We start from the raw sequence: 144,179 nt of genomic DNA, 5'->3' as shown, positions 1-144,179 counted from the left end.
ATATGTCTAAGGGCCTGCAAGGTAATTTAGGCCTTATTAGTGTCACTAGAAATCAGTTTTGCACAGCCAGCCAGAAAAAAAATGCTTTTGCAAAACAAAGTGCTAAAGAGGCTGCCCTCCAGAACCCCAATAAAGGTCTGTGCAGTTGTGAAAAGTTAAATGTTGTATATAATTTTCAGTTTGGAGTAAAATACTGTTTTTTTTAAATCTTTTTAATATATATTTTTATTGTAAAGACACTGTACAGAGGGGTTAAAGTTACATAAGTAAGGTAATGAGTACATTTCTTATTGAGCATTGTTACCCCTCCTATGTTTTTCCCCTACCATCCCCTCCTTTCACACTTCCCCAACTCCTCCCTCCATCCCCCCTCTGATAGTGTCTTATACATCTCATTGCTACAATGGGTCAACCTGTATCCTTTCTTTGTGTCTTTTTTTTAATTGTGAAAATACTGTACAGAGGGGTTACAATTACATGGGCAAGATAATGAGCACATTTCTTATCAAGCATTGTAGCCTCCTCCTTTAATCCTGGCAACTCCTTGGTAAAATAGGCTAAGGTTATAGGTTTCTGGCTAGACAGTGTCAACGCCCCTGAGTCAGCCTGAGGGAGTTATAGAAGATGTGTCTTCGCTCATCATCCCCTTTTTAAGATCAAGAGACCAGAGTCATTTTTGGAAAAATGAGTCAGAATAGGCAGAAGGAAATGGCATGGGGAATAGTGGTACAGGCCTGAGCCCTTTATATCGGCCTAGGAAATCCTAGCCTTATCAAAATAACTAGTTAATAAAAATTGTCACCCTGGTAAATTGTCCTAGGCCACTGCCTAAAAGATTGCCTTAAAACCAGCTAGATACCAGCCTGCCAAGCCTATGTCATGTATCCTTAACCAGTCTATGTAGAAATTTGCAGCACAGCATGAGGTGTGACAATCCATTGGAACCACTGAGAGCCCCTGCTGCTGCTACTGCCCACCCTTCTGGGTAAAGTTCAAGGACAGCCTGACAGTCAACTGGAGGGAAATCTACACTGTCATCCTGACCACCTCCACCATAGTGAAAATGGACTGGATTCCTGCTGACTCCATCACCTGCAACTGCTTCCCGGTGGAAAGCTGCTTTAGATTTGCTGAAACTAAGAGTTTGTGGGATATTCTTTCAGTGTTATCCATTAACCCTCTCTTCTCCCACAGTGGCTATTGGGGGCAAGGACAACATCACTGGCTTGCCTTAGGCACTTCAAGGCATAGAGAACTGGAAATCCACGTGATAGTCAGGTCTTGCTTGGCTCTGGTGTGGTACAAGGCAGCTTCCAACAATGTCTGTTGAGAGATGTTTACTAATGGAGGTAGTAAGAGGAATGAGACCCAGCCCTGCTCTTAGCCTTAAAATCTAGCAAACTTCTCTGGCCAAGCAGTGCCTCAAGACAGTTCTCAGATAACCTGGTTCCTCAAGCCAAAGGGGGAAAATGGGCAGCTTTAAACTCAAGCTGTAAAGAAGCTCAAGGAAAGAAAGAGGGCTGTAAAGAAAGCCTTTGAAAGGAATTTTAAAAAACGGTCTTCTCTGGATAAAAAAGGATTTAAAAATAAGTATTCTCTTAAAATGTTTGTGTGAGAGTGAAAAAGCGAAGAAGACAACCACCAGAAAGTTTAAGTATGTAGAAAATGTCTTAAAAACGGAGCTTATGAGTAAAGTTGGTATGAAATTAAGCTAGCTATGGTATACATAGAGTCAGGATTGGTGCAACGATGTGGAACTATTCTTTATGTCTATCTGTATGGTGGGGATGAAGGAAAGGCCTACTTCAATCTAGATGCTGGTTTAGTTAGAGCAGCCAGGTAAACTCATTGGCAGAGGGAATTCTCTGAAATTGCTGAAGACTGGAGGCGCTCCTTCCCTTTGCCCTTTTGTGTGTGCATTGTACTCCCTGTTCCCAAGGGTTTACGTCCTATGAAGTCATGTTTGGCAGACCACCCCTGATGTGTCTTTGCTTAAAAACTGCAATGTTGACTGAGATATCTGCTCTAGTCTTCACAGGCGCTGCAAACTGTTCAATAGGAAATCCATTCCCACTTGCAGGCACTCCAGCAATGGGCTCCAGTGGTTGATCATACTACTGACCAGGGGACACTGTGTGGGTCAGACTACATAAAAAAGACACACTCTCTTCCTTATCCTTCTCCTTCCCCCCCTTCCCCCCTCCCCCCCCCCCCGCACCGACGGGGGAGGGTTAGGGGGGAGGGGGGAGGCTGGGAAGGGATGTGAAGGGTAAACAAAGGAGGAGGCTGCAATGCTTGGTAAGAAATGTACGCATTATCCAGCCCATGTAATTGTAACCCCTCTGTACAGTATGTTCACAAATAAAATTAAATTAAATTAAAAAAAAAAGACACACTCTCTGCTCGGTGGAAAGGACCTCACACTGTCATCCTAACAACTCCAACCACTGTCAAGGTGGACAGGATTCGCTCCTGGATCCTCGCTTCACATTTTAAGGAGGCCCAACAACCAGAAGAGATGAGATGGATGGTGTGCAAGGACCCTGTAAAGTCTCTCAAGCCGAGATTTATTTCATCATGAGCTTTGGATTATACTTCTGTGCTCTTAATGCTGATATTTACCATTAGTGGTTTAAAATCAGAGAGGACTAAGGGAATAGTTTATAACACCAACAAAAATACGGTTATAGGATGGGTGGACTGTCCTACAACCAGATGCTCCAAACCTACTTCCTTCCAGATACAGCCAAAAGTGGTGGAACCCTCCACCTTATTGAGAAGTCCCTCAGTTACTAAACTATATTTATGTTTTTTTCCATGATCAGATTCAGAGTTGGTGTAAACAAGGAGCTAAATACACAGATTATTATGGGGGAGTGCCCCTATTGGTCTTGTAAAATGCATGGTACCTACGAGCCCAGGTCTACTCTATTTACATGGAGCCCTCCCCCACCCCCAATGTGAGGAAACCCTGACCCTGGAGACAAGTGGTGGGAAGGAGGAGTTGAAGCAAAAATATATGGTTCTTATTCCATCGCTTCGACCCCTTTTAAAGGTGGTATGGCTTTTATCACAAGAACTCACTTGCTCACTTGCGCTCTCAACCCAAAAATAATACAGCGAAGTATTTTAGATTCAGAAGATTCTTTGCAGTACTAAATGACCCAGCAAGGCCCAAACGTATCTTCCATACTTGGTCTCAGATTATACAGGAATCTGTAACGTTACCTAATCAAACTGTTCAAGGATTAGACATCACCCAAGGTCTTTTGTGCGCCTTCCTGAAGAGGCGCCTCATTACGGTGGTTCCCCTAACCGGAAATACTGTCTCCTCAACACAAAATCTAATCGAGTGTCAGGAAGCACTCCGTGGGGTCCCTAGGTGGAACCCAGGGGACAGTTTTCTTACTTCTGCTATTGTAATGTCCCTGATTGTAGTCACTTAATTTTACCAGCCAATTCAACTTGAGGAGTACAGCAAGATGAATCAGGCACCTTGATGCGTGCCCCTCCATCCCCCAACTCCCAGTACTATGTTCTGGTGTAATGGAACCCTATGGTCTTGTATGACTCAAACCTTGACCCCTTTTAGTTTGGTAACAGCAGTTCCCCAATTAACTCTTTACACCAAAGGTGAAATTCTTTTATTCCCATAATGATAGGGGTGAATCTGGTTACCTCTTTGCTGGAGGCGCTCTAAGGCATAGTTTAAAACGAGCTCAGGAATTTGAGGACCAGCTGGATGAGGCTACTTGTGTCTCCTCTTCGGTGTCTCTGGCATTGTTACAAAGACACCTCAACTCTAGCAGGGGTGGCCTTGCAGAACCATAGGGGGCTGCCCAAAGGGGAACCTGTGTATTCCTAAAGGAAGAGTGCTGTTACAATACATAAAGGATCTAGAAAAACTGTGTGAAGGACTCCACCAGGGACCATCTGCTAACCTAGCTCTAGGATGATTTCAAAGCCCTTGGGCCTCGTGGCTGGTACCCCTAGCTGCCCCAATAAAACTGTTGCTTTTATGTGTAAATATTGGTCCCTGTGTGGTTAACACTTTGATATCATTTATGGAAAAAAGGATTGGGGCTGTCAAGCTGACTGTCTTTTGGGCCCAGTATAGCCCCATGGGTTAGGAAGAACAGTCAAGGATTTGACTCAGTTTCAAAAAGAAGGGGAGAATGTGGGGGTCTCAGAATTAAAAAAGCCCCTAGACCAAATAAGGAAACTGAGTCAGGAATTTAACCTCTTACTGGGAACTGAGGAATGCAATAACCGCTTACTGGAACTAAGGAATGCAATAACAGAAAACCACCACTATAAAAGTCCCCTGTTTCAAGAAAAGTTTATGTTATCATATTACTGGAACTTTGCAGCTTGTACTTGCTTGCAGTTTTTGCCTTTATAAACCTAGCTTGTGTCCATGCTTGGGGTCACAGTGTTAGCTCCTGAGTCTATGCTGTGTCCCTGGCCTGCCAGCTTCTGCAACACCTAAATAAACTTCTTCAAACCCCAAATCCGTGTTATGGACTCATTCTCAGAACCAGTAACAGAATCATGTTTATATCATGGTAATATTTTAAATCTCAAATGTAAGGATTTTTCAAGGTTTCAGGGTTCATTAACAAAGGTTTTATATAGGTTACTAGTAGCTTCAAAGATGACATGAAAAGCTTTCAGCTTCGATTTAAAATAGAGCACAATCTCCACATTTTTTTTTTTCTGGTTTTGGGGTCTGAACTCTTGGCCTGGGCACCGTCCCTCAGCTCTTCAGCTCAAGGCTAGCACTCTACCACGTGAGCCATAGTGCCACTTCAGGCTTTTTCTGCTTATGTGGTGCTGAGGAATCAAACCTAGGGCCTCATGCACACAAGGCAAGCACTCTACCACTAAGCCACCTTCCCAGCCCTAAAATTCCACTTTTTAAGGCAGTGTAAGTTAAGAAAATCTCCAGAGACTAGTGTGAAAAACCCTTTCTCCAATCACAATCAAGTGTGTGAGCTGGGCTGTAATTTACGTTGTCACTCAGGGAATGGGACTGGATGCAGCTTTCCATCTGTTATTGTAGATGCAGTAGCTGACAGGGACCCCAGAGCTATTTAATTCTTCTGAGGAGTATCTGACATACCCATCCTGCTCCAAAATTTTTTCCACCTGAATTTATTCCATTACTTCTAACTGTAGGGGTCTGTGAGCCACAAAATGGAGTCTTGAATTTAAAGGAAGATTTAATAATTACTTTAAGAACGGAGATGTGGAAGAATTTCTGGAAAGTATGGAAGGCAATTAAGAGAACATTTGCATTCACTTTGCAAATGTCAACTCCTAGTCCAGGAATGCTGTGTGGTATACACATAATTAAAACAATGCAGTCACACCCATGGTCTGATGATTAGCATGTCATTGAACGCAAAAGAATAGGAAACACAACTGACACTTGAAATGTTATTTTATACAATCATGCCTACATTAAACTACTCACTGTGATTGAAATGTCACTAAATAAGTTATGAGAAACAAACAAAACATCAATAGCCAATATTATCTTGCTTTTCTAAAAAATATTATTCATTCCTAAGTAATTATTCTTTGTTGTTATTGTTGGTGGTGGTAGTAGTGGTTGAACTGTGGGTTTAGGTGCTTTCCTTCAGCTCTTCAGCTCAAGGCTAGTACTCTACCACTTGAGCCATAGCACCATTTCTGGTTTTCTGGTGGCTTATTGGGGATAAAAGTTTCATGGACTTTCCTTCCTAGATGGGCTTTTAACCATGATCCTCAAATATTGGCTTCTCAGTAGCTAGCCAATTACTTAAGCACCTGGCTTAAGTAATTTTTTTTTTTATTGTGAAAATACTGTACAGAGGGGTTACAATTACATGGGCAAGATAGTGAGTACACTTCTTATCAAGCATTGTAGCCTCCTCCTTTGTTTACCCTTCCCATCCCTTCCCATCCTCCCTCCCCCTCCCACCCAATCCTCCCCCCCCACCACCAAAGTTGTAAAGTTTGTTTTGGACATGACAACTTGTGCTTCTCATTGTTGCAACAGGTCCACCTGTATACTTATTTAAACGACTTGTTTTTCCCCTTCCCCTCCACAAATTATACCGACGTCAAATACAGTGAAAGCAGGGGTTATACTGTGGGGGAGGGACATACAAAGCAACAAAGAAATAATCTTATAATTGTGTTAGAAACAAATGCATTAATTATTAAGTAAAAGGAATCCATGGACATAAAATTTGACTCACATGCAGCATTGTTTTCCTCTTAGATTTAATAGTAAAGAAGGAAGTAATATGTTTTATTTTGTTTACAAAATAAATCAAAATTTTATCATAGAGCTAGAAAAAGTAAAGAGAAACAAATTTATAATGAACTCTCTAAGCTTGAATAGTATTAGAAGAGACAGTCAGTCTTGGCTTTTACTCTCCTTACTTGGGAAATTTTTCAGTTGCATGTTCACAGTGGTTAACCTGAAATGCCCCAACTCTGTTTCCAAAAGAAAGGCATTTTTTGGTTATTCTCTTCCCTTGGAGGAAATTCTCAGAGCTGGGTATTCTATAGTTATGATACAAACTGGGTTATGCTAGTATGCGTTACCCCTGAATCATGGATTTAAGGGGGGCTGATGGCAAATATTCTGATGTATGTGTTGTTTACAATGTTGGAAATAACCAAGCTTTTGTCTCTGTTATAGGGGCAGCAATGTCTTCTAACAACATCCTAACATAAGACAGGCTGACTCATTAGATCTTAAGTAGGGGAAATTCAAATCTAGGGTCTAACAGGACAGTGTGGGTGGAGAAACTTCTCAAAGGTTAATTATGAAGAAATAAGTTTCAGGGCTGTTAGTTTTGACATAGGAGAAACCTGAGTTATTTGGTCATTAACTCACAATTGTTTTGATTGATCAAGTTACCATTATAAAACATTTGAGTGCCTACTGTTGTCTCAGCTCTGTAATATCATTAATGAAAGAATTTTATATGAATTAACTTATTAATCCTCAAGGCACGTGATTATGGAGGTACTAACATATGCATTTGAGATGAGGAAACTAAGACACAGAAGGGTTAATTAACTTTCCTAAAATCATATTGGAAGTGGTGGGTCTGGAGTTTAGACTTGGTAAAAGAACCAAATTTCTATCCATCACATCACATCTCATCCACTACAAGGTAGGAGATACAACCCAGGATTTTAAGAATTAGTTGCTGAAGAAATCAGAACAATTAGACTTTTATTTTTGTGCTTCTTCAGCCACTGGATGCCAGCTATGCATACCCAGCTTTTAAGGTTTAATACTTCTAAAGATATTTCAAGGCTTGGAGTATGCCTTAGTGGCAGAATACTTTCCTAGCATGAATTCAATCCCTAACACTGAAAAAAAAAGGAAATATTTAAGGAGGAAGGGAAATGATTTTTTAAACTATATGTGGCTCTCTAATTGAAGATTTCAGTAGCTCTCAATTAATCACTGGGACAACAGTAAGTCTTATTCAGAGATCAGTTCAGGCTTTCTATAGAAAAATTCAAGTGCCATTTCTCGACACAGCAGAGTAATTCAATTAGCTAAAAAGCTAATATTGAACATGGCCTCAATTCCAAGAATCAAATAATTTATACAGCTGTGATCAGGCAATGCTCTTTATGATACGAGAAACTTTTAGATTTACTAGCTCAAATAATTATGCATTGTGTAAGTCAACTATAAACAGAGATCAACCAACTGTGTCCTATGAATCAAATCCAGCCTAAGCTGTACTTTTTTTCAGTACAATTTTATTGGGACACAGACTCAGGCATCAGTTATGTTTTGTCTATGGCTGATGATGAGCTTTCATGACAAAGCTGAGTTATTGGTAGTTAGGGCATATTCTGAATGTAATACAAAGCCTAAAGTATGTTCTAACTGACCTTCACTAAAAGATTCCAATTCTTTCCATTTCCTAACAAATAGGGCATATATCTGATTCTGGTGTCCTGCATCTTATATATACTTTTTTTTTTTATAATTTTGGAAGTGGAAGGGATATAACAAAATGTTTAAATAAAGATACAGGTTGACCCATTGTAACAATGAGATGTATAAGACACTATGTTGAAAACAAACTTTACAATTTCTGGGGGGAGGAGAGAGGAGTTGAGGAGGTGGGGAGGGAAGGGATGGTAGGGGAAAATCAAAGGAGGAGGTAAAAATGCTCAATAGGAAAGGTACTCATTACCCTACTCATATAACTGTAACCCCTCTGTAGTTTTACAATAAAAAAAATACATGGAAAAACAAATGAAGAAAAAAAGTTTCCAATTTTTACTTTAGTAACTTGCACACATTATCAGCAGTGATAAATCTATAACTCAGCTTGTGTGAAAACCCAAATCAAACATTGCCTTCATATTTAGAGGTGACTGTTACTTGAACATACATTGAAATTTGAGTTCTGCTTGTAAGTATTTCTACCTTATGGCAATAGATTAAAGTGGTAGATCATAAGACTTTATCCTACTTAATAGTGTGTCAATAATTAGACTCACTCATGAACTTTCCCATTTCATAGTTAGATTTAGAGATCTTTCATTTCCCTGAGAACCCTAGTTTTCTCTCTGTTCCCCACAATAGACTTTGCTAACTCTTCATGACCTTCCATCCACATAGATCTCAGATTCATCAACATATCTGTCACAACCAACTCAAGTGCCTCTCAAGCAAATCATTTAAGGAAAACAATATCCAATGGTTGTGAAACAAATATTTGCCAGCTAGGCCTGATCCCATATGTGACATTTATAATTTATTCAGCAAGCCTATTGAATGATTACTTTTTATTTTGAATACTGGATTACTGTGAGCACAAACTTCTCCTTAATCTCAATATAAGTGTCACAACATCACATAGGAAATTGCTTTGTTGATGTTGTTTCCCAAGTGTACCAACAGGCACACTACTTCATAGGGCCAGGATATATCAAAGAACAATTACTGCTTATGAAATAATAATTTGTGAATCAACTTAAAATACATGGTGAGAAGCCAGGACAAAGAGAATACTCACAAACTTTCATGTAGAATGGAAATACTGAATCCTGATATACATAATAATTTAAATATCATCTCTGTATTACATTGACATTCTTATTTAATGATAAAGTTGGTAAGATCACAGTTGTGGTTTGAGCAAAAGAGTCCAAACGTAGAAGGTGCCTGGCAAAATCTAGTGTTGGTGGGACACCAGGGCAGGTACACCTGGCCACAATTAGAACCAATAACTGCCATACTTGTTATTGTTTAGTTGTTACATGTTGCTAGCACAGAGAAAATGACACACATATGAATATAGCTCATATGCATATTTAATGGATCATGTACATTTGGTAATCAATCCATTCTTATTTTCAACAAATGCTTGTCTATCATTTTACACTAGCTATTTATTTCTATACTTATTTCTATTATCCTTGCTTTTTTCCCCCTTTAGCAAGAGAGATGAATGTTCATGAATAAAACAAAAATATGCCTAGTCCAGTGAAGTAAACAACACACCTAACAAGAAGTTTTCTTACCAAAAAAGAATTAATCCACTTTTTGGCCTCTCGCCTGAGGCCTCATTGATCTATTGCACTGCCCTAAACATAGAGCACGCAAGCTGGCTGCAGGCTGGAGTGGGAGTAGAATCACTTTCTAAACGATAGAGATTTCCCAAGCTCCTAAGATTCATATTTTAAATGATTTCCAGATATCTGTGAGGAAATTTGTGCCATTAATACACATAGATGTTCCAAATAATTTCCAGTAAAAAAGAAAAAAAAATCAATTGTGTATTATAGTTTATATTAGAATACAAAAATATCTGACCTTCTTACAGTGTTTATTTTCATGGTAAGACAGTTTCCCTCAAAGTCACCAATAGCTAAATTCTTTTCATTAATTTATCAGGAGTATATGAAACTGCCTATCACATGTGTTCCCCTGACCACCCACTTACAAAAGCCCATCTTTCATTGGTTCTCAACTGTGTAGATTGGAGAAATGTTTAGGGCACAACAGCAGCTATCAAATTGACCTAGACAGATCCAAACTCAACTGTTCCGCTTTCTTGTGGCATTCACTCTGATAGAGTTTTGCAGACATTTGTGACCACAAACTCCAACAATCTTCTTTGAATTTTTCTTCTCTTTATGTTGTCCCTTCCCCTGCATTCTGTTCTACAGAATGAATCCAGGATTCATGCAGTCTGCCTCAGGTTTGGGGCAGCAATAAAGTAATATAACTATTAAAATATTCTACATAGTATAATATCATTAGGTTTTGAAATTTTATCAAGAGGATCCTTTCCTTTTCACATCAATTCTAACCAATAGCTCAAACTTCAGTATCTCTTAACAGTCTCCTGACCTGTCCCCTATTTTACATGCAGTAAATATGAATATTTGTCATGACTATAGTCAAACAGATCAAATTGAACTTTCAGGCAAATTCAGAGAATATAAAGCTAGTGCTACTTTACCCTTTACTCTGTCATATAGATTAGTTTTATTGCAGTCCGAAAAGTATCATTTTATGATTTCAATGGGCAAATGACAAAGCAGAGGAATATTTATTACAAAATTCTTAAGTCTGATAGATTTCCTTTCAACTTACTATATTCATACACCTTTGATCTCAATGTTCTTCTAACAATAAATCAAGCTAATGCCAACAGCAAGTCAAATAAAGCTCTCACAGCTAGTCTAGTTCACTCTTACTTCAGTCATGGCCTTTCAGGGGTTTTGTGTGTATGAATCACTTGCACACTTGTGAAACTGAGATTCAGATTCAGTAGATCTGAGTAGGATCTACTGAATATCAATTCTACAGAATATCAATTCTGTATTGTGCACAAATTCCCAGATGGTATCAAGGCTCCTGTCTCAGAATTCATATGATTAAGGCAGCAAGATATTAAAAAATTACTCTCCATCAATGTAAGACTTCCTCTCAAATACATTAAAGAGAATTTATGAAATGTGGAAAAAAGGACACTAGCATCTCAGCACAGTAGAAAAGAGAAGATGGGAAAATGGAAATACAAAATAACAGATAAATGTACAATAAAAACTAATATAAAATTATGGTACTAATGTCAAACACTATGAAGTCAAATATATTTAAAAATAAAATTAAAAGCAAAATGATTTTTATAAAAGGAGCATTTGGTTTTACAAATGTTTTTAAATGTAGCATCCCTTAAGCCACAAAAAGAAAAAGCAGTTTCTTGCATGTATTTGATAAACCTGAAAACAAAATTTATTTTTAGGTTATAAGTTTATAAACTAAAACTGCAAATACATTAGGGGAAAAAAAAGAATATTGGCAATTCTGACATCCTTATTGCCTACTTGATTTCAAAAGGGTTGATAGGCCAAAAGATTGGCAGGGAAATATCTTCAGTGAATACACTGGATTTCAAACAAAATATGACCGATTTGTCAAGACACATCTAAAGTAAACTCTAGCCAGAGAGATAATTACTGTGCAGGACAGAAATTGATAGCAATTTAGAAGATTGGCCAGTTTTGTACAAAGACTTATCTTAACCTACACAGTCAGCATATTTCTTCGTTAATTAACAGACAATATGTGGAAAGCCACATTTGTTTCCTTAAACAACATCCCTATCTGCTCTTATTTAAAAATAAAATCTGAGGAGAAGATTCTGTTTCTTCATGTACTTGTAAGCAGCAATCTATAGTCTCCTATTTTCAGATGCTGTTGCTACTCAGTGGTTTGCTAGCCTATTTGCAGTGACTCTAAATTTTCAAACTTAAGTTATAAACAAGAGCTATACTTTTGTAAATAAGCTTAGTTTGGGATAAAAACAAGTGGCTTCATCAAATAGTGTATTTCTTCTATTTAATAAAGCATACAAATTAATCCAAAAACAAATAAGAATCTAAAAACATCCTTATCACCATTTACTTTCATCAACGCAAAACTGAAGGTCTCAATTCTCTTGCCTCTCATTAGAGTGCACAAAAACAGTCGCACAGAAAGCAGCTTTTTTGTTAATAGCAGATGGCTAGCTTTGTGGATTCATTGATGGGTCTTTTCAGTTGTTCTTCTGGTCTATTACTGTTCCATCATGAAGATATTTTTTACTAGTAGGGTCTGTATAATTTGAAGTCATTTCTGTGATATCCCCAGTATTGTTTTTGTTGTTGTTGCTCATAATTATTTTGGCTGTTCAGGGACTTTTGTGCTTCTATATGAATTTCAGGACTGCATTTTATGTTAATCAAAGAAATTGGTGTACGAATCTCTTTTTTTATTTTTGCATTTTATGACTGTCTTCTAGGCTCTAATCACCCAAATAGATTCACTCTTGCAGTCTGTTTTCACTAAGTATCCCAATGTGAGAGAGAGAGAGAGAGAGAGAGAGAGAGAGAGAGAGAGAGAGAGAGAGAGAGAGAGAGAGAGAGAGAGAGAGAGAGGAGAGGAGAGGAGAGGAAAGAGAAAAAGGAGTATCCCAGGGAGAGAGAAAGAGAGAAAGGAATATCCTAGAGATAGAGAAAGAAAGAGTATCAGAAAGAAAGAGAGAGAGAGAGAGAGAGAGAGAGAGAGAGAGAGAGAGAGAGAGAGAGAGAGAGAGAGAGAGAGAGAGAGAGAGAGAGCACTGTCTTTAAATTCACATATCTTTAGCCTGTATATCCTCCCTCACACTCTTTATTTTTAATAGCTAAGTTTTAACACCCTACGCAGTGCTCTTATCCTTCTACCCTTCTAGGGTACTTTACTACAATTCTAGCCCCTTGAACATATAACATGATTGCATGGATATTGTTAAGAATGCTGTCTTATGCTTTGTAAAAATCTGGTTAACTTTTGAACTGGAGTACTTTTTAGAGTTGAAGTAGATCACCCATGCCAGCAGTAAGAAATGGCATTATTTCAGCTTAACACCTTCTTCTCATTCATATATATATATATATATATATATATATATATATATGTATATGTGTGTGAATATATATATGAATGAATGAATATATCTGTTATATGTATCCAACAGAAAGATCTAGGATGACTAAGAACCCAGACTACGGAGAAAAATAATGCTAAGGCTTCTCCAGATTTTACCTGGGAAGAAAAGAGATTGTTCTCGGAACCACCATATTAGGCCGACTCCAGAATCCCTGTGTATTGAGGCTGAAGTTGTCTTTTCTGAGCTGTCCTTTTTTTAATCTCAGTCCCCAGACTGCTTTGCTGCTTCTGTGAGCTCAGTGAACTGCAGCTCTCTTTCTTTTCATTTTATATTCATTTTTAAGATTCTCAGCTCACAACTGAAACTACTGTGTATGGATTCAGTCTTTCTTCCTTTGTCCTCAAACACTGCCCTTTGCTATAATGTATTTGTGTGCTGCATGTGCTGAAATAGTCTTTCTCTCTTTTCCACTATCCAAGTTCTATTTTTATTAGTCTGGGCCCATTCACTTGTGGAACTTCAGTGCTTTCTTGCAGTCACCCACCCCATAGAAAGCTGCTTTCTACCTTTTCCAGCTCTCCTTTGATGACATGTGAGGTTTGGGTAGATGTCAGTCACTAGTTAGCATCTCCTACTCTTCCACTCTCTTCCTGGCTTGGCTTTTCTTTTCATTTCTTTCCTTTTTTTAAACAAGTGCTGTGTTTTCATTACTTGTTTCAATCTTATTAGTAGTACTTTTAAAAAATATCTACCATAGGTTACTGCTTTGTGAGTTCTGAGTTACAAAAAATTGAATACTCATAATAGATTGCTTAAATCTGAAATTAACTTAAATTTGGTTGTACATAATGACTATTATGTTATTACTTTAAAATTTTTCAGTTTTTTACTATATGTCTAGGACAAGCAGAAAAGGTCAAAAGCTATGCACATATGATGATATAAGATGATGCTAAGCACAATGAACTCCAAGATAAGGGGGCAAGAGATTTTATCTTGTTGCTGTTGATTTTAATGTATTTATTATGTACTGTGTGATTTTTTTTTGTTTCTTTTGTATGTTCTTCCCAGATGGTATAACTCCTGTTATCACTATATTTGCCCTGCATCTTGTATACACATTTTTCTAATTAGGGGAGGGGAAGAGAAATAACAAAATGCTGAAATAAGGATACAGGTTGACTCATTGTAACAATGAGATGTATTAGATACTATGTTGAAAATGAACTTTACAGCTTGGGGTGGGGAGGGAGAAGTTGGGGAGGTCGGAAGGGAAGGGATGGTAGGGGAAAACAAAGGAGGGGGCAACAATTCTCCATAGGAAATGTACTCATTACCTTACTCATGTGACTGTAACTGCTCTGTACAGTATCTTTTTTGTTGTTCTTGTTGTTGTTGTTGGTGGTGGTCATGGGGCTTGAAATCTGGGCCTGGGTGGTATCCCTGAGCTCTTCAGATCAAGGCAAGTGCTCCACCATTTGAGCCAAACCGCCACTTCCAGTTTTCTGGTGGTTAATTGGAGATAAGAGTCTCACAGACTTTCCTGCCCAAGCTGGCTTTGAACCATGATCCTCAGATCTCAGCTTCCTGAGTAGCTAGGATTACAGGTGTGAGCCACTGGTACCCAGCTCTACAGTATCTTTACAATAATATATATATATATAATTATGAGATTTTATAATAAGCTTTATGTTATTTTATATTGTATATTCCTTAAAACTATGCTAGCTTTTATTATTTTTTAAACTTTTTAAACTTTTTAATCTTCATATCAAAAATAGAATTGGTGGCCGGGTGCTGGTGGCCACCAGAAGTGGTGCTGTGGCTCAAGTTGTAGAGTGCTGGCCTTGAGCTGAAGACCTGAGGGACAGAGCCCAGGACCACAGTTCAAGCCCCACAATTGACAAAAAAAATAAAAAGTATTTGCTTATTCATCATCATTACTTTTATGAGTTTGACTATTTTTAACCAGTGTTTTGTAACATTTATGTAATTTTGTGTTTTTATTAGCATTGTTTTCTCTTTCTCTCTCTTTTTTTTTTAAGTGTAGCATTCTATCAACCATTTGTTGTTAAAAAAAAAGTGGGGAAAATTCCTTCAACTTTTCACTGTTAGGACATTTGTACAGACAGCTTTCCTGGATCTTGTGCTCTTGTTTAGCAGAGTTCTTTCCCTTCATATTTCAGATCTATCACCCCACTCACTGCTGAGAAATCTGCTGGAATGACATTACATTCTACTTCCTTCTTTCCTTGTGTTGCTTTCAGGATCCTTTGTTCTTGACACCTTAATTACAACATGTTGGGTGGTTTTATTTATCATATTAAATCTGATTGGAATTTTCAAACTTTCTGTACTTGGATATTTATATTTTTCTCTAGCTATGGAAGGTTTTTCTGGCATAACTTCTAAGCAACTGTTTGACTTCTTCATTTTTTCCTTCTTTAATGTATTCGAGTTGAACTTTTGTACATTTATTGCTGTCCCATAAATCTGAAATGTTTCCTTTCCTCTTTTTCATTCTTTCCTTTCTTCCTCTCTGACTGCATACTGTTCGGAAGTTTGGCTTCAAGACCTCCCCACACTATGGACAACAAAATCTGCAGATACTCAAGTCCTGTTCAAAACATGGTAAAGCAACAATGTATGGCCTGTGTCTATTCTCCCTTATAGTTTAATCATATCTAAAATAATGTAAATTATATATATACATTAATGTTATATTACATTATTTAAGAAATAAAAGCCGGGCTCCAGTGGCTCACACCTGTAATCCTAGTTATTCAGGAGGCTGATATCTGAAGATCGTGGTTCAAAGCCAGCCCAGGCAGGAAAGTCCATGAGACTCTGATCTCCAATAAACCACTCGAAAACTGGAAGTGGAGCTGTGGCTCAAGCAGTAGAACCATCACCTTGAGCTGAAGAGCACAGGGACAGTGCCCAAGCTCAGAGTTCAAGCCCCATGTCAGACAAAAGAAAGAAAGAAAACAAGAAAGAAAGCAAGAAAAAAAGCAAGCAAGCAAGCAAGCAAGAAAGAAAATTCTGCATCTATTCAGTACAAATTCAATTTCGACTTTAGTTTTCTTCTAAAACTGGATGAATCTATAGGAGATTCAGAGGGAACTTTATGTTTTCAGATAGGCTATAGTTGAATTTATGTGTTTTTCTTCCTGATCAATTCTCTGAATGCTCTCCAAAGATTTTTTGTTGTTGTTAATTGTATTTTTCAGCTCAAAAATTTACTTCTTTTAATTGTTTCAATCATTATCTTAAATTCCTCAGTTTAGTTACATATTGTTTTCTTCATTTTCTCGAATTATTTTCTCTGCACTTTCTTGAAATTCTCCAAATTTCCCTAAAACAGTTATTTTTGAATTATCAGGAAGTTCATATATATATGCAATATATATGTACTATATATATCTATATATCTGTCCTTTCTTAGTCAATAACTGGCACTTCACTTATCTCTATGTTGATAATTTTTCCTGATTGTGATTACTCATCAACATTTTCCTGTGGGAAGGAATAGCTATGTACTCCAGTCCTCATAGACTGATTTGATCTAGGAATGCTCTACAATATTCGCCTGTCCTAAGAATACGAGAAGACCAACTGAAGTGGCAACTACTCTGGGGCCACTTTGGCTACTGAAGTGCTAAAAGATTCTCATGTACATAGTGGATTCTTAAAACTACCAAGGCAGGTTTAGCAATGGTATATAACTGATTCTTCTGGCTGCTGAAGCTTTTGGTCAGTGACTTTTATCTGAACTCAATATACCTACAGTTTCTTGGTCATGGTGCAGGCTGCAGAATGGATCCCCTAATAAGGGCTCTGGGTTTCTTCATAGTGCCAGAGCTGTACTAGGTGTTTAGGTGTTTGTTTGTTTTTGTTTTGGTGCATGTTGTTTGTTTGGTTTGTCTCTGTTGTTTTGGTTTGGTTTAGTGATACTGGGATTTGAATTGAGGGCCTTGGGCTTCCTAGGCCCTCTATACTTGATTCATGCCTTTTGCCAGTTTTTGCTTTAGTTATTTTTCATTTAAGGTCTAACACTTTTGCTCAGTGTTGGTTTCACACTACAGTCTTCTTACATATGGCCTCCATGTAGCTGGCATCCCAGGTTTGTGCAGCTATGCCAAGCATACTTAATGAGATGATCTCTTATTAATCTTTTGTCCAGGCTGGCCTCCAATCTCTGCTTCTCAAGCAGCCTAAGATTACATACATGAGTCACTACACCCAGGCTAGAGTCTTTCATTATTGGGTGTTAGGTGTCTGCCTAGTGAAGGGTTTCACTGTGATACACCTGGCATTAATGTCTAAGGTAAAATCTCATCCTTAACTGTTCTCTTTCTTGCAAGTGGATAGTATTTCACTATATGCTGTGCTGCTAAAGGTCGCAAAAAGAGTAAGACTCGTACTGTCTTCCACTGATTTTTTTCTTAATATCATGCTCTATTTGATATCTCATTTATAGTTTTTAATGCAAGTGAAGTATTTTTGTATGTGTTTAGTTGCTTCTGAGCAGTTGATATTTTTTTTAATTTAATTTTATTTTATTTGTGAACATACTGTTCAGAGGAGTTACAATTACATGGGCAAGATAATGCGTACATTTCTTACCAAGCATTGCAGCCTCCTCCTTTGTTTACCCTTCACATCCCTTCCCAGCCTCCCTCCTCCCCCCCAATCCCAATCCATCTCTTTCCCCCCTCCCCCACCTCCCGCACCGACATTGTAAAGCTCGTTTTGGACATGACAACTTGTACTTCTCATTGTTGCAACAGGTCCACCTGTATCCTTTAAACAACTGGTTTTTTCCCCATCTCCTCCACAAGTTATACTGACATCAAATATAGTGAAAGCAGGGGTTATACTGTGGGGGAGGGACATACAAAGCAACAAAGAGATAATCTTATAAATGTGTTAGAAACAATTGCATGAAAGAAAAAAACATTAAAATACATATCTAAGGGTTCATTTTCCTGACATCACATTATCTGACCTTTTCCACTTGACTCATACATGTACCAGATATTAAAAATAAGGGAAACCATGTTTCTTTGGGCCTGGCTTACTTCACTTAATATAATTTTTTCCAAGTTTTTCCATTTCCTAACAAATGGGGCAATGTCATTCTTTCTGATGGAGGCATAGAATTCCATTGTGTATATATACCACATTTTCTTGATCCATTCATCTACTGAGGGGCATCTGCGTTGGTTCCATATCTTAGCTATGGTAAATAATGCTGCAATAAACATAGTTGTGCTGGTAGCTTTAGTGTGGTCTTGTTTGTAAACATTTGGGTAAATGCCCAAAAGTGGGATTGCTGGGTCATAGGGGAGTTCTATGTGAAGTCTTTTGAGGAACCTCCATACTGCTTTCCAAAGTGGTTGAACAAGTTTACATTCCCACCAACAATGAAGTAAGGTTCCTTTCTGTCCACATCCCCTCCAGCATCTGTTGTTGTTAGAGTTCTTGATTTTTGCTGTTCTAACTGGAGTGAGGTGATATCTCAATGTTGTTTTGATTTGCATTTCTTTTATGGCTAGGGATGTTGAACATTTCTTCATGTGTCTATTGGCCATCCTTCTTTCTTCTTCAGAGAAGTTTCTCTTTAAGTCTTTTGCCCACTTATTTATTGGGCAGTTGTTTCTTTGAGGATTTGTTGTTGGGGGGTTTAATTTTTTGAGTTCCAAGTATATTTTAGATATGAGACCCTTGTCCGTTGTATGGCTAGTAAAGATCTTCTCCCAATCGATGGGCTTTCTATTGATCTTGCTAGCTATGTCATTTGCCCTGCAGAAGCTCTGCAACTTTATGCAATCCCATTTGTCCAACCTTTCTTTGATTTGTTGTGTTTCCGGGTCTCTATTCAGAAAATTTCGGCCTGAGCCAAGGAGACCTAGGGTTTTTCCTATTCCATCCTGTAATGTTTTCAGAGTGTCTGCTTTGAGTTCAAGGTCTTTGATCCATTTGGAGTTGATTCTGGTGCAGGGTGATATATAAGGATCTAGCTTTAGTTTTCTACATGTAGTTAACCAATTTTGCCAGCAACATTTACTGAAGAGGCTGTCTTTCTTCCATTCTATTGTTTTAGCTCCCTTATCGAAGATTAGATGGCTATAGGTCTGTAGGTTCATTTCTGGGTTTTCAATTCTATTCCATTGGTCCTGAGGTCTGTTCTTGTGCCAATACCAAGCTGTTTTGATTACTATGGCTTTATAGTAGAGTTTGAAATTTGGTATTGATATTCCTCCAGCAGTGTTTTTTCTGTTGAGGAGCGTTTTTGCTATTCGGGGTCTTTTATTGTTCCATATGAATTTTTGGATTGCCTCTTCTATTTCCTTGAAGAATGAGGTTGGAATTTTGATAGATATTGTGTTGAATTTGTAGATAGCCTTGGGAAGTATTGCCATTTTCACGATGTTAATCTTTCCAATCCAGGAGCATGGGAGGTTTTGCCATTTTTTAAGTTCTGTGTTGATTTCCTTTTTTAAGATTTTAAAGTTTTCATCATAGAGGTCCTTCACTTCTTTAGTTAAGTTAATTCCTAGGTATTTTATTTTTTTGTGGGGCTATTACAAATGGAGTTGCTTTCCTAATTTCAGCCATACTTTTCTCATTGTTGGCATACAGAAAAAGCCATTGATTTTTGGGCGTTAATTTTATACCCTGCTACTTTGCCAAAGTTTTGAATCAGCTTGAGTAATTTGGGAGTGGAGTCTATGGGATTCTTTAAATACAAGATCATGTCATCTGCAAAGAGGGAGAGTTTTATTTCTTCTTTCCCTATTTGGATCCCCTTTATGTCTGCATCTTGTCTTATTGCTGTAGCTAGGCATTCTAATACTAGATTGAAGAGAAGTGGAGAGAGTGGGCATCCTTGTCTTGTTCCTGAGTTAAGAGGAAATGGCTTTATTTTTCACCATTGAGTATAATGCTGGCTGTAGGTTTGTCATATACAGTCTTTATTGTATTGAGGAATGTTCCATGGATTCCTAATTTTTCCAAAACCTTCATCATAAAGGGGTGTTGGATCTTGTCGAATGCTTTTTCTGCATCTATTGAGATAACCATGTGGTTCTTATTCTTGCTCCTGTTGATGTGATGAATAATATTAATTGATTTGCGTATATTGAACCAGCTTTGCATCCCTGAAATGAATCCTGTTTGATCGTGGTGTATCATTTTTTGGATGAGTTGTTGAAGTCGATTGGCCAAAATTTTGTTGAGAAGTTTTGCATCAATGTTCATCAAAGAAATGGGTCTATAGTTCTCTTTCTTTCATGAGTCCCTTCCTGGTTTTGGGATGAGGGTTATGATGGCTTCATAGAATGTGTTGGGTAGTGAGCTTTCTCTTTCAATTTCATTGAAGAGTTGGAGGAGTATTGGTGTGAGCTCTGCTGTGAAGGCCTTGTAAAATTCCGCTGTAAAACCATCTGGTCCTGGACTTTTCTTAGCTGGGAGGTCTCTTATTGCTGTTTCTATTTCAATGCTTGATATGGGCCTGTTAAGACAGTTTAACTCATCTTGGTTTAGTTTTGGCATGTCAATATTTGCTAGGAAAAGGTGCAGTTGATATTTTTATAGTGAGCATGATTACAGAGATATCCCCTTCTACCATATATATGTATGTTTATGTATATATGAAGTAGGGAGGTCAGGTCTGGCCTGCACCATATTGGCCATGGCTCCACATCTTGTCTTCATGTTGGGGGAAGGTCATGCCCACCTCCCAGGTGATGGCCTGGCCTGAATCCTTGGAGGCAGGGATGGCACTTGTCTGATGGGTTGCTGGACCTGTCAGTCCAGTGCCTGGGGATTTTCTGTGACCCTACCCCCTGTCCTGACCATATTTAGGCCCAGACAAGCATAGGGCCCATCATGCCATGATACATGTCTCCATATTCAAGTCCTATGTCCTGTCTCCCGGCTCTTACTGGTCACAGTGGCATCCCTATTCAGCTCTCCATTGGAGCTGAATTAGTTTGTTGATATTGTTTTGTTCTTCCTTTCCACTCTGGCCTGTTTCCTAACTTTGTAATAAAGACATCAAGAAATTGACCTCTCAAAATGTGGCTTCTCTAAATTCTTAACTTACAACTGTATATGTATGTATATATATTTACCCAATGTATACAATTTATAATAAAATGCTTAGAAAACATAAAGATTGAAGTACATGCATTTTAGTATATATATATATATATATATATATATATATATATATATATATTACATTTAACATATATTATTTTATATAATCCTTTCTGATACCTAAAAGCCACATAATGAATTTCTGTATGAATATGTATGTTATGATTAATTATAACACAGGTCAAGTTTTACATGCAATAAATATGTATTTTTCATCTAATTGCTTTTATTTCCCTGTCATGCTCAGAATTAAACTCTGAGCATTATGCATAGTAGGTAAAAATTGAACCATGAAGATACAATAGCTACCTTCAAGCTAAGCACTGGTGACTCACACCGGTCATCCTAGCTACTCAGGAAGCTGAGATCTGAGTATCACAGTTCAAAGCCAGCCCAGACAGGAACGTCCACAAAACTCTTATCCCCAATAAACCACCAGAAAAACAGAAGTGGAACTGTGGCTCAAGCCTCATAACTGACAACACACACACACACACACACACACACACACACACACACACACACACAAACACACACACAAACAAAAAAAATCATCAAACAAAAACAACACCTTTTTTTAGCTATCAGGGAAGGAGTTTTAGAATCTCATAATAAAGACAAATATTTTAGAGTAATATTTTTCCCCCTTTTAATTCAAAGAAAGACAAATGAATATAATTCAACTATCTTCAGGAATTCAAAGGTTCCCTACCAAGCGATGCCACGTTAACCTGGGGTAGTTATGATGACCTCTCTTGGAAGAAATCTTAGCAGGAATTTGAAACATTTACCTTGTAAACTAGCATAAAAGGCATGAAGGAAGTAAAGTCATTGTTAATATTGACATCTACACAGTTGAGTCATCAATACTCATTTGTTCTGTATCCCTCTACATAGAAAACACAGAGTTTGTCTTACCTTCCCTTTCTCTGTCAAAACTTTGTAGGACTAGTGTAGTCTACAATAGGTGAGCCTCTCTGCTAAAGAAAGCAGAGTGAGATATCAATATGTCTAATAGTCTTATAAAATCTGATAAAATCCAGTTATTTTCCCCCCAATCAACTTAAAAGATAAGTAAATTATTAGAACAGGGGATGGATAAAGAGGGGAGCTGAGGGAGCATGATGAAAAAAGGGCGCTCCTTTGAGTTCTTTTATGCATGAATGGAAATATTACAAAGGACTCCCCCCCAGGTACAACTCAGAGATGTTGATGTAAATAAAAATTGAATTGAAAAAGAAAAATAGCTTCAAAAATACAGCCACAGGGGCTGGGAAGGTGGCTCAGTGGTAGAGTGCTTGCCTTGCATGCCTGAGGCCCTGGGTTCGATTCTTCAGCACCACATAAGCAAAAAGAAAAAAGCCAGAAGTGATGCTGGGCTCAAGTGGTAGAGTGCTAGCCTTGAGTTGAAGAGCTGAGGGACAGCGCCCAGGCCCAGAGTTCAGGCCCCACAACCAGAAAAAAAAATACAGCCACAGAAAATAGGATAGATATTTCATAACACAACAGGAACTAGACAAAAGTACTGGAATTTAAAGAAGAACATCTTTTAATAGTTGACATCAGTCCTTCTGAAGTGACTATGAAAACAAGAAATATTATAACCAATAACTTTTGATGTACATTCTACTGTTTGTAATATTCCATATAATATTTTTTATTATCCTGTACAGCTCTTAATACTAGAACAGCATTCTGAGGTTGCCAGGTTTAAGTCGCAACTGAGCAGGAAAAATAAAAACAGAAACATAAACAAAACTGAAATGTACTCAGAAATCCAGGAAGAGTTACACATTGAAAACAACAAAGATGCTACAGATAATTTGCATGATCAGTGACAAAATTATAAGCCACTTTAGGGAGTGAAAAATGGTTACAATAGTTGCTTTTGCTGTACAAAGGATTCTAGGCAAAAAGAATAATTAAGGTTTAATGAATGGCTCATAAATCATTCAACTTTTATTTCTCATTCTTAAATTCCTTCAGAATCTTTGGAGCTAATCCAATGTAATGACAGTACATAGATTTACCCACTGCAAATAAACAGCCTCTGAGCATGACAGTCTTTGTCTTTTGATAAGCAAGACAAGACTATTTTGAATGTCCACTCTTCTGCTGAATTTGCTATCTGGGAACCAATCCATGAACCAAAGCCAAGCAGAAACAAGTGGTTCCTGGTCAAATATGTAGAAACGAAAACCAATTCAATTGTATAAATGATGTTGTTGTTGTTGTTGTTTTAACGTTCTGGGTTTTGTACAAACTATACATTTTAATGACATCTTAATTTTCTTGAATTGTGCTGCAATTTAGTGCCAAAAATATATAGAAAGTGCCACCATTTCTTCAACTAAAGGATAAGTTGTGTTTTGTAAAAATAGAGCAGAATAAATCCCCATTTTTGCAGATTTATATTATGGAAGGTCTTGATGTAGCTGATGCGTATATGTAGACTCATTTATTACCTGTAAAGTAGAAGATATTTTATTACTTAGCAAAATGTAGTAGAATAATAAAAAGATACTTTCTATTTTGCAGTCTAGCATCTCATATAAAGGCTTTTTAATGTAGCTATCCAGCACACCACATAACCAGGAAAGGTAACTAATTAACTCTGCCCTAGACAACATTTCCATATTCCCAAATCCCATTCTCCATGTAGATGTTCATAAATTACTACTTTTGAAAGTACCTCATGATCCATGAGTAAAAACACTTTCTTATACTTTATTCTCTCTTGAGTATTTATTTCCTCATTTTTTCAGTTTAAAATTTTTCCTGGGAACATACTTTTTAGAATTAGTTAAAAACAGGTTTGTTTGAGGAAATCTCCATTTCCTGTCACTCTTCTAATCCTGGTATATCAAGAAACTGATAAGGGAAAAAAATCAATGGGTAAGATAAGAAGAGTTAAAACTATATAAAAAACTAATATTTCTGGTGGCAAGTTCTATAATTTAGCCATTTATAGACCAAAGGAAACTGATATTCAGCTATCATTAAGCAATGATAAAATTATCATAAAAATTTAACAGACACTGGGTGCCAGCAGCTCACACCTGTAATCTTGGCTACTCAAGAGGTTTAGAGCTGAGGACTGCAGTTGAAAACCATCCCAGGCAGGAATGTCTGTGAGACTCTTTTCTTCAATTAACCACCAAAAAGGTGAAAGTGGAGCTGTGGCTCAAGGGGTAGAGTGCTAGCTTTGAGCAAGAAAGTTCTGGGATAGCACAATAAAAGCACATTTTACATATTGTTTATGAAAATCATACTTTACTATTAGACTGTTTGCTGTTCACCAGATGATGTTTGTAATTATATAAGTGGCCATATGAATATTTTGCATTCTCCATAACTTCTTATTTGGATCATTGTATATACTAAAGGTGATGCAATGTTTATTATAAAATGAGTATGTTAAGATAGATTTTGAAATGTATTCCATCCAAACAGATTTTAGGCAAGTTTGTTCAGTTGTTTCTTTTCTTTTTTTCTTTTAGTAAATGAAAAGTTGTAGGAATAGTACAGAACAAAAAGTTGAGTTGTCTTCTTGAGGCAAGATTCTTACTCTCTCCAGAAAAGAGATATTGAGGTATGGTTGGTGTTGGGGAAGTTGAGGAAGACTGATGGTAGGTATGACACTGATCAAGATCCAGATATATTCTACTTACAAACTGGTAGAACTGAAATCTCTTTGTATATCTACTTAGAGATAATAAATTTTGAAAAGGATAAAAAACAGTTCTTAAATTCTACTCTAAGTTTTTGAATCCTTAATTTGATTGATTTAGAATTTAATAATGCACATTTTTTTCAGTGATTACAGATTATAATTTGTTGGACTGTCACTCAAGAATGTAATAGATGCTGTTAAGGCTGGCTACTAGAGCCTCACGGAATTTTAGCAAGGATCAGATGAAATGATTTGTGTAAAATCCTGAGCAATGCATATACTTGGTATGTACTTACTTATTTTACTTTCTTGGTTCTGCATACACAGTATGAAATCATAAAAGCAACAAACATCACCACTCCAATACCCAGCAAAACCAACTCAACCAGCCTGAGGAGATTTATTTTTCCAATCACTTGCTTTCTGAACATTTGTGCTTTCTCATCACCAATGGTACCAGTCTGTAATCAATAATTAACATTATTTGGGTAAAACCATGAAACAAAATACACAAACTCTGTACTATCTTTTCCTCTAAACATTCCTGACATATATGTTAGTCATTTACATCTAAGATATGAGGGAGTAGGAATCCCTTTTCTTGTCAAAGAAGACAATACATACAGTAATAACTCACTTTCTTTAAATATGATACATAACAATCTTCAATGTACAGGGTTCATTTACTCTTCAAAATTGTCTCTGAAATATTACACCAATTTCTAAAAGTTATCACCCAGTGACAGAGAGAATTTATAAAGTTCTATAATTTCACTCCTAAAGGTTCAAACAACACATTTTCTTGCTCTGACACACAAACTTTTGTCATTTACACTAAATATTTTCAGGCAGTAGGATATGCTGCCCATACCTAATCTAATCTGTCCTTTATAAGCACAGTTGACTTTTACAGTGTCTTAAATATATTTAACTCAATATTTCTAAAGCATCGATATGTTCAGTAAGTCTTGATTTCACAAGGAAATCATATAATTACCAAGAAAATATAAATTAGATACACTATGAATATCATTTCAAACTGTTTGTCTTTTTAAAAGAAAATAAAACTGATATTTGTATGCAATTTATTTCTAACAAATAGACATACTCAATAATGTGTAAGCTGGATTATCCCTATGAAAAATTAAAGCATATACAACCTCCAATACATATATAATTTGGAAACATCAAAAGCTTATTTTGTTGTCTTGTATTAATGAATTAAAATACTAACCTCATTAAGCCAAAGTATAGGCACAATATAATTCTTCTTCAGACCCTTTAATGCTCTGTAATGTATATTGAAAATAACTGTCAAAACATTTATTTTAAATATATATTTGATAGATATTTTTGTAATTACAACTGTAGATGTTCAGAAATCAATTGTTCTTGCTTATTTAAGTTTCTAGATTTTTGTTCTTGGCCACAAACTATTCAAATTTTAATGTAGCTGTTTCTCGGACTTTTCACTCACATATTTAATACAAATCTCTAACTAGTTTAGCTTTTTTCAAGCACATTTTCCCAACAAATGCTATGTAGGAAAAATATGTTAATATCTTTCAATAAACACTAGACATGATTTTAAACTGTATGTGATAATTATTCTTAGTGAAAAGTTACTAAATTAATTATTGTGAATTAACATTAAACTGAAGAGAAATTACATTTGATATTCTTTCATGAGCCTAGTCATTCTTACAAGAATATGGATAAAGATAATATTGTTTAAAGTGACTCACTCCCAGTTTTTCCCCTCCTGAACCCCTTTTCCCCAATTTGTATAGTTCATTTCCAACATAGAGTCTAGGGAGTATCACTGCTGAATTGATTAACGCTTTGTCCCACGATTTCTGTGCTGACACTGTTCAAAAAGACATGTACTCATTACATATATAACTAACACTTCTATAAATAAACTTTAAATAAAATTAAAAAAATATAACATAAAATGACTCACTCAATTTTTTTTGCTGGTTTGACCAATATGTTCACCTGTAGCCGTTTTGCAAATTGTAATGTGAATCCAGTTATCTGAAAGAAAAATAAACTAAAATAATTACTAACTTCTTTTAAAATAAATTTTGTAATATGCAAATTTTATTTTTGCTATGACAGCAGGAAAGTTCAGAGCTTAACAAAAAAGGACTACTTAAGGCTTATAAAAATTAATTGGACTTATTAGCTATTACCTATATAGGTATATGTAAATCAGATTCTATGTATAAGTTTTTATACACCTATATGTGTGTATATACATGTAATTGCTTTGTCAAAAAGAGAAGACCATCAGGTTTTATTTTAATTTGTAATAATATGCATGAAATTAACAGCATCAGTAACACAATGTAGCTCTCATTTAATTCCTGAATTCTGCATGATCAACTATAAATTTTTTCAGATTCCACATGTTAGTGTAATTATACCAATACCTTCCACTGTTATTTTTCATCAGAAACCTAACTATTGAGATTCTAGGATTTAATCTGTGTTGTATGTGGTGAAGAGACTCTAAACTAGGCCTTAGACTTTCTGGGCAAGCAACTGTCCAATTAAACTCCTTCCTCACTTGTCCTTAACATTAGAAAACAAGATTATTCTACTAAAAAAATGTTAAAACTATAGTGTTTTAGATTCTTCTGAGGTTTAATACAGGAGATTTTGAATGAAACTTATATATTCTCATAAAATCTATTAATTCCTAATAGCAAATGGTGGTGATGGTGACTTCTCATGAAAGCAATATCTATACATAAGTTTAGTTTCAGTATAAAATAGTCACAAGTAAGCTAACTATTCATTTTCATCATTTGCATTCCTAATTTACATACCATTAAAAGTCTTATCAAAGTCCATGCAATAAAAATTTAATTTTCTTCCCACTTGTATGTCACAAAAGGAAGAAATCAGTGCTAGTTACATTGACCAAGTTTCACTAATTTATTAAGAAAGTAATTCAAAATTGTGACTGAAAGATTTTCTTGGGTTTATAAATGACAGTATTAGCTAAGTCAAAGAAATAATCTATTTTCTCACAGGCTCAACATCCAAGTATGTCCTGTGCTCTTCTTCATTTGGATGTAAGCCTTCAATGGGTTCTGAAATATCAGGACTTGCATGTAGAAAATGAGGAAGTGAAATGTACACAGGTTTTCCTGAAAACAGAAAATCAGACTCAATTGCAAATAATCATTTCCTGTTGAACATAATGCTCAGAAACTACTTTCTTATAAGAAAAGATTTTTTTTAAGATTAAGTAAAATAGTTGGCTTTGAACACTGATTAGAGTTTAGGGAAAGAATTTTATCAGGGTACATAATATATAGAGATGAAATGTTAATTTCTGAATTTTCCTCCTAAGCAGTGAGTTGGTGTCTGGTCTTTAATTTGTGCCAACTTTCAGTTTGCATAGTTCAGCTGCTAAACAAAGTTTCAACTACATATATCCATGCACTAAGCATAACTATGTTCCTAGACTGAAAATCCATTCATGAGTAATTTTTTTCCTTCCTTTTTCATTCACACTCACAACCGTGTGAAGAAACAAGGAGTCCAAATATTGACCATTCTTGTTTTAGAGATATTCTAAGCATGTACTTTCATTTATCATTTTCTAGGAAGTAAAAGATAGGAAAAGTCACAGATAGATAGCTCAGGAAGCTCAGAGAATAATTACAAGCAAACATAATGTTGGAAGTTTTTTCTTAATAATACAACACTGGTTTCACAAATGAGACCCCAAATACTGAATAAAAGCAACACTAAAATTCCTGCTATCAAACCTTGTTTACTTTCTCTTATCAATGCCTTAATTTTCAGTTTTCGGTAGAAAGTGATTTGGGGTAAGGCATTTTAGAAGAATACTACAAATGATGTCATGAATCATGATGCCAAGAACACATATGTACCTTCTTTGCATTTGCCAATGTCTAGCACACCATATGAAGTACAATTTTTGGAGATAATGGTTTCTGTGCAGAAGCAATGATTGTCTGGGTTTTGGACTGGAGATGCAAAGGCTTTGGCTGGAAGAACAAATCTATACACAGGGATTCCTTTCAGGTCAACCTCAGATCCAAATACAGCATAGATTGATCTACACAGGGATAAAAACAAGTTTAATTCCAAGAAACAGAACCACACATTGGAAATCCATTGTCTCTTTTCATTTTTTGGTTTATATTTTTGCTTTAACTTAGAAATATCAGATGATCTTGATAGAATCTTAGACTTGCTTAATTCCTAGGGAAAAATGATATGAAGATGTACCACAACTCAATACCTGAGTATAAAATGTTTTTATTTATTCAAAAAATATTAAATTATATAATATTATATATTCTATTATGTTACACATTTTGATTATACACTACCATGGAACATATAAATATATATATCAGTGACATTTCTTAAGAGTTAATTTCCCTTTATAGTAAAGAGTTTGAAGTAATAAATATTTATTTGCACCCAGTCCAAAGTCTCTATCTTTCAAATTTAATCTTGGAAAAATAAAATCTACTCAGTTGTTGGGGTGTGAGCCCATAAAACATCATTTCCAAAATATTTACCAAGAAATAAGCACTATGCTAGAGCTCAGTATGTATCCTGCTAATTCTCAGAAAATACTATGGGAACAAACATGGTTCTCATTAAATTTTTAGATAATATTCAATGTTTGCCTTCAATTTCAGAGTTGGGACAGGGCTCAATTCAAAAAGAGTGGTAAGAGCACCAGGAGTTGTAGAGTCTTTCCTAGGTCCCACCAGTATGAAAAGATACTGTAGAAAACAGTAATGATAAAATTCTGGGTCATCTTTGCCTATTTTTAGAAAAACTGGGCAATTTCTTCTAGGCTTCATTGGTGGTATTAAATTCAGTTGATTAAAATGCATGAAAATGTTCTTAAAAGAACAAAGAAAATGCTTTATGCTATTAAAAGTTGAAACATTCAGAAGGTACTTTGGAAAGAGTTAGTAAGATAAAATTCCATATTGGTTAATGTACATAGTTCTGAGTCCTTTATGTATATTTTTAGAAATACTAGACAATTTCTTTTGGATTTCATTGGTATTAAAAGCACTAATAATTTCTTAAATGCATAAAAATAGTTGTTAATAGAAGTATAGAAAAGGATTTGCACTATAAATTATTAGAATATACAGAAGAGTATTTTGAAAATGTTTAATAAGCACATGAATTCTATATTTATGCATTTATTCTTTTTTTTCTTTTTTTTTTGTCGGTCATGGGGCTTGAATTCTGGACCTGAGCGCTATCCCTCAGCTCTTCAGCTCAAGGTTAGCGTGCTACCGCTTGAGCCACAGTGCCACTTCCTATGCATTTATTCTTTTTTTTAATATATGAATTTTTTATTGTGAAAATAACTTATAGAGGGGTTACAATTACATGGGCAAGATAATGAGCACATTTCTTATCAAACATTGTTGCCTCCTCCTTTGTTTCCCTTCTCAGCTCTTCTCAAATAAAAATACCCTAAGTATATTTTTGTTCAATAATACATTTATTAGTTCATGAGCTCTTTAATTTAACTTTATTGCTTGAGAGACAAAAAGTCTGATTTAGACATAGATCAGTAGCTATGTCTTACCTGCAAATATCAGAGGAAAAGAATCGCAATACTCGAGACTTCTCAACAAAAGGTGGAAATGAGGCTGCATCTATTAAAAATCAAGGCAGTGGCAAGTGATTAAATGTAATATGCATTCTCTTAAAAAATCTAGAAATCTCTTTCAAGCATAGTTAATAGAAATATGATAAAGTGACCTACCTAATTTAAAAAGTATCTAGTAGTTTTATTCAATCTAATATATTCTTAGTCCTATTTCAGTACACACTCAATAAAAATAATGGAGTTTTACATTTTCCAAGTCTAGTACACATTCTTAGTCTACAGCATAAATCAAACATGCAGGACACATTTAGAGAACCTGACAACCATATGTGGCTACAAGGATCGGAGGTTCAACAAGTAAATAGTAAAATCAGATTATGTGAAAACTGTAATTATATGATTTGGAAATGACTTGCTCCATCAACAGAGGGAAATATCTCTTACCATAGAGTCCTTCAGAACATGGTTTATACCGACTTTGGTCTTAATAGTGATTCATTCATTTGTACTCAGGGCTGATTAGTATTTTCCAATCCATTTGAAATCCATATCTCTCACTAAATAAAATTTCCTCCCAATGCTTTGGAAACATATCCAATCAATTTAACAAGGCAATTATTGAGGTGATTGAATTCCTAATATAGCTAAACTCCACAGCACACATTAAATAAATGAGGAAATTATTAGATACTCTTCCATTTGCTTCTCAAATGAATATAAACAAAATGAGCCTACACTGGAGATATTTGTTTCAAACAATAAGACCCAGCCCTCAATTATGTAGGCCAGTGTCTTTTCTAGCAAGTGTACCTTCATGATAACTGTTATATCTCACTTACACTCCCATGGTGAGGGTTACAGTAATCTTGTACTCACTGCTTCATCCTGGCAGTGAGATCATTAAATATTAAAGTTTATCTGGGTTCTGCCATAATGGGCCCTGTCTGGAAAATGCCTTCCCAGAATCTTACCAACTAAAAGAAAATACACTGTTAGTCTTCAACCATCATTATCTGAACTATGATAGAATGTATGCCAGAATTATATCCAGAAATTTATATGGGCAATGACAAAAAGAAATGATACCACCAGAGATACTTTTTCCTCAGCGAAATGATTCCAAGTTATACCAATATTGATATATTTTCCTATTATCTTTCTAGTCCCATGACCAAGAGTATTCCTTAGAGTCATAACTTGCCCTACTCAACACATTTCTGCTCTTCTTTCTTTTTACTTCTATGCTTATACCTAAAAAATTATGATTAAAAACTGCTTTATTAATTGGCTACTTCATTGTAAAACTACTTACAATAAAAAATGATTATAACATAGTTATACAAAGAATTTTCAATTTCATAAGTCAGGCTATAAGTACAATGAACTTTGATCAATATCACCATTTTCATTGTCCTTCCCCACTATTCCTATCCTCAAATTACGTAGTTCAGTTTTTACATAATACTAGTAAAATATTCTACCTTTCAAATTCAAGCCTGGAGTTTGCATTTTTATATTATTTTTACTAATGCATCTTCTAGCCTGTAGCTCTTTTGGCTACACCTATCTACTAACTTCAGACAGGCTGTATTATTATTTTCCTCTTAAATACACAATAAATTCTTTAATACATAGGAACAGCAGATTATACTTTTGTCTGTAAGGATTAAGTATGATGTTTCTGTAAATACAGAGAGAAGTATGAGTCACTTGAAAATTTATGTGCAGAAATGCATTATTCCTATGGCTTAACACCATACAAAAGCAAATCCAGTCATTTTTGCTCTATAGAGCAATATGGGAGGAAAGGGATGGGAGAAAGTTAGGGAAGAGAAGACACTCTGAAAGGAAATGTAGTTATTGCCTGACTCATGCAATTGAAATCCCTTTGTATGTAAACTTTATAATAACAATAAATTAACTTAAAAAAACTAAAAATACATAAAAATTTCTCTCAATTTCTAAACAAAAAGCAATTCAATTAAATAATCATGCAAGACTCAAACAACATTTTGGAAAAGTAAGCACTCCAGCTTTCTTTTCATTTAACGTTTTTCATCATTATTGTAACATTTTCCTGTTAGATATTTTCTCTTATTTTGTAAATATTTTGTTTGTGCTTCCTAGTCCTTGAATGCTTACACTTGATTTTAATTATTTTATAATATTTGATTGCCATTGCTTTCCAAATCTTACTTCTTTTGCTAATAAATGTGTACTTTTCTTCAAGGACAACTAGAAGCCAGAGTTAGCCAAACATTAAATCAGAGCTTTCAGTTCTTTTGTTCTCCAATTCTAATGCAGAATTCTTACACTCACACATAGTATTCATGGGTAGCAGAAATTTAACAATGTAAGCTTATTATTTTTTCCTGAACTTTCTCATGATAACTACCTTATTAAAAATATATGGATATTTTGTTCTTTTTATTTTTATCTTTAAGTTGTACAAAGAGTAGCAAGTTAGCAAAGCAGTTCATGATACAATGCATCTGGATCAATGTCACTCCTTTCAACATTCTTACCCATCCTACCTCTATACATCCCTTTCCTTATTCTTCTTAATTTTGGACAATATAGGCTGGGCTCTTGACTGCATTCTCCTGGTCTTCTTTTCATTTATCTACCCTTTTCTACTCGGTCCCACCCCATCCCTCTTGAATACCCACTCCTGCTGTTTTATTTTGCTGACGTTTGATTTTTGCCCTTCTAAGGAATTACACTATTTGAAATCTTCCCTGAATCTGTTATATTTCAGTTAATACATTTGTATACACTTGCATACCACCCAAGGTATTTATTATAAGTTTATAAGCTATATCTAGCTTCCACATCTAAGGGGAAACATGAATCCTTAGTCTCTCTGGACCTGACTTACTACATTTAAAATACTTTCTCTAGGTCTTTCTATTTCTTTACAAATGGTACAATATCATTCTTTCTAATGAATGAATAAAATCCCATTGAAATTGAACATAGAACTACCCTGTAATCCAAAAATTCCACTCCTGGACATTTACCCAAAAGATTACAAACCAGGATACAGCAAAGTCACCAGCACAATCATGTATGGAATCAACCTAAATGCTCCTTAATGTATGAACGGATCAAGAAAATATAGTGTATGTGTATGTGTATGCATGAACATGTATGCCTACACACATAAATGTAAGTATGCATGTGTACAATGCATATATACATGCGTGTATACACATGTACATTACACAAACATATGTACATACATACACATATGTACATATAAATGTGATCTACATATGATTTTTTATTTTACTTCACTACTACTTAAGTTTTTAGTCTCACTAAGAAGTAAGTTTTCACTTCTGTCATTATGTTTCTATTCAATTTTATCTGTATAGTATATAAGAAAGGGATGAATAGTCATTATTCTTTTAGTTTGCTTTTTATTTTCCCCATACTGAAGTTTTTGTCAGGGTGTCACTTTTACAAGACAAATTCGCTACTATTTTAGCCAGGTCAAGTCTTGATTTTTTTTTTCAGGAACTGGCCTCAAATTTTGATCTGCCTAACTCCTCTAAATAGCTTGAATTATAGGTAGAAGCCACCAACCTGGTTGTTTTTGTTTGTTTGTTTGTTTTAAAGCTATTTCTGTTAGTAGGATACCAATCCATTAAGTATAGGTTTTATATAGCAAATGTTTCCTTAATAACAAAATGTTGTGAATTCTCTATGGTTAACCTCAGAAATCCCATCCCATCAAACTAAGCTTATAGAACAGAAAGTGCATTATTGAGTGGGGCTATAAAGACAGGCAAACACGGACACTGAGCCTTCAGAATGTTGTAGCACTAGTGGTGGGAGAAGGTAAGGTATGATGGTGAGGGTTATCTAACATGTTCTTACCTGTGCCATTAATCATGTCACAATAACTTGGCCAATAGGAGAGATTCCTTAGGGATAAAAGACAGATGTATAAATATTCTCATTTCAAGTATACTTTAAATTATTTTTCCTACTCTGATTCAATATACTTCTGCTGAAAAATAAAGATTACATATGACATGCTAAGTTTAAGACATGTTCTAATATTCATTTATTTGAAAGTTTAATCTTACAGTAATAAATTAAGTATATTATAGCATGATATGGAAAATCAGTGAATAATATCTGCCAAATGGTAAATTAGACTGAAAAAGAAAACATCAAAAAGACAGAGCTTTCAGAGAAGAAAATTATGAAATGTTTATTTAAAACATGGACCTCTACCTAGGGATTTTTTTCCCCAATGAGAGAAAGGAGTTATTTGGGAAAATGTTAAGTGTTTGCAATGAATAGTAGACAATTATTAATTGAGTTATTCTCAATATAAGCTAGAAAAATAGAAGAAAAGAATGAGAAGTAAATGTTTAGATCCCTACAAATTGAAACATGTAAATAATCTATTTTATTTGCCTGTTTTAACTCTTGCATCAGGTAATTTTAAAGTTAGGTAGAGTTTATTACCTTCTGCTTTAATACCTGTGTAAGTTTAAATATTTACATATACCAAAAAGTGATTAAAATATAATAGCAGTAATAACTCACCTGCATCCTCAGCCATTTTTCTTTTGGTGATAGAAAAGCTAGATTTTTCTCATTCCTGACATACTATGTATGAAATATGAATACAATCTGTTGCTTACTTTTTAAAATTATAGGCTATTAATCACACCGGTGTTGTCAAGAAGAGTTAATTCACCCTTATTTGAGAGTCAAAGTAATATGTAATTCTTGCTCTAATTAGAAGTACATAACCCTCTCTACACTTCTCTACATTTATAATACTCAGATAAGTGAAATACTAATTGTTCAACATAGAACTTTGATCAGATTTCATTTAAACACTTCGACGTGTTTGTTTTCCGCCACTCAACTTCCCTATGAATAGGAACTAAGCACTACACTAGTAAATGTGTAACTGTGGCTGCTGTTACTAGATAAAGACTCTCATGAAATCATTTAATCTCTTTCTGTTTTGTTGACTTATTTTTACTTCAGGAGAAGAAAAGAATGCTTTCTCCCTGATATATATGGTGGTTCTTTCCTTTTTACAAATATGAAAAACTACAAATCTTTCAGACAGGCTGTCAGAAGCTGGGAGAATTGAAATAATATCTTCATGAAGTTGCCTTGTTCTTTTCCTTTTCCAAAAGTGACAAATTTTGCATTTGGTATGCAAATTCTAGAACTGTAATTGAATACTAATTCTATTTTTGCATTTACAAAGGTTAGAAACCTAAATCATCAATACGGAAACTATTTGAAGACTGTTTACAGGGGAAGACTCATTAAGACACTGCCTTTACTGATGAACTTAGAAATGGTCACTTGAATGTCTAAACAATACTCAGTATTAACAAAAGCACTAAGTAAATAAATAAATCATTTTTCTACCTATTAGATGTATTGATTTTTCATTTATTTCATTTGTGATTATTGAACTACATAGGTACACTATAATTCTGGATAGGCTTTAGAGAAGAAAATAGTCTCTATTTCTTTAAAAATGGAAGACACACCATATGCATGAAAGCCAAGGAAATCCTAAGCAGCACTGAAATGCAGCAGCATGAACTTTTGTACAGGTGAAAATAGGGAAACAAACTGAAACAAATAGGGAAGCGGGAGAGCCTGACAGAAAAGTCATTCCCAGGTCTGTTGCAAAGGTTGGTACCAGTGCCAGTTAAAAAATACCATTCCTGTCTCACAGTAGTTTAGCATACACAACATACACACAAACACACTTGCCTGGGGCTGGGAAGGTGGCTCAGTGGTAGAGCACTTGCCTTGCATGCTTGAGGCCCTGGGTTTGATTCCTCAGCACCACATAAGAAAAAAGCTGGAGGAGCTGGGAAGGTGGCTCAGTGGTAGAGTGCTTGCCTTGCATGCCAGAGGCCCTGGGTTTGATTCCTCAGCACCACATAAGCAAAAAGAAAAAAGCCGGACGTGGCGCTGTGGCTCAAGTGGTAGAGTGCTAGCCTTGAGCTGAAGAGCTGAGGGACAGCGCCCAGGCCCAGAGTTCAGGCCCCACGACTGGACCCCCCCCCCAAAAAAAAACAACAACAAACACACTTTCATAAGACACTTACCTTTTCCCTTTGTATGTGTCAATTATAGCAACTTTGCTTATGTCATCCTTCCCATTGAAAACTTTATAAACTCCATCTGCAGTATTGTTGTACTGAAAAAATATGTATAAGAAAAAATATTTATTGAACAAGTCATATTCTCTAAATTGTAACATACAAATAATAAACTTCAACATTTAACAATGGTTATTCAGAATCCTTTTCTATAATTCAATGTATAGTGTAATGAGATTGTTTTAGTCCTGGGGTTTGAACTTATTAAAGGGTAGGATATAAAATCTGTCTTGATGCTGAGATAATGTAGGAAAGACATGACAGAGACTGACAGGATCAGACAGCATTCTGAATAATTAAGCCCTCAATGAAGCAATGCTGATCACCATTCATGCTGAAGCAAGACTGAATGAGTGAAACTTATGAGAACTAGATTGTTTTTAGGAGCACTCCAAATATTGAAATAATTTCTTACTGCAAAGACAAAGATAAAGCATGAAAAATTAACAACTGAATTAGCCAAGAAAACAGTTGTAGTATATCTCAAAGAATTGAATCCCTGATCCCTTAATGCTTTCTATTGCAAAGTTTAATTGATAAGCAGCTTTCCAATCCTAAACACAAATGAAAGTAAAAATGAGATCAGGAAAGTGCAAGCAATATACCAGGTACAATGTTCAGCGAAATCAGAAGGTACTACTCCAGCAAATCCAGCTCATTAAAACACTAAGCTACAACCAAGTAAATCCTGAAGAACAAAACCACTTGTATCTTCATTGCCAAAGCATAATATATGTAGGCCACTTACTTTAAGCTGTTAATTATAAACCTCATTAAATTTTGTTCTTCACTGTGTGCAGTGATACAGGCAAAAATGTCAAAGATGTCAGTCAGAAAAATAAAAGCAAAGAAAGACTATGATTTTTTAATCTCTAAATTGAACAGTATGGTATAATATGTTAAACTAATTTGTTAAGTTGTGAAATAATTATGATACAATGATAAATATGACTATTCTTCAGTGGGAACTATTTAAATTACAAGAATAAAACAGAATATGAGAAAAATAAATCTCACTGACAATTTCATATGTAAATTCAGGCTAACTTCCTAGTGAAGAGTAAAACAAATTTGTTAAGAGAACTAGAGAAAGAAGGATAGTAATATGAAGATATTTTAAGCAAACAAGCAGAAAAGGTAAGATAAGTTGATATTAGGTGAAACGAACCCCAAGATAAGTGTTCAAATGTTTTTGCTTTCATGTGAATATTTCTCACATATTTATAAGATGATTTCCTTGTTGCTTTGTATGTCCCTCCCCCATGGTATAACCCCTGCTTTCACTGTATTTGATGTTGGTATAATTTGGGGAAGGGAACAGAAAAAAACAAATCGTTTAAATAGGGATACAGTTGGACCCATTGCAACAATGGGATGTACAAGTCGTTATGTTGAAAAATGAATTTTACAACTTTGGCTGGGCGGGGGCAGGGGGATGGGAAGGGATGGAAAGGGGAAACAAAGGAGGAGGCAACAATGCTTGATAAGAAATGTACTCATTACCTTGCTCATGTCATTGTAACCCCTCTGTACGGTATTTTCACAATTAAAAAAAAACCATACAGCACTGAACTTGCTTTTGTGGGAAAAGTCATCAAAAATAACATTCCAAGATTTAGAGACTTATAAGCTAATTTTAGGAATATTGTATATGTGGAGATAAGAAAAACAAATTTTTTATTTAAAATTTAGAAAATAATTTTAAAATGAAATGTCCCATTAAAAAAGCTAAAGCCATAAGTGTATGTATATATATGCATATATACATAAGTGTGTGTGTATATATGCTATTTTCAAAGACTTCATTTCATATACACATCTATCTATCTATTTATCTATATGTTTGTATCTGTCTATCTATCTAACTATATGTTTGTATCTATCTGTCTGTCTGTCTATCTGTCTATCTATCTATCTATCTATCTATCTATCTATCTATCTATCTATCTATGTGGTGTCTCTGTGATTAAGCATTTACTTCTATGGAAAAGGGATTAAATATGACTCTTCTACATCCTCAGCCATATTATAAATACTCACATATACACATACATATATATATATATATGTATATATTCATTCCCAGTCAGCAATACGCTAATATCGTAGATTCTAGTCTTACACTTGTCAAGGACACTGTACATACATAGTTAATAATGTCACAATATGGTTTTATATTTGGTACTTACTGGATAAAATACGCCAACAGTGGTAGCAATAGGGTATGGAACCAAACTCAAGAATGGATCCTTATAGCCCCACAATAATTCCTTCAGTGTTCGGTTTTGGAACATAGAAGATTTTGACTTTTTGATGAGTGAATTGAGCACCACTTGAACAAATGCATTTTGATAGATATGAGGTGCAGCCTATAAAACAAATCACCATGAATACACGGAGTACCTAATCTTATTTTAACAAATAAATGGACCAAATACAAGAATGGAGTTTAGTAGGAAATTTTGATTCTTTAAGAACAGCTGCCAAACTCTGCCTTGATAAATATAATTGGTCTAAACTCAAGACAATCACATTTGCTTCCTTATTTCAAACCACAAGAAGACAATCCAAGTTAAGCCCCATTTTAAATGGTGTACTTGGCTCTTATAATTCAGTTGTTATAATTTTGTCATCTTTCCAAAGGCATAAATCACACAGTGTTATATTTCTATAGGATTTCCAAAAAAGCTAAAGATCTAATCATAGTGCTGATGCACTTAGCTGTAAGATAGGAGCATTTTAGGACAATTAATTGTCCACTCACCGCTACAGCCAGATTGAGAACTGTGAAAGTATCATTTTCTGTTCCAACTGAGAGTGAAGGCTCAAAGATGGCACCATTGGGCTGCACAAAAGAGACTGTGTGATCCTCATCGTCCTGAGTTATATTTTCCTTGGCTAGATAACGAACTCTGAAATAAAAGAAATAAAACCAGAAGCAATGGATATTTAAAAAACCAATGTGTCTTCTATGAACTTTAGGTACTAAATGGCATTCATTCATTGAAAAAAAAAAACAACTATTTGACAACATAGAATGTATCAGAATTTAATATATCAGGATTTAAAGTGCTTAACTAGCCAGTGCTAGTTTCTAGGAAATTTACTGTAACCAATTTAAAATTTTCAACTGGGATATTAAACCAGGAAAGGAGTAGTGTGTTTTAATGGGTTTGTATATAAAATCCATTAAAAACAAAACAAAAACAAAAACAAAAACAAAACAAATAGAAACCCAGGTTTGAGCCTGGGTAGTGGGTGGGATCATTGGGGTAGCAATTCCACATAATGGTCTAAAGGCCAGACCCTAGTTTAATAGTTTATTTAGGTAAAATAGGGCAGGAAGTTGCATATATAAAATCAGAAGATAGAACATGATACATTTGGAAAAAGGCAAATACCTGTGTGTAAATGGGGTGGGGAAACTCGCTGGACTAAAAAAGATCTCAAGAGTAATAAGACTGCAGACTCTACCCCACTGAGTATTTCTTCTGATGGTAAAAAAAAAGGAGGCAGGGGAGAGATTAAGCAAGGAAATTCTGAGTACAGTTTTCAGTCCTAAGGAGAATTCTCCCAAGGACAGTACTCTCCACCACTGATTTTTCCATCTTTTTTAGTACTTTAGTGATAACTAGAAATAACAGAATCTAACTTCCCTTTTTAAGGGTTATACACCAACACTCCTCACTCCCAGTATATGTGAAAAAGTAATTAGTTAGAAGCCCCTGGCTTTCAGTTCTTCAAGATGCAAAATATGTCAGATTTTTTAAGGGATGAGGGAAAAGGTGATAGCTATAGGAACATATTTAGGGAAAATAAGATGCCTACAAAAACGAAACAAGGTATATATTTCGTTCATCATACTAACAAGTATTTAAATGATCAATATTTGAGCTGAACAGATAACTGAGGTAAAGATTGAAAGAAGCATGATACTAAAATTTAGGTCAAAGAAATTACTTTATGCTATAATAAACATACAAATTCTTCTTGAGTAGAGACTATGAATCATAATGCTTAAGACATAATGACTTTTCTAAAACAATGGTGCACATTATTTTAGGAGGATTTACAACAATCTAAAAAGATACTTTATGTCTAACACACTTATCACAGTTTATTGTCTATTCTTATATACAAAGAATATAAAGGTCTAGAAAAACCCCAAGACAGAAAACTATTAACAACAACTTTTCTCTAAAATAACTAATAAAATTGGAGCGCATCTCATTGATACTTAAAAATCAAGCCACTGAATTTTTTAGGAACATTTATATAGAGAAGACAATTCCACAAATAGTAAAATAATTTTGAATCAAATAAATTTGCTTATATTGTACTACTTACATCACAATACCAGTAGATGGCACTCATTATGAGAAAATCCTTAATACTATGCCCTCCCTGACTTTAGAAAGTTGAAATTTAGAGAACATAGTCAGCATGTTGTTAGAAAAGTCCTATGATTATGTTTCTTCATATTCCAGATAATATCTTTCAAAGTGAAAGCAATTCCCCTAAAACTATTAAAATTATTAATTCCCCTAAAACAACTTGAGATTTGTATTCAAATTTTCACATCGATTCATTTTCCTCACATTTATTTATGACATTGCTTATACAATTATGACTCAACTTTCATTGAGTCTACTATAAATTCTAGATTTTTCATCAGTATACATCATAGCTATCACTGGTTTCCGGAACAAGATACTCAGTGAGAACTATAAGAACACAAGAGTTTCCAAGAAAAGATGATTTCCTTGTAAGAATGGAAATCTTTAAACAATACAACAGTGGTACTCACAAGGCAACATGTTGGAAATGAACTTTATAACTTGGGGGTGGGAGTATGTGGGGGGGGAGGGAAAGTGGGAGACAAATGAGGGAGTGGGATAGCAATGTTTGACAAGAAATGTACTCCCTACCTTATGCATGTAACTCTAACCCCTCTGTACATTACCTAGACAATAAAATTTAATTTAAAAAGTGGAAAAAAGAATGGAAATCTTTAAACAAAATTGTGATAATCATAGGTAGATAGATAGATAGATAGATAGATAGATAGATAGATAGATAGATAGATAGATAGATAGATGAAGAGAAAACAAACTAGGGGGGACTGCTAAAGCACAGTTGTCACCAACAATGTAATATGAATCATGTTATACCCTGTTATAACCTCACAACTATTATTTCATTATGATATCAGTGTCACCTTTTGCTCTAGAAACATAGTAATCATTTAGAGAGTAAGGGAGATGATACAATCATAGAATATATAAAACAGCTAAAAACTACAACTTTTTAAAATCATAAAAATAATTATAAATAGAACATTCTATGATAAAAATGTGATCATGGACTCAAATTACCCTTGAGAAAAATCACATTTTGTGAATGAAATAATATATAAAACCTAGTTAATACATATCTATCTATCTATCTATCTTTCTATCTATCTATTTATCTATCTATCTATCTATGCCCATATGCTGGTCCAGTAGCCAGGCTTTGATAAGTACTGATGTAAGTCAACATTTATATTGATGTTGTTATATAAATAAATAAATAAATAATGCATACATACACACACATATATGGTTTCCCTGATTAATATGTATATTTCAGAAATGTCGACATTATATGCCACATATACCAAACCCAGGCAGTTATTGGATGATGATAAATTGCTAATAGCCTCTGTATTTTTTCTATAAAATACCTATTAACATGGGTATATATATATATATATATATATATATATATATATATATAGAGAGAGAGAGAGAGAGAGAGAGAGAGAGAGAGAGATGTATATATATATATATATATATCACATCTTAAAGAGATTCTAGATTCCATACAAATAGGAAAAAATTATCTCATGTTATATCATTGGCAAGAAAATAAATAGACAGCAATACAATGGAATTTGTCAGGCGGAAGCTTTCTGACAAACATCCATGCCCAGGGAAGGAATGCCCCTCCTCTGTGGACACACACTCACCTGTATGTATAAGGGCCTCTTTGTTTAACTTTAATGTTGCTGCTGTTTACTACCACTTCTTGGGGATTTTGCACATCAAAAATCCAAAACTGTCTGTAGACTTCTGTGCCCGTTTTAACCCAGTTTTTAAAAGCAATTGTACCCTCTTCAAGGACGACTTCCTGTGAAAAAGAACATAAATGTGGGTGATCTCTTTGTAGTTAATGCAGGCACTTCAAAGAGCTTACAGCATTTAGTAAGCCAGAGTTAAAGGACCATGCCAAAGTATCTTGCTCATGACAGCCTTGGCATCTTTGTCAGACACTTGAAGCAAGGAAGATTCCACACAGTCCAGCAACCTCTTTAATTAATGTTTCCCTGAGAGAATCGGTGTGTAACAGAGAAGCCATGACTGCTGACTATAACGAAAGCCATAGGGTGACTCGGCTTTATTACAACAGCCAGTAAGATAATTTATGAAGAAAGTTTTATTCAAACTATTCCTAACATTCCTTACCAGGTTGACTTGCTACCCCTAAGAAGTAGTGATAGTGAGGCAAAGGAGAAGAACTAAGAGAAAAATCAAATACTATTAGAAGCTCTCTCCTTTTCTTTGAAATTGGGCAATCTACAAGGAGATGACTTAACACTTATTACAAGAAGAAAGCAAATGATTGTGGATGAAAAACACAAATATGTCTTTCTCCTTTTGAATCTCTCTCACTATAATGGTCTTCCTAATTCTTAATATATTTACTGAAATATCCATATCTCCAAAAATTATGACTTGTTTATATTGGGTCCCTACATGATTTTATAAAAAAAGGACAAGATATTATATGTGTGTATGTTTGCATTATCCATTACCAAATCACAGATGCTCTTTATACTAAAATTTTTCATACAGAAAACCAATGTTGGAATTTAATCATCCTATGTTAGAAATCTAGTTCCTCATCAAGGAGCTTAAGGACCAAGTGGAAAATCATTAAACCCTAAACCCTGAAGGTTCATGTGTGATCTACAAGATTCAGGAGTGGCCATTGATGTCCTCTCAGTTTCCTTCCTCTGAAAAGGAAGTCTATGAAGGGAGGAACTTTATGAAGCTGTACTAAGCAGATCATATGAAGAAGATTTTAGAGGCTTTAGTATAATTAATTAAGAGGAAGGGGAAGAAAACAATTTCAAAGAAAATGAGCCTAACGAGACCCATGAATAGAAGAACAATCTGACTTATTTCTACATACTTTACCAAGAAGGACCAGTTCATAATGGTTCAAGAATGGACAATTACCCCTATCATCACATTTCCAGTAGAGCACACTGAGGCTCTAAGAAGCCAGATCACTGGCCTATACAATGGTCACTTAGGCAAATAATATACTCACAAAGGCAATATTCTTCTCTGACCCTGATTCTAGTCCTCTTTTACATCATGCCACTAAAAATTATTTTCTTAATGTCACCCTCTGCACTTAGTTGGCAGATGTCAAATTACGTTTCATATCTTCAGGATATGTTATTGCTTAATGCAGTTAAAAAGGAATTCCTCAGAGAAGAACTGGGCATTTGGTGAAAATGCAATTACAAAATTCTGAGCTGTTGTAATCCACTTAAAATGGGAACAAGAGCCAATAAAGTGACATTTTATGAAATTGTCCTTGAAAGCTCTCTAATTTGCTCTCCAAAGGGCTGCTGTCTAAAGCAAAAAGACCAATATTAAAACGAAATTTTGCAAATTATGGTTGTTCTAAAGGCAGATGTGTTTATGAATGTTGAAACTGGAGCTTGTACAAGTCTACCCTACTTTAAGTGACTATCCAGTTTCTACACACTATCCAAATTCAGGGGACACATCCAGTTTCCACACATTGAAAGAATCTTAAAGTCTATCTGATGAAATATCTACTATTTATTTTGTGTCTCAAGGAACATATTTTGTTTAAGTCTTTAATGAAAAGACTCATTAAATTCTTAAAGAATTGAAAAGGTGTTGTAATAGAAGGTACCCGAGGGGACAAAATCACTCTTTAAGTCTAATGTATATACACCTAAGTCCCAAAGGACATTGTGAAATTCTTCTTTTTTTTTAAAGACTAGAAATAATTTTGCCCTATTTGTTGTCACATTTACCTCTTTTGAATGGAGAAAGTGAAATGAGGGCTTGAGTTATCAGCAGCTATTCAATGTCCTGTAACAATTTGTAATACATAATAAAGGTGTCGAATTTTTCACTCTATAGCCTTAGGTGTCTGATATAACGGCACACATTGTCTTTATATGAAGAGGAGTGAGGGAAGAGTGGGCAGGGAAGGAAAATGTGAGGATGCTGACATTGATCAAGATGTACTGTATGCATAAACTGCTTTGTTAAATTGCAACCCCTTTGCAGAACTACATAAAGATAACAAAAATAAATAAATAATTTTAAAATACAAAACTGTTGAAGTATGCAGAATACAAATGTAGTTTCTCTCATGCCAGTACTTTCATATTAGAGAATTGTTTCTTGAATTTAAGATTAGACAAAATTCTATGTCTTTTTGGAATTTAAAAACCTGCAATTTAAATTAAATTAGTTGTACCATTTAGCATGATAATGCAATTCTTCCATTAAATTTGAACTAAATTTGATAATTATGTACACAGAAAAAAACAAATATAATTTAAGATCCTGTCACCTTGCTAATGTGTAAGTCAGGATTCAATCAAGACATAAAGTAGGCAGACTGTCTAGCCCCAGGAATGATTGGATTCCTCCTGGTGAATCTCACATTGTTCAGCATATCCTCCAGTTAAGATGGAAGTGACCTTGAAAGTCCTACCCTTCTATGTGACTTTGATTGAAAACAGATGCTGGGTGCAGTTATACTTTCCATTTATTTACATACTAGCCTGTTGCTGTTACTATGAAACTGGTATGTATGAACCTGAAATATTTAATGTGACTATCAAAATACCCTTCCTGTGTGTAGTAGATATACTGCAAATGTAGAAAACATCTTATCTCATTTCTCAAGGATGTTATAAAATAGTAAGAATACAGTCATGCACAGCAGACTAAAATGAATCAGTTAGGTTATTTTGCTCTCTAGCCTAAGAAAGTGGTGGAGTAGTTTCTATCTTTGAAACACAGAGTGAAGGCACAGAGTGAGTGAAACGTTCAACACTGAAACTATCTTCAAAGGGTTTTGATTGAGTAACAAGCATTTAAATTGGGGACAGTTTTTAATCTCCTGAGACCTCACTTTCCCTATCTACAAAATAATAATAATAATAATAATTCAAAGCATAAGAACTTTTGCTTGTTGTTGGGGGTGGTCATGGGGCCTGAACTCTGGGCCTGGGCCTTAGCTCTTCAGCTCTACCACTTGAGCCACAGCTCCACTTCTGCCTTTTTCTGCTTATGTGGTACTGAGGAATTGAACTCAGGACCTCATGAATGCAAGGCAAGCACTCTATCACTGGGCCACTTTCCCAGCCCCAGAACTTTTTTTTTTAATGAGTCAAAACAAGTTAATTACATTGGCATATGGTTTAAATATGTGAAAACAATCAGGAAAACTGATAACTATGGCTACTTAGAATAACATTAGCCCATGGCAAATATTCAAGGAAGTCCCATTGTTGAGAGTGTGAACTGTTACATTTACTTCCTACAGTTGTTTCACTGTGTGCTTCATTGAATTTGCCATCTAACTCAGTTATGTGCCAATAATTTGTGCAATGTCCCATGACACTGCTTTCTGCTACTTAGTTATTTTTATAATTTGTTTCATCACCATTCAAATAAGCACTTCCTTCAAAAGCAGATGGCTATGGACGATACCCTCTGTCTTTCTCATCTGCTATTGTAATTTACCCATAATGGATCCTAAACTGAACAATATTTCCATGTTTAAAAATATTATGTTTGTGCACTGGAAGAAAGTAGATTTGAATTGGCTGACAGTTATGCTGAGAACTGAAAATGTTACAGGTTATCAGTTAATCCACCAAACAGCTTTGGTGAAATATAATGGAGTAAGATTTAATATAGATTTTTAACAAGATCTAATATACTTCAGATGTCCAGAAATGTCCAGAATTGTCCAGATGTCCAGAATTTCTGTAGAAACCTGAAATGGGAGATTTGGGATATGGCATGAAAGTCAAACTATGGTGACAACAAATTGAGGTGGAGGAAGAAAATTACATGTGCTTTATGCTTTCTCCAAACACTGTTTTCAAGTAACTTTTTTGTCATTGTATGGAAGTTGATAATATATGTAGTGCTGTTTCTTTGTTTGATTTTGTTCTTTGTTGGTGATACTGTAGTTCAAACTCAGGGCTTGGCATTTGCAAAGCAGGTACTCTTGGCTTTGAGTTATGCTCTAGGTCCTTTTTGCCTTTGCTATTTTCAAGTAGGGTCTCCCTGGCTGGTCTTAGCTGCAGCAATTCTACTTCCTTTACCATATGTCAGTGGGGAAGGCAGCCAAATGGCCCCGGGCTTTATTTATAGCAGGGACTGATTGGAATGTCATTTCATGTACTTTTATGCCCAGGCTGAACTTAAACTGTGAACTCTAGACTATGTGTAATTTTAACCCATTTTTGTATTAAGGTAATTGTTCTGTTTTGTTTTGAGTCATCATCTCACTATATAGCCCAGGTTGGTCTTGAACTAGAGTTCCCCTAGCCTCAGCCCCCCAGTGCTGGAATTCCAAGGAAACCATAGTTCTATTTTTAAATTTAAAAATAATTATTTTTCGTATTCTCATCTGATGACATTATAAAATTGTTACCATGTTTAACAATTGATACTTCAGACATTTCTTTGCAAACATTCTGTAGCTGTTATGCAAAAAGTACCAATTTTTAAAACATGTTTAGAAATGCTAGAATCATCTATTTTAAAATAAATATTGATGCAAAATCTGGTCATTTTAAATAATTATTGTTTCAATTTGTTTTATCTGAAGATACTTTTAGCAAATTACTAAAGGATCACTTCTTTTAAAGTCTGGTGGCTCAGTGGTAGAGTGCTTGGCTCACATGCATGAGGCCCTGGGTTTGATTCCTCAGTACCACATAAGCAGAAAAAGCTGGAAGTGGAGCTGTGGCTCAAGTGGTAGAGTGCTAGCCTTGAGCTGAAGAGCTGAGGTACAGCACCCAGGCTCAGAGTTCAGGCCCCACAACAACCACCACCACCAACAATAAAAAAAGTCTGAAGATAGAAATAATAGAAGCATTTAATGATTAATATAGTGGGAATTTGAACATTAATCTTTTTAGAGGCAAAAAGAAACCTTAAATTTTATTTTTGTTCCTATAGTACTTATTATAGGGAATTTCAATTAAATTAAATTAAATTTAAAGTAACATATGTCAAAAACTTTCATTAAGCTTTTGCCAAGTGATATTAATATCAAGGTTTAAATAATCTTTTGCAAGAGGCATCAGAATTTTGACTTTTTGAAGCACTTTAGTTGTACATGTAAGAGAGCTTATGCTATTGACTTTCAGTGCTTTATACAAACATGAAGAAAAAGGCTTTATTTTGAAAGAGGGTAAGCTTTGGGTAGAACCTAGAGCCTCATGCATGCCAAACATATGCCCAGTTACTAAGCTGTACCCTAAGACTCCTAAGTTATTCATATGACTAAAATTGAAATGGGCAATGTGATTATATAGAAACCTGGGAGTCAAATCAAGCTTAGCCTTGGATATACCACAGACCTTTAGTTCTTTGCATTTTTGATGATGGCTCTGGTTCTGTCTATGTAGTGGGTCAACAACATAAGCTATTAACAAGCAGTTCTTTTGAACTCATCTATCAGCTTGGTACCTCCTCTTTTGTGAGTCAGGGTCCATACTGTGCCCTTTGTTTTGTAAAAGATTACATCCATTACATGTGTCAACAACATGAAGGAAAAATTCTATTTTTTATTCTCTTGTTATTTTTAACTCACTAGAGGTAATTCTAGCCATTATATCCTTAATTTTCATCATCCAGGAAATATCATATTCTTCTTTTCTACTAACCTGCAGAAATTATACTTGTCTCTTTCTTCACATAAAATATTTCCACATACAATCATTTCCTTTTCTGCCTTTGTCTTCCTGTCTCTGATCATATACAAATCCCTATAATAATCTCTCTATTGAGTTCTCTGAATGTTTAAGCTCTACAGAAACCATTTCATTGTAATCTCTCACAACGTTCCAATCTGTCTGTACTTTGAATTTTGAAATAAAGCCTAAAGTTCCTATCAAGCTACTTATGAAATCCTTCTTTCATTTTCTCAGACATGTATTTCTATCAGCGAGTCAGCTGAACATCCTGGTTATTTACTTACTTCATTGTTGCTTCATTTATTCTCTGTATCCAAAATTACATTGCATCTCATTATCTATCTTTCTTTTTTTCTCTCTCTCTCATCTATCTCAACACATTCCAGCCACAGTGCCTCCTGTTGTATTGTTCAAACATATAAAAATCTTTCTGAATGAGAATTTTAAATTCTCCCAGAAAGTGGTTTATTCTCATTTTTCCAATCCTTTTTATTGTAGGATACAGCATAAGAGTATGTGACATTTATTGTCTACCATCATGGCCCGATTCACTCTCTAGTGAATCTTTGAAGTAGTAAGTTGGTATGAGCCTTCATAATTAAAAATGAAGTAAAAAAATCTTACCTTCTCCTAATTTGGGAAGATTTAACGGATTTTCATATAGGAAACTTTTTATACAGTAACTAAGTATACTAGCTATTTAAGGATACTAATCTCAGGTCTTCTCTAATCTTACTGAAAAGCATAAACCAACTCTGATTCTATATTAGACCATCACTTTATACTCAATGGTCATCTCTCTTGTTAGGCCAGTATTTTTTTCTCATATTCTTTACTTTTTTTTTCTTTCCCTGTTTTCAGTTCCCATATTGTAACTTAGTCCTTTGAACCTTTATGCCATTATTTTTAGAGTTTTCAAAATTCTGAAGTCTTTGAAAATCTAACTTTAAATCTCTTTCTTGTTAAGTTTCATACATATTCTAAGTATTTCTCTTTCTGAATACATTTTCCCATATGATACATATTTCAGTTATAGAAGTCTTAGAGTAATATATATTCTTGAATACTGTTTTATTCTAAGCATACACTTCCCAAATTATATCTTTCAGTTGCTAAGAAATTCATTTTACTCTGTCTTAATCATTACACAAAATCACATTTTGTTAACTAAATCTATCTTCTTACAATTGACCATTACGTGCTTAGAGATACATATTAAAATTAACTTAAATAGTTTTTGGTATTCCTATACCACCCAAGATATTTTATAAGCATTAATTTTGTTACATAAAGAGGAAAAGTAGAGGACCAATACTTGTTTATTGATCACTGATAATGTACAGAAACCTCATATACAACATTGTGCCCAGAGAAATTTTGACTTTTTTTCTGATTAACTGAGATTTTTTGAAATGACAACTTATAATTTTAGTGCTACAAATGACATTAATGTTTTCTTCTCTCTGCAGAATATCCAGGGCGGGGGCCAAAGATAATAGAGTTGGGATTGTGGATGAGTGATAGAAGATTCATCTTATACTGTTTGACAAACCTTATATGATCACTCACTATTTTTATTGGCTTACAGCAGAAATGCAACCAAGAAAACTGGGAATCCCAGAGCAAATAATAAAACTAACCTTAAAATACTATATATTATATGTATATAGTATTCAATATCAATTTATTTATTAATTTTGTCCAGTCTTAAGACTTGAACTCTGAGCCTAGGTACTGTCCCTGTGCTTATTGTTCAAGGCTCTGCTCTACCACTTGAACCACAGTGCCACTTCTGGCTTTTGTTGTGATTAGTGGTCTGGCTTTTAATTTTGACCCTCAGATCTCAGTCTTCTGAGTACCTAGGATTACAGATGTGAGCCACCAGCACCAGGATAATATTTAATATGTATATTTTCTCCTAAGGAAAATATGAGGATGAAACTCTTACAGTTACCAGTAACTTACTTTATGTAAGTATAAGAATTGTTACCTTTAAAGGTTTTAATTTATAGTAAAACAATGATATAGTAATGCTGTACAAATAGTTTTAAACTTTAAAACATTTACCATTTTGAGCTCAGGAAGGAAAAGCAGAAAGTAGGAATACTTTCTTGTGAATGACAAGTTTTCAAATCAATTCTTCCTATTGATAACTCAATTATGTCAATGCTTTCAGTGACATAAAATGGGAGTTTCTTTTATATCTTGGAAGACTAGGATGGCAATCATAAATGAATACATAGAAGATAAAAGCCTTGGAAATCCTGGAAATACCCGAATGAATTGACACTTCTAACTAAATTCTCTTGTTCCTTACCATAATGCACTATTCTAACCCTGAAACACATGCTCAAATGTATTTTATTTAGCCAGTGATTATTTTCTTACTAAAAACAACAACAACAACAACAACAACAACAACAACAACAACAACAAAAGGACAAAGGCTGAACCGATGCAACAGCAATATTCACAAGATACTATGTTGGAAATGACTTCTACAACTTGGCAGGAGGGAGTGGAAAGTTGGAGAAAAATGTGAGAGGGGGTAACAATGTTGGGCAAGAAATGTACTTGTTGACTAACTTATGTAACTGTAACCCCTTTGTATAATACCTTTGCAATAAAATTAAAATTTTTAAATGACAAACAATTGGCAAACATTCCTTTGGCTAGGACTAGGCCCTGATTTCACAATGGGCCTTATTCCTCATTTCACCTTGTCCTTGGCAGCATAATTCCTTTTTCAAGCCAAATCTCCAAACTCCTGAAGCCATTTGAGTTTTCCCATTTCATTAATTTAGAATATCAGTATTTTTCTTCTCCTCACCCTATCTTTTAGCTGGTAACACTTCTGGTGAGTGTGAAGCTAATTAGAATGAAATAGGTTGAGAGATAATTTTTGTGTAAATCTTGTTAATCAGATTACTCTAATTTAAATTAAATTACTGTTCATTTATTGACATATACTGATATATATATTTATATATACATATATCCTACATAATATATTCCTGGAATCTTTCGCTGAGGAATTTTAAGGAAACATGTAATTAGGAAATATTTATGAGATAATCAGATTTTTTCTAATACACGTATTAGAAAAAGTTCTACCAAAAGTTCACACAATGAATATGCATATATGCTTATATATTCTAGTAAAATATATGCATATATATCATTGTATATTAGATATTATATAAATATTGTATGTATTGTATATGTTGTATATATTCTATATATCCATATATGCATGTATTCTACTAGACTATATGTATGCATATATGAAGAGTATATATTCTACTACAATATATATGTACATATACAATGAATATATACATATATGTGTATATATTCTATTTCCCTCTGCATTAATCAAAATACAATAACTTTTTTCCATATATTCTTGAAAAATCTTGTATTTCTCATTCAAAATCAGGTCAGTATTTATACAAATGTACATACCTACTTTTATCAGAATTTGATATTTACTTTTAAGGAATAATGATTCATGTTAAATATATGTAATAATTGCAGCATTTTATGCATGGTCATTTTATCATGTTGACTTTAGTGATTCATAATCAACTTTGTGTTGAAGACAATATTACCAGTTACTATGAGGTCTATCATCTCTCTATCTATCTAAAACAGTTATTCAAAGGAAAAAAAGAGAAGATAAAATAAATCAGAGTGGCAAGATATTTTAAAGGAAGAAAAGAGAGAAGATAAAATAAATCAGAGTGGTAAGATTCTTTTTGAGTACTGGTACCTTTTTAATTGTCTTCTCAATAAGCATATCTCCGACTGGCATTAGAATACCTCCAAACACAGCCAGGACTGCACCAATGACAGCCCCAGCGATGAGGCCACAATTCCTATCACAGCCCATTGTTTGTGTACAGGAGAAAAATCAAAAGTAATCACTTGCTTTCTTCAAACTTCCAGAGATGGTGAAGGTGTTTTCTGCGTGCTCTGGTTCTACTATTAGAAAGAGATAGCAAAACTGGAGCTTAAATATCAGTACAAACAGATCAAAGTACAAAGAAAACACACCATTAAGACAGTTATCATTATGATAGTTATAAATTAGCAGATATTTTCCTTGTTTGTTGTTGTTGTTTGTTGTACCAAACTTACTTTCTAGATTCTTCTTCTTCTGTTGGTCCTAAGTATCTCACAGAAGCAGCAATAATGTCAGAGATTGTTGGTTCAAATTTTTGTTTGTAATTTTCTTCTTGTGGATGATTAACATACTGAAATCTTATCTATAGAAAACTATGTTTACGTACTTATCCCCTCCTCTTTTCCTTAGCTTGGGATGTTTTGTTGTATTCTCACCTCCTATCTACCTTCTCCACCCAATCACATATTTATATTTATGTTTATTAGGACAGGATTTCTAAATGGGGGTTTTGATATTGTCTCTAAATGCTAAGGGATTATGGTAACAGATGCTGTTCTCACTGTACCTTATTCACAAACACACAGCAAGATAAAGGATTTTTTAAGGAAATAGTCTGATGAGTCTCAGAGAGAATCAACTCTTCCAATCATTTTTCAGCTATCTGTTGAGATAAAAAAAAACAAAGTAAGTATATTATTGAAAATATGAATAGAAGGAGGAAAGGTAAGGAAATTCAGTGGTTATTTTTAACCTACACTATGTAAAATTTGAACTATGTCACTTAAGGTTAGGGATGAGAAGGGGAAATGAGGGAGAATAGTGGAAGGGTTTACACTGATCAAGATGAATTATACTCATAACCTAGTTATCAAATTGAAAATTCTACATATAACTACATAAATATATTAATAATAATCCCCCAATAAATCCTAGGATACACATTAACATAATCATAATTGTAATAACTCTTAAAATCCTGCTTTTGTGTGTTGAGTTCATGTTGCAAATATTTAAAGAAGAACATCTTTTAAAACATTCTTGTTAACTTTCTTGCTAATAATGACTTTAGATGTAAGCATTTGGAGAAAATATATAATGTGGAAGATATTTTAATAATAGGCATTGCCTTTTTACTGTTCTTAAAGAATTTTTTATGGATCTACCTACAATATTCTTTATTGCTCTATGCACTGATTAAAAATTAATTAATTCCATTCTGTATTACACTTAGATTTTATTATTTGTGGCATCATGAGAATCTATATAGCAATTACATAAGAATTGGAAGGAAACAATTTATTGGAATATTGGATCTTATTGAAATAAAGTCAAAATATATCATTTCTGAGCAAAATTTGAAAACAAGTTTTCAGTATTTTGATTATAATGACATTCATTTTGGGGTGAGGTTGATCTGTAAGTGGGAGACACTTAAGAACAAGCATTGAACTTACAAACATATACTCTCTTCTTCCCAATGCACATGGCCAAGTAAACCATAGATGCCAACAGAGACTGGCCAAGTAACCATAGATGCCAACAGAGACTGTGGTACACAGAGAAAATTTGTTTCTATACTCTACATTAAAAAAATAGAACCATTTAATTTTCTTAAAAATATTGCTGTCTAGGTAAGAAAAGAACTGTGAGAAGATTAAAAAATATCCCCCCCCCCAAATGGAGGAATATAAATGGAACTTCTTTTTTTGGAAACCATTATTTGATCTTTCCTACTTCTTGTGATTTCTTTTACCTACTAGATCCTGCTACCTAGGGTAACCCCCCACCTCCCATTCATTATATGAATAAAGATACTCCTTCTATTCCTTCAGAGTGGCATCCTGATTAGGTCCCTGGCAACTGAAGTTTGTTTTCTCCACAAAATCAAAGAAAACCCCACAAACCAAAGCAATTGATTTATATTTATATAGGAATTATATTTATTACTGAGCAAGTGGGGCTAAATTTTTACTTTGGGGATGAGGTGTGAAGAACAGCATTTCTTGCCCTTTGAATCCATGTCTTAAACACTACCTTGAGTGCCTTTAACCAACAGTGTCATAATGGAGAAGAGCCAGTTATTTAATATGGATAAAGACTAAATGCTGTCAAATGCATTTCCTTTATAAAGTATAATTATAAAGCATCTTGGACTTGTCTTAAAACACAGTGTTTTAAACAATCACAGTAATTACTAAATAGACTATAACACTGTGGAGTTACTTATGAAACAATAATCATATCTGCAAGCTATTTTAGTGATCCAGTCTGGCATAATTGAGATTAGGAGATTAGGGACTGAACCAGAGTTCAACTATCACTGGATTGCCAAGCAATAATGGTTAAACCACTTTATGATTCTCTGTACTCCAATTTATTTCTGTGTAAAATGAGATCTAAGGTGCTGTAGGCAGCTTTGAGTATAAGTACCTAAGGCAGATTTTCATTAAGCTTTTATATGGAAGACGAGCAACAAGCACAAGAATGGACTGCATAGCCGTGATGACAGTCTAGACACCCGCACTTATTACTTGGCCTGCACTCATAACTGACACTCTTCTCTCACTTTACGGAGCTTTAGAAGAATTTTGTAGGCTCCATGGCTTTGGGATCCCACAAAAAAAAAGAAAAAGAAAAAAAAAAGCAAAGGTATACAGGCCAGAACATTTTATGTCCATACAGAAAGCTCCAAAATGGAGTCATTTCTTTTGGAAAGTCACTTTATGTGCCACATAAACTGAATAAAAGATTCTTCATTTCACGTTAATTTCTAACTCTGGTAGAAAATAAAATTATACAAAAATTTCAGTCCTATTGCTGCAAGACATACAGTATATATTTGTCCTTTTCAAGATTCTATGTGACTATCATTTTTTTTAATTGTGAAAATACCGTACAGAGGGGTTGCAATTACATGGGCAAGATAACGAGTACATTTCTTAACAAGCATTGTTGCCTCCTCCTTTGTTTTCCCTTCCCATTCCTTCCCTTCCGCTCCCCCTCCCTCTTCGCCCTTCCCCTCTTCCCGCCAAAGTTGTAAAGTTTGTTTATTGACATAACGTCTTGTACATCTTATTGTTGCAATGGGTCCACCTGTATCCCTATTTAAACAATTTGTTTTTTCCCTTCCCCTCCACAAATTATACCAACATCAAATACAGTGAAAACAGGGGTTATACTGTGGGGGAGGGACATACAACGCAACAAAGAAATTATCTTATAAATATGTTAGAAACAATCGCAAGAAAGAAAAAAAAAAAACATTTGAATCCTTATCTTGGGCAAGTTCCTATCCCCATGTACTAAATCTGGATAAGTTCAAGAGGTAAAAAGTTCTAAGAGTATTTGCAAGAAGTAAATTCCCAGACTATCTACGGGAAAATCCAATGAGCAGCATCTGCTTTCCCTTAGGATTTCTGTGGACTCTGAGACCAGATATATTTGAGCAAAGATGAGACTGGATACTTTCTGGGTTTTTGTTTGCTTTTATTTTAAAACTGAAGTGAGCTGGATGATGGTGGTTCAAGCATATAACTATAGCTACTCAGAAGGCATAAATCTGAGGATTACTGTTTAAAGCCATCTTGGGCAGGAAAGTCTGGGTGAGACTTATCTCCAATTAATCACAGAAAAAAAAAAAAAACAGAAGTGGAGCTTTGACTCTAGAGGTAAAGCTCTAAGCCTTGAGGAAAAGAAGCTAAGGGACAGCACTCAGGCCCAGAATTAAAGTGCCCTCACCCTCCAAAAAACCCACCCTGAAGTGAAATAGTACATGCAATCCCAGTGCTATTTAGTCAAGTTCCTTAGAAAACAGTAGTATAAAATAATATATGCTCTTGAAGCATGTGATTTAAAATGTTTAATATTAGTCTAGTGCTAGTGGCTTCCACATTTATTTCTAGCTAATCAGGAGGCTGAGATCTGAAAATCTTGGTTCAAAGCATGCCTAGGCAGGAAAGTCCCTGAAGCCTCTTATCTCCAATAAACCACCAGAAAACTGAAAATGGCCCATTGGCTCAAAGTGGTAGGGTGCTAGCCTTGAGATAAAAGAGCTCAGAGATAGGACCTAGGCCCTGAGTGAAAGCACTATGATCAATCAAAAAAAAAGTTTACTATTGTTCTGTATTAATGTACAAGCAAAGACACACATATTAACATTACTTCAACCATGTAATTTGTGTGAAAAGGAAATATAGCTTGTCTACTAGTGCAAAGTTTCAGCTGATTCAGTGATTACTATTGGTATGTTTCTGCTTGCCTCTGCCTCATCCACAAGAAAAAGGAAGAAGACTTGACATTACATGGGTTTATTTATTATCCTCTAGTGCCTGTACAGCATGCCTGAAAAAAGTTGCTACTATAATCATAATTTATCCTTATGCTTAATAATAAAAAATAAAATTGGTTTTGTTCACATGAGGCAGAGTAGGCCCACATATATTATTTGAGACACACACTGAGTACACACAAGTTCATATGTTCAGATCACTTAACACATTTTATTCAATGGCTTTTCTGCCCATATTTATTATCAGGAAATTTTTCCATCACTTTTAGCTAGGCAGGCATTCTGAATTTGGGTCTGGCAACCTCATTTTTCTTAAAACAACTTTTTATATATTAAAATAATGTTTCCATTGACTAATTTTAGATTAAGTTTTATTTACTTTTTTTTTTTTTGGTGGGTGGTGGGGCTTGAACTCTGGGTGTGGGCACTGTCCCTGCCCTCTTCAGCTCAAGGCGAGTACTCTACCCCTTGAGCCACAGTGCCACTTCCAGTTTTCTAGTGGCTTATTGGTTATAAGAGTTTCACGGACTTTCCTATCCGGGCTGGCTTTGGACTGAGATCCTCAGATCTCAGCCTCCTGAGTAGCTAGGATTTCAGGCGTGTGCCACTGGCACCTGGCAAGTTTTATTTACTTTGTATCAATTACTTGCTCTGCATAGGAAATATTTATATCTTTAATAATTTAGTTCCTGTTTTAAGTATGGAAATTAGACCACAAACAATAATCAGATGAAGAAAACAATTTAGACTTATGTAAAATAAAGGAAAGGAAAAGAAGAGGACTTTTCAAAGAGGTCACATATCTGTCTTCATTCTGTGTGTAAGTCTGCTGTTTCCTATCCAATTTAATACATTACAAATAGAATCCTTTGTGGAAGTCATGAAAAGAGTCTATCCCTTTTTGACTATGTGTTTTTTTTGTTGTTGTTGTTGTTTTGTCAGTTGTGGGGCCTGAACTTTGGGTATGGGCGCTGTCCCTGAGCTGTTCAGCTCAAGTCTAATGCTCTACTACTTGAGCCACAGTGCCACTTCTGGCTTGTTCTGTTTATGTGGTGCTGAGGAATTGAACCCAAGGCTTCATGCATGCAAGGCAACCAAGCACTCTACCTCTGAGCCATCTTCTCAGCTCTTGACGATCTTTTTTTAAAAGAAGGAAAAATACTTTTCTTTCTCAAATTGTCACATTGGCAGAATATTTCTATAATGAACTTTTCCACAAAATTTCCTGTCTAACTGCCCTGGGAAACTCGTAGATATCGAGGCATTAAACCAAGTCTGTGGTAGCTGAGCTGTAGGAAGCCCATCTAACTATAGCCATGAGGACAAATCCCCAGAGAATCTCATTATCCCGTGTGTGGTTAATGTGTTCCTTAGGAAACTCCACCCAGAAAATGTATGGCACAGAGGCGACATTTGCTGGAATGTGAACAATGACATGTGATAAAAGGTTTACCTTTATGAGGTATTTATTTAAATTATACACCTGTTTTCTGCTATTTAAAATCTCCCTCTCATGAAAGATACAGCATAGGTCCATTCACCCCAAATTTTGGAACTATTGGGGAATAATTCATTGAATTGAATATGAATGTGGTATTTTGCTACTTTTACCCTATACGATAACTATACATTCACAAGACCACTGTTCCCTAAACATGAGTATGATGGTCCAAAATAGTAAAAACTGAGTGCCAACCAATCATTGAATCATATGCAAGGAGAGGTCTTTGGTAAATCTTAGATAAATCTAGAAATTGCTATTCAGAGATAGAACTCTGCTTTCCATTTAAATTTTGCACATAATTCTGATAGATGAAGATACACTGAAAAACTACAAGGTAGAAAACAATGCAAGAACTGCTCACCTCTCTTTCAGTCATAGTTCTCTTGGGCTGTGAGTCTCCCAATAGAACTCAAGGGCTCTGCTGAAAAGTCTATATGAATTAGAAGAGCCTTCACAACTCCTTTCCTTTGACTTACTTACATGTACACTTGCATCTCAACAAAACATAGTCAAGTAAAAATATGAAGTAGATAATGTATAGGTATCTGTAATGTAACTTCACTAAGTCTTACTTTGTCATATATTACAATGTAAAACATTTTGGCAATAAATCTAAATAAATATATCTATGACATAAGAGTAAGCTGTGTTCTCATGTTGCCTGAGTAAAATATTTTTTTTTATGGGTAGAGGTTCTTGAACTCAGGAACCAGGTGCTGTCCTTGAGCTTTTTCATCCAAGGCTAGAGCTCTACTACTTTGAGCCACAGTGTCACTTCTGGTTTTCTGGTGGTAAATTGGAGATAAGAGTCTCAAGGACTTTCTTGCCTGAGTTGGCTTGAACCACAATCCTCAGATCTGTAAAGCATTATATACAAAACTAACAAATTTGTATTATTATACAAAAATAGAAATGACTATTTGTAAAACAATAAAACACCACACAAATGTAAAAATAGCTACTATCCTAGGACAACGCTACTTGGAAGGTTAGACTCATTTTATCCCAGTGAACTAAAAAAGGTTGAGATTAAATCAGAAACTATATACAGAATTAACTTATTTGGAAATAGAAAACAACACACAAAAATGAATGTATGTGAATATAGCTAAAATTTTCATCAACAATAAGAGCAGCAACCATGAGTTCTGAGAAAAAAATAAAATTTAATACGTTCTGTACAAGTACTCCTCCTATTTAGTATGATTATTTCTCACAGGCTATTTAAGCTATTATTTGATGGTTTCATCTTTGATTTATTGTTATGATTTAATAGTAATTTTGATGGATGAAAAGATCTACATTTTTTCCTCCCATAAACATCAAAGAGCCATTAGATTTTGTATATAAGAAAAAAAATTTAAGACTGCATTTGATTTCCATCCAAACTGGTATTAAACAATGTTTCATTTTAACTCCAAAAGATTTCACATATATGAAGCCATCAAAGAAAACATTGACAAGTTCTAAAACTATACAAAAACTTTTAATATTTATTTTAAGACAATATTTGAAACTTCTGGAAACGGTTTAAATTTACTGTAGAATATTTATATCATTTATATTATTTATAGTTACTCTGTAAAATTAATTGAGCCTTGTAGTTAGTCTCTCCAGGATGAACAGAGAAAAAAACTACTACCACTTCAAAAGAATATTCACTAATACATGTATTAAGCTTCCTGAATTGCCAAGGACTTTAATTTCGCCTCATTTTTATTTTTCTACACAATTTTATACTAATTAAATTTTAAATTATTGCTTTATATCCCTACATTTTTACCATTCTTAGTATCATCACATCATATTTCATATACTTCAACAATTTCAATTACAACATATATAAATAATGAAACATACTTAGGTAAGTATGTGTCTAAAATATACATCTAACCATGGAGACAACATTGAGATTGCCAAAAATTGTGCAATTAAAAACTAAAGTAGCTAATAACTCTATGAACTAATGAATATTCAAAAATGTACTGAATAGAATATTGACACAAGCATTATAAATCATTTCTAAAAAGTAATCTCACTAGATTAATCTTCATTTACAAATCTTTTCCTCATAATATAAACCTATTGGAGTAGTGTAAAAGGGAAATTCTATTATGGGTCAAATTAGATTATAAATCATTTTCAATTTTAGCCAATATATTTATTTATAGATAAGCATGATATTAAGTATCAAGAAATGAAATATTATTTATAATTTGATACAGTTTTTATACCATTTAAATACAAAACATAGCAAACTGGAACAAACCCCCACCAACCTATTTTAAAATAAAGCTAGAGGTTTTAGAAAAGTATCTACTATTTTTTATTTCCTTTTATATATCTTCTTAAGAGTATTTATGATACAGTCATCTATCATTTAAGAGATGGAAAATTTCCTAAAAATATATATTTTTAATTTAAAGGAGAATCCTATGACTTACCTTGAAAAAGATTAAGAAGAAATGTTCAATTATATGCTCCAAGCTTCTGAACACACAATTCTTAACAGGACCAAATGCTTTTCTGCAGAAAATTTCTGTCCTGAACCCTTCACTACACATGTATGTGAGAGCTTAAATACACTTAGAAAATTACAACGTCAGATCCTAAAGTACGGTTTGCTGCCAGAGGAGTTAAAAAAAAAAAGGAAATAAAAGTAACCCACACACATCTGACTTCTGGCTAATGTTCTATTTTTGTTGACAACCCATTACCTCTATCTGAGATACTCAGCAGTGCTTTTTTTTTTTTTTTTTTTTTTTTTTTCCTTTTGGCTCTGTACCCATCCAAGTAAGTCAGAAGCCAGAGAAACAAAAGCAACTGATTACTGGGCCACCCCTAATATATGCTGTTTTAGCACACAATAATCATTCCAGATGTTGAACTGAAAGTGGAACAGATTGATTAAATCTGAGGAACGTAGCCATACATTATCATGAATAAGATTGCACAAGTCATCTCAGAATGTATTAAAGGGTGCTATACACTACACAGCATACATCTAAAATATGATACTTTTGTAAACTATTGGAAACTCTATCAGTCAACAAGAATGACAGATTTGTACAAAGGAAATAGCCTATTGTTCTAGATGAGAATTCTTAACCATTTCTCATTTACTCTTTGTTTTTAACAAAAAGGTTTCATGATCACACAGAAATCATTCTACAAAAAAAAATGTAATCACTTAAAATTCAGTCAAACTCTGACTGTGAAATAACATCCAAATTGAGTTAGGACTGAGGATATGTAGTGAAAATCATATATATCAGTCATTTCTAAAATGTAATTATGTTTATATCTAATCGAAAGAGAAGGGCTTTTACTTGGGGGTAAGCAATACCCTTAATATCAGGACTCTAATCTCACAAAGAAATTCTCAGAATCAGAAGGCTACATGGGCTTATATGTGATAGTCTCACTAGAGAAATGCCCCCAGGTCATTCTTGAAATAAAGCAACAGTGGCAGAAACATATTTTCTCATGAGATCATCTTTGAAACAATTCTTATCACTGTGCTGTCTCTCTTCTGGGCCCATTTGTACGTGGTAAAAACAAGCATATCTTTTCTCGTCAATCACTGCTGTTTTGCTAGGATCACTTTAATGACACATCTATTTACAAATTAAAAGCAAATCATAAAAATACTTTAGGTATATTCAGATATTAGGGTTGTGTTTAAAAATTTTAGACCACTTAGGGTAAAGTGGTAGCAATCAGTACCGTCTCAATATGTTCTGTTCTTTATACTTTAAAAGATTTAGAAATTTCAGGAAACAAGGCAATCTCCTTTTATTTTTGTCTGTATATATAAAGAAGGAAATAATTAATTTAGTATATATTTTAAGAAGATCTCTTAATCCTAGCTACTCAGGAAGCTGAGATCTGAGAATCACGGTTCCAAGCCAGCCCAGGCAAGAAAGTCCGTGAGACTCTTCTCTCCAATAAACCACTAGAAAACTGGAAGTGGTGCTGTGGCTCAGGTGGTAGAGTGCTCGCCTTGAGCTGAAGAGCTGAGGGACAGTGACCAGGCCCAGAGTTCAAGCCCCATGACCACCACCAACAACAACAACAAAGAAGATCTCTTTTGTAGATATATCCTGTGTGTTGAAGTCCTTTTTGGTATCTTCTTTGCAACATTAATTTCCATGAACACACACACCAAAAAGACAATTTAGAAACAGGTCAGCAGCACAAAAGCAGATAAAACCATATTTTAAGCAAGTGATGTGACACTTAAATTTTGATAAAAAAATATAAATATGATTAGAGAAATATATTTTAGGTAAAATAGATTCTGAAATGGACACCGACTTTACATGGATCATTATTTACTCAGCATTATTTACCCATCCAACTGTTCCGACTGTCTCTAGAAAGGAAAATGTCACACATTCTCTTGGACAGTCCAGAAAATCAAATTTACTTCTCTAGAGGCAACTGTCAATTGTTCAACCCCATAGAAAAGGGCTCCTGAATAGTTTAGCATGCAAGACTCAGAAAGCACAGACCAATCAAGTGTACACAACCATGGATCTTGATGAATGTATATATCTTGCAAAACAAAGCTGCAAAATGTTATACCATTCTAGAGTAAATAACATTGGGTTTGCATTGCAAAAGTTCATACCTACTGTATTGTTAAGGGATATGTTTTATATGAAGGTACACCTCGCATTTTGTAAATCCACCTCAGCACTAGTTATACTTATTAAATAGAAAAAAATTAAAATGTCAATATAACGACATCAGCATGGCCACAGTTCTTTGGAATAGCTCTTTATATCTATATATCTATATATCTATATATCTATAGATATATATATATATATATTACAGAGGGGTTACAGTTACATGAGTAAGGTAATGAGTATATTTCCTGTTGAGCATTGTTACCCCTTCCTTTGTTTCTCTCCTACCATCCCTTCCCTCCCCACCTCTACAACTCCTCCCTACCCTCAAAGTTGTAAAGCTCATTTTCAACATAGTGTCCAGTACATCTTATTGTTACAATGGGTCAACCTGTATCACTGTTTCAGCATTTTGTTATTTCTCTTCCCCTCCCCAAATTAGAAAAAATATGGTATATATATATATATATATATATATATATATATATATATATATATATATATATATATTTGCAATGGAATTCTATGCCTCCATCAGAAAGAACGCCACCACCCTATTTGTTAGGAAATGAAAAGACATGGAAAAAAATTATATTAAGTGAAGTAAGCCAGACCCAAAGAAACACAGGTCCCATGGTTTCCCTAATAACTAGTATACATCTAGGATAAACTTACCTCTTTTTTAAATGATGAGACAACATATCATTTGGCAAGTCACAGAGACCTGTGTTTGAACTCTGATGTTGCTGAGTACTAGTTTTACTGAAGTGAAGTAACTACTCACATTTTACTTCATTCTCAGGTATAATGGGTAAAAATTTTGAGGCAATGTTTTGATCCACGAATACCTTGTGAAATGATTGTCACAATCAAACTGACGTAGCCATTGCTCCTTTTTTTTCAATTGTGGGGCCTGAGCTCTTCAGCTTAAGGCTAGAGCTCTACCACTTGAGCCACAGTGCCACTTTCTGCTTATGTGGTGCTGAGAAATCAAACCCAGGGCCTCATGCATGCAAGAAAAGTACTCTACACTGAGCCACCTTCCCAGCCCCTGCTCCTATTTTCTTAAAAAAATACATACAAAACAAAATAACAACAATACCCACAGGACAGTATATTGGAAACAAACTTTACAACTTTGGGTGGGGGTGGGATGGGGTGGGGGGGAGGGAAGGGATAGTGGGACAATAACAAGGGAAGGGATAACAATGAATGTACTCATTGCCTTATGCATGTACTGTAACCCCTCTGTACAGCATCTTTACAATAAAATAACATTTAATAAAAGAGCTAAGCAATTAATTTAGAAAAATGGCTAAACAAGGCTAGTAGTTACAACAGTCAACAGGAGCCTTATCTGCTAGCCACCTAAGCAGTACTTCTCTGCCCCTGCAACCCCCTTTCCTGGACACCTCATCCCTTGTTTTCCTTTCTACTTTGTTTCTAACAGATCACCTATTTCTGTTGCCAAACTCAACAATTGAGATTTTAGTCCCTTCTCTGAACCTACTAGAATGGTGTGTCCATGAAGCAGGGAACGTGTCTGCTTAGCTCACTTCAGAGACTCCACAGCACAGAACAGCTCTTATTGGCTAATCAACGGACTGAACACTCGCAGTAAATACAATAATAATAATAATATTTTAAAAGGAGAATGAACTCCAATAGTAGGCTGTTATGCTGCTTATTCATATCATGGGTTTACAATTGTTCACTACCTTTGTGAATTGGCCCAAGTCTGAATTAGGCATTCATTATTTCCTGAATGTATGACTCTTTGGCATCTACATGATCGTTTTAGCCACAGTGGCACATTCTTCACAAAGCCACTGTAAAGATAAATAAGAGTGATAACATGGACTTGGCATTGGGCGAAGCATAGATTTTGTTTACTAAAAAAACTTAGTTATTACTAATATAATAAGCAATATTTTATTTTAGAAAATGTATAAAATAAATCAAGAAAGATGAACAATTACAGGAAAATGAAACATGTCCTGCTTTGACTCCTTGAAGTAAACAAGAACTATTCCTTGAAGCAACCAAGGAATAGAATCAGTAACCTAATTAGATAATGTTAACCACCACAGTAACTTAATGCAAGCATGTATATGATATATAAAATATATCCAAACAATGATTTCTGTAACTTTTCATATTACATGGCTTGAAAGTATTTCAAGCCATTATGAATAGAGTTTGTTCCTGTGTCAAAATCTTACATAATGAATGATATATTGTCTCTTACCAGTCTCATATTTATGAAGATCATTATTTTTTTTTCAAATTCACTTTTCTTACAAAAACTATGCAAAATCTCATACTTATAGTTCTATTTACTGAGTTGTCTAAGATTAAGTGTGTAAGTTTTTTAGGTAGAGAACATTTTAGTAATTTTTAATTCTTACATATAGACAACAATGTGTGAGAAGGGCTGTCCAAATCATTCACATTAATTTAGACTGAGCAATGAGTTTAAAAGGCATGATGGCTGGGCGCCTGTGGCTCATGCCTGTAATCCTAGCTCCTGAGGAGGCTGAGATCTTAGGATCTCAGATGTAGGAAAGACCGTGAGACTCCTATCTCCAATAAACCACTAGAACCCCAGAAGTGGTGCTGTAGCTCAAGTGGTAGAATGTTTGCCTTGAGCTGAAGAGCTGCGGGACAGTGCCCAAGCTCAGAGTTCAAGCTCCATAAGTGACAAAAAAAAATGCATGCTGATTTTTCATTGTTATTGTAAACAGCTGAGTGAGGCTTAATGAATTTTCTGAATTATATTAGCCATTTTTTTCCATTAAAGCATTTATAACATCCTTGTTCACTTTTTCTAGAGGTTAGTTTGTAAGGAAATAGCCAGACCTCTGACCATTAACCTTTTAATACTTGACCATTTGTAGTGCTTACTGTATGTTGAAATTAAAAAAAAATACTTTATTTCATTAAATTCCAGTCACTTCCTTTTAAGTTTGTGTCGTGTTTTGAATGACTTCCTTCACTTTGAGAATATGGAAAATATGATTTCCCTTAGCAATTTTAAGGTTTAAGAAAATTATTATCATATTGTTTCAGATAAGCTGACTATAAGAATACAAGTAGAATATAAGTTGAGTAACACAAATATTGAGACATCAGAGCATTACAAAAGTTCTATAAGAAGTGTGACATGTACCTCAAGTTCTAATCTCAGCCTTATTCAAGAAGTTTTGAAACTAAGCACAACATAATAATTTATTACTGATGTCTTGTCAAAGAGGAAAGTTATATAGAGTCTATTTTCTCAAGTTGAACATCAAGTCATCCGGTAAACAACTTAAAAATGTAGTTATATGATAGTATTGATAGCAAAATATAGTATCTAATGTTTTCTATTTAGAATTTGAGTCATTATTTCCTGTGTGTAGTTCACCAAGTAAAACATATCAGTACAATATGTATTATAACTCTAGATTGTATGGTAAGCAAAAATTTGCAATTGATGAAGATGATGATAAACAGCTAACACATCTTAGATGCTTACTATCTGTCAAATATTGAAGTACCTTTATGTATTCCTTTATTAACCAATTGAAGCATCCCGCTAGGCTCTTTAGCTAATTTTTTATAGTAACACAATGAGTATTTACTAAACAGGGTTAAAACTCAGACTGACAAAAGAACCCATATTCTTTTCTTGAAAATTAAGATGAATATGCAATCAACTGATAATTCATTTTACATATTCTTTTCAAAATATTTGTATACAATTAACAAATATTTTAAGTAACAATATTTCACAGAAAGAAAATTTTATGTACACATGAAAACAATCAAGAGTGAGCATATCCTGGAGATACGAATTAACAAAATCACTTTGAGCTCAAGTGAAAGATTCCAATCTTGTTGCTGGTGGCTCATGCCTACAGGCTGAGATCTGAGGATCTTGGTTTGAAACTAACCTATGGAGAAAAGATTGACTCTTATCTCCAATTATCCACTAATAAGCCTTAAATTGAAATATGACTCAAATGATAGATGTGCCAATTATTCTTGAGCAAAAAGCCAAGTCAGATCAGGAGGCCTGAGGTCAAGCCTCAGTTCTGGCACACATACACAAAGTCAGACTCCATTCTACTGAGCCAGAAATTATCTCAAAGCATTAGTTGCCAGTGCAAAACTAAGAAAAAAATATTTATTTAATTCTTAGTAAATTACAATGGAGATTTATTCATACCTATTTTCTCACATATATGTCCATGTTTATGTATCAGATAAGAACATAGATCTAATTTATTATTATTATTTGATATCTTTAAACTACTAAGATATTCTATTTGTCTTGCATAGTAAGGAAGGATGCTACATGTGAAAATAAACATACATACATACATGCAAATTTTAAAGGAAATATTAAATAGTACAAGATTATAATGGAATACCAATAAAGTGTTGAAAAATTTAAATAGAGATTGTTAACATCATTTTAAAGGACTGTTCAAGGATATTTTTAAAAGTGCAGATGATTGAGATAAAGTTTACTAACAAACCATCACAGTTCAAGAATCAAGAGATAGGGTGGCATATTGCCTTAGAAATAAAGAATGACCTTACTCATATGTTGAAAGAAGCGAAGTGGGGATCAGTGTGTAAAGTAGAAATTAAACAGGAAACTCTAAGTGTTTGTGGACAGTTCTTATGTGGGCATGGCGATGTCAATATGTAAATTTCATACAGCACACACACACACACACCCCAAAAAAGGTGTTAGATCAAATTCTTAGGTCAACAGTTTTTCTTCTCTAGAAGAAAAAAATAAATTCAAAGTTGAAATTATGCTATGAAACTCAAGGAAATGTTAGCATCAGCACAATTTGTCAGAGAAATTGCCTTCATATAGAAGGTAGAAATTTATTAAAAGAAAGAACAAAAATATCCAGGTAATAAAATAACTAAGCACCAAAGTATGATATGTTGGAACAGGAGGAAAAGTCAATAATTAGTGATTTAATCTGGCAGGCACTCATAAAACACTAAGCTTAAAAATATTATAAGAAAAATTACTCAATTAATTTAAATATTTATAGGTCAGAAAGACATTTTATTGTAGTTCAAGGTAGAATAGATTTGAATGCTTAGAGATATAAGAGACCCAGACTAGAATAAAGTTTAAAATATAGGTTAGAGGGCTGGGAAGGTGGCTCAGTGGTACAGTGATCGCCTTGCATACATGAGGCCCTGGGCTCGATTCCTCAGCACCACATAAGCAGAAAAGGCCAGAAGTGGTGCTGTGGCTCAAGTGGTAGAGCACTAGCCTTGAGCTGAAGATCTGAGGGACAGTGCCCAGGCCCAGAATTCAGACTCCATGACTGTCAAAAAAAAGGGTAAGAAAAACTAGTTTACATATAATGGCTCTTAGCTTGGACAAAACATTATGTTATAAACAATGTTTAATCTGCTTATAGACAGTCACCTTTGTATTCAAACAAAGGTTTATAATTATTATGAGCATGATATGACTTAGTGACTTTATTTTATTTAATAAATATCAAATACTTCTCACAAAGTTTGCCTTTTAAACCTTATTGACATTTGCTCCATTTGAAATCTAATGTTTAAAGACACGTAACAGGAGCTTTAGCTTTCTGAAAGAGTTAAAAATCACACACAGACACAAACACACATACCCTCACACACATACACACGCCCACATTCACAGAGTTTCAAGGGATGAAGAAGCACACCTAATCAGATTTATTTGTAAACTACGGAGATTGTTTCTAAGAAGTATACAGCATAACAAAAGCTTATTTCAAAAATACCACCACAGAGAAAATAATATACCCCTCCTTTTTTGTTTTGTGAATGGGGCATTATGATCCTCTTGCCTGGTAGTTTGACAGTTCAAAGAAACATTTGGCACAAGTCCTACATTTGTGTGACACAGCAGCTCTTACTAGTGGTTATAAAACCACCTGTGAACTAAAACAAAGGAGGGGGTAACAATGTTCGACAAGAAAACGTACTCACTAACTTACTCATGTAATTGTAACCTCTCTGTATAGCATCTTTACAATAAAATATTTTTTATAAAAACCACCTACAAAACGCCACAGTGAAATCAAAACCTTATTTTCCAGTTGTTTTGTTAATAGCCATAAATAAAAAAGAAACTCTTCTTGGTGCAGCCTGAGTTTCTGTTTTGCAAGAGACCAGCAGTGTGGCTTGGAGTGCTTCACAAACTAAATCTTAAGGATATTTTGAAACATACTCAACATTTTTTAAGAATCCATAGCATTTAAATTGAGAGCAATTTTTTTTTACTAAATGTGTTTTTTTGTTTAAATAAGGCATCATATAATACTCTGCAAAATGTACATAAATATGTACATTTATGTACCACTAGTATATAAATGCTCAGTATATATAGACACACACAAGGTGTGTATCATATATATGATGAAACTTTCAAAGGCAAATGCTTTTTCTAGAAATGTTATAAAATGTTTACATTGTTTTATTTAAGTCATAGTTGGATAACTTGTTTTGAGGAAAAATTAGAACCAACTCTGAAGAAAAAGTAGCAGATTATTTGATAATGTGCGTGGTAGATATCTTATAAAGTCAGAATAATTCAAAATTACTGAGGTGTCTCAGTTGTCCTAGGTGTGTCTTTATGAAAACTGATTACTTGCTTGGAAAAAAAAGAAAAGAAATCACAAACTTACAGAGCAGTTGTGAGAAGAGAGAGGAGAGATGAGTGAGAGAGAGAGAGAGAGAAAGAGAGAGAGAAAGACAGAGACAGAGAGGAGGGAAAGAGACAGAGAGGGAGGGAGACAGAGAGAGAATATGACATTCACTTTGGATCTCCACATAATGTTTTAGATAATGTTTTGCATACTAGAGAAGTTTAACTTACCTATTAAATTGCATTTTAGCCCTGATACTTCAGGAACACCATTAAAATCTGCTTCACAATATGGAGGCATGACAATGGTTAAAATACTTTGTCTTGTGAGCTGCATAGAAAGAACTCTGCTATGGCTGTTCATTTGAAGTGTCTTGAAATCTTGTCTTTATGTCCGTGTCTATTAACCTCCTTGTTCTCCCTTCAACAAGCCAAGGCTTCACGTGTTTATTGTGACTGTTCTCTTTCATGTTCATGGATATAACTTTTCTCCTATCCTGGTTATGGGAGTCTCCATTGGTATGGAATGTTATCCTCAAATGATCTACTAGTCCTGCTATTTATACTGGTTGATTAGCATGGAAGTCCTCAGGGACTTCTAAGACACAAGTTCTTTCTCTGCCGGTAGCTCACTGTTGTTGCTAGAAAACTATCCTACTCCATGATGTCTCTCTCCTGTTAGTGGGTAGAGATGTAAATGTGAAGTGAGATGCGCACACCATCTGAACATGCTTTATCAAGTAAAAATTTGAGGTGAAACAAATTTATAAAACATGCAAGTCACATTTCATGAAACTCCAAATTAAAAGCCATTAAACATTCCCATTTCCTGAGATATGGGAAAATACCACCATTTTTATAGCATTTTCAGTTTCCTTTCTTTCTTTCTTTAACTCTACTATATTTATTGGACCTTGATTTATTTTTACCACTTGATGTTTGATTTCCAGTTTAGTTATATGTATTTTTATGTTATTTATTAAATATATGTTTTATGTAATATAGTTATGTGTATTTAGTTACATATGCATTTGAATTGCATCAAAATTAACATGTCATTCTGCACACAAAAGCACAGATTCTTGCCTGAATTCGAAGAAACAAAGAGTTCATATGATTTGTGATGTACTTGTTTTAGCTAAGTAACATGGCCTCTTATGGTAGTTCAATACACAATACTGAATCTCTATATATTACACAAAATAATTTATACAAAACTGAAACTTTTCTACCACTTATTCTCTTTTTTTTGAGGGGGGGGTCCGGTTGTGGGGCCTGAACTCTGGGCCTGGGCACTATCCCCCAGCTCTTCAGCTCAAGGCTAGTGTTCTACCACCTGAGCTACAGCGCCACTTCCGGCTTTTTTCTTTTTGCTTATGTGGTACTGAGGAACTAACCCAGGGCCTCAGGCATGCAAGGCAAGCGCTCTACCACTGAGCCATCTTCCCAGCCCCCACTATTCTCTTAACTTTGTATTTACTAGTCTATAGTAGAAAATGATTGACATACTTTTTTTTTTTTTTTGGTTGTGGGGCTTGAACTCTGGGTTTGGGTGCTCAGCTCTTCAGCTCAAGGCCAGCGCCACTTCCGGTTTTCTAGTGGTTTATTGGAGATAAGAGTCTCATGGACTTTCTTGCCCGGCTGGCTTTGAACCAGGATCCTCAGATCTCAGCCTCCTGAGTAGCGTGAGCCACCAGCACCCAGCATGATTGACATTCTTGAATTGATTAAAATACAAATAATGAAAACTAAATATGATTCGTGTTATTTATTGAACATTCTTTGGTTTGTTTGCCAGATTGTTTGGGACTAGAGAAAAATCCTGTGTTGATTATTTCTTTAAAGTATTTTGGTGCAAAGCAATCACTTAGAATACCTTTTGCTTTTCATTCTATAATGACTACCATTGAAGACTGTTAATATCCATCCAATTGTATACAAATAAAATTTAAAATAAAAATAGGCAATGACTATTTAGATTAATATGATGTATGAAATGTTAAAGATGTTTCAAGAATTTGCTTTCATGTATAAAGATAACACATAATCAAAAAATTTGAATAAGTTTATCCATTGTGGTAGAATAAATCTCATTTTCTAAGGGGTACATCTGCCTAAGTTTTCTTAAAAATAAGATGGTAATATCTCCTTTCCCTTTAACATCTAGGTTCTTTGAGTAATAGCAAGCATCTTGGATTCCCAAAACCACAGATCACCTGGTGATTTCTAAGGCTGCCTTTTTGCAGTAAGTATAGAAGCAAAGTATAGCTTGTCACCATCTTCTGATATGCCGTTTCACAATGATCATGCTTCTACAAATGCCAATGTTCTATTTAATCATTTCTTGTGGTTAGTAAAATAGGAGTGTAATAATACATATTCTCTCTCAAACAGTTATGAAAACAATGCTACTGTGCCACCTTTGCTGGCAAGTTATTTTCTGTCCACTTTCTTTGATCCAGTTCCTGCCACTATGGATAAGAATTAAGACATATATTGTTGTATTTCTAGGTACTCAAAGACAGCCAGCCTGGGTCAAAGTACCCTAATACAGGAGGACCAAGTAAACCTTTGTATTGACTCAGCTGATTTAGGCTGAAAGTATATGAAGTGATTCTGAGCTCTTATGTAAGCACATAAACTTTAGATCACATCTCTTTAAAAAAAGTAAATATGTAAACAAAGTTTTCTCTTAGAGTAGGCAAGAAACATGACTTCAAAGTGATTCCTGTTTTGAATCATTTTGGAAAAAAATAAAACTGTACTCTTGTGGTAATGTTTCCAATAGTATATGCAGAAAATATTGACAATATTAAATATTAAAAATATTAATACAAAGCAAATATGATATCACATAACTCTATGTGGTATCCTGCCCACAGAAGAAGGTCTTCAAAAATTCCATTTACATTGTATTTGTTCTTTTCTGAGTAACACAGGGGAAGATTACACCACATCAAATTTTTATAATGTACTTACCTGAAAGTGTATTTATAGGTTTTATCATCACATCCTAAATTTTATGGAACCGACAGATAATTTGGGATTCAATATTGATTGAATTATTGTAAAGTAAACTAAAGGATAAGTAACACATGACAGATTTAAAAAAAAAGACACAAGAGGTATCTGGGCCTTTTCAAGTTACTTGATATCAAGTTTAAAGGGCTGGTGGTTTTCCAGTTCTGTGGCAGGCATGACACATGCAATGTCAAAAAGAACAGATGTAATTGCTCTGTACAAAAATGGAAATGTATAAAACAGATATATTATCTAGTTATCCTATATTCAAAAATATTCTTATGAACATTAGCATTTATTATATTATTGTAGTTCACAAATGACATGTTCCTCCTCAGCTTTTCACAAACATTTTCAAGATCCAAAGCAGTTGTGTTATGTGTCCATTATCACTAATACACAGACATCTTGATTAAAATGATTTTTTATTTACTAAAAGGATTTAATCATTTTCCAAATAATGAGTAATGAACATACATATATTACTAACAAGTAGTTGTACCACATTGTTTCCACTGGTCTACTGTAATTCCTTTCCATTATATAAATAGTTGTACTATGTTGTTTCCATTTGCCTATTGTGTTTCCTTTCCATGCTCATGAATATTTATTCTCTTTTTTTAATGTACAAGACTGGGACTTGAACTTGCCACTTTTGCTCATTGGTTATCACTCTACCAACTGAGCCACAACTCCAACCTCTGAATTTTTATTCTCTACAAGCCAATTTCCTGCCTAATACCTGAACACACACACACACACACACACACACACACACACACACACACACACACACACACACACACACACACACACACACGTCTTAATAATGTCCTGTGAAAAATAGAGACAAACTGCATTATTGACTCTCAAGAGAATCTTGAATATGGTGAACTCTTAAATATCAAAACAAAATGTATAAATGCCAAAACCCTGGAGAGAAGAACAGTAAATACAGCCTTGTATTATTCTAGTCTCAGGAGAGGCTACTTGCTTTGCTATTAATTGTGATAAACACCAAGTTGGAATTAATAGGGAAATAACATAAATACAGCACTCACATATACAGAGGACAGGGAAGATTTTAGCTCACATACAGGACAAATATGTAAGTCATTAACAATTGTTTTTAAAATCTAAAAGCATGCCTAACATCAGCCTGAATAAAATCAATGTAAATGAACAGGAGCCAGAAGCTACTTGAAGAAGAGCAATCTCTCTGATATCTCTTTAATGACTTCAAAATGTGTTTTCCAGATCAAATCTGTTTTGAATATATTCATTGTCCATTACATAGAATATTATTTTAAACATAAGATTATGAGATAAAATTTATATGATCTACAAAGAAGGAGTTAGTAATAAAATATCATTATAGTACATAGATATATAGATTATTTACATAGAACTATTGATATGAAACATATTTACAACCCTTTTTCTTAGCACACATTCACCAATAAAAATATACTGTCCTAGTTTTGCTTTCTTATGATTTTTATCTAATACAAAATATATCTGTAGCTATCTATACACACACTTATATATGTATAGATATGATAGAAGCCAGCCCACATCATAATTTGAAATATACATGCAGAAATTAAGCTTAGCTTCTGTGTAGTTAAAATCTATTAGAAATTATTATTTTTTAAGTTGGCTAAATCATATTATTATGTCACTTAGCTTGATTGCAAAAGAATAAAAATATAGATAGAAAAGATTATCTGAATATTCTTACCAGCAAACTATAGTCAGTACAAGGCCAGCTAAGTTAACTTTGCATTCACTGATAAATTGTGTTGCCATAGCAAGCCTATAGTCACTGGTTTCTAAGCAACCCAAGACTCCACAGACTGAAGATACTTAGGCCTCCACTGATCTTTTATCATCTCTAAAGAACAAACATAAACACCATGGTACCGAACTTAATGGAGGATTTCTTGACTATGCAGAAAAGCAATGACCTTGTACAGACACCAGTCCCTGTATTAAATGATGCTAATACTTGTACTGAGAAATCATTTGAAAACTCACAGCTCTAAGTCAATAAAGTTGAGTACAGAAAATGGTCAGTATTTATGTTGGGCAAACAGATATTTGTTGAATGAATAAACAAGAAGCAGTATATAATGTGACTCTCCAGAAATGGTCATTTGCATAATGCTAGAATGAATAAACGTCTTTAAAATTTATAAAATATATTTTCTATAGCATGACTATCTACTATGTCATTTTTTTCTGTATCAAGTAATTATAATTTTGGCAATCTCCATTAATGTAGTAATTGTCTGATATCTTTTGTGCTGGAATATTTGATTAAATGCCATGATTATGGTATTGCAGATGCTCTATACTGAGTAACAACATTAACCACTCAAGTTGCAAGTAGAATTGCATAGGTCTTTGTACAAAAAACAAAGCTATAATTTTTTTGAATGAACATGTGTAGCCTTTCTTATTGCAATCCGTAAGCATATTTTTCAGCACTCCATTTTCCTTCACCCTGTCCACTGAGGCAAACAACTCCCTTCTGTGTGTGTTTTTAATCCCCGAGGCTACATTTCCAGTTATTTACAATAATCACAATGAAGTTAATGCATACAAATATTATTTGTTCCTAGAGAAGACTGTGCCATAATGCAAGTCTCAAATAAAAGCCCAGTAAAAGGAATATTTCATATATAAAATATATAATATACATAAAATAGATACATTTCACTTGCTTCATTGAAGTCAATTGTTCTGATAATCTCTACAAGTAGATTCAGCTTCAGTGAGTGCCTTTTATAAAAATTTAGATTACCATGGAAAATACTTTGGGGACAATTTACAAATTGAAATGGGCATTTACTCAATGGTTAATGTGTAGTGTTATTTTACATACCTTATTATTAGCTGTTATATCACAGATTCAGGAGCACAAGTCAGCATGGAAGTCTGATAACCAAATTCTCCAACTTGAGGTTAAAATAAAATTGCAAAATCCTCTCTTAAATAAGCCACAGAAGTCACCTGTTGACCAGCACCAAGCCAGGAATGCCAGCAATGGAGACTGTCTCTGTGACCTCTGTTTGTTAATGTTGTCCATCTAAAGCAAGGGAGAATAAATTCTCTCTGCAATATTGGGAAGATAACCAACTCTACCTTAAAAATGTTAACACAAGTTGGAACATAGTCATGTTCAGGTAGAACATCGCTATCTGTAATTTAGCATTCTTTCTGGAACATGCATACCCTTAAGAATAAAACATCGTTATATGTGAATATTCTCCTTTTCAGATGATTTCCCTATTAATTTATCCCTTGATTGTTGTATGTACATAGACATCAGTATGTTGGGGGATTTAAATAATTTCATTTTTTTTAGTGTTTTCCCTCTTTTCACACTAATACAGACATTACTGGCAGGACCACAATAAAATTGCTGCACCTGACCATGCATTCTCTTGATTTTCCATGCAAACACTTATTTCAAAGTTAGAGACAGAATAATTGCCTGAATGCCTCTAATACCCCACCTATTTTACTCTTTGAAAGAAAGAAGAAATCCAAATACACCCTGAACTCTGCAAGAACAAAGCAAAATTTAGATCACAGTAAGAACTTTTAGTATTTCAGGTACTAGTCTTGCCTGCTAAATGTTTAAGTTAGATAACTTTCAGATATGACACAGACATAATTACCAGTTTGAAGTCCGTTGAAAAAGCTGGTTGGAAGAGCACAGAGCAGCAGCAATGACTCCAGTTGTGTTTGCTCTAAGTGCTTAGGTCAAATCACTGCTCTATACCCACAGCTCCACCTCTAACTATCCAAGAATGGTTATGGAATTTTGATTGACAGTCCAGTGTGGCAATTGAGCTGCTAAACCTGCTGTAAACTCTGCATTTAGTGTTTGTAACTTGTCCAGTTTGAAAATGAGCTGCTATTTACCCTGCGTCTTTCCTTTTAAAAAAGAAACAATTACTCTCTGACGTTTAAAAGAACACAGCAGCAGTCTCTCTCTTGGGATATCTCTGCTTACTTTCTCATGACAATTCCTTTGGGTGTCTTCATTCTATGTCTTGGTGGTAGGACTCTATTCTCATTAATCACAGCACTGCACATGCATTCTTCTTTGGGATGAGAAATTATACACTGATGATTTTGGGAAAGCCAGAGATGAAGATAGATTGGAAAGGGTCCTGACTATTAGCAACAGCAGTGATACTCTTTTGCATAGAAGAAAACAAAGATGGCAATATTTGATGAGTATAGTATTCTCACTATTATAGTACCATATGTTATCTGTGTGTGTGTGTGTGTGTGTGTGTGTATATATATATATATATATATAAACAAATTAAAACAAAGAAATTATTCTCTAGAAAAATAAGGGCATTGAAGGTGCTAAAGGAGGCTTTTCCCCACATAATTTGAGGCAGTATCTCCCCAGAACCACATGCATCCTCATATTTCAAACAATATATTAAGTGTATCTATGTCCTGCAGTTATTCTTTTTTTAATTAATAAGTTTTTTATTGTGAAAATACCATACAGAGGGGTTACAATTAATGGGCAAGGTAATGAGTGCATTTCATATCAAGCATGTTGCCTCCTTCTTTGTTTCCCCTTATCATCCCTGCCCTCCCCCGACTCCCGCCCGTGGTATGAACAGAAGCACTTTCGTGAAAAACATCTACCAAGTACAGTTTTCCAAGACCCAATTTGGAAATGTTTCACTGTCCACCTGTTGGGTACAGCAGTTCGAGCATGGGTTATCTGTGGTTAGCTCATTAAGTGTATATTGCAGATATACTGGCATTTATTGCAGCTATTTATACAAATAAGCCAACCCATAGATGGATCTTTGGAAACTGTCTTTGTTTAGAAACAGTTTGGAGGAGCTTCTTTCCTAAAGACACAGCTTATACACAGAAGACAATTCCAATTTAAAAAACTCACAGGGAGAAGACCACAAAACGTCTTGACTCACAAGGAAGTCACATTTGCTCAGATATGAATAGGGCTGACTCACAAACCAAGAATTTTTTTTGTGTACTTCAGTGTGTGATACAGTTCTTCTCTGTGTGTGTGATACCTTTCATATTGTTAGAATATGTTATTTTAACAAGAGAGGTTATTTTAACAAGAGAGGCTTCAGGAACCCAAGGAGTTAGAAACACTTGTTCTAAATTATCTTAATGGTTATATTAAAAACCCTCAAGCAAAGTATTGCTTACTTGTTCTCACTATAAGTCTGTTTCCTGTACTTTTAACTTTATTTAAACTTCTTTTACCCCCAGGTTCTGTCTTATATAAGGAACTGTTGTAATTTATTTTTTAATGTGTGTCATAATTCTTTGTTCTTCAATAATTCTATTCAACCTAATGTTGCTTGCTGAGTAATTTTAATCATTTATACATCATGATTTATATATGATGTTATTAGTGCTATATTACTAGCATGAAGTTAAGATTTTAAAACTTTCAAATATATATATTTTGTCGGTTATGGGTCTTGAACTCTGGGCCTGGGCACTATCCCTGAGCTCTTCAGCTCAAGGCAACAGCGCTACCACTCAAGCCACAGCACCACTTCTGGTTTTCTGGTGGTAATTACAGATAAGAGTTTCACAGACTTTCTGGCCTGGGCTGTCTTTGAATCACAATCCTTAGATCTTAGTCTCCTGAGTAGTTAGGACTACAGGTGTGAGCCACCCATGTCAGGCTAAATTGTATTATATTTTAAATAACTTTTATTTTTAATTTCAATGATTGAATAAGATAATAAAACTTCCTTATTTAGTTAAAATACCCTGTTTCTTCCTCTTATGTGAGACAACTTTTGAAATTCTAGGATTCATTTCTTGTAATCCTGGCTTCTTGGAAGGTTGAGATGGAGAAGATCATGGCTTAAAGCCAACCCTGGCAGAAAAATTTACAAGATCCTTTCTTAATCAATAGCTGGGAATAGTTGCATGCATTTGTCATCCTAAGCACGTGGAAGGGTGAGATCACAAAAACCATGATTGCAGACCAGTCTCAGCAGAAAAAGTTGTAAGATTCATCATCACAGAGGGAAGCTGGAAGCTATGGCAAGCAGCAATGGGAAGCCAAAAGTAGGCAAATTATGTTTCAGGCATCCACATGGGTAAGAAACAGACCTTGTCCTCCAAAATAACCGGTGAAAACCTGGGCTGTGGGTGTGGCTTAAGTATTAGAGTACCTGTTTAGCAAATGTGAACTCCTTGGTTCAAACCTTAATATTAAAAGAGGAGGAGGAGGGAGGAGGAGGAGGAGGAGGAGGAGGAGGAGGAGGAGGAGGAGGAGGAGGAGGAGGAGGAGGAGGAGGAGGAGGAGGAGGAGGAGGAGGAGGAGGAGGAGGAGGAGGAGGAGGAGGAGGAGGAGGAGGAGGAGGAGGAGGAGGAAGAAAAGGTAAGAAAGGGGTCAATAATTGCTCACATATTCCTCTAAGTCAGATGTCTTGATGAATATTCCCATGGAGCCAGGAAAAATAGAAATTAAATATTCTCAGCCACTTTTATAGAGAAATTAACTGACACAAGGAAACCTTTCATAAATGCAAGCATTTCCAGATTAGCATAAAACAGCTAACTTTGAATTTATACAACTAACTGACAAGTAATGTTTAAAATTAAACTTTTAATTTAAGGATACTTAGTAAAGTATAAGTAAGCCTTTATTGCTCATATCTAAGTTCTTTCTTTTTGTCAGAATAAATCTCTCAGCAAAGGTACTTTTCTATGCTGTGTTGATGCTTTAGAATTTTTTATATAGATTTACTATTAATAGCAAATTTATACACACAACCATTTAAGTATAATATGCTAATGTATCTTGGTGATAACTAACTCTGGGTTCAGAGAATTTCAAAGATATAAGGTTAATCTCTCTTTACTCATATCTCTAATCCTAGCTACTCAGGAAGCTGAGATCTGAGTATTATGGTTCGAAACCAGCTAAGCAGAAAACTCTATGAGATTCTTAACTTCAATTAACCAGCAAAGAGCTGGAAGTAGAGGTATGGCTCAAGTGGTGGAACACCAGCCTTAAACAAAAAAGCTAAGCCAGACTGCAAGGCCCTGAGTTCAAGCTCCAGTAGCAATATACATACACAAACATAAAAACACACACATAAAAAAATAAATCAGTACCTATTGCCAATCAGGTCAGATAAACATAAATCATCACCAAGTAGCACAAACAAGGCTGAAGGTTTATAGTACAGTCTGGGAAGTGAGGAAATTTCCAGTGGGTAAAGTCTGAAAAGATAAATGACAAGCTTCATAGAGAAAATACACTTCAGCTCTTTTCTCACATATGAGTCAGAGATAAACTACTAGGCATTATTGGCCAATGCAGAAGAGGAAGGAAGGCAGAGGTCATTTCCCCATCTCTAGAAAAATGTAGCAATCTCTATCCCAAGTCAAAAACTCTAAGGGGGAAAATGAAAAATGCTGCTGTAGTAACCTCAAAATATGCTAGTCATTGAAAATCACTCAAATTCCAAAATCAGGCACTACTAGAAAAAAAATGCAGTTTCACCTTAGAATTCAAGAGCAATTAATCTTAAAATTTGTAGTCAACTGACTTGAAGTCAATTCCTCTTTTAGTCTGCTAAATGTTCAAAATTTACTAGCAGAAAGATACATAAGTAGAAAATAAAAAAATTTGTTTCAAAAATTATATTTAATGCCGAGTGTAGAAAAACTATTGATTGCACTTTATAAGCATTTTGATTTGTTATTTAGTAGCTTTTGATCTAAAGGAAAATCCACTTAAATTTAGAAAATGAGGGTAAATATGTTTGACTTGTTAAAGAAATACCAAATTGGAGCTTGAAAATAATGAATAAAGAATTAAAAATATTTAAATATAACTTTGGAAGCATAGTCATGTTTTTCAAACTAAAATTATTTAGGCTAAAATATAAAAAACTGAACATTTATGACAGTTGCAGATTTCTTTGCTTTGTTGAATATAGCAAAGATAAAAAATGCCTTAGTGCATTTCTATGTATCTTACTATAAATGAAAGCATATCATGTTACTATGAATGTTAGGAGTGAAAAACAAAACAAAACAAACAGTTCTATTCCAGTTTAAGGGAACAAGAAACCTCTATATGTAAATAATTATTCATGGTAAGTTTAAAGCTAAGTAATATATCCTGATTTAAAGAAACTAAATATAAATGAAGAAACTTTCATTTGGAAGCACAGTTGAAAAGTATTTTTAAATAAAGATCTGTTTTTGTTTTCTTCTCTTGTTCACACTAAGCCATTGGGGAGATAACCTACTGCGGTATACTATATCATGGAAGCTTGTTTTTGAAAAGTAGTGACATTCCCTTTTAATTGTTGTTATTTTACCCTTTAAAAAGTCTTTTGAGTATTCAGAAGTCGCTATTGAAAAATATATTTTGTAGTTGTCACACAAGGAGCTCTCCTGGTTTCAGGCATTTTGAAGCACTACTGACCTTCCCAGAAGCAAAGGTCAGTTTGAGGATAGATCCTTCCTCCACGTGTAACTCATTCCCTGGCCTCTGTCCCACAGTTTTTCCTGGAGTCTCTCCTTCTGTTGCTCAATTGGATTGGGTAATAAGAAGCAAAATCTTGCTCAAAGCTTTCACGTAAGTGTTTCAATGTCCTGAAGTAAGTGTCTTTCTTAGCCCCAAACAAGAATTGGATAACATTTCCCCTGAATTGAACTGAAGTTCTGTCTAAGCAAAGGGACAAAGGTTCAGATATATGAGCAATCTACTAAAATAAGACAACTGGAGAAATATGTATTTATATAAACTTATAAACATTTCAGCTTAGTGGTATCTTATAGTACTTCCTCTTTAGGACTTTATGATTAGTGGATATTAAAAGCCCAATGTGCTTATCTTCACAATCTGATTTTGAGGTGGATGTGGTGGTAGTGATTGACTTTTTAAACAATCATACATGATTCTTCAGATGTTAGGACATGTTTATTGACATTTGCTTTCATCTTATTTATCAAATATTAAATATTTAAAATAAATATTAAAATAATTGCTTGCTGTAACAATGTTAGCTTGTCCCTATAGTAACCATTCTAAAGTATTAGACTATCATATGACTGTAATATGACAATTATTTGCTCAAACTGTATACATATGGATTTTGTATATATACAGTTTGAATATAGAGTTTGAAGACCAATGAAATATCAGATGGCTTCATATAAGTGACATATTTATTTCAAGTAAAATGATATATTTCTTGAAAGTAAAATAATATGATATATATTAAGATTTTCAAATTAAATCAGAATTACATGTATGAATCATAGTTCTAGCATTTAGGGGAATAGCTGTCTATCCTGGCAAATGGAGCATGAATAGTAAATTTATTTATATCAAAGAGATGCTATAATAGACTGAGGAAAAGGGTTTCATTTGTCTTGATAAGAGAGAACTATTGTATGGGAAGGGATGGGAAGGGGAAACAAAGAGGAGGCAACAATGCTTGATAAAAAATGTACTTATTATCTTGCCCATGTAATTGTAAACGCCTCTGTATGGTATTCTCACAATAAAAAAAGAGAGAACTATCACAAGAAACCTTGAAAATAATTTTACATTATTTAAAAGGAATTTAGTTTTGTGGTCATAAAAGATTCGAGTAAGCAAAATGGAAATTCTATTTTTCTACATTTCTTTTTTTTACCACAAACCTCCTTTCTATCTAATGAAAAGGTATGGTATACATTCAATATTAAGACATCTTTATATGCTGACCTTTCTTAGTAATTTCTGGTTTAACAATCAAGTTATGACCAGGTGCTAGTGGCTCACACCTGTAATCTTAGATATTCAGGAGTCTGAGACCTGAGGATTAGGGTTCAAAGCCAGCCTAGGCAGAAACGTCACCATAACTCATTTCCAATAAACTACTTACAAAAATCCAGAAGTGGTGCTGTGGCTCAAATGGCAAGGCTCATATTGAGCACAAAGAGGCTCAGAGGCAGCACCCAGGCTCAGAGTTGAAGCCTCAGAATTGGCAAAAATAAAATCAAGTTATGATTTTCTCAATGCTTTGATAGAAGAGAACACAGAGCAGCCCATCCATGGCTATTCCTTGTTCTGGCCAGGAATACTTTGTATGAGATAGCTCTTTCCTCTGCTCTGACATATTTGTCTCAGGACAGTGAACACAACTCAATGTTCCAATCATTTCCATGGATTACTTTTAAATGCTCATGGCTATTCTCCATACACACCCAATGATACTCAAAGGCTTGATGCCATGGTGGACCTGGTGTATTGTTGAGATTTGTTCTGAGAAACATTTCTGATCTAAAAAACTCTCATTGACCTGTTGAGTGAAAGGCAAGAACGAATGTGCTGTTGGGTGAATTTTGGCTATCTTTCAAACGTTTATGAAAAACAGACAGTAGTGTCAGGACAGTTCTGTCGCTCCACTGAAATCACATCTTCAACTTTTTGATTAATATCATTTAGACCAAAAAGAAAGTGAAGAGAATGGGAGGAAACAAAGCTTTGTGTCTCAATACTTCACAATATCATCTTAGATTACATTAGAGGAAACAAACATGTGCCAGACCTTCAGTTGGGAGAGAGAGAATGTGGAGGCTGAAATTCTAAGAGTATGTTCACAAACTTTTATATCCTTAATCTTCCCGAGAAGATTAGTTGAATCTAAGTTTAAGGAAGTGAAATTCTAAGCAAATAAAATGAAGGAATTACATAAAACACTTAGGTGATTACATTAGCACTGCAGTAATATGTTATGAAAAGGGACAGATTAGTCTCCCAAGCCCAAACTTGAAACCTCATGTCTATAGATAGAGGGAAACATAAAAAGATCCTGTAATGGGACACTTAAATGCTTAACGCCAGCAGGCACGAAGTACTGAACAAGGGGTTAACAAGGTTATTCTAGTGTTTAAAATCATGGCCAAGACTTCTGGTTAACATGGCAGATCCCAGGGGTTATTTTTCTTGGACTCAAAACCTCATTAAAATGCAATTAACAGAATTTACAAAAATGAATACATTGTTTGGCTCCAAGATACAGATAATACAGATCACAAGCAAGTTAATTTTAGAAAGCAGATGGGCAATAGATTATAAATAATGTTAGCCTAGACGATGAAGCCTGTAAGACTAAAATAGAATCTGCTATGAAAACCTAAATAGTACTATGGATCCATGGAAATCAGAGTGTAACTTGATTTGTATCCTAAGGAAAAGATCTAAGCTCTAGACTTTCTTCTCCCCATACATTTAGTCCTGTCCAGTCTTCTTCTACATATGATCCAAAGTTTAAGTGCTTACTTTTGGAGAACTGAGTTTCAAACCAAAGACTGGACATAATAACAAGAGATTCAGCTAGGTGTATGGAACACATATTTGTTGAAACATATGCAACTATACACCCTATATCCTTCTCCATTCCATTTCCAGAATTCTGGCAAACAAATGTTTATAAGATTTATCTGTGGCCAAAGAGAAAGTGTAAGAGAAATCATAGATTCATAGTATTTTTATACATTTTTCTTTATTATTATTGTTTCTTTCTATTGTGATAATACCGTACAGAGGGGTTACAATTGCATGAACAAGGTAATGAGTACATACATTTCTGATCAAACGTTGCTGCCTCCTCCTTTGTTTCTCCTTACCATCCCTGCCCTTCTATCCCCCCCTCCCACAAGCCAAATTTGTAAAGTTCGTTTTTTGACATAGCATCTTGTACATCTCATTGTTGCGATGGGTCCACATGTATCCCTATTTAAACATTTTGTTTTTTCCCTTCCTCTCCACAAATTATACGAATATCAAATACAGTGAAAACAGGGGTTATACCATGGGGGAGGCACATACAAAGCAACAAAGAAATCATCATATAAATATGTTGGAAACAATAGCAAGAAAGAAAATTCTGTACAGAGGGTTACAGTTACATGAGCAAGGTAATGAATACGTTTCCTATCAAGCATTGTTACCTCCTCCTTTGTTTTTCCCCCTGAGTATCCTATCATCCTTTCCCTCCCAAGTCCACAAATACACTCCCTCCCCATCCGCCCCGCCCCTGCCTAAATTGTAAAGTTCATTTTCAACATAGTGTCTGTGCATCTCATAGTTACAATGGGTCAACCTGTATCCCTATTTAAGCATTTTGTTTTTTTCCTTCCCTTTCCCAAATTAGAAAAGTGTATATACAAGATTCGGGGCACTGACATCAAATACAGTGAAAAATGAGGTTTTTAATGGAGGTAAATGGGGAAAACAACCTGGATATGGATCACTTTCCAGAAGCACCATCCAGTAGGAATAAAATATATGCCCTGTATATAATTTTAAACAGGTTTGAATGTTTAAAATATTTAAGAAATGAAAAGATTGGTATACTAGTATCATTTTCATAAATAGCAAATACAAAATTAAAAGATAATTTACAATTTTGGTACAAAGTTTTGGAAATACGGGGTTCTGTTCTTGCACCCTATATCAGCTCAGACTAGCTGCATTCCAAATTTTCCTGCCTACGTTACTGATGAGGTGAGGCATTTTTACTCTTGTGTAAATCTTCACTTGTTGTCTACACTTTAAAATATAAATGGAAAACCACTAGTATTTTGAGGACCCGTAAGACACAATTTAAAAAAATGAACAAGCAATTAGTGAAAACAAGCAGAAAAACGTTATTTTAAAAACTAATATTTATGCTAATTAATATTTATGATAATTAATATGGAGGATAAGGCAAGGAGACTACGACAAGACCAGCCTAAGCTAATCTACTTTATATGCTGGGAGACAAATGAAGTGAGAAAGGGTGAGAAGAGGAACTTGTAATCTTCAATTAATGTACGTGAAAATGGAATTAAGAAACCTGAGGACTTGGGTGGGGCTGGGAGAGACAAAGAAGAATGATGAAAGATGATCTAGATGCCTTGTACTCATAGACTGACATGGTGAACTGAGACGTCTTTGTACAACTACTTAAAGATAATAATGATAAAGAAAACATGTATTTATGATTAATGCCTTCAAACTGTAAGACAATTACTACTACAATAGCAAACCAAGGCACCATAGTGATAAAGTTAAAAGGCAGCAATCTGAAAAATTTAAACAATAATTATAGAAATAATCCAGTAGGGCAGTTGTGATAGTAGAGTAGCAAGAGTCATAGAATATGCCTAATTTATATATAAAGGGATTTCCATAGAAAGGGAAATAAAATTAAAACCACAATGAAGAAATAGGGGTAGAATATATAATAATCTCTAGAACTAAGAGATATAAGATGCTAGAGTGCAAAAAGCTACCAATCTAATACTCAAAGGACTGAAACACCACACATCATGATCTAATTTGCATCTTCAGAATGTTTCAGGGGCTGACAAGTAAGCAGAAGTATGGCATATTGTAATTCCAGCTCTGAGGAGGCTGAGACCAGCTTGGGCAACAAAACAAAACTTGGTCTCATAAAGAGAAAAAAATCAATGGGCTGGGACGGTGGCTCAGTGGTAAGAGCACTTGCCTTGCATGCATGAGTCCCTGGGTTTGATTCCTCAGCACCACATAAGCAAAAAGAAAAAAGCCAGAAGTGGCGCTGTGGCTCAAGTGGTAGAGCGCTAGCCTTGAGCTGAAGAGCTGAGGGACAGCGCCCAGGCCCAGAGTTCAGGCCCCACGACCAGACCCAAAAAATAAAAAATAAAATAAAGAAAAAAAATCAAAATGAACCAAGGAAGGAAGGAAGGAAGGAAGATTTGTGGAAGAAGGAAGGAAGTGAGAGAGGGAGGGAGGGAGGGAGGGAGGGAGGGAGGGAGGAAAGAAGGGAGGGAAGGAGAGAGGGAGAAGAGGGGAAAGAGACAACAAACAAGAAGAAAAGGTGGAAGGGAAGGGAGCTGAGGAAAGGAAGAGGGTAGGGAGGGAAAGGAAGGAGAAAAGAGAGGAGAAGAAGGTACAAGAAGGGAAAAGAGGAAAATTGAAGGTAGAAAAATAAAAATAAATAGATCACAAAAGACTGAAAGGCTCAAGATTAACACTATATACCAAGAAATGTTTCATATGCTAAGAAAACATACTTTCAAAGCACTAATGGGAATTTAGAAGTGAAAAGTAATCACTTCAAAAATTTCCAACTTTTATTCTTTATACACTCAAATCGTCACGAATTTTCAAGAGTATTAAGTAATGAAGTTCCCAGAATATAAATGCCACCAAAATAAGGATGTGAACTAATGAATCAGGAGACAGAGGACAAATGACACAGCTTGTCTGACAACTGAGTGAAAAGGGAATTTCCAAAGGAGATTGAAAGGAAGTTTTAATGTAAAAATTATGTAATAGAGTAAGAAAAATATTAAGAAGAGCTGAAGTGGGGCACCAGTGGCTCAAGGCTGTAATCCTAGATACTTAGGAGGCTGAGATCTGTGGATCTTGTTCAAAACCAGCCCAAGCAGAAAAGTCCATGTGAGACTCATATCTCCAATAAACCACTCAGAAACCAAAGGTGGTACTGTGGCTCAAGTGGTAGAGCTCTAACCTTGAGCACAAAGAGGCTCAGGGACAGCTCTCAGGTCGTGAGTTCAAGCCCCACAACCAACCAAAAACAGAAAAAGAACAGAAGATTTTCAGGCACTGATGGCTATTTTAAGGTGCTTGAATATGTTTTTTAAATTGAAATAGCAGTTAAGTAATTGTAAGTAAGGGAAATTAACAGGATAAGAGTTTATTTCTCTGAATGGTCACATGGAAAGCAGTAAATTGTAATGAGCATTCCAGCTGAAGGACCATTGTAACACTGAAAAGATGTAGCTTGTATTTACTTGTATTCACATAAAAAGGAACAGATTGTCCCATTCTAAACAGAGTTGGGATTACTGAGGAATGTGCTTGCAGTTTATGGTCATAGCACAGAACCAAAAGCAAACTGTGAGCGTCATCACCATGAGTAGGAGAAATATGCTTTTTGATGGTCCCTTGGGACACCAGTAGGGAGAAATGGAAAAGTGATGAGACCTGGACAGGAATTAAAACGTCAGTTGGTAAATGCAAAACTGTAAAAAGAAAAGAACCAAAGGTCTTGGCACTTTTGTAATACTGTCTCTGAAGAAATGAATGTGCTACAAAGGCTAACATGTCACAGAGCAGATAGCAAAGGGACACAGATACGAACTGATATTTTAAAATAAGTAAGTTTTTCATCTATTTCTCATTTTTCCCACACAGGTAACATGTTAACAGGTTGGGTTACGAGCTGACTCCCAGGTTGGCCTTACGGTGTAGTATAGAACTGGGACAAGTGTGTCAGCACTGTGGGCACAGAGTGGGAAGAGGTGGCCAGGGGAAGGTAACAGTGGGAGCAAAAGTCACAAAAGTGGTTTGGGGGGGCAGAAGGCCACAGACCAACAGGAGATATTGGCCATTTTATTTCAAAGTTTACAATCAAGAACTAGATCTAGGTAAAGAAAAGACTCATCAAAATGAGCCAATGAATGAGTTGATTTCAGTACATGAATATACTTTAGGGTATTTACAGATTATCTCATCAGTGGGTATTTTTAAGCAAAGCCCATGATGATACAAATTTCTAGTTTACATTCTTATTTAGACATGTGTAGAAAGAATCCTTACAATAAAAATGATAACAATGGTAACTGTGAGGAAACATATTTTTTTTCATTCTACAATGTATATATTTTAAAACATCATATTGGATTTGGTAAGGTAATATACTGTCAATTTAAAAAATTAAATTTAAAAAAGAAAGGTGATTGTTGTTGAAATACCAAAACATCAGATTATGTCATAATTTTAGAAGGAATCTTTCACATCTAAAAATGTAGGTACATGTATATTTAACATATGTATTAATTCCACTGAGATACATATATTGATTTAAAGTAATTTCTAACTCAATCTTTTTGTTCAATAGTTAACTTTGAACCTAAGGCCCCAAAACTTGCTAAGCAGGTGCCCTACCACCAAGACAGGCCTCCAGTCGTATCTCAAAATTCTACAATCTGAGTATTAAACTATCACTATTGAAAGACTCCTTAAGTTTTTAGAAAGCAATTCACAGAAATTAAAATTTTATTTTATTTTATTTTATTTTATTTTATTTTATTTTATTTTATTGTCAGTTGTGGAGCTTGAACTCTGGGCGTAGTCACTGTCCCTGAGCTCTTCAGCTCAAAGCTAGTGCTCTACCTCTTGAGCCACAGCACTACTTATTGGAGATAAGAGACTCATGGACTTTCCTGCACGGACTGAATTTTAACCATGATCCTAGATCTCAGCCTCCTGAGCAGCTAGGATTACAGGTGTGAGCTACCTGTGCTCGGCTTATTCTTCTTTATTTTATATTTTTCAAAGATACATGAGTTTTTCATTTACATAACAAGCTATCTTAATGATATGGCTATATAAAAGATTATATTACATAAAATAATTAAGTCTGTGCATAGTGAGGTTTTTGGGAGCTCATGTCTATAATCCTAGCTAATTAATAAATTGAGATCTGAGAATCAAGGTTCAAAGCCAGCCTGGGCAGGAAAGTCTGTGAGACTCTCTCTCTCTCTCTCTCTTTTTTTTTTTTTTTGGTTGGTCATGGTGCTTGAACTCTGGCCCTGGGCACTGTCCCTGGGCTCTTCAGCTCAAGGTGAGCACTCTACTGCTTGAGCTACAGCGCCACTTCTGGTTTTTGAGTGTTTTATTGGAGATAAGAGTCTCACAGACTTTCCTGCCCGGGCTGGCTTTGAACCGCAATCCTTAGATCTCAGCCTCCTGAGTAACTAGGATTACAGGCATGAGCCACAGGCGTCTGGCTATGAGACTCTTATCTTCCATTAATCACCAAAAAGCTAGAATAGATCTGTGGCTCAAATGGCAGAGTGGTATCTTTGAGCAAAAAATCTCAGGGACAATGTCCAGGTCCTGAGTTCAGCCCCAATAATTGTGCTGTGCACAAGCACAATTATTATCCACAAATTATTCTGACCTTATGGTTCTTACTGACCAATATATTACTAGCAAAACAGACATTAAATTAATTCCCAAATGTGTTACACATAAATTAGGGCTTAGGAAAGAAATAACAAAGGTATGTTACTAGATAATCATCAAAACTGTAGTAATTAGATTTTATATATGTAATTAGATTTCTTGAAATAACTAAGAACTTTGATATGAGAAAGAAAAATCAGCCCATGCTTTAGGAGCTGACCTGCTACTATCAGCTAGGACTTAATATTTATCGATACTGAAGACAAAAGTGATTTCTGGACCTGAGGATGACACAATAACAAGATGTGTTGACACTGTGTCTCTGTGACAGAATACACAAGAATATCAGCTTAAGAAAATAGACATAGGAGGAAATATGTCCATTGACTCATGAGTTCCAGGGTGTTAGTTCATGGTCACTTGGTTCCTTGGTTCTGGGCCTAGAGGAGGTAGAACATTATGGCAGAGTACATTGTGAAGCAGAGCTGCTGATGTTATGGTAGCTAGGAAGAATGAAGAGAGATAGACACCTAGACAAAATAACCCCTTGAAGGGCAGGACCCCCAAATACTTACTTCTCCCAATGAGGCTTTGCCCCCTCAAGTTTCTTCTCCCTCCCAGTAACCAACTAGATTTTGAATATATAAATGAGTTAATCCATTCAATAGGTTAGAGCTCTAATGGTCCAAACACTTTTCAAAAGCCTCACCTTGAACACTGCTACACACTGGGGAGCAAACTTCTGTTTTTTTGGAATTCACTTAAGATTCCAACCTACATTATAATGCCTTACAGCATTTGAACTTTGGGATTGGGGTTATAGAGTTGAAGGAAGCAGAGGCAGAAAGCAAAATGCAAATCTGTAATTGTTACATCTCATCTAGGAGGAGAGAAAGCTAGACTGTGGGTAACTGTTGCAATTGATAAAGAAGCAGTCATGCTCCATGGGAAAAATGCACACATTTACACCTTAAACAGCATTAATAGCCCATTTATTTTATTATATGACTATAGAGCAGGCTAGTAATCTTGGTAGCTCATAATGTATTGTCTAAAGGAGATAGTTTACATAATACTTTCATCTCCAATAAGCCACTCAAAATCCAAAAGTGGCACTGTGGCTCAAGTGGTAGAGCACTGACCTTGAGCACAAAGAGGCTCAGGGACAGCTCCCAGGCCTTGCGTGCAAGCCTCACAACTGACCAAAATCAGTATAGAGGAAAAGGAAGACAGGCTGGGATGAAGAAAGGTAAGGCACATCAAGAAAAAAAATGGTCACAAAACTCCAAACAGAATGTTAAAGCTCTTTTTAAAAAGACATAGAGGAGTTTTGAGACAGTATCATCAAACTCCATCTAAAGGGACATCTCAGTCACTACATTAAAGCTATTGTACTATCCTTATGTCTACAAAGCAACATAATAATATATTTGGCAAAAATTTTTTCCCAGTTCAAGATGTATCAAGAGAATAGTAGGTGAATTCCAAAGATTTTTTAGACATTATTATGGCACATAGCACTTAGATTAAAATCTTAGGTAGTCAATATATTGGGAAGCACAGAGCATATTGACTAGAATCAAAATATTTAGATCCCTACTGTTAACTGTGCCTTTAGAAAAATATACTAAATGAAGCAACTGGTAGAAAAACAATAAAACAGTGGGAATAATGACAGTAAGTACAATAATACAATAGTAATGACTATCTTAAAAGCAGGAATCCTGAAACATTAATAATGCTTCTCACTAAATACTAATCACTTTGCCTTATTATTATCAGAGTGCTTTTCAGGGACCCAATTACTTATGTAATAGACCCACTTAACTCATTCAATTTAAAAGAATCTGCACATTACCTGGGATCAAATAATAGCATAAATCATTCACTTTTTCATTTATTTGTGCTATTATTTTCCCAGGGACATTTACAAATGCTTTGTATTTTGTTTTAATTTATAAACATTGAAAATAGAAATAAAGACTTCAAGTAGTTTTGTTCTGTAATTTTAATTGAGAGAAAATGTGAGACTCAATGAAGCAAAATTTTGATAAAGTCCTCAAGTAGTTCACAGTGTAAATAGGAGGGCAGGTTTATTCCTGGGAATTATAATAGTGTGTGATGCCCGTGGCCAGGTGGAAAGAGTGAATAATAAGCATGGCATTTGGGGTTGTTATGTTCACCAATTTCTTTGAATACTACTGTGCTAAGCCTAGTCTTATTTAATCAGCTGCTATAGTGAGCTGTGTGCTTTGAGCTAATACTCGATATAGTTTCCACAATTTCTTTGCCAGTCAGTTCTTGTTTTCCAAGAGAAGGAAGCTTCTTAAAACTAAATCCTATTCTGAGCTTAATTCTCCCCTCATGGCACATGCCCTTCCCAAGTCTTATCTTGACCTCAACCCTTTGCCCACATAGCAAGCACCATCTGGACAGGCATGCCAGCAACCTGAGCCACATTCTGACCTGTCTCCTTTCACTGACAGATTAACACTAACCTTGAACATGTTTGCTCTTATTTTTATGTTCTGGTTCTAGAACTATTACTTCCCTTATCAAAACTCCTTCTGGTTGCTGAAATCCGAACCTTTAGTTTCAAATTTACCTCTCCTTTGAAATTAGCTTCCTATCTTTAACTTGGGTTTTCATTTACCTATACTTTTATTCCCCTGGTGACACCAGCAACTATTTTTATTTATTTATTTATCCATAAAACTTGCAAGGAAGGAAAATAAATCTTTAAATCAACTAAACAATGGTATGTTTTGCTCCTCATTTGAGCATAGATGTACATCAAAGAAGAACACAAAAAATGGCATGTGTTGAAAAGGTTTGGATATTTTCAACTCAAGATACAGTGTCAACATCTAGAACTTGAACAGCAGGCAGAGATACATATGGGAGCAATGAGGTGAATATTTGTGTTCCTTCAACATACAGATTATAAATTAAAGCATAAGAATGGATAAGATTCCTTAGGAGGTGACATTGAAGCCTACTAAAGCTGCAGGAATAGACAATCTCATTTAGAAAAGGTAATATAAGCTTACACAATTTTAAGAAGCCATAGAGTCCTTTGTGTGTAAATGTTTGTGGACTTTAGTTTAACTATGATAAAATTATTATTACTTCTAATAGGTGTAGTTTTTTTGTAAAATGGAATTTAGACCTAATGAGAGTAGCTGAAAGGAGATTTCCATTTCTAATCCTCAGGAAACAAGTCCAGCTTCATAGCTGCTGCTTTGCCATGGTAAACAAGTATTAAGCAATTTTCTTTTTCCACAAAAGCCCATTCAGATAGTTTCAATTGCTTGCTTTTATTTATTCTTACAGGATTTCAGTTTCAGGAATGCTATCCCTGTTACTATGTACAGAAGTTCTGCATGGGAGGTAAGGAGAAAGAAAGTGGCATCTTGGGTACTCAGAAGGAATGTTAATGGATAGAGAAGATAATGGGAATGATTATAATAAACTTCTTTCTGTTTGCCTCTTAATACTAGGATTTGCTCTGCCCCTTGCTTAATCCTCACTTTCCCAACTATATCTGTTAGAAATATATTTTTAAATTACATTATAGTAGAAGGCAATACAAGGGTGCAACATAATGTTTTAGAAAAGTGAAGTGGAAAACCTTTCATGGGGCTCTCAAAGAGACCACAAGGAACAAAGAAGTAAAGAAGAAAAACAGATGATAGTTGTACCTATAGCACCAATTGGCTACCATTGCCCACTCCCAGAAAAGGACTGAAGAGAATGTACGTAGTCTGGAGAAGGACAGCTAGTATATACATTGTGGAGCCTCAAAAAGTAAAAAGCAGGTAAACTACAACCCATCTCTGGAAGAGGAGTAGAAAATCTAAAACACAAACAACAGACCAAGAGTGGAACGGACTTAATCTTTCTCTCTGATTTTATCCAGGGCACAGAACATGCATTAAAGAAACAGCAAAGAGGTACAGAAGGAAGAACATCAAGGTTTAGAAAGCCATTGGGGAAAAGGAGTAAGCTACCAGTGAGATCTTGGGTGAAATAAGTGAGTTTCAGGGAATGAATTGCTAAGAAATTCTGTTTCTGAGGGTTCATAATTAGAATGAAGTCAATGGTCAAATAGTTCTTCAAAACTGATTTACCAGTTTTGTAAGCAGATAATCTGTAGTGTATCATGAAACAACAAACAAAAATACCAATCATTTACAGCAAAAACAATCCAAACGTGTTGGGAAAAGCAGGGATGATAACATGCTAAACACTTGATAAAACTCTGTCTCAGGATTTTCTACATCAAAAAATTTCATGGATCTATATATTTTAAAGTAGAGGTCTTTGCAACTTGGGGGTATTATTAAAAGAGTAATAATTTCAGGTGCTGATGGCTCATGCCTATAATCCTAGCTACTCAGGAGGCTGAGCGCCAAGTATGGGAGTCCACTGGCAGCCAGGGTAGAAAAGTCCATGAGACTCTTATCTCTAATAAACTACACAGAAAAGCCAGAAGTGGCTCTGTGACTCACATGGTAGAGCACTATCCTTGAACAAAAGAAGCTCCAGGACAGGGACCAGGCCCTGAATTCAAGCCCAAGGACTGGCATCATAGTAGTAGTAGTACTAGTAGTAGAAGTAGTAGTAGTAATGGCATGGAAGTGATAGATTTTAAAATTGTTTAAGTGATTAAAACTTTTCCTTGAAATTTTAGTCATAATTTTTGTTAGAAAGTGACCATCTGGCATTGGGAAAGACTTTGATGTGTTGTTTTTAATAGATGAATAACATCTATCTAATAGGTGCTTTTGTGTCAGGGGCTAGGACAGAGCTGATAGACATAAGAAGTTTTAAATATGCCTGGCCACCAAGGCAGTTTTTATTTCATCTAGAACCTCTATGTGGATCTCTGTAGTATTCAGTAGCATTCAAATCAAGCTTGCAGCTGATCATATTATAATTGTCCATCTTCATGTCTACTCAGAACATTTCACAAGCAGCTCTTAAGAGTTACAGTTTATATAAAGTAGGGGCATTCTCAAAGGATCAAGTTCAAATTTAGTGCTTGTTTCCATTTCAGACTAAATAATTTAACAACAAGTAAATTTAGGAAGTAATCAAACCTAAAATGCAGAGTCCACACTGCAGTATTTTCTCCATAAGACATTATTTGATATTTTAATCATGCATTTGATGAAGATGGTAAAGGAAGCTTGGAGCAGACCAGGGAGACCTATTTGTCCAGCATCCTTTTCGCTAGTGTCAGTGTCACTATGATCTTTCTGGATTATTATTGTTTTCTTTTCTAGAAGATTAGTACTCAATCTAGAATATGTTTTGGAGAGTTATTGAGAAAGTATACACGAATTTGACCTGTGTTTTCATCATAAATTTGATTTTTTCTACTTTGATCAAAAGCTTTTATGGTGGTTCATCAACAATATTGAGAACAACTTGTATAAAGATCATAGGTCCTTATAAATGTTTGCCATGATGTTTGTTTCTAATAGTGTTCTCCTTAGCCTATACCAATGACACAGAATAGTTGCCAATGTTTGACTCGTATGTCAATAAACACAATAATCTGAAAGAGAGCAACTGCGCAACTGCACCAAATACTAATGTTTTAGATTCAACTGAAAAGATACTTTACTTCTTAGCAATTTGCATCCATTCTACAATGAAACTATACTCAGCGTTCTATGCAATGAAACCACTACCCCAAATAAGCTAATTTTTGTGACTTCTCTAAACTCCCCAGAATGCTACACAAGTAAAATTTACAAGAAAATCTGCTATATTTCACATATAGTAATCATGAGGTTGCAGAACAATTTTCCAAATAAACTTTAAACAGATTGAGATGTTCTTAATTAAATCATGGCTTGAAACATGTTGCTTGTTGTTTGTTTGTTTTATAATTTTCCAACAGGCCATTACTATGTAAAACTTGATCACACAGACTGATCAAACTAGGATTAAAGATGTGAACCACATCACCTGGAATAATATTCTTTTTTATTTTCTAAAACTTACTTGAAAAACTTGATGAGAAGAAACACTAGTTAAGAGATGAAAGTAAAATGACAATAATCTTAAAAACCTGTTCTTATTCCTCTTGTAAGTTTGTGGAGCAGTGAAGGGCAAACAATCCTTTCCCATATTAGTTCACTCTGAAGTCCTTGGAGAGTGCAGCCAATATATCTGTATCCTCTCCGCAATACTGGCCAATTTTCTGTCATTTCCTCTTTCTTTTTTTTTTTTTTAATATTATTTTATTTTATTTGAGAACATATTGTACAGAGGGGCTACAATTACATGGGCAGGATAATGCATACATTTCTTACCAAGCATTGCAGCCTCCTCCTTTGTTTACCCTTCACCTCCCTTCCCAGCCTCCCCCCTACCCCCACCCAATTATACCCCCCTCCCCCCCCACACACCGACATTGTAAAGCTGGTTTTGACATGACATTTTGTACTTCTCATTGTTGCAACAGGTACCTGAATCCTTAAGCCAGGCCCAAAGAAGCATAGGTCCCATGGTTTCCCTTATTTGCAATATCTAGTATAGGTATGAGTCAAGCGGAAAAGGTCAGATAATGTGATGTTAGGAAAATGAACCCTTAAATATGTATTTTAATGTTTTCGTTTCTTTCATGCATGTGTTTCTAACGCATTTATAAGATTATTTCTTTGTTGCTTTGTATGTCCCTCCCCCACAGTGTAACCCCCGCTTTCACTATATTTGATGTCAGTATAACATGTGGAGGAGATGGGGACAAACAAGTTGTCATTTCCTCTTTCATGATAGTGTTTGTGTGGCAAAGGTCTCTGGGTATATTGAAATCATCTCCAACTATTTAGTAGGTATTAGCAAGCATTTAAGTAAATGTTATTTATTCTCTACATGGCTTCATGTGTCAAAAGACACAGAGAATCTACCTCATCTCTCTCCACAAAGAATAACTGAAAAACTTATTGTGGAACCCATGGTATAATAATAACCTTTTGTTAAAAGTTTCCAGTAACGTAGCCAACTTTTTGTATTTCTACATACAAACCAAAGTAAAAGCAATTATTTACTATATTGTTTTTATACTCCCGGTGTGCCTACAGCTTTAGACCATTTCCTCTGCCTGTTGAATAGTTTAGTGTTTGTGATGGGGAAACACATTTTAGATGAGATCTTACTCAGAATACCGGGCAGACACCTGACATGGAAATTTCTCCCGTGGCCCCATGCTTCTCCAGGACAGTCCCTGTACTCCATATTCTGAATAACTCTATTTTGGTTGTAAGGAAAACCAATAAGCAATCTACCTACCATTTCACCCTTTTCATTCAAGTTACAGTGTTTCTTTTTATGTCTTTGTTGTTGTTTTTGTTTTGCTTGGTCATAGGGCTTGAACTTTGGGCTTCGGCACAGTCCCTGTGCTCTTCAGCCCAAGGCCAGAATTCTACCACTTGAGCTACAGAGCCACTTCCGGTTTTCTAGTGGTTTATTGGAGATAAGAGTCTCACGGACTTTCCTGCCCTGGCTGGCTTTGAACCGTCATCCTCAGATCTCAGCCTCCCGAGTAGCTAGGATTACAGGCGTGAGCCACCGGCGCCCGGCTTTGGTTTTAAAAGTTTATTATTTTATTGTAAAGGTGATAGTGCTGGAGGAATATCAGTACTGAACTTCAAACTCTATTAAAAATTCGTAGCTATATAAACAACTTGGTACTGGCACGTGGACAGGCATGAGGACCAATGGAATAGACTTGAAGACCCACAAATTATCCCAGAAACCTATGGCTACCTAATTTTTGATAAGGGAGCCAAAATTATCAGAGGGAGGAAAGACAGTCTTTTCAACAAATGGTGCTAGCAGAACTGTCTGTTCACATGTAGAAAATTAAAGTTGGATCCTTACATATCACCGTGCATCAGTTTCAACTCTAAATGGATCAAAGACCTCAAGGTAAGAGCAGATTCCCTGAAAATATTAGAGGAAGGATTATAGTAAACTTCCTAAATAAAGATCCAGAAACACAACAAATCAAAGAAAGGCTGGATAAATGGGACCACATTAAACTTCAGAGCTTCTGTATGGCAAAGTACATAGCTAGCAAGATAAATAGAAAATCCATAGATTTAGAGCAGACCTTCACTAGCTTTACAATAGACAAGGGACTCATATCAAAAATATACCTAGAGTTAAAAAATTTAACCACCCAATAACAAATTCTCACCACCTCATTAATAAGTGGGCTAAAGAATTAAAAAGAGACTTGTCTGGAGAGGAAATAAAAATAGCCAATAGACACATGAAGAATTGTTCAACATATCTGGACATAAAAGATATGAAAATCAAAAATGTACTGAGATTCTACCTCACCCTAGTTAGAATAGCCATTATCAAGAAAACAAATAATAACATATTCTGACCAGGATGTGGCCAAATGGAATTGTTGGTGGTAATGTAAACTGGTTCAACCACTCTGGAGAGCAGCATGGAGGGTCTTGTCAACTTCAAAGGGAGCTGCATATTTCACATGTCCACCTATGTGTCCAGCGCTTCACAATCAGTCAGCTTTCCATCCATCTCCTTATTACCTCTGTTCCCTCCCCTGAGATTGGTCACAATTCCCATTTCCTTTATCATAAGTCATTGAATATTCTGACTGTAATTCCCCATTCCCATGCCCCTCAGTAGATGAATGGATCAAGAAAATGTGGTGTATATATATATATATATATATATAAAACACACACAATGGAATTCTATGCCTATATCAGAAAGAATAACATCACCCCATTTTTTAGGAATTGGAAAAAATTATATTAAGTGAAGTAAGCCAGGCCTAAAGAAATATAGGTCCCATGGTTTCCCTTATTTGCAAGAACTAGTATAAGCCTGGAACAAGTAGAAAAGGTCAAAGGCTATGTACATATGACCAGCTAAGATGAAGTTAAGCGAAGTGAACCCCAAAATAGGGACACAATTGTTTTTTTTCTTCCTTGCTATTGTTTCTAACATATTTATAAGGTACCATGTGAAAATTTGGTGATTTTTTTAAACAATGTTTTGTGTATTTGAATGCTGCAAATACTAAGAGAACCAGAAAACTACATGCTGCTTTTCACGCAAAGCAAAATGAACCCCAGTAATATCAATAGCTCAATAGCTCCAGCCATTCCAATAACCAAGGCCATAAGTAACAAGGCAAAGTCTTCTTCCCAGATCTTCCCATCAAAGAAGCAAGTTACAGAAGCAGAGCTAGCAGTTAGTGATTACAAAATAGCAATTATAATTCCAGTCATTCCAATAACCAAGGCCATAAGTCACAAAGCAAAGTCTTAATCCCAAAGCTTCCCATCAAAAAAGCAAGTTAGTGAAATAGCAATTACAGTCTCTATAAGCAAAGTAATAAGTTCTTGAAACAAAAAACACATTCCAAGTTTCTTACTTATCACACCCCAAAATCAAACCACTTTCCAGTTTTCTGGCTCTTACCAAATTCTAGTAACCTGATGTTTAACTCACCAATTTACTTCAAGCCTTTATCTTTGGAATTTTTCCTTTAATGACTATCCTGGAGGTTTTCTGTATAGGGAGATCCTGCCCTTCAAGTTTGGCCCTATTCTGGGGATACCCACTTTGCACATTTCAGTAAATGCTAGGTCGCAGTTTGTCCCATTCTTAGGGTCTGATGTTTCTCAGGGTACCTGGGACTTGTTTGTCCCAGATAAATTTCATTTTTCCTTGATCTAATTAATACTGTATTTGTTCAATTTAACCTTGTTCTAACATTTGTTTCAAGGGAAGCATTTTCTTTTGCTGAATTTCCTATTCTTTAGCTTTAAACAGACTTTGCCTTTTTTGATCAACAATACAAACTAACATACTACATGTGTGCTTTCTCTTTGTTTAACTATTTCTTTTCCTGACAGCATTCTTCTGGGTTTGAGGGCATCTTTTTTATTCCAAGGTGAATTTTTTTTTAATTTCCTCAAGAGTTAACTTTGTTTCTTAAACTCTCAGAACAGTTTATTACAAGCAGAGTGCACTTTACAAAAGGATCCAATTCCAAATAAATAGTATTTGTGCAGAATATTGAAACTATTTCCCTTTTTTCCCTCTCTCAGGATTACAGGAGTCTCGTGGATAGCCCCCAATCCACTTTTATGACTTAGACAAGTATACCTAACAAGAATCTGTGTCTGTCTCTCTTCATTTAATACTCATTCTGAATTACACACTCAGAGGGAATCAACATGTTGTTTGTACTCTTAACAAGAGTCAACTGGAATGCTTTCTCCAGAATTTAGTCAAGCACCAAGCAACCATTCTCCAGAGACTAAAACAGGCAACCTTCTAATGGTAAAGACACCCATCTCAGTCATTCCCACGATTTCAGAATACCATGAAAAGACAGGAAGCTGCTGGGTCTGTGTCCTCAATTAATTTTTTTTTCTCTAAAGAAGCATACCTACAAGTTTACCTTATGAGAAAGTGACTGCTCTAAACATTTCTGTAGTAATTGCTGGTCGTACAGAGGTGTTTATGAAAAATACCACTAAAAAATTCCACTACAGAACAAAATCTCTGCTACCTCACAAATATCTAGTGCTCTCAGTAAATAAACATTCTATATTCCCCATAGTTAGTTTTATATGTATAAAAACCTATTTATTTTGCTTTATAGGAGTTAAAATGCCAACATGATTTTGTCTTTTGGATTATTTCCTTAATATATTAGTAAATCTAAAAACTGTTTTTAGAGTCGCATAAATAGAAATCATTCAACCTCTACTCTCACTCTTAAATTAGTTTTCCAACCTGGAAAAACAAGAACAAAAGAGAAAAATGTACTTGGTCAGATTTTCAGAGTATCCTTTACAAAAGATGAATATCTTAATATAAGGTAAATGTTATTTAAAGAAAATATGAAATGTGATTGAGACATGTCAAATCAATTTAGAAAAAATATAAATAAATAAAATTAACTAAAATTTCATGAGAACTTTCCTTTTCCTAGTATTATATAGACAAAAGCATGGGACAGACAAATGAAAAATTTATGGGGTGAGTTTAGAAATATATGAACATGTACAATTTAAGAGTTCAAATCATTTAAAAAAATCTTTCTGGTTGCAAATTTATAAATACATTAAAGTAAGCATTGTAGACTAGATTAGTATATCAGGAAGCAATTATTGTCTAGAAAGTTCAAAATAGTACGTTAGAAAATAGTACGTTAGCCACAAAGACATCGATAGCTACATTCTTAAAGAAAATAAGTTCTGCTCACCACTTTCTAGAAGAGCTTGTTTGCCCAGAAGTGGGACCTCAAAGCAGGCTTTGAGCAATACGCTGGAGGAGACACAGAAAATAAACACATGATTTCCACAACACAGCAGCTGAGAACTCAGAGAAGAAACACAGGTCTCAACCCTTAATTTATCTTCAAGGTTATCCCCTCATCTGAAAGCCATTGACCTCTTGAGCATTCCAGCACTTCAGGCTCATGCCTAACACAGACAAATATAGATCCCTGACACCTTAGCCAAATGAAATGCTAGTTCACTTGAAAAAAAAAAACTCACTCAGTTTGTCCCTCAATTGAGGAAATCAAACCCCTTAATCCTTTTCCTGTTAAAACCTGTTATTCTCCTTAAGAAATGAGTTGCTTAAGAAACATAGAAATTCAAATGACCAATCATAGATAATCAATTTTTTCTCTATGAATACTATTTTTTTCTGATAGTAAAGACTCCCTTGGGATTCTTTTTCCCGATAAAAATATAAAAGCAACAAATAGTAATATGTTGAGTATTATTTAGTCCACAACCAAGTACTTTCTGCAGTCATTTTTATAGATGAGTTTCTGAAATGTGCTTATCTTTTGGCCACTTTCTTAGTATATTTTTTTCTATACATTTTTGGGAACAATTTTGTCATTCTTTGGCTATATCAATTATTAAAGAAGAATATGCTAGTATTCATAGATTTAAATTATTATTTTTAAACTTTTACAGTATTTGTGCAAGGTACAATTGATGTCGAATTTTGTTTAATGTTTCTAGCCAACTCATGAATAAAACTTTACCCTAAAGCTCTGACGAAAGGTATTACTCTGAAGACAGAATGGTAAAATTTCTTTTTTTTTTTAATTGTGAAAATACTATGCAGAGGAGTTACAATTACATGGGCAGGATCATGAGTACATTTTTTATCAAGCATTGTAGCCTCCTCCTTTGTTTCCCCTTCCCATCCCTTCCCATCCTCTCCCCCACCCCTCTACCCAATCCTCCCCCCCCAAAGTTGTAAAGTTCGTTTTTGACATAACAACTTGTACATCTCATTGTTGCAATGGGTCCAAGAATGGTAAGATTTCTATCAATGAATCACATTCTGGGAGTCATATACTAAGACTTTCTAATTCTATATTAAAACAATCTAGACAGAGAAATTACCATAGAGTCACTTAGCATTGATATTTTCAGATGATAAATACTTTCAATTAAAATTTATATGATAAAGCATTTTAAAAGATCACTTCTTAAACCAAAGTTTTCTGCAACTTTAAATAAAAGGGTTTTTTTTTGTATCTACAATCTCAGAAAAAAAGGTGCCATTTTTGTCAAATTGTCAAAATCTGTGTTTTCATATTTTTTTAAATAGATCTCATGCAATGTACTCTTCACGATTCTGGGCCTGTGCTATGTATTGTTGCTCTCATTTCATTCTTGCTTTCTCCTAATTCCCCAAAGAACCTTCCAAATGAACTCAGTATTTGACATTCATTTTCCAGAAAAGAAACAGAACCTCCAAGGATCACTATTGACCAGGGACATGTGGCTAATAAATGGCTGACCTGAGTGAATCCATCCCATAGCAATTGGAATTGAAAGCATTTCCTTCCTTAACATACATTATAATTACAGGTTTAAAATGATTCACATCTGCTTTTTACATGTATCAGACTCTATGCAATTCCAAAGCTTTATTTGCTTATTTATTTATTTTGTTTAAACGAAGGTAAGTAAGCATAATATATGGTCTCCAGGGAGTATTGCCATGACACCAGCACATCCCAGAAGCATTATGTCCCTAGCACAGAAAAGACAGATCTATAAGCTACAGTTCTAGACTAGGATATCTCTTCTCTCTTGTATCTTGTATCTTGCCAGGCTGTTTTTTTGTTTTTGTTTGTTTTTGGGTTTTTTTGCCAATTCATAGGAACAGTGTTTGATCTAGAACCTAAAGGGCCAGTCCTGCTACAACTCTTCAGAAGCTGTCAGGGATCTGATAGATAAATAAAGAAGGGATTTCAGGAATTAGTAATTCAGATCTGGTACTCAATGCCAGAAGTTTTCTCTAAAAGAAAAGTCCCATATTACCCAATAACATAGAATGTGACCATTTTTACTAAAAAACAAATGTTTTGCTTATGTAAATTATTTCTATTCTTTGGACTAAAAATCTGTTCAACAATTGTTTGTAGTCAAAGAACAAGGCAAATGTAAAAAACACTCAGTGAAGCCAGTTATACTTGAAACAGTGAAAATCACAGAATGGCTCTGATATGCTAAGTGCAATCATCTCTGAATATGGCTTCTGGGTTGCTATATGTAAGAATAGGAAATCTTGAATGCCCTTCCCATGAGTGATGTATGCATTCTCATTAAATTGTTCACTCCTAGATGGGCATCGGTTTATGGAGGGAGGAAAGAGTAATAGAAGAGTGAGGATAGGGGTAAAAATTGTGTCTATGTGTTAATTAATTGATCCCTACAACCAAAGGATCATCAGAAATTCCATTCAGAAACTATCTTCAACAGTGGAGATTTATAACCCACCCCAACTGGTTGCCTTGCCATGGCATAGGAACCAAAAGTTCATATAAACTGGGCAATATCAAGACCTTGGCCTGGCTTTTGCTGTACTGTGAGTGACACAAACTTGAACTAACAATCATGTTGCTAATAGCAGCTGTTGGCAAAATTTCTTCACAAAACAGGGTTGTGGAATTTCCCATTTCCATGTGAACATGATCTCTAGAAACAATTCATCTTCGTATATGCAAACTCACATCAATAGAATACCTGTGGGAACATTCACAAATATGAAGTCCAGTTTCTGCCCTGCCTCTAGATGTCATTCCACCTTCAAATGTCCCTTCCTCCATTCAGCTAGGATCATCCAATGTGCTTCTTTAAGAATTCCTACATTGACCTCATCCTTCACTGTGCGACATCATGGGTTTAAGGGTATGAGTGGCATTGGGACAGATGGGAATGAATGACGGGAGGGGTGACATTGATCAAGACGCATTATACTCATAATGACATGATGACTCGAGTCACCTTTGTACAACAACTAAAAGATAATAAAAGTAATTTAAAAGGAACTTTTAAATGGCCAGTAGGATGCTTTTCAATATCCGTTTAGAGGAAATTAAAATTTTTAATTAAATCATTTGTTCCTCTTTTGTGTATTCCTTTCTGCAGTGTGACAGTTAAGTGAGCTGCTTTTGAGTCTTGGCTCAGGAATCTAACAGAAAAAGAATCGTGGCATTCTAGAGAAAATTGGCATGAATCCCTCAACGCACTCAAAAACAATGTTTAGAAATACTTACATGTTAACCTTGCTAACTTGTGTTTAGGGAGAAAATGAAAAACACTGTTTTAAAATTAATGAATTAATTTAAGTTTTGTACTTGGAGGCTAATTTGTAACTTTTCCTATTAGCACACTCTTCTTAGATCTTGATGTTCTGTAGTTTTCTTCCCAGCATGGAATGTATAGTTTCACCCAAAAGATAATTTTTTGAGGAATATTTTCTTGTAGGATAACTATGATAAAATTTAATATGAAGCATCTGTGCCTGTCTTATCTTCCCCAAATCCATCACAGGGGAGCTTTGGACCCTCAAAACTGACTTCAAAATAGCATTTTTTCAAAAACACTGAATGAGTGAAGAGTTTTACCACAAAAATAGCCACTGTTTGAGAAGATACACTTGTTAATTAGACAAATTTATTTATTCTACAACATAGTAGTTCCCCTTTAATGCACTATTTTGTTTTTAATAAAAACAATTTTATCTGGCAATTAAAAATACACTATGCTTGAAAAAGTAACTTTAGAAGAGAATGCTTTCTATGTACTTGTTCCTCAAATATAATCAAGATTTATGGAAATCTACCTATTGAAGTGATTTAATGGAGCAGTGCTCCTAAGTTTTTGAAGTGTCAAAGTATGCTGAATTCTAGATCCCTTTTCTCCTTCCTTTCCAATGTCACCTTCATTAACTGTAATAACCTTTACTATAACAATAACTAGTCACAGTAATTGTATTTTATTTAAATTTTATTTCCATTTATGTATGTAGATATATATACCTGACATTATATACATGTGCAGAAGAATGTACTTGATATGACTATTTTTTGAAGGAGTACTGGATTTATCAGTCTGTAAAATGAATTCTCATAGTATGCAATAATTAAAGTGATTGAACAAAAATAATTTGCACAAAAATAGTCTAGTTCTAAAGCAACCTTTTCCCTTCTTCTAATGGGTGATCATTTTATCATTTATTCACTGAGAATAAGGTGGGTTAAGATTTGTGTTTATATGTGCACATCATGAACTACTTCAGGAAAAATGATGAAGGTGAAAGTTTGTGCTCCCTATTATCTTACTGTATTGTGAAGAAAGTCAAGATATATCTAGTGCCTCCTGAAAATGTGTCTGTATCTATGGATCTATTATATCTATATGGATACGCATGGATATATAGGTATTGTATTTGTGTGCACAGGAACTACATGAGTTCATGTTTAAGATTAAGTAGGTTTTAGCTGTCAAATATTTAGGACAGTGTTTCCAGACAAGGAATGAGTACGTGCAGTGAGCCACGCACAGGCCGTAGACTAGTAGCTTTAAGTAACTGAAAGCAATAAGCAGGAGGCCAATGTGAGTGGATAGGTGGCAGGCAGATGGTAGGGAGAAGTGATGAGAGTTAAAGATAGTTCAGATGTCACATAGCTTTATCATTGAGAAGCCTTTGAAATAGTTTAATCTAGAGAGATTCATGGTTGTGCCTAAATTGCATCACACAAACCAAAGTTCCTGGTGGGCATATTGTTAATAGCTTGCAAAGAGATAAGAATGAGGGCAGAGAAGCAAGGAAGAAACCTATTGCTGAACATGTGAGGCTAATGTGGCTTCAATCATTTGAATTCAGGATCAATGGAGATACACATGGATATCAGAAACATTTGATTGTTAAAATTGATAGGTTTTAGGAGTAGTGGTGCTGGGTGAAGAAAAAAATGGGACTGAAGAAGTTTTTAAGTTGAAGCTATTGTGCAAAACTTGTGTACCTCCATATACACACTCACTTTTTTATATAAGAACATGAGTACACAGCTAGCTAAGGCAACTGCAGCATAGCAAATGCTGAAAACACCCTTTCTGAGTGAGTGCAATTGAATCTAATATGAGCATGAGTGAATGATAATGTTATGACATTAGTACCATCAGCCCTCAGGTTCTATGTCATCTAATCATGGATGGAAACTTTTTGGAAAATATTTAATGGTATTGGCTATCAGCAGACTTTTTTCTTGTTGTTGTGCTGTAAATAATTGTTTATGTAATATTTATTCTAGATAATCTAACATAGGAGAGGATATGTGCAGTTTATATACTAAATATCAGGACTTTCATAATGGTTTTTGAGTAAGTGCATATTTTGGCCTCCTCAGGGGTCAGGAATGAAACTCCTGAGGCTACTAAGGATTGTGTGTCTCCTTCTTAGTGTTAGAATTGAAGGAAGCTTTTACAAGGATGTGGTATGGAGAGCCACAGGAGAGTAAATAGCCCCTCATAGACTGAATGTAAGAACATAATTCACACAGAGCAAAGACCAGGCAATAAACAGAAACAGAAACCATGATTTAGAGAAATTGCACAGGAGTTTGATACACATCTGGCTATGTGTATAGAGCTTGTATGTAATCTAATGGAAACTTAGGTCCCCCTGGACCAAGAGCAAATCATATCCACAGGACACCCAGTCCCTTCTCCAGCATAACAAAACAACAGGCTGGTAGCCAATTATGGTAGCAGCCAAGCAGATGTCCCACTGGTTTTTAAATCAAACACAGAGGTTGGGTTTTGTTATAATTACTACTGCCACATTTGTAAAACTAGTTGATGTTATCTAGTAATTTTCAGCCATAATCAAACAATCATTTTGTACTTTGGTGGTGGGCAATTGTATAAAGCAGTTTACTGAAACCATAGCTCCAGCCTCTTTTCTTCCAGAGAAACTCAGGAAGATTAAGTGGAACAACTTTGAGGTTGATCAAGGTTTTGAGACATCTAGCCCTTATATCAAACTTCACGTATGGTTTCTTTATTTTTGCATTCATTTCATGTAAAGATAAGGTAACTAGTTTTTTGCTATTCTTGCTCTGTTGATTTTTTAATTCCTTTTGCTCAGTCTGTATTCTAAATATAACTATCATTGTCTGGGCTCACATGTTCCTTTTACTTCCTGTATTTTCTCTTCCTTGGTGATATAATCCTTCTTCGCCCCTCCCCTCCTTTTCTTTCCCTTTGTCAATTTAAATCTAATTTTATAATATTTAGCATCCATATTTAACCTCACTGGAAAAATTGAGCATTAGCTCAATTTGTCAGTCCTTATATACTGAACAAGCTTTTAATTAATACACTTAATATGAACCATAGTTTTAAAAAAGGGATTGTAGATTTGCTAATGTTTATGTATTATCTCTATTACAGAAGGTACTTTAATTTTTTGATTATTTTCTTTATTTGTTTATGTGGTTCTGAGGAAACAAACTAAGGGACTCATGCATGCTAGACAAGCACTCGACCACTAAGCCACATTCCCAGCCCCTGAAAATAATTATTTTAAACAATAGTAAACAACAGAAAACGTAATGAAGATATGTTACAAATTGTCAAAAAATAGTTAAGAAAGGAGATGAATTGGCCCCAAAGAGTTTTGAACTAGATCTCAAGTTCTGTGTCTCCAGGACCACAGGGATAGGACAATGCCTCCATCCTCACATTAGATAAAAGAAACTTAGCAGGCCCTCTAGAGACATCACATTTCTGCATACACCAAATTCTAAGATAACTGGATACAGTAGATCTGTAGAAAACAGCATACATTTAGATAATGATCAGCATCTCCAAAGCATAAGGAGAGAGCTGACTAGAAGAGCTCATCTTCCAAGTTTCACAATCTATGAGAACTCACATGATTGGTCCTTGATCATTTCTCCATCCTCACTGTTTATTATGTTCATTTCATGTACTCAGCCAAAGTAAACTAGCTTCCTGGAATATGCCAAACTACCCCCTCCTGCCTGAGCCTTTCCATGGTGGTCTTTATAAACAAACTTCTTCCTCCTGTTTGTAAATCTTAGTTCTGATCCTTTTCTTCATTTAGCATCTCTGCTCAAATGTTATTTCTCATGGAGCTACTCACTATAGTGATATTCCTTCATGTTCTCTCTCTAACTACACTTATTTACATTTATTATGTTCCCTGTGTTTCACCTAGAATTTGATTTGTATTTTAGAAAACTTTAATATTTATTTTCATATGAAAATGTAGCTCCTCAAGACCAGAAGAATTTCATTGTCCCCCTTTATGTCCATATCCACACTGCTTAGAGGGTGCTAAGTATAACTAAGAATGATGGAACACTTCTGTAATCCCAGCTATTCAAGAGGTGGACATAAGAAGGTCATGATCCAAGACTGTTCAGGAAAACATGTGAGACTCCATTTGAAATGTAAAAAGCAAAAGAAGGAGGAACATGGCTTGTATAGTAGAGCTAGAGCATGAGGGCTTAAGTTTAGTTCCCAGTAAAGCAAAAAAAAAAAAAAAATCAGGGCATGGAAAGCAGAGCAAACATATGTTCTATCTAGGTAAAAAAAAAAAAGTAGTATTATTTGTATTTTTCTAATTGTATTACCTTCAACTAAAAATATTTAGAACCTTAATTCCATGAATGAATATCTATGGATAATTAAAATACATAACTTTGTGCCGGTTCTCTTGATACAGAAAGTGACAGGAATTACAAAAGGAAAAGAACATTCCTAGTATGTTACTTTTCTATTGCTGTATGACAAATTGCCACAGACTTTGTAGTTTAAAGCTACACATGCCCATTACTTCATGGTGCTATGTGTGGAAGTCCAAGAATGGAGTGCCTAGAATCTGTTAGGCTGAGATCAAAGCTCTGGCCGTGCTAATTTGTCACTGAAGGCTTGGGGTCCTAGTCTAAGATTGCAGACCCATTGGATTAGTGGGATACCTGCACTTGTATGACTCCTGGTTACTTCCTGACTGATGGTTAGGAATTCCTGGTAGAGATCTCTCTGACTTTCTATTCAATTAATCCTCCTGGAAAACTGATTATTAATTCTCTTCCCACCTCATGTGTCTTATCATCTATTTATTTACTTATGCATTAAATTATGTCAATTTTAGTTGTTTTATTTTTCAACATTTCCAAGCATGTTTTTTTTTTACTTGTGGCTCATTATTATAGTTTTACATAAATGCTCTAATAGTACAAGCGATTTTACAATATTAGGTAATACATTACTATAGAACACAACTAGTTATGAACTATAAGATCTTTAAAAATAATTTGCTTTGCGATATTAGAGACAGATTAAGAAATATAGTGCTATCAAAATATGAAATAAAGCTGTGAACAGTCACTGGGATGTAAGGTGTAAGGGGGTAAAACTGGGATTTTACACAAGAAAGTCTTATAAAGAGATTAGAGGCCCTTAAACATATAGCCCATGTATAGAAATATAAAAGAGTTCAATTTCTCAAAGTTATGCTGAATTCTAGAAATAAGAAATGATTTTTAATGTGTGGGGAAGGAAACAGAGGAAATATTATGGCAGTGGAATGCTGAGCCATTAATAAGGTAGCCATTAATAAGGAACTCGGGAAGGGCATTAGGACATTCCTTTTTTTGGGGGGGTCCGGTCATGGGGCCTGAACTCTGGGCTCTTCAGCTCTTCAGCTCAAGGCTAGAGCTCTACCACTTGAGCCACAGCACCACTTCTGGCTTTTTCTTTTTGCTTATGTGGTGCTGACGAATCGAACCCAGGGCCTCATGCATGCAAGGCAAGCGCTCTACCACTGAGCCACCTTCCCAGCCCAGGACATTCCTTTTTAAACTATAATTTTATTTTCTTTAAGTAGTTGTACAAAGAACTTGCCATTCAACAAGGCAGTCTATGAACACAATGTTTCATGATCACTGTCATCTGTATCTTTTTTTTTTTTTTTTTTGTCAGTTGTGGGGCTTGAACTCTAGGCCTGAGTGCTGTCCCTCAGCTCTTCAGCTCAAGGCTAGTGCTCTACCACTTGAGCTACAGCGCCACTTCCGGTTTTCTTGTGGTTTTTTGGAGATAAGAGTTTCACAGACTTTCCTGCTAGGGCTGGCTTTGAACTGCGATCCTCGGATCTCAGCCTCCTGAGTAGCTAGGATTACAGGTGTGAGCCACCGGCGCCAGGCTCATCTGTATCTTTTAAGAAACATTCTTTATTACTCTTGTAGAGTTGATATACAGAGGGTTATAGTTACATGAGTCAGACAATGAGTACAATTGTTTTTGAACCATGTCTCCTGTCATTTGCACCTTGGTCAATGTCATCCTTTCCATTATCTCCCCCATCCCTCCCAGCCCACCCCTTCCCTCACTCTTCTTAATTTTGCAGGATGAAATATTTGACTGCATCTCCCTCAATCCACCATGAGTAAGATTAGTAAAATTTGTTGTCCTTTTAATTTTTATTTGCTTTGCTAGTTCCAAAAAATATGTGTCTTGGGTTTGTAATGAAGAACTTCAGAAGCCTACTTAAGGCAACTGTGCTACCTTTATATCTAATGTCACTTTTATTATTAACGTATTTGCAGTAACTAGTATATGTCTGAGAAAAGCAGAAACGGTCAGACAAGTTGATATTAGATGAAATGAACCTAAAGATAAGGACTCAAATGTTTTTCTTTCTTGCTATTGTTTCTAACATATTCATAAAATGATTTTTCGGTTGCTTTGTATGTCCCTCCCCCATGGTATAACCCCTGTTTTCACTGTATTTGATGTTGGTATAATTTGTGGAGGGGAAGGGAAAAAAAACACAAATTGTTTGAATAGGGATACAGGTGGACCCATTGCAACAAAGTTGTATAAGATGTTATGATGAAAAATGAACTTTACAACTGTGGCTGGTGGGGAGATGGGTGGGCAAGGATGGGAAGGGGAAACAAAGGAGGAGGCAACAATATTTGATAAGAAATGTATTCATTACCTTGCTCATGTAATTGTAACCCCTCTGTACGGTATTAATTATTAATTTAAAAAAACGTTTTCTGTCCCTTGACCTCAATTATTTTCCATTTTCTGAATTACAGATTAGCACCGCATGACTTTATGCACATTACCTTTAACTTATAGCTCAAAAATCATAATATTTTTGCCATATAATTTCATAACCTAGATATGCACTTGTATGGAAGAGAATTTATTTATTTATTTTCCCCATTCTGGGCTTGAACTCAGGACCTGGGTCTGTCCATGGGCTTTTTTTGTGCTCAAGGCTAGCACCATACCATTGTGCCACAACTCCATTCCAGATTTTTGGTGTTTAATTGGAGATCAGAGTCTCAAGGATTTTGCTGTCTAGGCTGGCTTTGAACTGCAATCCTCAGATCTCAGCCTCCTGTGTAGCTTGGATTACAGGCTACTGTAATACAACAGAATATGATAACAATGCATTTACACACAAACAAACTGAATATAAGAGGGAATATATACAGATATAGATATAGATACACTTAGGGAAGGAATCTGATGCCACCCTAGACTAGCCTGGAGTACTTTCATTTTAATTAATTCTTGGCATTGCTTGTAACACTTATGAGTAGATTAAGATAAGGGATGTCTGTGTCAAATCCATGTACCTATTTCTAACTATAGATTATCAACAGTGATCACAAACAGGATTCAGTAGGTGACTCAACATATAGATAAAAGTCATCAGATTATCACTTATCAAAACTGAAACATTTTTGGCATAGAGCCTAAAGATTGATAATATTATTATATAAAAATCATTTTAAAAAATTTTGTGTACATGGTCAATTTCAAATACCTAGTATCTCATTCATACTATAGTCATAATAATAATAAAGAAAACCTGTTTGCTATTCAGTCTTGTTTGATATAACATGCTGCAGTCACAGATTCCCAGATATTGTGAGGCAAGCTCGGTTGTATCAACTTTTGCCTTTGACTTAGAGAAACATTTGGGTATAGGAAACAAATAGCCACTGTCAAAATTTTTATATTTGATGGATTTGTAAACAGAATCAGTATGTAAACTATACAACTCCTTTGAATTCACATTTACTATCCTAATATATTTGTTTGCTTTGTTATTGTTTTGAAACAGGGTCCATCTCGATCTTCCTGTCTCAGCTTCCTGAGAGCTAGGATTACAGATTTGTCTCACCATGTTACCACACCCAAACCTCCTATCATCATATATTTACTTACTTATTTATTTACTTCTTTGTTATTATTAAATGGTTTTATGAAAGATTTACAATTCCGTGGGAAGGTGGCTCAATGGTAGAGCACTTGCCTTGCATGCCTGAGGCCCTGGGTTCCATTCCTCAGCACCACATAAGCAAAACGAAAAAAGCTGGAAGTGGCGCTGTGGCTCAAGTGGTAGAGCGCTAGTCTTGAGCTGAAGAGCTGAGGGACAGTGCCCAGGCCCAGAGTTCAGGTCCCACGAACGGAACCAAAAAAAAAAAAAAGATTTACAATTCCATAAATTGGTCATGATGTAAGCTTTCTGGGTATTATAACCTCTTCCTTTTGTTCTCCCTCATTTTCCCTCTCCCATCCTTACCATAAGGTAAATCACATAATTCAATTATTTTATACAATGACTGTTTTTAGTCACTGTTTCTCCCTCCATTCCTGTGTTCCCCTCTGCCCACCTCCCCAGAAAACATGTTTCCACTTCCTGGTATTTGTTTTGAAAAACATTGTTTGGTTGTTCAGAAGAGTTATGCCTTTGGATCTCTCCGCTAAGTATACTCACTTTTAGCTGCGTATAAATGCCCTGTATATGTTATTACATCAAGGTGTAATTTAGATCTGGTTTCCATAGATGAGAGAAAACATGTGCCTTTTGTCTCTCTGAGTCTAACTTACTTACTATGATTTGTTCTATGTCTATTCACTTTCCTGCAAATGACATAATATTTTTCTTTCTAATGGATGAATAAAATTCCATTCTCAATATGTATCACATATGCTTAATCCATTCATTTATTGTTAAGGCATCTGAGCTGTTTCCATAAATTTGCTATTGTGAATAATGCAGCAATGAACATGGATATGCAAGTGTCTTACATAGCCTAATGCTATCTTAGCTTCCTAAATAGGCCAGAATCTTGAACCTCTTCTACATGTGCAGAAAGTATTTGTAAAGATTTTAGAAGCATTGAAACATTTGTGTTGAGGGATTCTTTATTTTTTAGTTTGCTTCATTTTAATAGTGTTTTTTTCTTTTTTTGTTTCATTTGTCTTTTCAAGCACAATACACTGATGCAGACTAACCAATTATAAGCTGTATTCAAAAGCATTGCTGCTTATTATGGAATAGCAAAGGACTGATCTTCTCTCAATGTAGGCTGCCTCAAATCATATTTGAAACTGTAGACTTAAATGGAAAAAAAATTAAGCAAATTCATAAGCCCCAAAGACCTACATAAATATGAGGGCCAAGGCATAGAAGACTACTAGGTGGTATATTTAAACAAATGTGAGAAGTTTGAAAAATGAATGGACCCAGCCAAGCCAAGCAAAAACTGAAAATCTATTTACTCATCTCACTTGTTTGATTTGTAAATTACTTTCAGGAGTGCTCTTTCAGGAGTGTATTTAACTTGAGTCAGTCGAATGGTTTTAACTCAGGTACTGATAGCCTGCCCTTGAATTACCTTTTGTTCTGAAACATATTGTGATTGTCTACAAATAGTTCAACAGCTGCCAAGTGAATGAGAAGTTACAGGGTGGGAGCTTTTATGCATTTTTTTTCAGTGAAAGATCAGAAATTTAAATGTTACTATGATGAGCCAGGTGTAAACTAGCCAGGAAGTAGATGTCAGAAATTTTTTACACCCTTGCACACTTGTGCATGAACAGATAGAATAAAATAAGTGGCAGTGAGGCCAACATTGGGAGCACGGATTATGCCTGATAGAGGAAAACCCAGCAGGAAGGAAAGAGAACTTTCCTAAATCATCTTATCTAACCACCAACAGGGATTTCCATTTCCAATATGTGAGAAATCATCCTGCATCCGCTGGCCTCTGAACAGTCGAGCTCAGCTTAGCCAGTATGTGAGACACAAATCTGCTTGCTCATTTGTAATCTGTGCTCCTCACTTCTCTGACTTTTTGCCTATACTAAATGCTTCTCTGATTTTGATCTCTACCCTCACTCTTAGGCGTGATGTCCCTACGTTTTCTGCCTAAATTGTGAATCTCACTTTTATGACCTCTGTGCAGTTTCATTCTATCAACAATGTTTCCAGAGTAGGAAATTGCCAATGAGGTTTTAATAGCTGGAAAATCACTCTTCTCTTACTGGTCCCTCAGATGGTGGCCAAAATGACCAATCTCTGCTTGATAGTTTGCCATTGGAAAGAAAGTCTGCTTAGGCTTATTGAATTCACTTTTCACTGAACAATAAACGCATTCCAAAGAAGACATTTGATGATATAAATGTAGGTCAGTGGCTTATATTCTTAGCATTTCATGAATATAATTTTGAATTTCAAAATGTTAGTTTTCAATCCCTCAATGGTAACAATTTTTTTAAGATGCAATGTAAAGATACAATAGTCATTTTCATTCTTTGAAGTCTGCTAGTTCAAAACCTAAGAAGATCTTGAAAAATATTATTTTCTCCCCTTGGACAAAAATATGATGTCAAATTAACTGATGCTATAGTTGTGGTTCATATAAATCTATAGTGAAATTTTAAATCATTAAGAAGATATCTTTTCTAAGTGCTAATTTTGTTATCAGAACTACTCCTGTAATAGTAATTCTTGAAAATAGAAACAATTCTGGATCAGGACACCTAAGCTAAGTTTGGATTCTCCCATGTGTAAAGCAGGTGATAATAGAACAAACCTTTAAAACTTGAATATTGCCATTTGTAAAATGAAACAGAAAGACAATAAGTTAACAGGATTTGATTTATTTTAGTTTGGCTTGTACATAATCTCTGTTTAATTATACTGAGCAAAATTTACATGAGAAGAAGCATAGTGAATAGCATGAACAGTGTTTTATTCTATCCCTTGATTGATGTATGATCAACACCCTTAATTATACAAGCATCTAATACATGGAAATAGTCAACTAGTCTAGGGGGTCATCATTAAAAAATATTAAAATATTTAACTATTTTACATTTACAAACTTAATTAGATTATTTTCCCACAGAAACTCTCTTTTTCCTTTAACATTAGGAATTGTGCTTAGATTCAAGGATAATGTCTGTTTTTTTCCCTTAACTTCATCAGATATAGCCATACCCTGGGCCCCTGCCTTTTTCTTTTCTATACTTACTTAGTACTTCCTTCCTTGTCCTGAAGACAAAGAAGTCCCAAGGTTTCTCCACTATAATGGCCCTCAAGGAAGATATTAGCAAATAACATCATATAAGAGAAAAAAGGAAGCAAATGGAAACATAACCTAGTCTAAAGGAAACACCTGGTCCTTAGCATGAGTGATGTGCTAAAAAATACAATCATAGATCTGTGGTGTTTGAAATGTAGGCAACAGTGACCGTGAGATAGAAACAAGTGAATTGAAATTTCAAGGTCTAACTCTTAATCAAGATTTATCAGGTATTATTCTTTCTAGGAAACCTTTGAAATGCAAAACACTGGTTAGTTTCTGAAATCCATGATGCAAAAAATTTTATATGTTTATATAGAAAAATCACAGTTAGACTTGTTCAGACTCTCTAGAAATGTCTCTAAACACCACCTTGTGAACTTAAAATTTAATATTGTACTTTTGTTTAGAAATACACAGTATTTTCTTTGCTTCTGTATTTTATTTGCTTTTGACCTTGTATTCAAGACAATTTTCAGTAAGTGAGATAAATGTACAGTGACCTTATATAACCAGTCTTTAATGTTTTAATGTTTATCAACCGTTTTTCTAGTTAGACAAAAAATCACTTTGAGACATCCAGAACAGAAGACCCAAATAAATAGGAAATAAAAGTTCACACAAAATAATGAACGAATATTTGAATACTGAAAATTGAACATTAAATTGGAACTAAGGTTACAAAGGACAGATTTGGGAGAAGAAATGACACATTTTATGTTTGTTTTGCATGTATCCAAGCCCCATAACCCAGAAGCAATTTATTGTATTTATTTAGCTACCATATAGTAGTTGTAGTGTGAAGATACCCACGTCAAAAACTGAGTAAAGAATTCTATAAAATTCTAGGTGGTTCTCTTTGGAAAAGAAATTTAGTGCAGCATACAGTTGTCCACAAAAGCTAGGAAAATCTAAGAAAATCTGAAGCACTCACTTATGAACAGTGAATAATTAGACTTAGGGCGTATACACATCTTTCATAGAGAAAATAAAAATACCAGTTTTGAAAATTGCAATATTATTATTAAAAATGAAAACTACAGTTTAATTATTTCTCCAAGGAGTAATTGCTCTATACTACTAGAGTTCTAAATTTTATAAACCAGAGATAACATCCTTCTTATTTTTATAACTATTTTATACATAATTCAGTTTAAAATTATCTTTCATTTAGTTTGTGGTAAGTTGATTATTCAATTGAAAAATTCTTCAGGACATCTTGAGAAATGACATTTTAAATCATTGATTTTTATAGACTTGTCCTTTTTACTTCTACCCTCCCAACTCAAAGACTTATACAACCATGAAGAAAAGCTTGTTAAGAGTTTGATTGAAAGAGCAAGCAGAATGGCTTGAGAACAATTGTCTTCCACCTGGGAGATTTTGTAAATGAGAAGGGAATATATTTCCTCTCTAGAGAAATCAAGCTTAAATAAACAGAATGAACTCATATCCTCTGTTCCCAGCATTCAGTTGACTTTGATACACACCTCTCGAAGAATCTTGTCTGTAATACTGACATACGTACAAAGTCCTGGAAACATAACTGATAGGATTAGGATTTCTCACAAGACAGCTTGAGCAAGATAAATTTTTAAAATATCATAATCATGAGGCATTTTTATAAGGGTCAGGTACAGGCATTACTATTTAAGTATCTTTACCATCGCCATTTTCTAACCATTACCATATATAAAATTAGGGGTTACTAATTTACCATTTTAAAAAATTGAAAATGTTGTGAGTGTGAACAGAAGATGTTGTTAACCTGGGTGGAAAAATCTAACAGAGTGGAAAGTCCCTGACTTTGAAAATTTAAAACAAGTGACACTTCTGAGATTCAATGAAAGAATATCTACATTTTTTTTTTTACCAATCCTTTACAATCATTTAGAGCAAAACCTGCAATAAATACTCTAGAAATGTAGAACATAGACAATATTTGTGACTGAATCTTGCCTTCACTGCCACTTTGGTTAACCTTGCTGCTCTTGAGATATCCTAAATTCAGAGTACACGTGCTGTACTCTGGGCATGCCCATTTCTTGCATGGATCAAGTGACATTACAGTGTTCCACATAAATAGACTAAGTTTGATTTAAACCTCTATCATTCAACTGTAATAATATGGTTTTCAAAGAACCTTGTAGTCAATTCTGCTTCTAGTTAACATGTAGCAGTTGTTCTGTGGCTCTCTCCCTCCTGCTTCACTCATCTCCTTCCTTTGGCTACCTCTGTTCCTTAGTCCCATGCCACCATGTGAGACATTCATGTAATGTGTTGATATGTATCCTTCATTCCTTGTAACTCAGACAACATGCTTAGATCATAGATTATCATGGTACTCTCACTGGATCTACTTAAAATAAAGCTGTTTATACAATGACAAGGGAAAAGAGCAGTTGTAGAATTAGGAGTATTTTTGGTGTATTTTAAATGTTTACCATCTCATACTTATTAATCCAAATGTCTCATCATCAAAAATTTTTCACATAATCTATATTCTGTTGTAGTCTTAACAATAAATTGTTTTTTTCTTTGAACTACTTACATTAGAAAGAAAGAAAAATGAAAACAACGCCTACCCCATCAAAAATTAGTTGTGTAGTCAGAACACATATAGCAAACTTTTTTGGACAAACTGACCTGAATGCAAAGATATCAAGTAGATTCCACTGAATTACATTGCACAGTTATTTTAAAACTCAAAATCCTAATTTGTACAAAAAAAAAATACGAGAAGCTTTCTTTGTGAATTCTTCAAATGTGTACTCTGCAGAAAAATGATTCTATTTTCAAAGAGGAAAGCTATCAAGTTCCTATTTAGATTGCACAGTGTATGTCTGAGTGTGTTTTGCTTTGTAACCAAGTGTTTCTGGTTTGAAGTAGATCATTTTCCTTTTGTAATACAGATACTTTTTGGTGTAAGACTAACCTAAATTTAAATGGGCGTAGAAACATCATTAAGTTCTACACAGTTGTCACTGTACATCTTGAAAATATTTGTGACTAGATTAGTTGTCAGACAATGTTTCCTTAGCATCTGTCATTTATCTCCTCAGAGACTCAGCCTCTGCAAGGCACTGGACTGTGCTAGCCCTCTGGGCTATGAAGAGTCTAGTATCTAACACTTAATGCTTATGTGATAGATACAGGCTACGGTATGGATCTTAAATGTCCCAGAAAGGCCATGTGTTAAGGGCTTACTCTCTTCTGTGAAACTATAGGGAGATTATGAATGGTTTAGAAGGTGGGGGCTTAGTACAAAATGATTGGTTGCCAGAAGCATGCCCTGGAAGTCTGATGAGAATTCAGTTTCTTCCTTTGTCACTTTTGCTTTCTAGCTGCTATGAAGTGAATAGGTTTCTCCCATCTGCACTTTTACTGTGATATATGGACTCCAGAAAAGCAAAAATGTGGAACTAAATGAGGATAGAATGAAACCTCTGAAACCATTAGGCAAAATAAGCCTTTCCAGTTATAAGCTGACTATCACAGCCATTCAGTTATAGAAGCAGAAAGCTAACTAGCACAAGATCCACGATTTCATTTCCAAATGACACAATCATCATCAAATATAGCTATTATAGCTCCCACCTGGCCGGACTATTGGATCTGAAATAATCCAGAGAGTTATCAGAAAGTAGCAGACTTGTCTGGAACTTAAGGACAACCTTATGATACACCTATGTGACAAAAGATAATACGAAAATCAAGTGAATTCACTTGCTTTTCTATACCCCCATGAGAGCAAGACTTTGATGTACCAGAAGTTCTGTTGTTCCTTAAACCCTTTTTGCTTTCTGTAATCAAAGAGGTAAAATAAATTGTTCTCTTCACCAGGATTTTTGAACAAACAAACAAGCAATGCATATAAATCTATAGTTAACCATTATCCCGTATCTACAGATTCTCTTGAGCTACACAGCTATTTCACACCATCCATATTCTGCAATATGCTTGGCTCAGTTCTTTCAAATTCTTCTAATTATAGAACTAGACTTAACCTTTAGACTCAGATACATTATACTACCTGTCTTTGTAAATCACCTTGGCTTATTTTCTGATATATGCCCTCTGACAGCAAGTGTGATGATATGAGATACACTTAGAACTGTCTGTGCTGTCCCCACCTACTGAAGAAGCTAGATCCATTTCTGGTCTGGCTTCCCATTAGGTCAGAGAGGAAGTCAATCTCTCTTTTCTTGCCCACACATAGTTCCATTTTTATCACAAAATAATATGTGGAGAAATTAATTTCCATCTTATTTCTATCTCCTTTCATACCTCTTCAGAGTACATACTAAAGCATTTTATTTGTTTTGTTATAAATATTCATTTTATGAATGATTACAACAAAATTGGTTTGAATCCAATTACTCTCACTGTTTTGATAAAAAAAAGTCACTGATATTTTAGAATCAATGCTAATGATTCTGAAATGAATTCTTAGATGGACTTTCCATTATTTGATTAGAGTGCATTAATAGTACAAAAGGATTTCATTGCCATAATTTCACAGATGAATACAGAGTACTTAGAACAAATTCACTACTTCTATTGTATTCCCTTGACTCTCCTTTCTCTTTTCCTCTCTTCTTCAAGCTATGTTTGGTGGGCAGTTTTCATTATGTTCCCTCCCTCTTTCTACTACCTACCACATTCTCCTTCCATCCCTCCTGCTCATTTTCTTCCATTAAGAGTATTTTTATGAGTGAGCACAGAGAAGATTTTCAGATTCTAGGAAGGAGGCCTCGAACCTGTAAGGGAGTAATAATCTAAAGAACCCACTAGTGAAGGTGGACACCCTACAGAAAAATGGAAGAAAAAGGGGCAAGGGGGAAGGTTGTGGTTACACAAGGAGATAGAAATAGCCATAGAGAGTGTCTTTTGGACAATTTAAAGTCCCTAAATGCCACTAAAGTCTTTTGGAAAGGCAAAGAGAAAATGTTTATTATTTCAGGCTTCTGAAAGTATGCTTCCCAAACTGCAAAACATGATTTTAACCCTAAAGTCACTGCCTTGGATCTGCCATTGGTGTGGTACTCCAGATGTGCATGCAGACAATAGGGTTTTAATAATGACACCAGGTCCTTTATAACCTTTCTGATATACAATTTCACAAGGGAATTAACTCTGAATACCTTCAATTTCCAAAAATATCTAATAAAGTGACTTTTTGGTATGCATCTATAATGGTATTTGTTACATGCCTTCCTGGTTAGAATTGTTCTGGGGATCATATAAAGAACCCAGATAAGAATGATTACAACATTCTCCTGGAAGGAAAAAAAGAGAGCAAGTTACCAGGTATACAGGTACAGTTAGATAGAAGAAACAACTTCTCATATTTGACAATACAATAATAGAATTATAGCTGCCAATGATGAATCATATTAATTGCATATTTAAAATAGCTAATAAAGAGGATTCTGAATATTCCCAACATGTAAAGAAATGACAAATAGCTTTGTTGACATACATACTAATTATACTGGTCTAATAGAACATATTGTATATGTTATGCACTCCATAACCATATACAATTAGTTTGTATTAATGAAAGATACATAAGGTTTTGTTGTATTTGGTACTCAGGTTTGAACACAGGCCCTTGCACTTGTTGTGTAGGTTCTGCACTGAGCCATGCCTCCATCCTTGCTTTTTGTGAGTTATTCATGAGACAAGGTCTACTTGCTGCTCGGGTGTGTGCCTGGATCAAGATCTGAATATTTGAAGCACTCCATCACTGCTGAGGTGAAAGGCACATATGCCATATCCAGCTAACTTCCAATGAGATCAAGTTTCCTGGGCTTTTTTTCATGGACTGATGAACCAACCACAATTCAACAAGTCTCAGCCATTCATGTTGCTTAGGACAACAGGTGCATGCCACTGTAACCTAGCTATGAGCAGAGAAGGGGTTTTAACCTCTTTTCTATTGGACTGTCCTGAAATTGCTCTCCCCACTCTCAGACTCCCAAGTTGCTAGAACCACACATATGAGCCACAAGCACATGATTCAAAAATATTTACATGAAAATACCATCTCATAGATGGAATCACAAAAGGAAGGGAAGAAGTGACTGGTGAATAGGAGAGACAAAGAATTCCACAAGCCCCCAAGGAAAATTTTTGTACATTTTGCTACATTAGGACCTAGATGGCTTTACACAGGGCTTGACAAAGTATTCAAATGTCAATGGTATTTTCAACTCAAGCCAATAGTTGGTCATGGAACAATTTAGCAATAATCACTGAACACAGGACACAAAAGCAGCTTTCTGGGGCATTAGAACAAGGTTTCTCCATGATGGTGATAGGAAGAAGGAAAATCCCCATGATAACAGAGAGAGAGAGAAATAGAGAGAGAATTAATATGTAGGCTAGGGTGCTAAGTTCGCAGACTCATGTTCAGGTTTATATAAAACTTGCATAGAAGTGAGTCAAATTTTATTTTGTGATGATAAAGCCATACAACATTGCAAGCTCCTACCTTGAATTCCATTTCTGTCAACTCCCAAGATGGTTAGGTAAGAAGGACTCAGACATATACTAGTTATTGCAAATAAGGGAAACCATAGGACCTATGTTTCTTTGGGCCTGGCTTACTTCACTTAATATAATTTTTTCCAAGTCTTTCCATTTCCTAACAAATGGGGCAATGTCATTCTTTCCGATGGAGGTATAGAATTCCATTTTATATATATATATATATATATATATATATATATATATATATAATATATATATTATATATATATGTATGTATGTATCACATTTTCTACTGAGGGGCATCTGGGTTGGTTCCATATCTTAGCTATGGTAAATAATGCTTTAATAAACATAGTTGTGCTGGTAGCTTTAATATTGTCTTCTTTGTGATCATTCAGGTAAAAGCCCAAAAGGATATGTCTGAGACAAGCAGAAAAGTTCAAATAAGTTGATGTTAGGCAAAATGAACCCCAAGATAAGGACTCAAGTGGTTTTTCTTTCTTGCTATTGTTTCTAACATATTTATAAGGTGATTTTCTTGTTGCTTTGTATGTCCCTCCCCCCCCCCCCACACACTGTTTTCACTGTATTTGATGTTGGTATAATTTGGGGAGGGGAAGGGAAAAAAACAAATTGTTCAAACAGGGATAGAGGTGGACCCATTGCAACAATGAGATGTACAAGATGCTATTTTGTAAAACAAAATTTACAACTTTGGAGGAGGGGCAGTGTAATCATGGAGATGGGAAGGCAGGGATGGTAAGGGAAAAACAAAGGAGGAGGCAACAATACTTGATAAGAAATGTACTCATTACCTTGCTCATGTAACTGTAACCCCTCTGTATGGTATTTTCACAATAAAAAAACTTATTAATAAATAAATATAATTCTCTACTTCATCTCAAAAAAAGGACTGAGAAAACACTAATATATTCACCAAACACTAATAAATCACTTCTCTATTTTCCTTCCCTTTCAACTTCAAGCTCCTTTCCTCTAAGGATCTATAATGTCTTACTTACATGGTGTCACTGGCTCTGACCCAAGCCAATATAAATAATTGGTTCTAGATGTCTAACTCCATATTTTCAAGATCTGGCTATTATTCTTTGTCCCTTCCTGGTCTTCTCTATTTCCTTCATTACAATGCTCTGGTCCTTCTACCATCATTAACAGCCTAAAGTTGAAGCTGTTGAGGTTTGTTCATATCTTGCCCATTGCCTACAAATAACATTAATTCTAATGTATAATGTCTCTAGTATACTATCAACTCAATCTGATCTTTATATTCTATTTGAATGCAAATAAAATGTATGTATTTAGTATGAGTTTTTTGAATTTGCATATTTTAAAGTGAAACAATTCATCATCCTTAATACTTAATAAGCCCTTGGTATCCAACAAGAAAGTACATAATATGGATCATGTTAGCATATTATAGAAGAAAAAAACCTGGGATTTGGTTGTTCCTACTATACATAGACAAATGACTTCTGACAGCTGATTAGTGTGGATTTTTTTCACAAGATAATGCGCAACAATAAATAGGAACTGCTGTCCCAGACAATAGCTGGATGTCATTGAATTGAATTCTAACTCTATCTGCCTAAGGTTGGAAGCAAAACCCTCAGGCTGAGGGCTCATTTCCTAAGCTTGCTCCACCACACTTTCTTTCTTTCTGTTTGTTGTAATTCTCCCCCACTAGCTCTAAATCACTGCTCCCATAATCACTTTTTTTATTCGACTATTTTTCTCAAGTAGATCATAGAATGAGGGAATTACTTGGGACGCTTATTTATATTTATTTTTATATAATAAATAATACAGATAAAAAATACACATGACAAAAGAAAGGATACATTGGTTTAGGAGAAGGAATATAGAACTTCCATACCTTGGCCAGACTGCCACCTTGTACCAATGTCCCTGGGCTCATATAGCTGAAAGTTCTCCAAATCCTGTCCTTCAGGTTTTTATGCAGACTTCACATACAGGTATGATGGGTCATGGACAATTGTAGAAAGATAAATGGACTTAAAGACTATAATCTAATGCGTTTAGACTAGATGGGAAAACACAGTAAATCCTGTCCAGTCAGATTTTCAGCATTCCTTCCTTAAAGGTGTGAGTCAGGACAGTTTTTGAAACTGGAGCATGTTTACTAGCTACCACCAGAGGACTTAGGTCAAATCATTTAAGATGAACATTTCCATGACTTGCCTTGGGGAACAGGAATTGTGGCTTTAGTGACTTGCAGAATTAACCTAACAGAATAGATGTGGGAGAGGAGGGAACTTCAGTTAATGGTAAATTCCATTGCATTTCTGGAAAAGCCTAAGGGCAGGGGTATTAAAGAAATATGAAGTAAAAATGAAAATAAGGGTGTTAAAAACATTTTCATAAGCCAAACATAATATGGGTTATATATGAACCTTATACATAGGAAAAGTTCTAAACTGATGATTTCAAAATCTTACTATAATGAAATGATAAATCAAAATATATACTTCTAGTGATAAAATTATAGAATGTAAAAAAAAAATCTATCGTTATAGGTACAGCAAGTCCTAAAAGTACCTGTAACTACTTCTATTTAAAAACATTATTTGAAAATACCTAGTATGCTCTAAAGTTTTAGTATAAATGTTAAAATTGTTGAACTTTATATTTTTATCTGTGTATAATAGTAGAAAAAATAAAGATCACAAAAAGCAGCCATGGTGGTAAATGGTGAAGCCATGATTTGAATCTAATATCTTAGTTCCAGATCCCATGTCTTAATTTTCTTATCGATCTAACTGTGCATGTAATTACAGGGACATTAAAAAAAACACTAGAAACAACTGCACTATATATTGTCAGCAAAATGGAACTGAGGAAGGGACAAATGAGATATAGACTATGTACTTTTTGGAGGTTCTAAAGTATCATGGTTTTTACTATTTTAATTTAGGTTTTATTATCTTACACTTCAAATATTTACAAAGATTACTTAAAATTTAGGATGTCAAACAAAAAAACAATTAGGATTCTAAAAGTATTTTCTGATCAATAGTAAATAATGTGAAGGAATTAGCATTGATCTGGCATTGAGAATATGAGGAATTTTGCCTCTTCTTCAAAGTTCCTTTTCTAAAATCATGTTGCTTGTTTAAATCTCTTAAAGATGTTTTAAAGATTTATAATGACTCTCTACATATCATCAGACTTCATATTTTGAAACTTCACATATCTCTTTTTTGGAGGGTGAGGGGGTTCCGGTCGTGGGGCCTAAACTCTGGGCCTGGGCGCTGTCCCTCAGCTCGTCAGCTCAAGGCTAGTGCTCTACCACTTGAGCCACAGCGCCACTTCCGGCTTTTTTCTTTTTGCTTCTGTGGTGCTGAGGAATTGAACCCCCAGGCCTCAGGCATGCAAGGCAAGCGCTCTACCACTGAGTCTCCTTCCCAGGCCCGAAACTTCACATATTTCTATGACAGCCACTGTACGATTTAATTCTTCAAAGGTTGGAAATTTCAGCCTAAAGAGCTGAAGTTAAAAATCACAAAGGGTTAATGAAATTCAAACCACAGGAACTCTAATTATCTTATAAAGACCACTAAGGACTAGAGAGAGATTAAAATTATATAATATAAAGAATAATTATTTTAATTTATATTAATATTGTTTTCTTAGACCTCAGGTGATTAGCTCAATGAAAATTTCATAAATGTTAATTAGTCAGGAAAATATAATCAAAAAAATTTTGAAAGTGATGTCTTATACAATAATCACTGGCTACAGAAGTTTTTGATCAAGTGCAGTTAAAAAAGAAGCAGCTATAGGAAACAAAACAACAAAACATTTTAAGAGAAGCATTTAAATAACAATTTGACCTAATAGGGTATCTATGGTTAGGATATATTATTTCCATCTGAACTACTCTGGCAATTCTTCTGGAAGAATTAAATCGTACAGTGGCTGTGTTTTTGTTATAAAGTCTAAATTAGTGACTTCTTTCTTAGAAGTGGCTTATGTGAGGTAGAACCCTGCAATGTTTCAGAGAGTAAAACATGCTACCCATCTTTTCCCAATGGAAATTCATTTACCAGAATAACTGAAAAAAGGGGGAAAAATACCCACACCATTTCAGATCCTCAAGATAAAACTTCACATTGTGAACCAGAGACATAAAACTAGCATGGCTTCCTGGTTTGAGTACAGATTATAGTAGACCAGGTTTTAGAATTAAAAATTTTAAAAGTTGATTCTAAAGTCCATGTCCAAGGAGTAATTCCCGAATGTCAAACTGGAATTTATGGTTGCCAAAACCCTAACATTTCAACCCAAAGAAACTAATGGATATCTCTGAAATTTGTCTCTCAGGAATCTTAAGCTGCAAAGCCATATTCTGGGTGGATTCATAGTAACTTCCATGATTTACATATTTATCTGTGGGGTTGTGATGAGATAGGCCTATTTGGTTCATGGGATTAGCTTTTTCAAAATCTCCATGTTGACAATAGTCTGCCATAGAGTAAAGGATGTGATTCCAAGCTCAAAGCCATTTGATCCCAATTGCAACTACAATGTACATTACAATGTGGGCATGCCATTTCTGTTTGAACATAACACACCTCTGGTACGTGTGTGTGTAGAACAGAAACTATCAATCTGTAGTAATAAAAAGAACTTTTTCAAACCCTTTAATACGGGAAATATAGTAGCCAGTGTTTACCATCAAAGTCAAGGTTTGTGTCAATTGCTAATGCTCTCTCTGGCTTAAAATTATACTATGTGAAAAAGAATCACAAGAAAGAAAAAAAACATTTGAATCCTAACATATTTATAAGATGATTTCTTTGTTGCTTTGTATGTCCCTTCCCCACGGTATAACCCCTGTTTTCACTGTATTTGATGTTGGTATAATTTGTGGAGGGGAAGGGAAAAATCAAATTGTTTAAATAGGGATATAGGTGGACCCATTGCAACAATGAGATGTACAAAACGTTATGTCGAAAAACAAACTTTACAACTTTGGCGGGGGGAGGGGGGGTAAGGGGGGCGGAAGAGGGGGAAGTAGGGAGTTGGGAAGGGAGATGGGAAGGGATGGGAAGGGGAAACAAAGGAGGAAGCAGCAATGCTTGACAAGAAATGTACTCATTATCTTGCCCATGTAATTGTAACCCCTCTGTATCGTATTTTCACAATTATATATATATATATATATATATATATATATATATATATATATATATATATAGTGTGTGTGTGTGTGTGTGTGTGTCCATGTTTTGGAGTTCATTTTTGAGTCTTGGGTATTCTGGGTGGCTTAGTTAAGCACTTGGATATGTTGATAAATAAATGTCTTTGTACTAGACTTGGCATAGTTTATAAAATTCTTAGGATTAAGAGAGATGAAAATGGAGATTTTTCTATTAATTATGGAATCTCCCTTCCAATCCCACTTGAATTTGTGATAATGAGATGACTTTTGGAAAGCCTTTAGATAACCATCAGGGAACCACCTAATGGAGCTATTAGCTGGGACAGTGCCATGTGGAGAGTTGGAGTTCAACAAGAAGAAAGGAAGGAAGATGGACTTAAGTCACTAATGGGAATCAAACCTACTAAGAAAAACAAACAATAATTTTCCATGTTACAACAATCATTCAACTAAAGTACAAAACCTTGACTGGTACTTAGTTAACCAAGTGCTCAATGCCACCTTGAAAGAAATGTGCTCTAGTAAACAGAACAATTAAAATTAACATGTATTTTTAACTTTATCTCCCTAATACAAACCAAATAGACCCAATTGCTATCATTTTCTTTCTCTTGAAATATAGAGAGACTTCATCCCTTGAAAATTCTTCTGATAGTCAGACAATATAACTATATTTTTTGATGATGATTCAGTATAAATTACACATTTATTTAGGGGGATAACTAGGAAAAAAAACAAAAGCCTTATAAGCACAGAAAAGATGTTTAATAGCTTAATCAGAAATGATACAATGTTCTTATATGTCCTTCAGGTTTTATGAAAATTGAAGTACTCATAAATTGCATTACTAATTGTAGACATAATTTTTTTCATTTAAGGTTTCTGGGTTAGTATTTTTATTATTCATTAGTAGCATTATGTATATGAAAATATAATTAGATTCTTTGTCTTAAGAGGTTAATGACTCCTTTCTTTTTTCTTTCTTTCTTTCTTTCTTTCTTTCTTTCTTTCTTTCTTTCTTTCTTTCTTTCTTTCTCTCTCTCTTTCTTTCTTTCTCTCTTTCTTTCTTTCTCTTTCTTTTTTTCTTTCTCTTTTTCTTTCTCTCTTTCTTTCTCTCTCTCTTTCTCTCTTTCTTTCTCTCTCTCTTTCTTTCTCTCTCTCTTTCTTTCTCTCTCTCTTTCTCTCTCTCTCTTTCTCTCTCTCTCTTTCTCTCTCTCTCTTTCTTTCTTTCTCTCTTTCTTTCTTTCTCTCTTTCTTTCTTTCTCTCTCTTTCTTTCTTTCTCTCTTTCTTTCTTTCTCTCTCTTTCTTTCTTTCTTTCTTTCTTTCTTTCTTTCTTTCTTTCTTTCTTTCTCTCTTTCTTTCTTTCTTTCTTTCTTTCTTTCTGTTTATGGTACTGAGGATCAGTTCCATAATTTTGCCTATGCTAGGCATCAAGTCTATCATTGAATAATATTCCTGGCCTTCAACTGCATCTTTAACATATATTGTATTTAAACATGTGTTCCACTGGGGTTCAACTAAGAATGAGGACCTCAAAGTGTTATATATTATGCAAGTTAAATGTCTATGCTACTTTTGAGTGTACTGTGGCTTGAAATGAGTGCCTCCTACTGAGTTTTACTGTTCATGGCTGGCATTCTACTACTTTTGGGCCATGCCTCCAGCCATTTTTATTGGTAATTTGGAGATGGAATCCCTGGACTTTTCCAACTCCACTGGCTTCAAACTGGGATGCTTGAGATATCATTCTCCCACATAACTAGGGTTACAGATATAAGCCACTGGTTCTTAGCTTTATGGTATTTTTGTACTATAAAAATACTCCGTAAATATTGAAAATGCTACATGCAAATTTAAGACTCTCTTCTATGAACTTACTTTTTTCTGTGAGGTCTTTTCAATAAAAAAACATAAATAATAATTTTCCATAACTAGCTAATTATAGACAATAATTTCTTTTTTAAATTTTATTCTAAAGGTGATATACAAAGGGGTTAGAGTTACATAAGTCAGGTGATGAGTGCATTTCTTTTTGAACAGTTAGGCAATAATTCTAAATACACACACATGAATGAGTATATATGTATGTATATGTATATATACATTTATATATACATACACATACATCAGATACATAAATACCGCTCTATATTACCATATACATATAATAGCAATTAAGTTCTGTCTTGGCTACAGTTTTTAGAATATGGCCTCTATTCATCATTTAAGCTTCATTTATTTTGGAATTTCCACCAAGGAAATTAGAATCCAATCAATGAGTTAACATATCTAAGATGGTTTAGAAATGTAAATATGTAAACAGAAGTACAAGCATATATACATTGTAAGTATTTTCTTTTTTGGAAACACTGGAGTTTGTACTCAGTGTCCTAGGCACACAAATGCTTTATCTCTGAACTATGACTCCCACAAACTATCTATTTTTGTCTTAAGTTATTTTTTCAGTCCTTCAGGTAAAATCTTGGTTTTCTCCAAGCACCCTCAGATCTTGGACCTCTTGCTTCCCACTCCTACATTGCCATGACTACAAGCAGTCATGGTGAAGCTTACCATAACCAGTCCCTTTACTTTTGTACAAGAGGCAAAAAACCATCAAATGGTAAAAGCAGCAGCATAAGAAAAATATAATCTAGTGTGTTTGTATCTGATAGGATGCAATTATGTTTCACATGTCAGGAATTACAGTGTAATCAGGATTTAAACAAGTTTATTCCTTTCTCATATATATCAAGGAGAGATCAAGGATGCTTTTCTGGTGTTGCTCTTGGGATATGGCTTTATTTTGAGAACTCAGCATTCCAGCTGAAGCATCAGCCATGTCCTTGCCCTCCATCTGTCATCTGGGAAATAGAAGGTCACAAGTTTCCTCTTTTATAGCATTCCCTAGGCACAATATATTTAACATTTCACCTACTTCCTACTTGCTAAAATGTAGTCATATATCTACACTGGCCTGCAAGAGAAAATGACAAATTCTCTCTTTCTTCTTGATAACCAGACAACAGTTAAAATGGAAGGAAACTTGCTATGGAAAAAGGGGAAAATGGGTGCTAAAGGGCAGAGTTTCAATGCGAATATTCAATCCACACTCACAGAATCCTTTATAACTAGTTTTTCCTGATCATTACAAACAGCAGCAACTTCTTTTTATTCAAAAGTGTTCAAAGTTTTCTACTTTCAAGTGAATTTAAGAAAATAGTCTTGAATATGGCATTAAGAGAAACAATAGTTTTATGCTGAGGTTTGTAAACATTACATGAAATAATTTAAGTATTTGGCAATCTGTGAAGCACTCAGTAAGTATTCACTAAATCGTGTCTTATTATTCTTGTCTTTCTCATTTTGCCTCTTCCTTTGACCCTGTGAACCATAGCAAGTCAGTTATTAGATCTTGAACATCACCATAAAGAACCTCTTGTCTTTTTCTATACACTGTTCATAAATTTATTTCATTAAAACTCCCATAACCATTATATAAGCTCCCAACAGATTTCTAAATCTTTAGAATCTTACTTCCTTTATGATCATTCACATCAACATGATAGAAATTCTTTACAAAGAAAATAATCTAATGAAATTACCTACAGAAAAATACAATGTTTACCTGATTAATATGTTAGATGGCTCAGCCTTCTATGCATACACATACTTGAATCTGGTGTCCATTAGCTTCAAATACCATCAATAGCACAATCTTGATTTCTATTTTATGCCCTATCTTTCCAAATGTGTTCTTTCTTAGTACAATTGAATATCCTATCCTGATGGCTTTCCTAAGAAAATGAATTTTAATAATAACCATTGCAGAGATTTTTCTACACCAAAACCATATTGGGAAGGAAATATTTTAAAATCTCATAGTAACTACATGGAGGGGATTGGTATAATTGATCCACTGAAAGTACTGATTTGTTATTTTTTGGAATTTTATAATGAATGTTTAAAGTAGTTTTAAAATAAATCAAATTGATTCCTCAAGAATAAAATAGCTTCTCACTCTGAAAAATCTTTTTTTTTAAAAAGGGGTTACAGTTACATGAGTAAGGTAGTGAGTACATTTCTTGCCAAACTTGCTATCCCCACCCTCATTTTTCTCCCTCTTTCCCTCCCTCCCTCCCACAAGTTGTACAGGTCATTTCCCACATAGTATCTTGTGAGTATCGCTGTTATATTGGTTCTTCTGCTGCTTTTTAAAAAAATTCTCTGCATGAATTTTTTTTTTCACTTAGAATCATCTTATACGGTCATGTGTACATAGCTTTTGAGCTTTTCTGCTCATATGATAAGATTATTTTAGACATATTAATTATTGCAAATAAGGGAAACCTGGGACCTATATTTCTTTAAGTCTGCCTTACTATTATTAATATGATTTTTTCCAAGTCACAAGAGGAATTTCTTTGTTGTTGTTATTTTTAGTGTACTATGTGATTTTTTTTTTTGGTTCTTTTATATGTTCTCCTATAGTATATACTGTGTTGTCATTGTATTTGCTTTTGGTACCCTACATCTTGTATATACATTTATCTAATTTGGGAAAGGGAAGGGGAATAACAAAATGCTGAAACAAGAACTCAGAATGACCCATTGCAACATGATACTCACAAGACAATGTGTTGGAAATGAACTTTACAACTTTGGGGGCAGGAAAATGGGGGGTTGGGGAGAGGGATAGAGGAAGAACAACAAAGGAGGGAGTAATAATGCTCGACAAAAAATGTACTCATTATCTTACAGAATCTTTACAATAAAATAAATTTAAGAAAAGAAAATGTTTTATTTTTAAATATGGCTTTCATTGTAGCCACAAAATAGAAATGTGAGCTAATGTGTATATGTACTGATAGGTTCCTACTAGATTGTGAGCACCATTGGAATAAATGAATGCTTCATTCATGTGTGCAAAGATGCACATAAAGAGTTCCTCAGATAAGATGCTCTATGAATTTACACGTTTAATTTAATGAAAAAAACATATAAGTATCATATGTTGTCTGTGTGTAGAGTTTACATCATAAAGAATAAGAGGAGATGAAGCAAAACATTAATAAAAACACCAAGGCAAAACAAAATACTAGAAGGAAATATTTTCCATGATTAGAAAGTAGTGAAAAATTGGAAAACAAAATGAAAATTTTCAGTGAATTGAATTATTAACGATTTCCTAGGGAATCAAAGACATTTTGATGGTTAAAGTAATTCCTTACCTATTTTTACACCCCAAAAGCATCTACTGAGCCTTGAATCTGAGATTTCAGCCAAGTGAAGTCACATCTATTTATCCTCAAACCCTATTGCCAGATTACACATTAATCATGTCCATACCACAAAATCTTAGTCATAAGAGGAACTGAAAGTTGTAAAATCTGGTAAAATAAGCAAAAAAATAGTTTTAATTGAAGATGGGGGGAAAGTGGCTAAGCATAAAAGACACTCATGCCTAGGCTAAGGAATGTTTAGATACATTTCTAAGTATGTAAGAATATGTTTGGTCCCATAAACAAAACTTATCACTAAGAAACAAACACTGAAAATTGAATTAGAATTCTACTACATGGAATTTTAGTATTTCTGAAAGCATGGCTAAGATAGTTCTATAAAATTCTTCAAGTTAAGAATTCAGTCATTCAAAACAAGTAATTTGACTCCCAATTAGTCCAAATTAGCCATTTTGTATCAGACTTAATTCATTGATGATGTGTATATGTCAGTATTCCTGAAATCCAGAAAAAAATACTTTTCTATATCATGAAACTAAAATAAATATAAACTCTATGTCCCTGTATATTATTTAGCACATTTAATTATCAAACTATTCATAACAGTCATTTTATGGTAGTAAATTAAGAAAAAATATAGTAGCTCCTATTTTCATAACTGCTGGGACTTTGCTGAAGAAATTACTATTGATTTGTTCTTGTTAGGGAAACATTATCAGGTAAGATTATCTCTGGGCCAGTAGGAAAGAGACAAGTGCTGAAAGAACAGGAAGAGGACTGGAAGGTCTGCCTATATTAATTGAAAAGCAGGAAGTAGCAGAGTGACTTTCCTTCTTGACTTGTATCCCAGTTATTACTTGTTTACAAGTTGTTAATTAAAGAGGCAGAAAGACCTCTTGGTCTAGGTAAGTCGGAGTGTCCATGTTAACATAAAAATCAATGTGAATTCTTTCCTACAATTTGCTTCTTCATGCAAAGGGTTCACCTTCAAAGGGTTCAGCTTTCCCATACAGTGCATAAAGGAAAGAAATGAACTACTTCTCCAGTTAGCTTTCCAGTAAAGAAGAGTCTTCCTTCTGCAGCAACTTAGCCTCATCAGGGGCTAGGCACCAAATTCACTAAAATGTATGGCTTAAGAAAGCCATTCTTAATCCTCTAAGAAGATTTGAGGTGATCCTAACTCTCCTTACTATTGCAAAATAAAATGAAGAAAGTGTGTGAGACAGAAGCAACACTGAACCAGACCTACTGACTACTGAGAATAAGTGGGAGAAAATGTGTGGCTTGCTCACCAAAATAAATAATGTGGCTCTGTTCCATATTAGAGTAATTTCCTCCACTGAGTTTGGAGATTAAAGGCTGGATAGAATAGAAGAGAAAGTAAGAGACACAGAAAGCAAGAAACCTAAAATAGTAATAGTATCTGAAAAGAGAATTAGCATCTAGTAAACAGCAAATGGAATGTGTAGACGCTAGTTCCAGCAGCTGGTTCTCCTAAAAGCAGCATCTACATAGCTGAGCACAGGTGTCAAGGTACATGTTTCCATTACATTCATGCTGGATATCCCAGAGACGATATGTTAAGTGGAGAGAACAGGAGCTACCAGGAGAGCAGATTACAAAAGAGGACTTAACGGCTGGGAAGGTGGCTCAGTGCTAAAGTGCTTGCCTTGCATGCATGAGGCCCTTGGTTTGACTCCTCAGTACCACATAAGCAGAAAAAGCCAGAATTGGCTCTGTGGCTCAAGTGGTAGAGTGCTAGTCTTGAGCTGAATTGCTGAGGAACAGTGCCAAGGCCCAGAGTAAAGGCCCCATTGCTGACAAAAATATAAATAAATAAATAAATAAGGTCTTAGAATTAATGTGATAACAATTCTGAATTTTGTTTCCTCTACTTACTTTGAAAATTGAGCAAGCTATTTATAGATTCCAAAGCTTTAAATTCCTCTGCATTTAAATATTTTTTAAATAATTAAAAAAATTATTCTACTTTTTTGTCAGTCCTGGAGGCTTGATCTCATGGCTTCGGTGCTATTCCTGAGCTTTTTTAAAAAAAATATTTTTTTGTTGAGATTAGGTGATTATATAAATTTCACATATTTCATAGTATTGTGGAATAGTGATACTTAGTTAAATTTAAATTCCTTTAAATTCCTCTGTACTTACATATTAAAAGGACAATTTTATTAAGCAATATATTAATAGGTGATATTGAATATTTAATGCATTCAAAGACAACTGTGGTCCGCACTGATAAGAGTGTTAAACTCACCATGTCTTCATTTCACACAACAAAACCCAGAAGTAAGCATCAGATTTACCCTTTGTATGTGTGTGTGTGTGTGTGTGTGTGTGTGTGTGTGTATGAGTCGTGGAACTTCAACTCTGGGCTTGGCACTATCCATCAGCTCAAGGCCAGCACTCTACCCCTTGAGCCACACTGCCCAGGCTGGCTTTAAACTGTGATCCTCAGATCTCAGCCTCCTGAGTAGGTAAGACTACAAGCAAGAGCCACTGGCTCCCGGCATTTAGCCCCTTTATACAGGAATAAACTCCTAAGTTGAAGAATAGAACATGGGAAGGTCTTGCCACACTACACACATACACAAGTGGAAATAAAAAAACCAACACATTAAACTTCTTAATAGTGCCTATATCATTTATACCGTGAGCAAAATTGCTCCTTAAGTTATATAATGATTTAATTGCTCAAACTATCTAGAAAAAACCTGAGTCATTAACAAACATATTAGATAAAATGGAAATATTCCACAAATAAAGAAAAGAATAATTATATCTAAGACTTTTTAAATTTTTATTTTATTTTATTGTAAAGGTGACGTAGAGAGGGGTTACAGTTTCATAAGTAAGGTATTAAGTACATTTTTTGTTAAAGTGTTATCTCCTCCCTTGCTTTTTCCCACTTTTCCTCCCCCGACTTCCCTCCTGCACAAGTTGTAAAGCTCATTTCCAACATAGTGGCTTATGAGTATTGCTGTTGCATTGGTTCACCCTTTGTCTTTTGTCTCACCATTTTATAACTCCCCTTCCCTTCCTCAAATTAGATAAACATATATACGAGGCACAGAGTACCAAAATAAAAAACAGTGACAACAGGAGACAAACCAAATGAAAAACAAACAAACAAAAAGAAATAACTTCACCCAGTACATTTAAAAAGAACACCTTGTTTTCATATCTTGGAGTTCATTTTGGCTAGCATCAGTTTATATGGTCGTATGTACATAGCTATTGAGCTCTTGTGATCTTCTGTGAGGACTATCCTAGACAAATGACAAATGAGGGAGACCATGGAACACATGTTTCTTTGGGTCTGGCTTACTTCACTTAAGATGATTTTTTTCCAGGTCTTTCCATTTCCTTATGAATGGGGCGATGCCATTCTTTCTGATGGAAGCATAGAATTCCATTGTGTGTGTGTGTGTGTGTGTGTGTGTGTGTGTGTGTGTGTGTGTGTGTGTGTGTGTGTGTGTGTGTGTGTGTATGTGTGTGTGTATATATATATATATATATATATATATATATATATACCACATTGATCCATTCATCTACTGAATAGCATCTGAGTTGGTTCCATGTTTTAGCTATGGTAAATTATGCTGCAGTGAACAGAGTTTTGCTGGTAACTTTAGTGTATACTGCAGAGCTTCTGCATGGTAAAGGACACAGCTAGAATGATAGATACAAAGCTCACAGATTGGGAGATCTTCACTAGCTATACAACTGACAAGGGCCTCATATAAAAAATATACCTAGAGCTCAAAAAAAAATGAAAAAATCCTCAAAGAAACAACCACTCCATTAATAGGTGGGCTAAAGAATTAAAAAGAAACATCTTTGGAGAGGAAATAAGAATAGCCAATAGACACATGAAGAAATGTTCAACATTTTTGGCTATAAAAGAAATGCAAATCAAAAATACATTGAGATTCCACCTCACCCCAGTTAGAATGGCCATTATCAAGGAAACAAATAATAACAGATGCTGATGGGGATGTGGCCAAAAGGTAATGCTACTACAAGTTGGTGGAAATGTAAACTTGTTTGACCACTCTGGAAAGCAGTATGGAGGTTGCTCAAAATATTAAATATAAAACACCCGTATTACCCAACAATCGCACTGCTGGGTATATACTCAAATGGTCACAAACAATAGCTGCCTAAGACTCTACTGAACAAAGCTATTATACAAATTTGTTACCTTGCTTGGCCAGAAAGAGAGACTCAGTTTCTTATCTAAATAGAATCAATGAAATATAACATTTCCATCGAAAGTTAAAAATGTAGATCTTCTGTTTTTAGTTCTTTTGTCCAGAAAATAGTCAGTAAGTGTGAACATGAATATTCAGACTAAATTATATATAATGAGAATAGAAATTTGATATTTAATAATTTTGGTTTTAATAAACAAAAAATTACCCGTTTTTTCAATTCTGTTTTCATAAGTGCTTGTTTCTGTGTGTGTGTGTGTGTGTGTGTGTGTGTGTGTGTGTGTGTGTGTGTGTTTTGTATGAATCATGAGAAAGCTTAGAAACAGTAAGGTTTTTAAAAATATAATTCTTTGTGGTTATTTCCTTTTCTATTTTTTATCTTCTTTGCTGGGTCTGAAAGTTGAATCCTAAGTTTCTTCTCTAAATCCCGTCCTTCTTGGGTCATCTTAAAGTTAAGAAATCAAATAACTCCTGGATATTTACTCCAAAATTGACTTATAAGTCCTATGAATCATCTTAAGAGTAAGGTTTGGCCATCCACAACATCTTAGAAAACATCTTAGAATTAGTTATCCTGTTTGTAAAATAAGCTCATCAACATGTTCTTGGGAGTTGCCCTGATTCAGCTTATATAGTAAAAGGCAGCCATCTGGAACCTGAATATCATTGGGGAAGTGGAGGAGGATATCACTCCCATTGTACAATAGAGACAAAAAACAGTTTGTTTCCTCTTATGCTGATTAAATTTGGGGGGGAAAGGTTAAAATGTTGAATATAAAAAATACAACTTTAGTCCCATATATTTGCTGTCTGTAAGTGTGACAGTACTTTGGGAGCTATTGCTCCTGAGATCTCCAATGGTAGGGAACTGAAACAAGCTAAAATTAAATGGCAATGGGGAAAGTCTCTGGGGGCTGCTCAAGAATGTTCTTTTGTTTGTTATCTTTGGTTATCATTAAGTAAATGCTATCAATCATAGGCCAAAGGTTCTGGGATGATTCCAAAAGCCAACTCCCTTTGATACTGAGCACAAATTCCAAGAGAATTATGAAGAGCTTATAGGAAGTCACTGTGAAAAACTAACTAGTGTCAGTAAACTAATTGAATTAAACAAGAAATAAAAAACAGGGTAAATTTTACCTTTTGAATAATTATTAGTAGATAGTAATAAACAACAACAGTTGTGAAGTTAATGAAAAAATGAGTCTGGCAAACTTTGAGAGAGAGACAGAGAGACATAAAGATACATCAGACAGTCCTCACAAAACTCATATCTTCAATCATATACACATCATCACTTCTTGCCAGTTCTATAAAAGATTTTCTCAAACTATCTACTAACTACAACACAGCTAGTAAAACTACCCTCTGCGATTCCAGTACTACACATAATTTTTTTTTTTAAAGAATAACATTTCAGCCAGACACAGGTGACTCACGCTTGTAATTCTAACTACTCAAGAGGTTGAGATCTGAGGATTACAGTTCAAAGCCATCCTGGACAGAGTAGTCCTAGAGATGTTTATCTCCAATTACCCACCAGAAACCTACAAGTGGTGTTTTGGCTCAAGTGGTTGAGCCCACACTTTGAGCTGAAGAGCTCAGAGATAGCACCCAGGCCCAGAGTTCAAGCCCCACTACCCACAAACAAACAAACAAAAAACAAACAAAAAAAGACTGCATCCCCTTGGGATTGGAGAGGAGAGAAAAGTCATCCTAAACACAGAAGTCCTATTTTGATACAAAGTCTTAGTGTAAAGAATTTAGGCTTGATTTATTTGTTGTTGTTGTTTTGTTTTGTTTTGATTTTTGTCAGTCCTGGAGCTGGAACTCTGGGCTTGTTCCTGTGCTATTCAGCTCAAGGCGAGCACTCTACTACTTGAGCCACAGCACCACTTCTGGTTTTCTAGTGTGTATTGGAGACAAAGAGTCTCACGGACTTTTCTGTCCAGGGTTGGCTTTGAACCGAGATCCTCAGATCTCAGACTCCTGAGTAGCTAGGATTGCAGGCATGAGCCACCAGCACCCAGCTAGGCTTGATTTCTTAAAACAGAATTTCAGCTACTAGGAATTAAGTAATAAATGGAAGTTCATATGAATTAGCTCCAGGGATGATTCTTATATGAAACCATCCAAACTAATCAAATAGAATAAGCATTTAGTTATAAGTCAGTTTCATGGGTGATAAATTATTTTTCTGACATATGATTACATCATTGTTTTTCACAATGTTAGAATTATTAATTATTGAAGACATGGCAGAGATTTTGAATTAAAATTATGTGTTTTCTATTTATAAATGTTTTAAATATTCAATTATGAGCTGTTTGATATATACATATGGATTGTTAGTTACTAACAATCCATAAACATTCAAAGAAAGTAAGTTCAAATTTTACATAGCTCTAATTTCTTGGACTTAAATATTTAATGTGAGAGCTTCATCACCAGCTTTTCAAATACTGTGTCTTAATGCAATGTGTTAGATCCTTCCCTTTAGCTGGGTGCCAGTGGGTGGTTCACACCTGTAATCCTAGCTACTCAGGAGGCTAGGAGCTAAGACTCACCCTCAGATTGGAAGCCAGCTAATCTCCAATTCATTACAGCTCCACTTCCAGCTATTTGGTGGTTATTTAAAGAATCTCACAGCCTTACCTGCCCGGTTTGCGTTGAGCCACAATTCTCAGTAGCTAGGATAAGAACTATGATGCACTGGCGCCCCTCTATAAGAACCTTTTGGTAAGTGAGCATAGCCTCTATATTTTGTCCTCATGATAAAACAACAGATTATGCTTAGGACTCCATGATTGGTCCTTTGTCTTATTTCCTCTGAGTTCAAAATGTTTGCATGCCTTTGCTAGCATCTTCTTAAATCTGCAGGTGGACTGCACACAGTTGACTCTCAGTGCAGTCTCCTTTGTAGTTTTAGGCATTTTCTGGAATACCAGCTTTAATCATATAATCATAGTCATTCCTGCCGTAGGTATTTTTCCTGGATTTCCAGAACATCCTTGTCTGTTCTTTCTTTCTTTCTTTCTTTCTTTCTTTCTTTCTTTCTTTCTTTCTTTCTTTCTTTCTTTCTTTCTTTCTTTCTTTCTTTCTTTCTTTCTTTCTTTCTTTCTTTTCTTTCTTTCTTTCTTTCTTTTCTTTTCCTTCCTTCCTTCCTTTCTTTTCCTTCCTTCCTTCCTTCCTTTCTTTTCCTTCCTTCCTTCCTTCCTTCCTTCCTTCCTTTGTTCCTTCCTTCCTTCCTTCCTTCTTTCCTTCCTTCCTTCCTTCCTTCCTTTTTTGTTCTTGCTTTCCTTGCTGTGTTGCTTTCTGGACTTCTTGCTTTCTTTCTGCCTGTCAGGGGGCTTGAACTCAGGGTCTGGGTACTGTCTCTCAGCTTCTTTTGCTCAAGGCTAATGATCTACTACTTGAGCCACAGTGCCACTTTGGGCTTTTTTTCTGTTTATGTGGTACTGAGGAATCAAACTCAGGGCTTTATGCATGCTAGGCAAGCACTCTACCACTGAGTCACATTCCCAGCCCACCCTGTCTTTCTTATAGTAACTTGTCCATTTCTGGTGTTGGTGCTCATACATTTGTTTTAAAATTTATAATGTGTGTTTGGGGACATCTTGTTACATATAAAGTACTTTAAAAAAATTACTTCAACTATTTCTTAATTTTATATTTCCCTTTCCATTTTTACTCACATGCTATGAGATCTTTATCTTTTCTGTCCATTTCTGTATTCTTTTTTTTTTTTTTTGTTATGTTTTGGTTGGTCGTGGGGCTTGAACTCTGGACCAGGGCTCTGTCCCTCAGTTCTTCAGCTTAAGGCTAATGCTTTACCATTTGAGCCACAGTGCCACTTCCAGTTTTCTGAGTGGTTTATTGCAGATAAGAGTCTCATGGACTTTACTGCCCAGGCTGGCTTTGAACTGGGATCCTCAAATCTCAGCTCCTGAGTAGCTAGGATTACGAGTGTGAGCCACCGGTACCTGGCTCTGCATTCTTTTCTTTTTGTGGAGCTATGAAATATGAATATGATAACATCCCATTTTGTTCTGTGCCTGTTTCAGTTTCTTTCTTTAGAATATTGTTAGAAAGAAAGAAAGAAAGAAAGAAAGAAAGAAAGAAAGAAAGAAAGAAAGAAAGAAAGAAAGAAAGAAAGGAAGGAAGGAAGGAAGGAAGGAAGGAAGGAAGGAAGGAAGGAAGGAAGGAAGGAAGGAAGAAGGAAAGAAGGAAGGAAAGGAGAGGAGAGGAGAGGAGAGGAGAGGAGAGGAGAGGAGAGGAGAGGAGAGGAGAGGAGAGGAGAGGAGAGGAGAGGAGAGGAGAGGAGAGGAGAGGAAAGGAAAGGAGAGGAAAGGAAAGGAAAGGAAAGGAAAGGAAAGGAAAGGAAAGGAACTATTGTACAGACTCTTGATGATCCCAAATTTTGGCTCTTTGGTTTTAGGTGGTAGAAAGACCACCTAGTTTATTGTCCTTCATAACTTCCATATTTTTCATAAAATTCCATGTTGTTCTCAAGTATTGATGTCATATTTAGTATACTCTTAGTTCAATTTTTCCCATTCTCTTTATAGTGCCTTATAAAAGAAAAAGAAGAAACAAGATATTGTGCTGTCTGAATTGCAATCTTACATTGGAAGAAAGTGTTCCTTCTTATTTTGTATATGCTGGTATACAGGTTGAATATAGAGCCTCATATTCTGCCTCAGCTTTTTTGCTCACAACTAACACTTTCCAACTTGAACCATACCTCCATTCCAGAAATTGTGTTTTTGGTGGATCCTGATGTTTTGAAAATATAAAAGACTTCAAATATCTAAAAGAATCCAGTAGTTGTTATTTTAGTTTAAAACATTTGAAATAATAAGAATCAATATGCTAAAAGGCAAAATAATGTTAAATTTTCAAATTTTATTTAATAAGTAAGCAATTATCTAAGACTATCCAAGAATATGTGGAGAGGAAAACACGAAAATTCCTTTAACAATGATCATTGTTATTCATTTATTTCTTCGTGTGTGTGTGTGTGTGTATGTGTGTGTGTGTGTATGTGTGTGTGTGACAGAGAGAGAGAGAGAGAGAGAGAGAGAGAGAGAGAGAGAGAGAGAGAGAGAGAGAGAGAGAGAGAGAGGGAGAGGGAGAGGGAGAGGAGAGAGAGAGGTCTTTGTTACTGTACTGAACAACACAGGTTTGGCCACTCCTTTATTCAAAAATGTTTTTTAGCTTCCTTTAATCTATACAATAACTTGTTACCTTGATTTTCAAGCCTCTACATTTTTCCCAGTCCCCCACCCCCACCCAGATATCAACAAGGCTCTAACCAAACTCATGCATTTATGTCAACCTACTCTCTATGTACAACAGACACAGAGGAAAAATATGGACACATGCAATGTCATAACTGATGTTCAATATTGATACCCGAAGCATAAAACATATTCCCTAAATGACATTGAGCTAAATTTATCTATGACTACTTTTCTTCTTTAGAAAGTAGAAGAGGAAGTAGGGAAGTTGTTTAGCATCCAGAAAGGAGAAGGATATGACAGAAAGGAAGGTCCTAATAAGGAAAGATAAAATAAAAAATACAATTCATGAAAGTTAAAGGGGAACCTCTGAACGTGTAGGGGGAGAAGTGAAAATAGGGAGGGGAGAGAGATGCTAAAAAAGAGCAATTGAGGGACAGACTTAGTGCAAGCATATCATTTGCATGCATGAAGATATTACACTGAAGCTGTTTTCTATAAATGGTGTATGCTATTAAAATAAGAGAATCTCATCAGTAATCATATAATTATATATTTTCTAAATGAGCTATTATTTGTTCTGTGATCCTCAGTTCTAGAGCTCTTCTCCCCACCACCTTCAAGGGGCCAATACTGATTCCTGGCCCAAAGATTCATAGATAGTGAAAACACTGGAACATCGGCTGCTGTTAGGAGAAAAATAGTTTTGTGACTTGAGGCTTTATTGTGGTTGGGGCAGTTTGAAGAGAAAGGATAAAATAGATTAGAATTCATGTTTTTGTGAGTCATAGCAGAAAGCCAAACTTAGTTCTACAATGGCTAGGTTAAAGGGAATATGTAAGTCTTACAGCAGTATTAAATACAAGGGTTTGCAAGGAGGCAAGAAAATAGATTTCGCAGAATAAAATTTCCCTACAGATTAACACATGATAACTAAAAACCACCAGCTGCTCGTGATCATGTAAACTGAAATCCAAAATAAAGAAAATTAAATAAAATGTCAAATTCATCTGTGCAGGTACCAAGCATTTAAATCATTGTAGTTAAAATTATTACCCATACTCATTGTTTTATTTTTTCTCTCTCTTCAACTCCCTTGTCCTGGCAACCAATATTCATCCGATGTATATTTTCCCTCAATTTTTCCATGTGTTATTGCTTATATTGTTTCTATGTGTTAAGAGCTTGGTCCCCAGCTGGTGAAGTGATTGGCAGGTGGCAGGAACTTCAGAAGGTTTTACCTAGTTAGAGAAATTAGGTCATGAGAAGTGAGCCCTATCCTAGTGACCTTTGGCCTTTTCCTCTCTCCCTCTGCTTCTCCTCCCTTGCTGACAGAAAGTAAGTAGCTTTAATCCACCATGTGCTCCTGTCATGATAGCCTTCCTCATTTATAGATCCAGAAGAAAAGGGCCAAATGACCATAGACTAAAATCTCTGAAACCACAAATCCAAACTAAACCTTTCTTTCCTTAAGTTTTATTTTCCTCAGGTATTGTGGCATAGCAAAAGAAAGCTGACTACTGTATTTGCACTATAGTTATACAAGTATATAGAAGTAAGCATACATTCATGGAAGAAATCTGTTTTTTTTTCATCAAATGGTATCATATTGTCTATATTTTTCAGTCAATCTGTTCACTTCTCACTTAATATATGGCTGTTTTAGGTTGCTAAATCTAAGTCCTTAGGTTTCTACATCCCTTTTGCTCTATTTTTCAGGCAAAAATGTGTTGTTTTTCCCAGTTGGACCTTGGCTTGGTTGAAATATCCTTAGTTATGTCTCCCATAGAGAAGGTATGGCAATTGCATACCACCTGCCCAGCTTTTTGTTGAGATATAATCTCAACAATTTGTCCAAGCTATCCTTGAAATGTGATCCTCCCAATCTTTACTTCATGAGCAGCAAGGATACATTGTAAACCACAGTGTCTAAATAGTCATTTTTATTTATTCACATTTATGTCTCCATACTATGGACATATTACTCTTAATTACTTCTCATATACAGGATGGTCTATTTGAATACTTAATTTGTGGACTTAATGATATTTGCCATTAAGCCTTTGATTTCTCCTTGAAATCTCATTACTCCAGTCCAATTCAATTATTACAAATCTTAAGTAGTTTATAAAGCATTATTTATTTAAGTCCCCATATATGCTTTTTTTGTGGTATCATTTTCCTCAATGGTCTTAGTCCTGTGATTTGTATAAATGTTAGACATAGGGTTTGTTTCAATCTTGGGAAACTGGCTATGTCTAAGGAACCTCTTCATTATCTATGACCTTGTCGAGAGATTCTGTGTATGCAATGTGGAATAGTCAGAGATGGGCTTGATGT

At 34.9% G+C, this 144,179-nt stretch overlaps 1 protein-coding gene across 4 annotated transcripts; it reads right to left on the bottom strand.

Moving 5' to 3' along the window:
• Positions 1-22,648: 22,648 nt before the first annotated feature.
• Positions 22,649-101,106, bottom strand: Cd36 (CD36 molecule (CD36 blood group)). 4 transcript variants are annotated; one of them, XM_069996349.1, is made up of 15 exons: positions 100,945-101,106; positions 53,107-53,202; positions 52,407-52,618; positions 42,602-42,762; positions 39,356-39,503; positions 38,781-38,960; positions 36,538-36,629; positions 34,313-34,359; positions 30,407-30,476; positions 28,707-28,894; positions 27,835-27,953; positions 26,759-26,832; positions 26,030-26,084; positions 25,092-25,256; positions 22,649-23,587 (listed from the first exon to the last, which is right to left on the bottom strand). In XM_069996349.1, the coding sequence occupies exons 3-14, from the start codon at positions 52,524-52,526 to the stop codon at positions 25,092-25,094; spliced, it is 1,419 nt and encodes a 472-aa protein (XP_069852450.1). In that variant the 5' UTR covers positions 52,527-52,618; positions 53,107-53,202; positions 100,945-101,106; the 3' UTR covers positions 22,649-23,587. The 4 variants fall into 4 exon arrangements, with proteins under 4 accessions (XP_069852450.1, XP_069852453.1, XP_069852452.1 ...); XM_069996352.1 differs by having other exon boundaries at positions 52,407-52,615; XM_069996351.1 differs by lacking the exon at positions 100,945-101,106 and adding an exon at positions 76,336-76,427.
• Positions 101,107-144,179: the final 43,073 nt, after the last annotated feature.

The sequence above is a fragment of the Dipodomys merriami genome, unplaced genomic scaffold (genome assembly GCF_024711535.1).
Source record: "Dipodomys merriami isolate MVZ:Mamm:240054 unplaced genomic scaffold, mDipMer1.0.p SCAF_5, whole genome shotgun sequence".
NCBI classification, from domain to species: domain Eukaryota; kingdom Metazoa; phylum Chordata; class Mammalia; order Rodentia; family Heteromyidae; genus Dipodomys; species Dipodomys merriami.
This window is presented reverse-complemented; position numbering and strand designations above follow the sequence as displayed.

Coding starts and splice junctions, on each gene's coding strand:
- Cd36 (XM_069996349.1), bottom strand. CDS start 52,526: ATGGGCTGTGATAGGAATTGTGGCCTCATCGCTGGGGCTGTCATTGGT. Junction 26,833..27,834: donor CATACTTGGATGTTGAGCCT/GTGAGAAAATAG, acceptor TTTTTCTTTCAG/ATAACTGGATTCACATTACA. Junction 25,257..26,029: donor CTATACTTTGGCTTAATGAG/GTTAGTATTTTA, acceptor TATTGATTACAG/ACTGGTACCATTGGTGATGA.